The sequence below is a fragment of the Saccopteryx leptura genome, chromosome 1 (genome assembly GCF_036850995.1).
Source record: "Saccopteryx leptura isolate mSacLep1 chromosome 1, mSacLep1_pri_phased_curated, whole genome shotgun sequence".
Lineage (NCBI taxonomy): Eukaryota > Metazoa > Chordata > Mammalia > Chiroptera > Emballonuridae > Saccopteryx > Saccopteryx leptura.
Genome location: NC_089503.1, coordinates 301,375,936 through 301,520,114, shown reverse-complemented (window position 1 = coordinate 301,520,114; position 144,179 = coordinate 301,375,936). Strand labels below are relative to the sequence as shown.

General features: G+C 38.2%; 1 protein-coding gene and 2 pseudogenes across 2 annotated transcripts; all 3 read right to left on the bottom strand.

Moving 5' to 3' along the window:
* Window positions 1-23,745: 23,745 nt before the first annotated feature.
* NTN4 (netrin 4) lies at window positions 23,746-137,588 on the bottom strand. 2 transcript variants are annotated; one of them, XM_066357331.1, is made up of 10 exons: window positions 137,003-137,588; window positions 133,703-134,232; window positions 96,100-96,378; window positions 69,538-69,664; window positions 67,164-67,352; window positions 50,504-50,717; window positions 50,020-50,135; window positions 40,137-40,205; window positions 36,834-37,004; window positions 23,746-26,036 (listed from the first exon to the last, which is right to left on the bottom strand). In XM_066357331.1, the coding sequence occupies exons 1-10, from the start codon at window positions 137,055-137,057 to the stop codon at window positions 25,900-25,902; spliced, it is 1,887 nt and encodes a 628-aa protein (XP_066213428.1). In that variant the 5' UTR covers window positions 137,058-137,588; the 3' UTR covers window positions 23,746-25,899. The 2 variants fall into 2 exon arrangements, with proteins under 2 accessions (XP_066213428.1, XP_066213437.1); XM_066357340.1 differs by having other exon boundaries at window positions 50,020-50,132.
* Window positions 91,668-92,815, bottom strand: LOC136382836 (aspartate aminotransferase, mitochondrial pseudogene; annotated as a pseudogene).
* LOC136382138 (small ribosomal subunit protein RACK1-like) lies at window positions 92,922-93,724 on the bottom strand (annotated as a pseudogene).
* Window positions 137,589-144,179: the final 6,591 nt, after the last annotated feature.

Here is a 144,179-nt window from a genome sequence, read left to right as displayed (position 1 = left end):
ATTTTTGTTGGTTTGTTTGGCCATACCAGGAGAGAAACCAGTGTAGGGGGTTATATAGTGTCAAGGTTATAAACTTCATGGGCTTTCAGGCAAATGAGGAATTTTTATTAATTCTTTAAATGCAAATGTCCAGTAATGTCCTCACTTGTCACACCCCCTGCAGCGCTCCAGGTAGGAAAGAATTGCAGTCTGCTCAGTTGGGGGCCAAGTGGCGGTGGGGGGGGGGGGATTCTGATTATTCAGAGACTCTCTGTTGTCAAATAGTATGGTTGAATATAAAGGCCCCCCCACCCCCGACTCCTTTCCTAAGATAGCATGTATCAAAACAGAGGAATCCCTCTGATTCGTGGTTCCTAGCAGGACATATTTTAGAATGAAATCAGTAAGTATCTTGGCAGGTACCCAACATATCAGGTAAATTGTTAACTATCTGACTATTCTTTTACAACCCCAAAATTGAGTGTGATATTAAAGCAAAAACCTCTTTATTTTAAACCAGTGGTTCATAGTCCTATTTTAGATGCCCCTAAACAATCCTTTCTAAGAACTTTAAAATATGTGTTTTTCTTGTTTTCCTTATTGTACTATAGGAGCAAAAGTTCCAACCTAGAATGGCAAATCAACTTATATTCACTGTCATATTTTGGTCAAGGGCATATTGGGTTACCATGAAAAAGATCTTAAATCTGTCTTCTTGTGACCAAGTTAGCATAGGATGAACTTTTTATACTTTACCATGTTACCTGTAGGCAAGTATTATTTCTAACTCATGTTTTTGTTTATAGTACACACAGTAGAGGTATGATGGTTAAAGAAAGAGGTGCTTGACCTGTGGGCTAAGGACTCCTGAGAAACTGAATAATTAGATGCAGGGTTTCCAACTGGCCTACAAAATAAGATTGTTTGGGCCCTGGCCAGTTGGCTCAGTGGTAGAGCGTTGGCCTGGTGTGCAGGGGTCCCAGGTTTGATTCCTGGCCAGGGCACACAGGAGAAGCACCCATCTGCTTCTCCACCCCTCTCCCTCTCCTTTCTCTCTGACTCTTCCCTTCCCGCAGCCGAGGCTCCATTGGAGCAAAGTTGGCACGGGGGCTGAGGATGGCTCCATGGCCTCTGCCTCAGGCCCTAGGATGGTTCTGGTCACAACAGAGCAATGCCCCAGATGGGCAGAGCATCGCCCCCTGGTGAGCATGCCAGGTGGATTCCAGTAGGGTGCATGTGGGAGTTTGTCTGACTGCCTCCAGGTTTCCAACTTCAGAAAAATACAAACAAAAGCAAACAAACAAAAGAAACCCCCACGTTGTTTGTAGATCAATAAATAACAAGTCTTGCATATATATTTTGTTTTATGAGGTCAGGTGTCATATTGGTGTTTACTCAATTTAGTATCTTCAGAGCTTGCCTCAGTGGTTTGGTCAAATTAGGCATTTTGTAAATACATAAGTAAATGAATAAAGGAAATAATGAATATGATTTTCCTAACATATAAGTACTATTATAATAAGTAAAATTAAAATTTATTTAAAAAGCATTACTTGATATTTGTTATCATGGTTTCTTCTTTTTTTAGTGTGATAAACTATTCAGAAGAAAATTTAATCATTTTAGCTATTTTAAGTGACAGTTCTGTTGCATTATTCACAATGGTTTCTTTTTTTAAAATTATTATTTATTTATTTATTCATTTTAGAGAAGAGAGACAGAGAGAGAGAGAGAGAGAGAGAGAGAGAAGGGGGGAGGAGCAGGAAGCATCAACTCCCATATGTGCCTTGACTAGGCAAGCCCAGGGTTTTGAACTGGCGACCTCAGCATTCCAGGTTGACGCTTGATCTACTGCACCACCAGAGGTCAGGCTCACAATGGTTTCTTAATAGATACTAAGAACACAAACACTAAAATGGGGGGGGGTGCTAACTAAACATAAAGGGGTCCTCTTAACTACAAATTTGGGACCACTTGTATTCCATTTTCCTGACACAAAGTCATCTAAGCTTGACTCTTTCCAGTGTCATACAGCTCACCTCCTCAAGGGGTGATATGTTTCATGATTGGTCCAAAAAAAGGTATTAAAAAGTTCTGCCTTGCCTGACCTGTGGTGGCTCAGTGGATAAAGTGTCAACCTGGAATGCTGAGGTTGCCAGATCAAAACCCTGGTCTTGCCCAGTCAAGGCACATATGGGAGTTGATGATTCCTGCTCCTCCCCCCTTCTCTCTCTCTGTCTCCTCTAAAAATGAATGAATAAATAAATAAAAATATATTTTTTTATATTTTTCTGAAGTTGGAAATGGGGAGGCAGTCAGACAGACTCCCGCATACACCTGACCAGGATCCACCCGGCATGCCCACCAGGGGACGATGTTCTGCCCATCTGGGGTGTTGCTCTGTTGCAACCAGAGCCATTCTAGCACCCAGCGCCCGGGCCAATTTTGCTCCAATGGAGCCTTAGCTGCGGGAGGGAAAGAGAGAGAAAGAGAGGAAGGAGAGGGGGAGGGGTGGCGAAACAGATGGGCACTTCTGTGTGCCCTGGCTGGGAATCGAACCCGCAACTCCTGCATGCCAGGCCGACGCTCTACCACTGAACCAACCGGCCAGGGCTAATAAAAATAATTTTTTAAAAAATGTATATAAAAAAAAGTTATGCCTTTGTATTAAGTTGAAATCTTTCTTTCTATATTTTCTCATTGGTCTCACTGACTCTAGATTGAAGAACCAATCAATACATTATGCCTTCTTCCAAGAAACAGCTCTTATTGCCAGCTCTTTGGAGTTTTGTTTGTTTTTAAAGCAACTTATGCCTGTCCTTTGGTGGCCCAGTGGATAGAGCATTGACCTGCAATGTTGAGGTCACCAGTTCAAACCTGGGGCCTTTTTGGTAAAGGCACATAAGAAAAGCAATTAATCAATGAACAACTAAAGTAAAACAACTATGAGTTGATAATTCTTGCTCCCTGTTCCCCTGTCTTTTCTCTGTAAAATCAATAAAATCTTTAAAAAAATACAGCAAATTATTATAGCATCTTGATCGAACCTAATCAAAATTCCTCCTATTGGAATATAAAATGAATGAATTTTAAATTTTGGGGTTTTTTTATTTTTTTATTTATTTTTTTATCAATTCTGTGCCTTAAAAGACATGGAAAGTAATATAAAAAGCATATATAGGTTGAATGGGCTGGGCATGTCTTCTCCATGCATCAAAGACCAAGCACCAGTGGTACAGCTCCGGCCTCTCCTTGTGCAGAAGAGACCTTACTCAAGATAGGACCTTACCCCTCTTGTTGTTAGTACTGATGAAACACATATTGTGCCACCCTTGACCTCTGCCACTCTTCCTCACAGCCAGGAGACTTAGCGTTTCCCCCCACAACCCTATGTATGCCAACTTCTTAAAAACATCTTTTAACCAAAAACTATCACTATTCAGTATTTCTCCATGTATAAGACGCACATTTTTTCAAAAAATTTGGGGTTTAAAAACTGGGTGCGTCTTATACAGTGGTTGTAGTTTTTTACTTGCATTTCCTGCCTTTTTTTTTTTTTTTATTCATTTTAGAAAGGAGAGAGAGAGAGAGAGAGAGAAGGGGGAGGAGCAGGAAGCATCAACTCCCATATGTGCCTTGACCAGGCAAGCCCAGGGTTTCAAACCGGCAACCTCAGCATTTCTAGGTCAACGCTTTATCCACTGCGCCACCACAGGTCAGGCCAACATTTCCTGCTTTTTTGCATGGATGAGGAGTTGTATGAATTTTATGATGAATAACGTTTGAGTTCAATAACTTTATGTAATACATTTTTTTTTTAAAATTTCAGGTCCCAAAATTAAGGTGCGTCTTATACATGGGGGTGTCTTATAGATATATGGGGAAATACAGTAATTTATTTTTCTTCACCCCTCCCCCACTTCTTCTATTTTCCTTTTCATCAGACATTTAGAAATGTAAAAAAAAAAGTTCTTTCTTTCTCTTGTCTATTTCTCCTCTTATCACATTTTTCTCTCCAACATTTTGCCTTGTGTCCCGCAGACCACTGTTTTCCTTCTGCGATTTGTTTGCCAACAATGTCTTTCTAAATTATCCATCTTAATTAAAAGTGAACGTCAGTGTTAAACCAGACTCCTGGTTTTAATGAAGAATTATTATACTCAGAACACAATGGACCTAGTGCTAGGTTACACTCTAATGAATGCAAAAAGAAGGTTGATTATTGAGTGAAAAACAAAATAACAAACAAGCTAGTTGGAACTGCCAGTCCGTACTTGGCTGTCTCCTGTGTTTCCCTGATTACCAGAGCCAGAATTAGCTATGAGTGGGAGACCAGCTTTCTTTTTCCAACTCCCACCCCATGTTGACTCACATGGACATTTCTTTTTGGATCCCCATCAAAATAATTTGCAATAAATAAAAACACTTAATTTCTAATTTGGGCCTTTTATTAAGGTCTATAAAAGAATTTTGTATTTGATAGTTAAATGAAGTATATGGAAACCAATATCTAAGTTGATAATTTGCTTCCAGAAGTCAATTCTTAAACAAGATCTTGAAAGTTTTGCTCCTCAGTTGTTATTCCCACAAGTGATCCTTTGGCAAAACCTATTCATGAAATATGTGGGATATAAAATCAACAGGGTCTACCTTTACCTGGTTTTCTTTTTTCCTTATCTGAAGAAAACAAAAACTTCTGCTCAATCAGGGTTTATCAGTATCCCATTAATTCTTTTGGGTCTTGGTCTGAAGAATTACCTAAAAGAACTGAAGAAAGCCGATTAGCTGTAGCTTTGACGCCAGAGTTGAATTTAGCTAAACCAACCCAATTTGAGCCATCAGTTCTAAGGACAATCAATATAAGCCTTCCATAGCAATAACTTACTATGTCCCTTTTCACAAGGACAGCAAATACTCTTGTCATTTCTTACCAGCAAGGAAAATTTTCTGACAAGAAATTCTGCTTGTTGTTATCCCATGGTGATCATCTAAATTCATATTTAATGATAAATTCCAGAAAATTCTAGGACTGGAAGGAAGTTTTCAAGCAATATTATCTGTTTCCAAGATAGTACTTTATGTTTATGTTAGAGTCTAAGTTTTCTGTTGGCTATCTCCTCATCATATTGTGGCATTTTCTCTACAAGAGTTGATAGTGTTAATTTCTTTTCTTGAAAGCAGAAAATATACCTGATATTACTCTATGAAAGTACTTGGTGTGTGCCTATAGTATAATATGTAGGTCCTTTGCATATGGAATGAACATTACTAACCTGCCATTAATAGAGCATATTCTTCAAATGACAGCTTCTTCAAAAACAGAAGTCATGAGTGGGGGGCAGTGGAGAAGGAAGAACTGTTACAGATAAAAGCAGCCTTGAGAGCCCTATCAGCCAACTGTAATCCTATGGGTCTGATTTAGAGTTTGATTTAAGCAATACAATTTTTAAAAGATATCTTTGAGAAAACAGGGAAATTTAATCATTAACTGGGCACTAGATGTTATTAAAAAATGTTAGTTTTGTTAGATATGATTATTATATTGGGGTTATGTTAAAAAAAGTTCTGTTAGGAATACAAACTGAATTATTTATAGTTGAAATGATAATATATTTGGGATTTGCTTTAAAAAGTCCAGAAAAAAGATAAAACATGATTGGATAAATACTAATTATTAACATTGTGTACATGGAGATTCATTAGATTACTTGTTTTAATTGTGTATATGTTTTAAGAGAGAGAAAGAGCACATCCTTTATTTTTTGCCACTATTAATTTATTTTTATTATTTGAGTGGCAGAGAAAAAAATATTATTCAAACAAGGTCTTGCCTTTATTATTTATAATAATGATTTAAAAAATAATCAGTAAATTAAATAACTACAATGTCTGGTTATTTTAAATTTTGCGAACTACTATATTTCAGGTGCTTTACAAATATTTAATTAATAACTTAGAAAAATAGGTTATATTATTCCCCTTTTGTAGGTGAGGAAACTGAGATTTAGAAAGCTTAAATAACTAGTGTAAGATTAATAAAGGTAGCAGATGATGGAGCCTGAGGTTTGGACACAGATCTGTCTAATTCCAAAGCCTATGTTCTTTGCATGGCTCCTGCCTCTCAGTCTATTTGTAGTTTGGGGCCTTGCTGACTAGTGGAGCCAAGTCATCTGGCTAATGAAGTGATTCTCTTAAAGCAAACCAAAGAATGTCACTCCTCGATCGAATATCTCCCAGAGACTTCCATCTTACATAAACTGAAATCTAAAATGTTTACAGAATCTACAAGGCCCTCATGATCACCTCCCTCCTTGCCAATATGTTCCCACCTCATCTCTTTCAACTCTTTCCTTTGCTTATTCTGCTGCGGCCACACTGGCATTTTCAGTGCTTTTCCTTAAATGTACAGAGCATCCTGCTTAGGCCCTTTGCTTGGTTTTCCTTCTGCCTGAATGCTTTTCCTCCAGATATCATATGGTTCACTTTCTTTTCCCTCCCCTCATTTCCTTCAGTCTGCTCAAATGTCTTCTTACCAGAGAATATTTCCATGACCATCTAACTAGAATAGTACCCCCAATAAAAGATTCTCTTTTCCTCCTTACCCTTCTTCATTTCTCTTCATAGAGCTTATTACTTAACTGACGTTATAGGGTACATTTTTTTTTTGTCTGCTTCTCCTAGTAGAATGCCTGGCACATTGGAGTTTCTTAATAATATTTGTTGAATCATTGAATGACTCTGGGCCTCATCAGCACAGTGATCTGAGTCACATGGTTACACACATCATGCCCAGACTAGGCAACATATGGGACTGTAATGGAATCAGTGATAAAGACCAGCAGCACCCTCTGATAGTCTGTTTTTTGATATGAACATAGTGCAAAGGTTAGCACAGACCCATCATTTCCTAGCTGCCTGCCTATGAACAAGTTTAACCTTTTTAGTCTTAGTGTCCTCATATGTAAAATGTGATAATTGGGTAAGTATATGATTATTAAATATTTATGTAGAACACTGAGCAAGCTGTCCAGTTCAAGTTTTCTTTTTATGGTAAATCAGAAGTCCTCCTCAGCTCCAAAAACTTTCTTTGCTTTCATAATTCCAGACATCTGATCAGGCAGCCAAGAGCTCTGAAAGGTCTTTGGCTGGAAACTGAGGATTTATTAAAGCCATTGTGCTCTTCCTCTTGTTTGAGCATGTAGATGACATAGAATAACCCTTCTGATTTATTGAGTTAGCTTCTCCGGTGTTGTTAATGCTGCCAGATGATCACTTCCCAATTTGATAAAAATCACTTTATAATGGGGATTAGATGGTATAAAAATGACAGTGGTCTCTGCAGGATCTGTCATGTTCTTTTTTTTTTTTTTTTTAAACCAAAAATCTCTAGCATGCTAAAAGTTTGCAGAAAGACTTATTGTCGTTATAATTTTCTAGGACTTAACAAATTTGCCATTGTTATGAGATAACCTCAAAACATTAAGAGATCCTGGCTAAAAGGTAAAAGAAATCATTTAAAATGGAGCAAAAGTATGGACACATTAGTTAAAAAAAATTTTAATCCCATGTATTATTTTTTTTCAAACTTGAATGGAAAGTGGTAGAACCACAGGAATGTACATTAACAAAAGCAATAAGCTAATTAAATAACATACAAATGTTGTATTGTCTGGGTATTAATGCTTAAAGGTCATGTCTTAGTTTACAATGGTGAAGAGAATTTATTGAAGGAGGATTATTTAACAGGAATGTTTTTGTCCTACAAGTTATATGCAGGTTAAGATAATCAACAATTGTTTTGTTTTTCCTTTGAGTAGAACCATAAAGAAGAGAAATCTCTGAATCATACACTTCTCACATATTATATGGTTGGTGCTTAGCTCACGGGATCTTGGGAAGGGAAGGAAAAAGAAGAGAGGAGGAAAACACACACTGGGCATTACTCCGGGGTTAGTGTTCTAGTCAGTTGGCTATAGTAAGGGAGACAGACTTGCGCAGGTTTCTGGGGTTTAATGTCTAACAGAGCAGGAAGCAAATGAGCAGTGAGCCATGTGGCTCCTTTTTCCTGCCATCTCTAAACAAACATAGCAACAGTCCAAAAGCACAAAGGTGGGTCTGGCACATAGAACTAGGTTTCCTGGTGACTTTATCTCCATCTTGGCATTTGGTTTGTGTTTACAGTCTAAGCAACACATATGAGGTAATGAAGCACAGGAGGGAAGTACAAAATAATGACCATAACATAAAGGTATTGTTTATTCTGAGCTCTTTCGATGATAGAGGAGGGATGAAGGAGTTAGCTGAATTGTGTCTGCCTTTGCTTCATCAGTGGTTCAGGCTTATTCTGCCGTTAGCCAGTATTGCACCATAGCTACTGGAGGGCAGTGAGGGTTCTGAAAAGCATGTGATGCAATCACACTTTCAGAGAAACCTGTTAGGACCAGTGATAATAGATGGCTGCCAAGAACTCTTTGGTTTTGAGCATAAAGTAGGTGTTCAATAAATATATGAAGTGGCTTGACTGACACAGGCTCTAGTAACAGACTCCATTGCTTTATCAATATAACCCTTGGTACTGCAGGTCTATGTTGGGGAACTAAGAAATACTCAGGGCTAGTTTTGCTCATGGGTCCCTGTTGCATCTGGGGTCATAGTAAGGATGGAAGTCATGGAGGAAAGGCCAAGAACATACTCAAAGACACGAAGAGAAAAGAAATTCAGTGGGTTTATGTCCTGCCTCAAAGACCCAAACAACAGTGTCAAATGACAGCTTTGAGTGTGACTGCGATGTGTTCCCTTAGCTAGCTTCCCCACTATAATTTTTTAGGGCCTGACACATGTTTAATTTAGAAAGTGTGTTTAGAAAGAGATATGAGATATGATTTATGCAAGCAATATGGGTAGTCAGTAGAAGAATAGATATGAGCTCCATCTGACAAAGGTTTTGCAGAGTCACTGTGATACGGGCAATTAACTTTGAGGTAACAAGGAACACCACAATGTATGAGAGCTTTGCCATTGTGGGAGCCATGGCTGAAGGAAGTAGCAGGAAGCATCTGACTAAAGAGACTGGTCCCGCCTGACCAGGAGGTGGCACAGTGGATAGAGCGTCGGACTGGGATGCAGAGGATCCAGGTTCAAGACCCCAAGGTCGCTAGCTTGAGCGCGGGTTCACCTGGTTTGAGCAAAAGCTCACCAGCTTGGACCCAAGGTCCCCAAGGTCGAGGTCGCTGGCTCGAGCAAGAGGTTAGTCTGCTGAAGGCCCGTGGTCAAGGCACATATGAGAAAGCAATCAATGAACAACTAAGGTCTTGCAACGAAAAACTGATGATTGATGCTTCTCATCTCTCTCTGTTCCTGTCTGTCTGTCCCTGTCTATCCCTATCTCTGACTCTCTGTCTGTCCCTGTAAAAAAAAAAAAGAGAGAGAGACTGGTCCCTACCAGCCAAGAGTAATTCATTCTGAGTATCACAAAATCTGAAGTAATTCAAATAACAAAATAGTCTGAAGCGGAGATCAGAGTTAAAGCTCTTTCTGAAGATGCCTAATGTAACATGAGAACAAGGCCTCTCTGAGTGGCTCTGTCATCAGGCAGATGGCATAGTTACTGTTTGCCTTATTTGCAAAGCAAATAATGAAAGAAAAGGCAGAGAACACACAAGCTTCTGTAGCAAGGATATACAATTAGAACCCAGGAATGGTGGAATCTGAAAGTTCATTTGTCCCTGGAAATTTCCCAGTGAGAACCACAGCCAAATGGAATACCACTGATTTCAGGGAAACAAATTTTTACTAAGTGGTAATGACCAGGAAGAGTTAGAATTCTCTGACTTTGCTAAATTCAATCTTTTGTTTGCCAGGGTTAAAGCCAAATGTTTATTTTCAACTTGTCTTTTTGTGATGTCATTAATTTCTAATTTCCAGTTTTATGGCTTTTTGTATTCCGCACTAGGATCAGTCAGCTAAAGAATATTTGGCCAGAAGAAAACAGGAAAATACCATGAGTAGCAACTGAAGATATATGTGTTAGGAAAAAACACCATGGCCCCATAAAATCTGAACTCTTATAATAATGATTCTCATTTGTAACTATAGCTCATTTCAAGTAATTCTTGTGGTCTAGAAACAGTACCTTTTCATTTTTCTGTAAATTCGCTGGAAGCCCAGGTATAAAAATGTAAGAAAAATTCTTTAAGACAAACTACTAATAGTAATATTTCACTGGGTGAGACATTTGTTGGTGTATCTATCTTTTAAGCTCTTTGAAAAATGTTGCAGATTAAGCCAAATCGTGGACAGAATGGCTGCTTTTCAGGATCATTGCTCGGTCACATCTTTCCTTCTCAATTCTCTTCTAAGAGTCACTAGAGGGCCAAGTGGGACTTCAAGTAGGAACAGCATTTGCACAAGGTGGAAATCTCTAAGATGACAAACCAGTGTTGATGAGGACTTAACAGAAGGCAAAATGGAGCCTAGGGAAGCAAGCTAGTGCTGTCACCATGTTCTGAACTCCATGAACTGTTGGTGAGCCGTGAGAAGTCTGGGAGAATGAACAGAGAGGGGTTGAGCGGAAAGAGAGCAGAGGAACTGGGGTCAAGCCTGAGTGGCGGCCTGGAAGTATGAACCTGGCCTAACGGGCTCGACTCTGGTTTCCATGCTGCTAGATGTTCAAGCAAAAAAGTTAGGAGTCATTCTTGAGTCTCCTTTCCTTCACCTTCCACATTTACATTTAATTCATTAGCAAGCTCTGTAGGGTTTTCTACAGAGTACTGTACATAAATACAGCCACTGTTTTCTGTCTTCATCCACATACCCTCTCTTGTCTGGAAACCTTTAATAACTTTTAAATTGGTCTCTCTGCTTTCACTTTTGTCCTTTCTTTAGTCCTATCCCCACATATCAGCCAGCAGGATCTTTCAAAGGAGTAAATCAGATCCTGCAATCTTATCATTATCTAGAATAAAATCCAGACTCCTGCAAGGTTCTAATGATCTGGTCATCCTGCTTGTCTCTTCAGACCTTGTTTTTTACTACTCTCTGGCATCAGTGGTCTTCTTGCACTTTGAACACTCCAGCTTGGTTTGAACTGGGGGACACTATACTGGCTGTTTCCTTTAATAAGAAGGCATTCTTCCAACTATTTATATGCCTGCTGCCTCCTCACCATTTAGTTATCAGTTTAAATATTACCTCCTCAGAAAAACCTTCCATGACCACTTTATTTTAGGTAGTGACCCACCCCACCATCATATTGGCTAGGTGGAATGCATACTGTGTTGTGCTGCCCTCTCTGTCTTCAACGGGGGGCCCTGCTGCCCCTGCTGCTATTGGCGGATAGTCTTCAGCTGTCAGCCCCTTTAAGGACTGCTTCAGTGCAGAGAGTAAGGCCATGCCCCTTCCTAGGATGGCCCACATTCAGTGGAATGTATTAAGTTCTGGCCACATCAACCTAGCTCAGGAAAACTCTAAAGGGTCATTCCACTCCTCTTGGGGTGGGCCGAGGCTGGCATTGGGCTGGCTTTGCAGTGTGACTTCTCCTTTTGCCCACTTCCGATTCCTTCTCCTCCCAAGCATAGATGTTGATCCCCAGTACCCTCCTTAGTAAAAAGTTTGCATACTAAATTCCCCCTCATGTTGGTTTCTCTAGACCAGGGAAGCATTATTTCCTTTTATAGCATTTAAAACTATTAAAATTATCTTACTGTTTTGTTTGTAGGTTTATTGTTTCCCTTACTAGAATGTAAGTTACGTACACACCTGTCTGACTTCTTCACTATTATATCCCCAGTGTCCTGAAACCCAGTACACCACCATCATTGTAATAGCAAACACCTAGTATTTATGATATGCCAGGTGCTGTTCTAAACACTTCACCTATGTTAATCTACTTTACCCTCACAACAACTCTGTAAGGGAGGTACTATTGTTTCCCCCATTTCACAGACTGGGAACTAAAATATAGAAAGGGTAGTTGACTAGCACAGGGTCACATAGTTGGTAAGTGACAAGAGCCAGTATTTGAATCCAGATAATTATGGTCTATGTACTAAACCATTTAATTATGCTCAGGGTTTTTTGTTTGTTTGTTATTTAAAATTTATTTATTTATTCTAGAGCAAGGGAAAGGGTGAGAGAGAGAGAGATAAAAATAAATCCAGACTCCTGCAAGGTTCTAATGATCTGGTCATCCTGCTTGTCTCTTCAGACCTTGTTTTTTACCACTCTCTGGCATCAGTGGTCTTCTTGCACTTTGAACACTCCAGCTTGGTTTGAACTGGGGGACACTATACTGGCTGTTTCCTTTAATAAGAAGGCATTCTTCCAACTATTTATATGCCTGCTGCCTCCTCACCATTTAGTTATCAGTTTAAATATTACCTCCTCAGAAAAACCTTCCATGACCGCTTTATTTTAGGTAGTGACCCACCCCACCATCATATTGGCTAGGTGGAATGCATACTGTGTTGTACTGCCCTCTCTGTCTTCAGCAGAGGGCCCTGCTGAAACATCACTCTGTTTGTTTATGTGGTCTGACTAGGGATCGAACCTGTAACCTTTGTGTATCAGGATGATGCTCTAACCCAGTGGTAGTCAACCTGGTCCCTACCACCCACTAGTGGGCATTCCAGCTTTCATGGTGGGTGGTAGTGGAGCAACCAAAGTATAAATAAAAAGATAGATTTAACTATAGTAAGTTGTTTTATAAAGATTTATTCTGCCAAACTTAGCGAAAATTCGACATAAAGTACTTGGTAAGTAATTATTATTATATGCTTTAACTTGCTGTAACTCTGCTTTATAAATTTTGTAAAGTAAAGTTACTTCCCTACTTTATAAATCACCATTACTGTGGAACCAGTGGACAGTTAGAAAATTTTACTACTGACAGAGATACAAAAGTGGGCGGTAGGTATAAAAAGGTTGACTACCCCTGCTCTAACCAATAGAGCTATCCAGACAAGTCTGGTTTGTTTTTGCCAGCAGTTGTTCAATAAATGTTGAATGATTACATAAAGAAAAAAGAGTAGTTAGATATGCTTTTCTAGTTTGAGGATATCACCTATTTAGTCATTTGACAAAATTTTCTGAGAGCTTACTATATGCCAGGCACTCTGGTATGGACAGGGGATGCAATGTGAAACAAACACACACACAAATAAAAAAATCAGATGTGATCCCTGCCCTCAAAAGGCTTGTACAATCTACAAATTTTCACTTTCTTTCCTAAGGTGGTGGTCTAGAAGTAGAACCACTATCATTGCTATCCACAATGTTGGTTTCTTTTTCAGGCAATCAGAGTACCACTCAGATCTGGTCTAAAAGGTATACAATTAGGCAGTGGGGCTTCAATGACAGCATTTCCTACACTAAGTGATTTATTTTTTCAAAGATTATATAGTAGTCATCATCTCTCAACCTTAGCAGGCAGAAGAGAATGGAGATGGTAAACTCCTATTAATGATGGTGCCTAACTCTAGGAAAAATTATCCAGTTCATTGTCTCAAGACTCAATTCCAATTAGAGTCTGTCTCCTTTGCCTAATGGGATACAAGAGCTGAGAAGTTGTAGATAGGCCTAATTCAAATCACCTTCTCTATGTCATTTCATTCAGGGCTTCCTCAGCACTACTAATTTGTAGTTCTTTAGTAACACTTTTCTCAGTGTAACATACTATTGCTTGTTTGTATTATCTTCCCAATCAGAACATTTTTAAAATATAAAAATATAAAAAGAAAGTATTTGCTAGTGTTTGAGTTGTATTAGTTTTCTCCCTTTTCCACCTCTCAGTTGTTAGGAGGAGGACATGTACATCCTATATTGAAGAAAATACCTGCAGAATCTATGGCACAGTGAGAAATGGCTTCTCTTTTCCTGGGTGTACTAATTATCCCAGCTTTGTGTCCAGGTCAGTGTTTTGTTTTTTTTTTACTTCTGGTAAAAGTGGCCAAAATTTTTATTTGTTGAAGCTGCTCCAGGACATTCCTTAATAGTGTGAGACTATTATTATTATTATTTGGCCTCAAGAAAAATTGGAGCAACTTCTTTTGTTTTTCTGTTTATTCTTCTTCCTTCCTTCATGGAGGAAGAACTAGGCAAAAAAAAAAAAAAAAAAAAGAGAGAAGGTAAGCAAGAACTGAGTCTTTGTAATAGAACACAGATGAGAATGAATTTTGCAGGGCAGATTCAAACAAGGGCAATTTGAAGGATGCAGCTGGCCCTAGAAAAGAAAACAGATATTTTGACTTTCTGGACCCTGAAAGGAGTGAAAACTTTCTACAGCCATAAGGAGTCATGGATGTGGATTTCCAAAGCTTAAGAAATAAAATATTCTGCAAAAATCTCCATGTCTCAAATGATTAGCTGAGTGCTCTGGAATAGCAATTCTTTATGTTGACAATCCTCAAATCTTTGAAATCTATCACTGCCCAAGGCCTGAAGATAATTCACCAATTCCCAGGTTGACCTCCCTATGGAATCAGCTTGTGGTTCTTGATTTAAAAAAAAAAAAGGCAGGGAGAAAATTTATAGAGTTAATTACTAAGCCTTGGTCTATTTAATGTACAAAGCACACAAGGATCGAACTGGAGCTTTGACATAAGTAGAGGGACTTGAATTCTTTTGTAACTGGAATGTGCTGGAACTTCCCAACACTCTGAAAGAATGTCTAGAATTTTTTTTTTTCTATTTTGGTCACTGTTATTTCTCACAGAGGCAAGTGAATCTTCCCAAGGTACCATGACTTGAGTAGATGAGCCCTGAGCAGGCTTGTGGGGAACAAAGTTGGCCAGTGCTCCAAGGCTTGGGCATGGGGGAATCCCTGTGTTTCTCACGCATGGGTGTCAGAGCGGTTGTAAATCTTTAAAGCCAACAGGAAAATTAATGAGCACTGCACAGAGCAGGACCTTGTCAGCTCCATAATGGGCAGTGGGAGGAAGAATTCTGCTGTTTCCCTCCAGGCATTTAGTGTAACTCAAAAATGCCTGCTTTGTGGTCACTAGCCAATTATAACAGCTTCCCACTCTGAAGAATTTAGTCATTTATTGCTTTCAGTTCATCTAGATGAAAAACAATGTTCAATACAATCAACATGATGGGGTCCATTACATTGAATTTTTCCTTTAGTGATGGAAGAGGAATATTTCTCTCAAATCCTTTAAGACATTGAGTACTTGATAATGAAGCCCTGCAATCTGGATAAAGGGCAGGATCATTATAGCTATCTTCTGTAGTCCTTCCTCATGAGATTGTGAGCTCTCTGAGGCTTGTGATTTTGTTTTGTTCATTGCTTTATCCCCAGGGCCCAGAACAGTGCCCACTGGATGGGAGAGTCATAAGAAATATCTGTTAAATTCATGAATGAAGATCTACAGTCCAACAAATGATGTTGAGAAAGGAGCTCAGAGCTTTAAAGCAGCACTATGTACTTGACACAGCATAGGATTTGAAATAAGACAGACCCCTATTTTGAATATTTGGATCAGCTAGTTACTAGGTAGCTACTGGCCCGGGGCAAGTTATTTCATTCCTCTTACTCTCATATTCCCATCTATAAAATGAGGTAATAGCCTCTACTTTAAAAGGTTGTTCTGAGGATTAATTGAGACGATGATTGTGATGTTGTTTGGTACTCTAAAAATGCTGGTCCTATCCCCACCCTTCCGTAAATCATGTTGCTTCAGTAAGGAATTCACATAATGGACTCCCTACTCAATAGGAGAGTAAGGGAAAACAATCATCTATTTATTGCCATAAAAATAGATTATAAAGAATTCTTTAAGTTGTAGGGTATGTATTGTTTTGTTTATATACATGTGTTATTTTATTTTCTGCTTAAGAAAGGAAAATACACTTCATAAAGATATGGGAGTCCTGAAAAATCAGCTATTGCCTAATATGCACCACTTCTCAATAGCTTTTACCATCAATAGGATAACATTTGGGAGGCAAGTGAAGCTTGGAGGGGTCTTTCCTAAAGTTACTGTTCTTTTCTGAGACATTTGGTGAAATCTGTAAAATTTTAGAGAATATTAAGTGTCCTTATAAGTACTGCATTAAAAAACGTGGTCACTTTCTGTTTCAAATGGCTCAATATAACATTTATCAAAGGCAGAAAACACATTTATAAAAATATCCAGTTGTGCATTCTCAATTATTATAAAAAGCTCTCTGGGTTGCTGAAGGTCACCGCTGGGCAAGTCTCCATGTGTAAGAGATGGGAGCATGCACTCATATTTCAGGCTGGGACCTACTCCTAATTTAGAGCTCTCTCTCCCCCTTTTGCCAACTTCTATTGTGATTTTACCTTTGCCACCCAGCTTAGTGTATCCCAAGGTTCTCTTTACCAAGCCACAGTCACAGAGCTCCAGGGAAAAGCAACCTGGTCTCATCTCTCCAGGCAGAGGAGAACAGAAGCTCCATCTCCACACATGCTGCAGATGGCTTTTCCAGTCTACCTGAATCATTACCAGCTAGAAGCAGCAGTCATTGGGACTTGGACATGAGTAGAAAGTATAGAATTGTGACAACAACTCCAGTGCCATGCGGACTTTTCCTGGATGTGGACTTTTCCTGGACTCCTGCTCCCTGTGACAGCTCCTAACAGACTGAACTGGGGTTGGGTTGCATTCGCAGGGATTTGGAATGGTGTTGGTGCCAACTTGGACTTGGAGAACATGTTAAGGACACTACTCTTTTATGGATTCTTGTTGTATTGGCCAAGAGTTTGCTTAAAGGCTTTAATCACTGTAAAAAAAATATATAGAAGACTGGATAAAGAAGATGTGGCACATATACACTATTGTATACTACTCAGCCATAAGAAATGATGACATCGGATCATTTACAACTAAATGGTGGGATCTTGATAACATTATACAGAGTGAAATAAGTAAATCAGAACAAACCAAGAACTGCATGATTCCATACGTTGGTGGGACATAAAAACGAGACTAAGAGATATGGACAAGAGTGTGGTGGTTACGGGGGGGGGGGGGGAGGAGGGAAGGAAGGAGAGGGGAAGGGGAGGGGGAGGGGCACAAAGACAACTAGATAGAAGGTGACGGAGGACAATCTGACTTTGGATGATGGGTATGCAACATAATTGAATGACAAGATAACCTGGACATGTTTTCTTTGAATATATGTACCCTGATTTATTGATGTCACCCCATTAAAATTAATAAAAATTTATTTAAAAAAAAGAACTAAAAATACAATTAAAAAAAAAGAGATGGGAGCATGTACGTGTGTGTAACATGAGTGTTTCTGAGGTCAAGGAATTCCATTGGCTGTGAAGCAAGTTGTGTATATCTCCTTGATTTTTCTCCTATACCTATTAAGGAAAATGTATCCTGGATTTTATTTCTCATTTGCAGGAATGGGAAAGAAAAATGTGAGGTCTGTGTGGACTATTATTATATTTGAGGCTTGATTCCTCATTTCTGAGAGTGTATATTAGGGAACTTCAGTGTTACTGTTTTTTCATCTTTCTCTTTATTTCTTAAGCCTCTGAGTGGAGTATAGCTGAGGGTGTGAGCAGGACTGGCACTGCCTAAAGGGAAATTGGGAAGCTGCCTAAGCAGCCTGATTTATGAGGCATTGAAAGGCACAGCTGACCAAAAATATCTCCATCACTGGCCTGCCATCAGTGCCTAAAATTCCCATGATAAAAATCACTCATTAAAAGTTTTCTGCAGACACGCATGGTTTATTTGGGTCAATAAAGCATTGTGTTAGGGAGGAGGGAAGTGGGAAACCAGGAAAGTATCTCATTAGAATGATTTATTTTATCTTATCAATCTATCAGTCTCTTGGTGAAAAGTAGCATCTTGACAAGTACTGAGCTGTTTAAGGTTGGAGGGAAAATTGGGAGTTCAGAGTTTTGTGTAGTGTCTGTCTTTGCTTGACTCAAGGCAGTGTGAAGCCAATGAGCTCCTGGAGAAGATTGCCCAAAGTGGATTGAGGAGATAAGATATCTCACAGTTCTGTTCAAGGCCAGGTTAGGAAGTTATAGGGCATATAAAAGCTGGTGGGATCTCCTTTAAATTCCCCTTTTCCACCATCTTAGTTCTTGGGTAATCATAAAAGAAATAATGATTCTATTATTCATAAATAACATTTGTGATGAAAGCCAAGTAGAATTATGACCAGAGGGAGAGCATCTGCAGCAACAGAAGTGATGAATAATGTTGTGACTTTGTTGAGGCTGTTCTATAGAAGTGGCTAGAGCAGTGTTTCTCAAAGTCTTATCTATAGACTACCTGTATGAGTCACCATGGGTACTGATAAAAATGTCCAGCCGTCGTCCTCACCTAAACCTTCTGAAATAGACATTCTGAAGTGGGACCTGACTCTGCATTTTAACAAACCTATCTGCTGATTTTTATCCACATTATTTGAGAATGATTGGTTTAGAAGTTTCAGTAGATGATAGAGGTTAAAAGTATGAGTTCTAAAGATAGGTAAATCTGGGGTTCAAATACTAGCTTTATTGCTTACTTGCTTTGTGACCTTGGACAAGTCATTTAACCCGTTGGCCCTCAGTTTCCACCTAATAATGGTACTAACTTCACAAGGTTCTTATGTGAGGTCTGAGGAGATAAGTCATGTAAAGTTCAGCACTCAGCACATAATAAGAGCAAAAGTGATACCATTATTATAATGAGTATACATATTTCTGCCTCTTACTCTCTCTTCTTGGTTAACAAAGTGTCTACATTTTCTATTTTTTCCTGTTTTCTGTCTCTGGTGTAATTTCTTCTTATTCATCTTGCAAGAAGAATTGCTCTATATAGCAGAAGTCAGAGCTGAGAGAGTTGATTTAAAACGGGATGCGGTTGAATTTCATTGTAGTTTTATTCAAGGTAATTATTGATAAATGTAAGAGTGGACCTTATGCTTAAATAGAGCTCAGAAAACCAGACCAGGAAGAAAACAGCAAAGGTAAGAAATGGACTCTTATTGCCTGACCAGGCGGTGGCACAGTGGATAGAGCGTCGGACTGGGACGCGGAAAGACCCAGGTTTGAGACCCTGAGGTCGCCAGCTTGAGCGCGAGCTCATCTGGTTTGAGCAAAGCTCACCAGCTTGGACCCAAGGTCGCTGGCTCCAGCAAGGGGTTACTCAGTCTGCTGAAGGCCCACAGTCAAGGCACATATAAGAAAGCAATCAATGAACAACTAAGGTGTCACAACAAAAAACTGATGATTGATGCTTCTCATCTCTCCGTTCCTGTCTGTCCCTATCTATCCCTCTCTCTGACTCTCTCTGTCTCTGTAAAAAAAAAAAAAAGAAAGAAATGGACTCTTATTATTTCATCTTAGTATAAATTATGGTAGGAAGCATTACCCTAGATGCAATGTAACAATGAGAAAGACAGAAATTATGTAATCACAGAAGGGAATATGAGGATACATTATAATATGGAATATGGAGAAGGGAAATGGGAGAAATGCTGACCTTCAGTGCTCTTCCATCAATTATCTGGAAGAAACAGCCAATGAGGAAAAGGTGCCATTGGCATCACCTCACATGGATGGCCTTCTCAACGCCAGAATTCCATTTTAGTGGTTGAAATATGAACCCCGAGAGTTAAAATGCCTACGTTCTAATCCAGTTTCCACAATTAACATTAGCTGAGTGTCCTTGGACTATTTAGTTAGTCTCTCTGTGCCTCAGGTTCCTCATCCAGGACATAGAGAGGATAATAATAGCATGAACTTCAGAGATACTTAGGAGGATCAAATGTGAATAACACATGTAAAGCACTTAGAAAAGTGCATAGTTTGTGGTAGACTCTTAATTATTGATTTATTTTGATGTTATTATCTTATTATTCTTTATTCACCAAGTTTGAAGTCCTTGGTGGTGTCCCGGCTGAGAAGGATACGTTCAGGGAGTTTCTGGGCAGACCATTTTGTTCATATTGAGAAAATTTGCTGACAGTGCTGATTTTTCTTTCAGGAAAGCAAGGTTCCCTGCCTGGCTGCCATTCTCATTTATTCAAATAAATGCACAATGATTTGATCATTCCTAATAAATCTTAGGTATTTTTAGATTTATAAATTAATCCATTACTGGTGATCACACTTTGTAATATGGTCACTCACCTGTGGGTACATATTCAGAAAATAGAGTTGAATTCAGCATTTACTAACATCCTCTTTTTATAGAACATACATCTCACATTTTGAAAATACCTATTTGGTCCCATGCATATCTCTTTCTTTCTCATGACTAAAACTCCGCTTTTTTCATTATTCAGTATATATGAGCTGAATAATAATAAAACTGATAATTTTTCATTTAAAAAGTTGCAGTTCTCAAATACAGTTATTAATGCTCAAAAAGTTGAAGATCCCTTTGATGAAAGTATAGAAAAAAGGGACAAGGGCATCATTTTAAAAAATGTATTCTCAGACAAATCATTCTTTGAGAGATTTAAAAAAAAAACCCTGTCCTGTAAGGCACACCCCTTTGCTTCTATTCCATTTTTATCATACCAATCTTCCTTGCAAAACTGAGGCTGCTCATAAATATTTTCCTTCCAAGCTGTGGGAAATAAGTCTTGAGTAACTTGGGCTCTTTGATAAAATTAGGTTAGGAGACTGCTTATCACTGAAACAATGAACACAAAAGCAGTTCAGTCCTGGGGCCTCTGAAAAACTCCTTAGCAGCCCAGGCGGTGCTCAGGCTCCTTGTTCTCAGGCATTCCAGGGGAGTGGCGAAGGGACAGCCAGCACAAGGAATTTTCAAGGTTCTTTTTCCCACCGTTTAGAGCTGATAAGTCTCTGATCATTCAGAAAAGGATTTATTTTGCAAGAATCCAAAGTATCCGAGAGAACTATGTTTATCCATAACAGGCCTCGCTCTCTGTTTAATTTAGCCAGAGGGACATTGCTTTTTGGACTCCTGGTCACATCCCCACAGATTTGACCTCATTTAGTAGACACTATTAAAAGATTGTCCTGTTATTGAGAATTTCCATTGCATCAAACATTAAATATTAGTAACATTCCTCTATGGGAAAAATGATGTAATAAGAGGGCATAGACTGAGTTGACCTCCGGCAAATTACACAGAGGTATGTGGAGATTATGCACCTCATCTGCTGACTAACAAAGCTCCACAGTCTAGGGAGAACAGCTCTGGGGCAGAGACTTTCCCAGTAGCTCTTGAAGGAAGTGTTCAGGTTCATCTGTAGCCATAGATGGAAATTTTATTTGACTCTGTTGCCTTGGTACCAGGATGGTTATTTTGAAAGATGCCAAGGAGGAGAAAGTGTATATAGAGTGTGGCAGAACGATGGAATGATGGAATAGGAATGAGGTCATGGGCCAGCTAGCCTGCCCTCTGTTTTGTTGTTTACTTTTACAAATAGGAAACATGTTTTTTTTCCCTTTCCTCTTTCTTTCTTTCCTTTCTCTCTCTCTCTCTCTCTATTCTTTCTTTCTCTTTCTCTTTCTTTTCTTTTCTTTTCTTTTTTCTTTTCTTTTCTCCCTTCCTTCCTTCCTTCCTTCCTTCCTTCCTTCCTTCCTTCCTTCCTTCCTTCCTTCCTTCCTTCCTTCCTTCCTTCCTTCCTTCCTTCCTTCCTTCCTTCCTTCCTTCCTTCCTTCCTTCCTTCCTTCCTTCCTTCCTTCCTTCCTTCCTTCCTTCCTTCCTTCCTTCCGAAGCCAAATGATGCTTATAAGAAATAAAAACTGCAGTGGAAGGGCTGCAAGTGATTTGAAAATCATGACCTTAAGAAATTATTATACCAGTGACTTAATTTTTGGAATGTTGCCGGAAAAGGTGCTCAAGAAATTGATTACATTTTAATTGTTAAAAGAAACAAGTTACAAATGTAGCACATGATCAACAAAAGAAAGTAAAACAATACAGATATAAGCAAAATAAAAGGGGAAAATCTCCCTCTTTCCCCTACAAGGGCAAATGCTGCTGTAAACAGTCTATCTTTAAGACACCTTAAAATACTGTATATATTATAAATGTGGTTTTGGAGTGCAGGCTAATACTATACTCAGTATTCTGCAAATTTTTTCACTCAATAATATAGATATCTTTCTACTCTTAAAAAATAGACAATGTGTTCTTTTTCATGGGTAATAGTTATTTTAAATAAAGTAAAATGGAAAAGAAGGCAACTTGGCAATTCTGAAACTTAAGTAGATTTTATATTTGATGTATTTAAAATATTTTTCTTGATATGATTTACTTACCAGCATATTTATAAGTTGCTTATAAATTATACCCTACCAAATAGTGTTCTACCTACTAGGATAAGATAGGCTTAGGAAAGAAGCTGAGAGACATGCTACAGGTGATCAATGCAGATTTCATTAGAAAATGTATACACAATTCTATAAAAGATATGTATATGCAAAGAAAACAATCTAGCAATTTAGACACTAAAATGCTAACAGCTATTTTCACAGGATGGTTGAAATATAGGCTTTTTTTCCCCTCAGTTTTTTGTACTTTCAACAATGAACTTTTCTTATTTTTAAAATTAGTTATAAAGTAAATGTAGTACAAAAGCAATACACCTGATGAGAAAAGTTTATGTCCAAATGCTACCAAAGCTAAACACATCTGAATTAGTGTCCACCCAGTCCCCAAACTCCATAGTAACAGAATAGAAACATTAGGTCCTTGTTTGATCTTAATTTAAGGAATTAGATTTGAATTCCCTCATTAAGAGAAGGTAATCTTTATGATTATTGAAAGAATTGATCAGAAAATGAAACAAAATTATGAGATAATATTTCTTTATTACATATACACTTCTCACAAAAATTAGGGGATATTTCAAAATGAATATGAAGCGATAAAAAAAGAAGCATTTGATTTTTTTTATTAAACAAGAACATCAAAAAGCAAACAATAAGTCAAAGAAAGTTTTTTGATTATGCAAATGAGATGCAAAACCAACTTTTATTTCATTGGTGAAAATGCACTATACACAAGGCTGAAAGTACTGAAGTATCTACATGTTCCCTGATCTTGAAAGTGCACATCCTGCAATTTTCCAGCCTTTGCAATGCCCCTGCAACACGATTTGCCCAAATGTGAAGCCTGGAGAGCCATAGAATGTGTTGCTGTCAGTCAAACACAGACGACAGTGGCAACAGCACTTGGAACATCCCAAAGCATGATTAGCAGACTGCGGAATCACTTTCAAGAGACTGGCACAGTACAAAAAAGATGAGGGCAGGGTCGCCTACCTGCCACAACAGCAAGAGATGACTGCTACTTGACCTTATTGGCTGGAACAGGTGCAGCAATGCAACAGAGCTGCAGGGACAGTTTCTTGCTGCCACTAGACAAGGGATATGCACCCAGACCATACGAAATCAGCTCCATCATGTTGGACTGCATGCCTGGTGACCAATGGTATGCATTCCATTATCTGCTGAATACTGTAGAACCCGTAGAAGGTGGCTGATGAGCATCATCATTGGACTAGTGATGAGTGGTCAACTGTCCTTTTCTCTGATGAGTCATGGTTCAGTCTGCAGCCTGACAATCATCATGTCTTGATCTGATGTGAACAAGGAACATGGGAGAATCCATGTTTCATGTGAGAAAGGGACTCCTTCGGTGGTGGTAGAATCATGGTGTGGGCTGGTATCAGCATTGGTGGTTGTACTGACCTCCATGTCATCAGAAACAGATTGCTGTCTGCTGTCAGATATTGAGATGAGGTCCTGTACTCTAGAGTGGTACCCTATGCTGGAGCAGTTGGAAACAACTTTCTTTTCGTGGACGATAATGCAAGGCCCCACCATGCGCATCTTGTCAGCAGTATGCTTCAGGAGGCAGGAATCGAACACATGGACTGGCCTTCACGTTCTCCAGACCTGAATCCCATTGAGCATGCTTAGGATGCACTGGGAAGATGTCTAGCAAACTGTCCAATGCCTCCAACAACACTTCTTGAGCTGGAAGTTGCCCTGGAGCAAGAGTGGCAGAGGATCCCACAAGAACTGCTGGACAATCTGATCCTGTCCTGCCCCATCGCTGTCAGTGTGGTTTGGCAGTCTTGGGTGACCATACACCCTTCTGAACAGCCAATGTGTGGCACTCTCATCCAGTTTGACATGCTTCTGTTCACCCCCACCAATATGTCACTTGCTACTCAATCATGATAATTGAGTTTGCATCTTATTTACATAATCAAACAACTTTCTTTGACTTATTTGCTTTTCTGATGTTCTTGTTTAATTAAAAAAATCAAATGCTTCTTTTTTTAATCACTTCATTTTCATTTTAAAATACCCCTAATTTTTGTGAGCAGTGTAAAAAATTAACAGCAATATATATATATGTATATATGTATATATATATTTTTTGCAAGCCCACAGGACCTCAGGAAAAAAATATGTTCTGTATGTGAAATTAATCTTATGGCACTGTGCTTCATGTTTTGTATATTCAAGTACAGAAGAAACTCTATGTAAAGTGATTACACATGGGTAGGGAAGGTGAATAATAATGAAATATTATAATTTCAAGAACTATCATGTACATTGTGTCAAAAAAATAAGTAAATACAAACGACCATATACTGTTAAAGAAAAGGAGGAAAGTTTCAATATTCATGTTTAAATACTAAACACAAAAATAAAACAAATTCTGTGTCTATAAGAATTTTTTTTTTTTTTTTTTTGTATTTTTCTGAAGCTAGAAATGGGGAGAGACAGTCAGACAGACTCCTGCATGCGCCCGACCGGGATCCACCCGGCACGCCCACCAGGGGGTGATGCTCTGCCCCTCCGGGGCGTAGCTCTGCTGAGACCAGGGCCATCTTTGCTCCCATGGAGCCTCAGCTGCGGGAGGGGAAGAGAGAGACAGAGAGGAAGGAGAGGGGGAGGGGTGGAGAAGCAGATGGGCGCTTCTCCTGTGTGCCCTGGCCGGGAATTGAACCCGGGACTTCTGCACACCAGGCCGATGCTCTACCACTGAGCCAACCAGCCAGGGCTCTGTGTCTATAAGAATTTTTGAAGTGTATACAGTGCATTGCAAATAACTGAGCATTTTAAAATTTCAAGTCCACCTCCTTTTTTTTCTTACCAAAACCTATTTTAAACTTATGTTTTCTTTCTCTTATTTTAAAGTCTCTTTATGTGTAGTTGTTTTTTTTATTTTTTAAGTTTCATCAAGGCTGCTATCTGTGGAATCTAACCCCTAGCCTGAAGCTGAGACTTCATGCAATCATGTTCTCCTTTAAGGTTGCATCTTCACATAGTTTCTCCAAATATTCAGAGTCAAACAGTACAACTTCTTTCATCTCATCACTTTTGTCCACATGTAGCGGCAGTGCTTCTGTTTCAGTAGGTTTTCCTACATGCCCTTTTCTTTTCTTGCTGTCAACAGCGTCTCCAAGTTTACACAACACACGTGGTAGGTAGTAAAGTGCTTTATACAAAGAAATACTATATACATTTGGAGAGGTTCCTCTTAACATGTCACAGACCCTAGTTTTCACACATCACACAAGACAAGGCTCTTTTTAAGAAAAACCTTTTCTGATAGGAGGGTTGGGGATTCCTTAGAATCTTATTAATTACTTTAAGTAGCACAAATGTAACATATCTGAAGCTGAAAGGAGTCCTTGTTATATGTATTGCCCTTAATGGAATACTGTTTAAATATCATACTGCTATTAAAATATTTTTAATAGGCATTTCAGAATCAGTTCCATAGAAAACAGGTGTTGGCATAGATTTTTCATTTCTTTTTATGAAACAGTGTATTTAAGCATGGACCCAAAAGAGATAGGTTAAACAAGACCCATGCATTGGAACATTTCTATACATTTTGGCACTTTAAAAAATTCCAGTTTCATTATTGAGGTCTCCTTTCCATTAAGTTTGTGTTTTATACATAGAGAAGTGACATTATGTACTATACACCTTTGTGGCTACTTGCACTCTCTTTTTAAAATATCCATGACTTTTCTTCCAAGAGATGGTTTCCAGTGCTGAACAAAACTTTTCATATTCACAATTAGTTTGCCTGTTCTTACATCCTCATGTCCTGCTACAAGGTACTCCAAACCTAAAAGAGAACAAAAGGGACTATATAGTATCATAATTTATTGAAGGGGGAGAATGTGACTTCAGTGGTTTTGTATATGCATAGTTAATGGTTTTATATTATATATTCATGGTTGAATAGGGAGTAGTAGACAACAACAGCTGACATTTAATAAGCATTTCCTAAGTGCTTAACATGTATTATCTCATTAATCTTGAAAATAACCTTATAAGTAGATATTATTTTTCTTCTTGTTTTACAAATGAGGAAACAGGTTTGGCAAGATTAAGAACTTGTTCAGTGTCTCTCAATAGTAGAAACACTTTGATTTAAGCTCAGGTCTGTCTGATTACAAAATTATTACTCTATAACATACCACTCTCTATGTAAAGAAGTAAGGATTCCATAGGAATTTAACATACTGATAATAAATCAGTATTTCTTGGGGACTCACTATATAGGAAAGTGAATATTCAAGAGAATTTCAATAAAGTTTAACAACCATTTGAAAAACATATTAGAAGAGAGCTATGAATTACACAAAAAATAGCATATATTTTCTAGATAATGTGCTTTTGTAATATAAGATGTTTGTTTGTTATACATTTTTAAAAATGGTGAGAACTGACCAGACCTAGAGCTGACTTGGAATAAACACACACACAAAATGAAAAGACAGTCTCACAATCTATATATTACTAAAATGAAATATGACAATCTACTTCAGTAGATGTTTATAGTAATATTAATACTGGTATTTTGAATCATTTTTTCATTAATATTATAGTATAGAGAAAATACGTAATTATGTTTATAAAATAAAAATTTCCAATATAAGATAAAGAGATATATACTTTAAAGCTCATATTAAGAGAAACCACTAGATGTGGGGTTTTATCATTTGTTTTCTATCGTGTGCGCAAGAGAGACAGACAGGGACAGACAGACAAGAAGGAAGAGAGATGAGAATCATCAGCTCAGTTGTGTCACTTTAGTTGTTCATTGATTGCTTTCTCATATATTCTTTGACCAGGGGCTCCAGCTGAGCCAGTGACCCGATGCTCGAGCCAGTGACCCCTCGCTCAAGCCAGCGACCTTGGGCTTAAGTCAGAGACCTTTGGGCTCAAGCCAGCGACCATGGGGTCATGTCTATGATCCCACACTCAAGCCAGTGAACTCACGCTCAAGCCAGATGAGCTCCATCTCAAGCCAGTGATCTTGGAGTTTCAAACCTGAGTCCTCAGCATCCCAGGTTGATGCTCTATCCACTGTGCAACTGCCTGGCCAGGCAGAAAAACACTAGATATTAAAACTCAATTGAAAATATCAATTTAAACTCACGATTTTGATATATATATATTCTTGTTAGTTCATTAAAATTACCTAAAAAAAGTCATTCCATGAAATTATTGGTTCAATAAGGTATTATCAATTGATGATAAAATCATTTAATGAATGGTTAATAGGAAACTTGACATTTGTATAGTGATTATGTAATGCTACACTCATTATTTTCTAATTTTAAAAGAGAAAACAAAATGCCCAATGGAGAAATCAGACTGTTATTACTCTAACCCAAGGGTCAAATTTAGCAACACTGATGGTGGGTCATCCAGGTACTATGTGTCTTCTGATGTGATTTAACACAAAGTTCCCAGCATGAAGTATATAACATGAAGTGTAATGAAGTCTAGCCAAAATGTTTATCTTGACTCTATCAAGCTTTTCTTTATTTTTTATTTTATTTTAAATTTTATGTATTCACTTTTAGAGGGAGAGGAGAGAGAGAGAGAGAGAGAGAGAGAGAGAGAGAGAGAAGGGGGGAGGAACAGGAAGCATCAACTCCCATATGTGCCTTGACCAGGCAAGTGCTGGGTTTTGAACCAGCAACCTCAGCATTCCAGGTCGACACTTTATCCACTGCACCACCACAGGTCAGGCTCAAGTTTTTCTTTAAAGATTACAGAAAATATAGGTGGTAAAGGGACAAGCTAATGACACCACAGACACATGTAGAAGGGTAGGATAGTCTACAGTACAACTGACCTGGTTTCTTCAACAGTAACAATTTCTTCAGCAACAATAAAAAGAAACTGTACTTGAATAAAAGAGACTTGAGGGACTTAAAAACCAGATATAGTGTGTGATCCTGGACTGAATACTGGCAAGGGCAAACCATCTCAAAAGAACATTTTGGGATCAGTTGGGAAACAGAAATATGGTCTTAGTATTAGATTATATTAAAATAAACTAAAATTGAAGATATAGATTATTTTAAAAAATATTTTTAAGACTTTATTCATTTTAGAGGGAGAGAGAGAGAGAGAAGGGGGGAGGAGTAGGAAGCATCAACTCCCATATGTGCCTTGACTAGGCAAGCCCAGGGTTTCGAATTGGCAACCTCAGTGTTCCAAGTCGATGCTTTATCCACTGTGCCACCACAGGTTAGGCTGAAGATATAGATTATTAACTGAATAAAGTAGCTTGCAGAATAGAACATATATATGATTTGATTTTGGTTAAAAAATATGACATGTGCACAAAGAAAGATCTGGAAGGATTTTCACTAAGATGTTAACAGAGATGATCTCTGGGGGGAAGAAATATGAAATTTATAAATTTTCCCTAAATTTCTATAATGTACATATACAGTGTGTCCGTAAAGTCATGGTGCACTTTTGACCGGTCACAGGAAAGCACCAAAAAATTATAGAAATGTGAAATCTGCACCAAATAAAAGAAAAACTTCTCCTAGTTTCATACCTATTCAGTGCAGTTCGATGTGGGCTCCATTTGTTGCCCTACACACATCCAAACGATAGTGAAGTTCTTGCCACACACGGGTAAGGACGTCTGGTGTAACAGAGTGAATAACGTCTGTGATTCTCTGTTTTAAGTGATTAATGTCATTGATACGTTCAATGTATTCATGTTGCTTCACATAACCTCAAAAGTAAAAGTCTAAGGGCGTCAGATCCGGGGATCGTGGTGGCCATGGCTTGACAGAACCCCTGCCTATCCACCACCAGGGGAATGTTCTATCCAGAAACTCACGAACAATGGTGGCATAGTGTGGAGGAGCGTCGTCTTGTTGAAAGATGACACCTTCTGGAAATTGTGGCACTGCGTACAGTTCCAACATGTCAAGATAGGACTTTGCAGTCACAGACTGCTCCATGAAAAAAAATGGGCCTATCACCTTATCATGCATCAGGCCACACCACACGTTCACTTTAGGGGTGTTACGTTCATACTCAATGTAGGCATGAGGATGTTCAGCAGCCCATATTTGGACATTATGGCGATGAACATGTCCACAGATATGGAAGGTCGACTCATCACTAAACACAATCTTCTGCAAAAATCTTGCATCATTGTCGATCTCATGAAGCATATCTGTAGCAAACACTTATCGTGTGGGCCTATCCGCCAGTTTGATAGCATGCAACAGCCGCAATTTGTACCCCGTAAAACAGAGACGTTTCTTTAACACCTTATGAACTGTAGTCTTGCTTAGGTGTAATTGTCAAGCACATGCACGCACAGATTTTTTAGGGCTCCTTAGGTAACTATCCCGTATAGCCTCAACAGACTCATCACTGACTGATGGCCTACCAGAACGGGGTTTCTCCACCAAACTGCTGGTTTCCTTCAACTGCTTATCCCACCAAGCAATGTTATTCCTATGTGGTGGCGCTTTATTATAAATGCGCCGATATTCACGTTGCACTTTGGTCACAGTTTCAAATTTAGTGAGCCACAGAACACACTGAACTTTCCTCTGTACCGTCCACATCTCCACTGGCATGGCCATGGGCTGCTCCGCTGTATACATGGTGTTACGTCATCATCTGTACATGCACACATACTGCTACATCATCCTTCAGAAACTGGGAGGGTTTTCCTTTTATTTGGTACAGATTTCACATTTCTATCGTCTTTTGGTGCTTTCCTGTGACCGGTCAAAAGTGCATCATGACTTTACGGACACACTGTATTGCTTCTATAACAATAAAAGGCTTATTTTGAAAAGTTATTAAAATAAATCAAGGATAAAAGAGAAATGACTTATATAAACAAAATTCAAAATGAAAAAGAAATTACCACAGACATCATAGATATACAAAGTATCATACTAGAATACTGTGAAATATTATATGCCACCAAATGCAACAATCTAGAAGAAAAGGATAAGTTCCTAGAACTATACAATCTTCCTAGACTGAGTCATGAAGAAGTGGAAAACCTGAACAGACCCATAAGCAGGGAGAAAGTAGAAATAACTATCAAAATCTCCCCCAAAATAAAAGTCCAAGACCAGATGGCTACACTAGTGAATTCTATCAAACAAAGAAGAGTTGGTACCTGCCCTTCTCAAAGTCTTCCAAGAAATGGGAGAAGCAGCAATACTCCCTAACACATTTTATGAGGCCAACATAACCCTAATACCAAAACCTGGCAAGGGCAGCACAAAAAAAGAAAACTACAGATCAATAGCTCTAATGAATACAGATGCAAAAATCCTAAAGAAAATACTAGCAAATTGAATACAGCAATACATTTAAAAAATAATATGCCATGTCATGCCTGACCAGGTGGTGGTGCAGTGGATAAAGCGTCGGACTGGGACTCGGAGGACCCAGATTCAAAGCCCTGAGGTCGCTGGATTGAGTGTAGGCTCATCTGGCTTGAGCATGGGCTCACCAGCTTAAGCATAGGGTTGCTGGCTTGAATGTGGGATCATACACATGACCCCATGGTTGCTAGCTTGAGCCCAAGGTCGCTGGCTTGAGCAAGGGGTCACTCGCTCTGCTGTAGCCCCCCCCCCCCCCGTCAAGGCAAATATAAGAAAGCAATCAATGAATAACTAAGGAGCCACAACGAAGAATTGATGCTTCTCATCTCTCTCCCTTCCCATCTGTCTGTCCTTATCTGTCCTCCTCTCCAACTCTCTCTCTGTCTCTGTCAAAAAAAAATTAATAATAATACATCACAATCAAGTGGGATTCATTTCAGGAGCACAAGGATGGTTCAGCATATGTAAATTGCTCAATGTAATATACCACACCAACAAAACAAAGTACAAAAATCATATGATTCTATCAATAGATGCGGAAAAGGCATTCTATAAGATACAATATCCATTTATTTTAAAACACTCAATAAAATGGATATAGAAGGAAAATACTTCAATATAATGAAGGCCACATATGACAAACCATTGGTCAATATCATACTAAATGGTAAAAACCTGAAGGCTTGCCTCTAAAATCAGGAACAAGACAAGGTTGCCCATTCTCTCCACTCTTAATTCAACATAGTACTGGAAGTTTAGCTAGAGCAATCAGGCAAGAGAAAGAAATAAAAAGCATCTATATTGGGAAAGAAGAAGTAAAAGTATCATTTTTTGCAGATGACAGGAAACCCCAAAGACTCTACTGAAAAACTATTGGAAACAATAACCCAATACAGTCAAGTTGCAGGATACAAAATCAATATATAAAAGTTTACTGCTTTCCTAAACGCCAACTATGAAACTTCAGAAAATGAACTGAAAAAAAATTCCTCTTACAATTGCAACAACAACAACAACAAAATATCAAGGAATAAATTTAACAAAGAATGTGAAGGGCCTATATACTGAAAATTACAAGGCACTATTGAAAGAAATTGAAAAAGGCACAGTGAAATGCAAAATATTCTATATTCATGGATTGAAAGAATCAACAGAGTTAAAATGGCCATATTACCCAGAGCAATATACAAATTTAATGCAAACCCCATAAAACCCCAATGTCATTTTTTATTTTTTTTTTATTTTTTATTTTTTCAATGTCATTTTTTAAAGAAATAAAACAAAAAATCACCAGAATTGTATGGAAGTATAAAAAATATGAAACAGCCAAAACAATCCTGAGAAAAAAGAATGAAGCCAGAGGTATCATAGTACATGACTTCAAATTATACTACAGAGCCACGATAATCAAAACAATGTATTGGCAGAAAAACAAACATACAGACCAATGGACAGTACTGAGGACCCAGAAATAAAACCACATATATATGGACAAGTAATCTTAGACAAAGGAGCCAAAGCCATATGCAAAAGAATGAAACTTAACTACACCTTGTCCACATGAACAAAAATTAATTCAAAATGGATCAAGGACCAAATATAGGATCTAAAACAATTTACAGTGAATAATATAGAAGAAAAACATTCTGTATAGTGCTATCCTGTATAGAAAAACTTATGGACCTTGGCCATAGAAAACATTTTATGAATTTGACCCCAAAGGCAAGGGAAGTAAAGGCAAAACTAAATGAATGGGGCTGTATTAAACTAAAAAGATTCAGCAAAGAAAAAGACACCGACAACAAAACAAAAAGGCAGCCAACCAAATGAGAGATATTTATAAACAACAGCTCTGATAAGGGATTGATATAAAAAATATATAAAGAACTTACAAAGCTCAGCAACAAACAAGCAAACAATCCAATTAAAAAATGAAGAGAGGACCTGAACAGACACTTCTCCCATGAAGACATACAAACAACAAATAGGTATATGAAAAGATGGATCATCTTTGCTAGGTATTAGAGAAATGCAAATCAAAACGACAATGAGATACCACTTCACACCATTAGATTAACTGTTATCAACAAGACAGGTAATAACAAATGTTGGAGAGGTTGTAGAGAAAAAGGAACCCTCATTCACTGCTTGAAACTTGAAAACATTGGTACGCAAAAGACACATGCACCCCCATGTTCATCCCAGCATTATTTACAGAGGCCAAGACATGGAAACAGCCAAAGTGTCCTTTGACAGAGGACTAGATAAAGAAGATGTGGTACATATATACAATGGAATACTATTTAACCATAAGAAATGATGACATATTGTCATGTATGACAAGGTGGATGGAACTTGAAACCATTATACTAAGTCAAATAAGTAAATCAGAAAAAGCTAAGAACTATAAGATTTCACATATAGGTGGGATATAAAAATGAGATTAATGGACATAGATAAAAGTGAAATGTTTACTGGTGGGGGAGGGAGTAAAGAGGGACAAATATACAGTGATTGAAAATAATTTGACTGGGTGATGGGCACTTAGGACAATCAACAGTTCAAATGCTATAGAAATGCTTACTTGAAACCTATGTATTCTTTTTTTATGAACCTTTTTTTTTTTTTTTAACTACACAGAGACAGAAAGTCAGAGAGAGGGACAGATAGGGACAGACAGACAGGAAGGGAGAGAGATGAGAAGCATCAATTCTTTGTTGTGGCATCTTAGTTGTTTATTGATTGCGTTCTCATATGTGCCTTGACTGGGAGGCTACAGCAGAGTGAGTGACCCCTTGCTCAAGTCAGCAACCTTGGGCTCAAGCCAGTGACCTTGGGCTTCAAGCCAGTGACATTTGGGCTCAAGCCAGCAACCATTGGGTCATATGTATGATCCCACACTCAAGCCAGTGACCCAGCGTTCAAGCTGGATGAGCTCACACTCAAGTCAGTGACCTTGAGGTTTCGAACCTGGGTCCTCTGCATCCCAGTCTGATGCTTTATCCACTATGCTACCGCCTGGTCAGGCAAAACGTATGTGTTCTTATTGATCAATGTCACCCCATTAAATTTAATTTCTAAATTTAAAAAAATGTAAACAAAATTAATCAATCCTAAATTTAAAGGTAGCTATGATGGTGTTTTAAAAAAAAAAAATGAAGAGAGAAAGAAAGGTAAATAATGACATAGAGAGCTTTGAACACTGGGGAGCACAAATGTAAAATGTATTATAAGGTATTTAAATTCTTTAAAGGGTGCCTGGCCAGTGGTGGTGTAATAGATAGAGTATCAACCTGGGATGCTGAGATCCCAGATTCGAAACCCCAAGGTTGCTAACTTGAGCAAGGTTGCCAGGGTTGCTCCTTAAGCTTGGGATTATTGACATAATACCATGGTCACTAGCTTGAACCCAAATGTCGTTTGCTTGAGCAAGGGGTCACTGGCTTGGCTGGAGCCCCCGGTCAAGGCATGTATGAGACGCAATCAATGGACAACTAATGTGCTGCAACTGTGAGCTGATGCTTCTCATCTCTCTCTCTTTCTCCCTAAATAAATAAATAAATAAATTCTTTAAAGGGTAACATTAGTTTCTAATTGAGAAAGAACCCTAATATTTAATAGACTAGTTAAAATATAATGTTGTTAATATTATTTGTATCATCTCTAAAATAACAAAATCCTTATTAAAAAATACAATAAATAGGCCCTGGCCAGTGACTAGGTGGATAGAGCATCGGCCTGGCATAAGGACATCCTCAGTTTTATTTCTGGTCAGAGCATACAAGAGAAATGACCATCTGTTTCTTTTCCCATTTGCTCCTTCTACCCCTGCCATAGCCAGTGGCTCAATTGTTTTGAGCATAACTCTGGGGCTGAGGATAGCTCAGTTGGTCCTAGCACATCAGCCTCAGGTGCTAAAAGTAGCTCGGTACTGGAGCATTGGCCCCAGATGGGGTTGCCAGATGGCTTCCTGGTTAGGGTGCATGCAGGAGTCTTTTTCACTATCTCCCCTCCTCTTATGTAAAAAAAAAGTACAATAAATAATTTTTAGTAAAGTTTAATATTAAGTCTAGTATATTTAATAAATTTGCTTTGAAATTACAAATGGAACAGATAATATAGGAATTTGGCATTAATTTAAAGTATATATATATCTCTCTATATATATATTTATAAATTAACAAAGATATATATATCTCTTTGATATATATATCAAAGAGATATATATATATTTATAAATTAACAAAAATGATACTGAATAAATCCACAAATTATGGAGCAGCATCAAGCCAAAATTAGCATGGAGAACAGTATTATCTATTGCATCACTTGTTAGCATTTATATTTTGTTTTCCTAGCTCTGTGTTTTCAACATCTACTTTGCTACATGTTTGAGGGCACAACGTTTATTTTGCACCCACATAAAAAGAAAATATAACACTTTGTGTTAGTCTTGACCTTTCTAAATATATGATTAACGAATGGCTAAAAGTATATATGAATGTTGGAATAAACGCATTTACAGGGATAACCAATTAGATTGCTTCTTTTCAAAAACAGCAATGGAAGCAAGTTGGTGTGTAAGGTTTCAGAATTTTCTTATCAGCTTTCTTTGGCCTTAGCTATTGAACTTGTGAAAATGGAAAAACAAAGTGAAATGAAAGAGTGTCTGGTTCTGCTTTGGCAGGTTCCAGTCTTTTCTTCAAAGTGAGTAAACATGTTTTCAAGAATTCTTTGAATAATTGCGCCTATGTTTTCAATTGTGATGAGCTCAGTTGATTCCCTTGACTGTTTGGCAGAAAACCAATTAGGAAGTATAGTTCACTTCCTGGAGAGTGGCTCAGATGGTCCAAGCTTTTGTTTTTAATGTCTGGCTAAAAAACTGTGGATTTTTTTTTCTTTTGCCAAGATAGTAGAAAGTGCTTATAGGAAGAGCCCCTGTGCACACAGAATGCAGATTAATGACTCTCTGTTTCCTGTACTCAAAATCCAAGATTCTGATTACTACTTGATTTGTTCTTTGAAACTATATACATATAAGATATTTTTAATGAAAATTTAAATTAATTTAAATAAAACACTAAAAGGATATAAAAGGGTATGAGAGATTACTTAACAGTAAAAATAAAGTCAAAGGTTGTATATCATTGCTTAGATGGTTTGGGTTAGGGGAGATATTTTATTGACAGTTTTCCTCTCTCTCTTAGTTATCCATTTGTTTCTCTCAAATTTATTTGTAAAGATCACAAATGACTTCTTATTAACATAACTGTGATTTCCTGGACTTATATTTGGAAGGAATTATGTCCAGAAGAGAAACTGTGCTCTTGTTTCAACTGTGCCATTAAGACAGGTGACAACAACTACACAAACAGGAAAATACAGAGGATTTTTTTAAAAATTGTTTTGTTAGAACTTACTAACTGGGAATATGTTACTAGTATTTGGGTACTAATGTTATGTACCTGGGACACTATGATCGAAAATCTAAATCCTGCCCTCTGACCAAGTGAGGAAGACAGAGATATCGGCAATTTATGACAGGGTATGAGGACTACACTTACAGACCCTAAAGGTATGAATCCCTTCTTTACTTGCCTGTCTACTTCTTCCATACCATTTTAAGGTGCAAATTTCACTGCATTCCAAGTTTCTCTGAGATTGTATGAGGTGTTTTCTTGTTTGTTTTTGGGTTTTTTTTTGTTTATTTATTTCTTCTGTTTCAAGTTTGAAACCAGAATGATCATTTGATGAAAAATAAGATGATAACTTGAGAGTTGTTTTCTGTTCAGGAGAAACAGATGCTTCTCATACAATAGTAAAAATGAATTCAATATTATTTGCACAGATGGAATTTTGCGTTTGAACTTCCTTTGGAAGCAAATTCTACCCAGGGCATCGTAATAGGACCTAGTGTTCAGATAAAGTGTTAGTGGCAGATAAATTCATGAAAGTGTTTTCTATGCTACCGACACCTGGAACCAATCTGAGACTTCTCTTTTAGGGCAGAGAATATTATATTGCTGGATTTTAAAGTATTATACTTTAATAGAGCACCTGGAAGAGAAATAGTTTTTTGATGTCAGTTCAAAGAATTCCATTTGGGCTTTCCCCAGAATTCAGATGTGAAAAGGAGAGATGCTCTTGCAAAGTTTATTTAGGTTGTGGTTCAAAGAATGTTAGACAAACAGTAATTCAACAGAGAGAAGGTAGTTATTAAACTAGAAAAATCTAATGCTCACCAGGATTGAGGATTGGACAAGTGCAGCCTCTGTTAGTCCATGATTCTGGATATAATGTTCGCTTTCCTCGTAAAATTTTCAATTTAGTAGATTTTAAGACTTTTTTAATCTTCACATTGACCTCAGCATGAGATCCTTTGTCATGAGCTGATAAAATCTTTATTTTTAGCACTGTAACAACACAATTCCAAAAGTCAAAATGTGTAGAATTTCATATCTTTTGAGGTTTGAACAACAGCTTAAATATAAACTTCAGAGTATAATGGAAAAATGAGTTAATGATGATGAAGATGTAAAAATTTGCTTTAAAAAAATCATTAGGCTCAGCAATTTTGTACTGGTTTCATCCTATTTATTAACTATACTCCTCCTTCTTAGACATTTCAACTGCTACTTATTCCCATATCACTATACTAAAAGAATATCAGCCATTTGCCTACTGCAAGTATAATCTTAAACACATTCAGCTATTAACTAAATAAAAAGAAGATGCATTGAAGTAGATTTATGGTTTTTATTTAGATTTTAACTATATTATACTCTCCTGACAGTGTATAATGTCATGACAGCACAAAGGTTACTACCAGGATATATATTATTCTAAAAAGATTAAATAATATTACTGATTACTTAATCTTCTTCCCCTGGTGTAAAGTTGCAAGCTGAGTGGGGTTAAGGAGGCTGTCTTTCTACATGATGGCAGCGCTCCAGTATTCTATATAACTTATGATTCTATTATTCTCTAATGTCTATGAAATGGATGGGGGACAGATTAAGTAATGGAATTAGTTAGGATGTGGAAGAAAGTAGACTTAAGGAACATTGGATGCCAGTCTATATATTAGAGAGTTTTTACTGGCTCATCTATATCTTGAGGTAAGATTATGTGTAATGAGATCCCTATTCTGGCTGGTCCCATATCCATACGACTGTCAGACAGCTTTCTTTTTAGAATCACCAAAATTTAGACTTCTAAAGGATCTTAGGAGCTCATCCAGTTTTGTTTTATGTATGAGACGGTAAGTTTCAAGAAATTAAGTGAACTGCTTAAGTCTGTATGACTGGTTGGTTAGAGGTAGAGTTTGGACTAGAATCTTGAGATAACTGCATGAAGGGTACTTAGCAAAGAGCCTCCCACATATCCAATATTTAATGGCTATTTTTGGTATTCTGGGGTACTTTATTCACTAGACCGTAAGCTCAGATAGAGCAGGGATCTTGTCTATTCATGACAGCTCAATAATATTTGTTAAAGGAATAATTTAAAAAGTTGAGGGTTTTTTTTCTTTTTCTTTTTTTTTTCCCCCAGTAAGCCAGAGAATGGGAGGGGACCTTTTCCCCCCCAAGTCTGTAGGTGTATTGTACTTAATAAGACCAAGGTATTTCATTACATCATTAAAAGCATTCAAATTCTCTTAAGCAGAAAATAATACAGTTGTATTAAAAGATGGCAATGTCAATGTGGTTGTTTGTAAACTTAGTCATAGGACTACTGAGTTTATGTGATAGTGAAAACCAGTCAATATTTCCACTAAAACTGACCGACTTTGAACTAAATAGGACTACTGAGTTTATGTGATAGTGAAAACCAGTCAATATTTCCACTAAAACTGACCGACTTTGAACTAAATGATTCCCTTCCTTCCTTCCTTCCTTCCTTCCTTCCTTCCTTCCTTCCTTCCTTCCTTCCTCCTTTCTCCCTCCCTCCCTCCCTCCCTCCCTCCCTTCCTTCATTCTCATTTGTTAGTAAAGAGCATTCCCTCTAAGCTGACTTTTCTTTGTTAGGCACTGTGTACTTCAAAGTTTTATTCTATTCATGTTGGCAAGTGAAAGTGGAGAGATATGCATGTAATTTTAGATATGATTTATGAGGTTTTTAACATTTACTTTTTTATCTCTTATGAAATTGAACACAATGTTATCAATAACCTGAATATTTATACTTTTTTAAAAAATATTTATACTTGGTTTCAAAAATCATGACTTCAAATTTTCTCTTTGTAACGCATATTTCAGGCTCTATACATTATTGAACAATAAGAAGCCAAAAGTATGATATGTTGGCAAGATAAGGTATCTTTAATATATTTAATGGTAAACATAAAGTCATTAAAAAAATTTTTTTTTTTTTTTGTATTTTTCCGAAGCTGGAAACGGGGAGAGACAGTCAGACTCCCGCATGCGCCCGACCCGGATCCACCCGGCACGCCCACCAGGGGGCAACGCTCTGCCCACCAGGGGGCGATGCTCTGCCCTTCCGGGGCGTCGCTCTGTTGCGACAAGAGCCACTCCAGTGCCTGGGGCAGAGGCCAAGGAGCCATCCCCAGCGCCCGGGCCATCCTTGCTCCAATGGAGCCTCGCTGCGGGAGGGGAAGAGAGAGACAGAGAGGAACGAGAGGGGGAGGGGTGGAGAAGCAGATGGGCGCCTCTCCTGTGTGCCCTGGCCGGGAATCGAACCCGGGACCCCTTGCACGCCAGGCCGACGCTCTACCACTGAGCCAATCGGCCAGGGCCAAAGTCATTTAAAATTTAAAGGTAGTAACAATCTTTATGTATGGCAATGACATTTCTCTTTATCTATAGCTGCATTTTCCTGGTATTTGAAAGGTAGGGGAACAGAGTATTCAGAGAGAGCAGGGAAAAACTCAGGCAGACAGCTTATGTCAGCAAATATATCCTTTAACTCCCTAGAAATACATATTCTCTTCCTCCTCCCTACTATTTACTGAGCCGTTAGTAAGTGCAAAATAATGTGCTTTTTGAAAATCTTATTTCATGAGGAAGTTGGCATTATCCCTATTCTACAGATGAGGAAGGCTGTTAGGTTCAGTTACCCACCCAATAAACCAGAAATCAAACCCATGTAGATCTGAGCCCAATGCCTGTGCTCTTGAAATATTGCTTTATGAAATACTGCTTGCAATTGATTTCTGCTTATTATTATTTGATAAACTGCCACAAGAATTGTTCAAGTAGCTATAGACTTCCCTTTTAGGTTACTAAGACAAGAAGCATCCATAAGAAAGGATTATGTGTTATGTTTCTTTTCTTTTCTTTTTCTTCTTGTTTCTTCTCCTTATAGTAGGATAACCTTTTCTTTGCTCTACCAGCCTCCTGCCTTCACCAGAACATTCAACACCATCTCTATTAGGAAAATGGGACCACAACTGTTTTAATATTGCCATATAAGACCAATGCTTTAATTTGTTAAGAATGTCATATACAAAGCCTCACATTTCCTAGAAAACTCTTCATACTTAGTTTGAATAGAGTATCAGAAGCATTCAAAGACTTCAAACTCACCATATGAATATTTCATTCCACAGAATGTCTTGGAGTTTTCTAACACTTGTTCCTTACATTCACATTTACCTATGGAAATTAAATGAGAAATGGTGTTATTTAAAAACAAAGTAAAAAAGAGAAATCAGCCTGACCTAACCAGGCAGTGGCGCAGTGGATAGAGCGTTGAACTGGGATGTGGAGGACCCAGGTTTGAAACCCTGAGGTCACCAGCTTGAGTGTGGGCTCATCTGGTTTGAGCAAAGCTCACCAGCTTGAGCCCAAGGTTGCTGGCTCGAGCAAGGAGTCACTTGTTCTGCTGTAGCACCCTGGTCAAGGCACATATGAGGAAGCAATCAATGAACAACAAAGAGCCACAATGAAGAATTGATGCTTCTCATCTCTCTCCCTTCCTGTGTGTCCCTATCTGTCCCTCTCTCTGTCTGTCACAAACAAAGGGGGGGGGAATCAACAAATAAATCCAGGTAACATACTCTTTAAGGCTTGAATGATTCATATAACATAATTCATAAATACTAAGAAACTATGAAAAGCCATTTAAAACAAATAGTCACTTTCTGAATTGAATTAATTATCCAGTGATGTACTGACCTAAGAGAGATACAGAAATGTAAAAATATTGATATATTTTAGTGCTTGTATTGATGTTGTGATAAATACAGGGGGGGAAGTAGGTTTATGTTGTGAGTACATAAAACACAGTTTATTTTTATATAATTATTTATTAATTATTGTATTATTTTCTTTATGAACAATTGGAAACCTAGTTTTGACCTACCCTGTACACTCCATGCTAATAGAAAGGAACAATTAATAGATAACTTATAAAAATTATCTTTTTATAATTAATGTTCACCATAGCAAAAGTCAAGTAAAATAAAATAATTGGACAGTCCTTTGAAGGTAATACCATTTAATTTAGAAGAATTTATTGAGCCCCTACAGTAAGCAGGATATGGTGCTATAAACTTCAGAGTATATAAATATAAGCAAGGCAAAATTCTTGCCTTAAAGTTACAATTCAGTACAGTGGATAGAGAAAGTGGTAAGTGTTCTAAGACAGATACAATAAGCTTGGGTAGGAGGTCACATGTTTGGGAAGATGGAAAAGTCTTTCTGGCTAAAGGACTTAAAATGGACTTTGAAGAATAAGTAGGATGTTTTCTAACAACAGTTAAAATTATGTATTACAATTATGTGTGAGAGATTTGCCAGGCCTTGTGGAAGACTTTCAAAACACCTTTGTGCATTCTCTCTATATAGCCTTCTCCTACTTACTGATGCTCCTGTATCTGTTTCTGCTCTAGATCAGAATCCTCGAGGACAATGGTCATATCTTATTCATCTTTACATTTCTAGAACCCAAGACTAGATGGTATTTTTACTCATACTGATTTAACAAATAGATATAAATTCACCCCTTCCCTCACCTGCCCCTCTTGCCCTCAGGCATTGCAATTTATCGGCACTGAATGGTAATAACAGCAGGTAACTTTTACTGAGGAGAACTTACTATGTATAGGTACCTTTTTGTAAGTGTTTTACATTTATTTACTCATATAGATTCTTATATACAGAAATTTGACAGGTACATGGAGATAAAAGGGTGAGCAGAAAAATGTAAGAGCAGAAGGCAGAGTGTGTTCATGGAAAAATCTGTGATTCTGTTATTCCGGGTACAGATTGAGTAGAGAAGGGAACGAGGTATCACGGAGACCCTTGGCTGATAAACAGTTAAACCCTGAATTTAATTTGTTAGATAAATGGGAATTTTCAAAGTTAATAGTTTAAAGAAGTTACGTGAATTAAAATATATATGTGAAAATTAATCTGGCATCACCATATCAAAAATATTAGAAAGAAGAGTAAATGAAGGCAGGGAACAACTAGAAGCTAGTGAAACACGATAATATTAATAATAACTAATTTGAGTGCCAACTATAAGCCACAAACTGTAGAAGGAATGTTATTCATATGATCTTGTTTAATATTTATAATAACCTTATGAGAGAAGTATTATTAAGAAATGAAAAAATAAAGACTCAGAATAAGTGAACTTATTCAAGGTAGTATTGTTAACAAGTAGAAAAGCCAGATTTTAAGCCTGGGTTAGGGTGAGTCTGAAGCCCCCTGATCTTTCCCTTATGCTGTTTTTCCAAGTCAGATGGATGGGCTGGCTTTATTAGCTCAGCAGTTCCTTCGAGTCAAATTCACTTGCTAAGTCATATAGAATGTGGGTCTAAGAGGTGGCCATGGGTCTAGATAGGAAGAAATATCAAGGGATGCTGCAGAGGTAGGGTCTACACATCTTGTCAATGGTAAGGAAAGAAGAAGCATATAAACAAACTTGAAGTTTTCAGCCAAGGTGACAGAGGGGATTAAAAAATAGGGAAGTGAAGAGAAGAGCATTTTAGGATATATAATTTAAGGGTTTTATTGGTAGAAATCAATTGTCTAAATTACTGAAACCATAGACAGGAGAAAAAGCTGAAGAACTGGAACTTGAAATGGACAAGAATCAGGAATGTGCCAAAGATCTAAGAACTATTGGGAAATCTCTTTCATGGCTTTACCATTAAAATCATAAACTCTAATCACTTTCAGCAAAAGATTTAAATTTCAGGGAGAGAACATCTGATTAGCCCCTCCAACAGTGTATTAAGTGAAGGAAGAGCAGTCCCCCTGAAAAATTGGGTTGAGCTACCACAGAAATACCAGGAAAGAAGGGGAAATTAATCTGGTCAGGTAAAACACAATATAGAGGTCTGTAATGAACTCTACTGTAATGCAATGCAATGAATTACTCTAATGTAATGAATTAGAGATGCTGACAGAATATTCAGGTGGCAATGAGAGTAGGATTCTGGTGAGACACATAGTGATGTGGAGAACAGTGACTTTTTGGCTCTAACTAAAGCTTCTCTAGAAACCAAGGAATGAGATCTGCAAGTGGAAAATTACAATGGAATTAAATAATGAGAAAGAAATCAAAGGTACTTAAAACAAGCTGGTGTGATTTGTTGAGTAATATTGCTTCTAATCTAAGCATAGCATAGAGGATTATTCATTCAGAAATTGTAGTAACTTAAGTGAACAGCCACAGCCTTTGATAATTCCACCAAAGCAGGACAGTATGGTAATTATCATGCTATAAAACCTAATGGAATTCCAAATGACATATATATTAGTCCTCAATATAATGTTCTCTTTGGTCCTTCAGCATATAAGAACACATATAAGTCTGTTATTTAAAGATCTTTCTTTGGCTGCTTTTAGTACTCCCTTTTCATATGTTAAGACATCAGACATTAAAATGTGTTTTTGAATGAATCTTTGTTGATCAGATTCAGCCTAGATGTATTTTCTTTTTTCTTTTTTTTTTCCTTTTACAGAGACAGAGAGAGAGAGAGAGTCAGAGAGAGGGATAGACAGAAACAGACAGACAGGAATGGAGAGATGAGAAGCATCAATCATTAGTGTTTTTTTTTGTTGTGCATTGCAACACCTTAGTTGTTCATTGATTGCTTTCTCATACGTGCTTTGACCGCGGGCCTTCAGCAGACTGAGTAACCCCTTGCTCGAGCCAGCGACCTTGGATCCAAGCTGGCGAGCTTTTGCTCAAACCAGATGAGCCTGTGCTCAAGCTGGTGACCTCGGGGTCTCGAACCTGGGTCTTCCGCATCCCAGTCCGACGCTCTATCCACTGCGCCACTGCCTGGTCAGGCCTAGATGTATTTTCTTAAAAGAAATCTGGAAGAAGGGGAAAACCTGTTTAGATATACTAGGTATTAAAATGCTAAAGAGAAAGAGAGAGAGAGAGCATTGTTTACCATTCTTTGGTACTAACTCCAGTTTTGTACAGGAAGTGAAAGTTTGTTTACATCTGATATTCTTTACCTCACAAGAAGTGATAGAAATTAAGAGTATCCAGTTGGTATAGAATACTGCATTCCTAGTTATGGGAACTTATGGTAGGTAAATAGGTAGGTAGGCACATATAATTGAGAATAAATCACAGTGCTTAGGAAACATCACATTTTATTTAAAAAAGGTGCCCAGGAGTAATATTCTATACCCAGTTGGAACGTTGCTGTTTAGCAGGAAACTGAACAATGTCTTCCACAATCTGGAGCGCATCCAGCTGAATTTCAGAGGCTCTCTGGGGACATGATAGACCTAACAGCTGTTGTGAATGTAAGAGTGTGGAGTCGTTCTGATGCCAGTATGCTGTGCCCTCAAATGGTGTGCTGCCAGCTCCCTAGTAACATGATGACTGGTTTAATGAATGTCCTAAAAACTTTGATTGGTTTCTATAGATTGGTTTAGTAGACAAACCTGGAGAATTTGGAAATCATTGCCTTAGAAAAACAGAAGGAAATTTTCAAAAATGATTATTAAAATAAAAATTCAGGCTATGTAGCATTAAGGCAAAAAAAATTATTGGTAGAGACATTTTTTTTTTCAAATGTGAAAAGATAAATACAACTTCATCTTGCCTTATCCATTCTACCTTTCTCCCTGTTGTGAATTAAAGTGAAACCACCAGGAAAATGACCATAAACTTATGTTAAGTGAATAAACCATGATATGGAATTACAAATACCAGTATAATTTAAATTCTTGATTTTTTTTTGCGGTAGAGTGTCGGCCTAGCGTGCGGAGGACCCGGGTTCGATTCCTGGCCGGGGCACACAGGAGAAGCGCCCATTTGCTTCTCCACCCCTCCGCCACGCTTTCCTCTCTGTCTCTCTCTTCCCCTCCCGCAGCCAGGGCTCCATTGGAGCAAAGATGGCCCGGGCGCTGGGGATGGCTCTGTGGCCTCTGCCTCAGGCACTAGAGTGGCTCTGGTCGCAACATGGCGACGCCCAGGATGGGCAGAGCATCGCCCCTTGGTGGGCAGAGTGTCGCCCCTGGTGGGCGTGCCGGGTGGATCCCCGTCGGGCGCATGCGGGAGTCTGTCTGTCTCTCCCTGTTTCTAGCTTCAGAAAAATGGGGGGGAAAAATAAATAAATAAATAAATTCTTGATTTCTTTTTTTACAAGGGAGATAGAGGGACAGATAGGGACAGACAGACAAGAAGGGAGAGAGATGAGAAGCATCAATTCTTTGTTGCGGCACTTTAGTTGTTTATTGATTGCTTTCTCATATGTACCTTGACTGCGGGGGCTGCGCCAAGCCAGTGACCCCTTGCTCAAACTAGCAACCTTGGGTTCAAGCGCCGGTGACCTTGAGCTCAAACCAGCGACCATGGGCTAATGGCTATGATTTCACACTCAAGCCAGCAACCCTGCGCTCAAGCCAGATGAGCCCGCTCTCAAGGCGGTGACCTTGGGGTTTCAAATCTGGGTCCTCTGTGTCCCAGGCTAATGCTCTATCCACTATGCCACCACCTGGTCAGGCATATTCTTGAAAACTGCAGTCTCTAACTCTGCTTCAGCCATACTGGCCTCCTTCCTGTTTTTGGAGTAAGCTAGGCCTAGTCTCATCTTGTGACTTTTTTGCACTTGTGACTTCCTTAATTATTTATTTATTTATTTATTTTTTGTGACAGAGACAGAGAGAGGGACAAATAAGGACAGACAGACAGGAAGGGAGAGAGATGAGAAGCATCAATTCTTCATTACTGCACTTTAGTTGTTCATTGATTGCTTTCTCATATGTGCCTTGACTGTGGGCCTTCAGCAGACTGAGTGACCCCTTGCTCAAGCCAGCGACCTTGGGCTCAAGCTGGTGAGCCTTGCTCAAACCAGATGAGCACAACTCAAGCTGGCGACCTTGGGTTTTGAACCTGGGTCCTCTACCTCCCAGTCTGACACCCTATCCACTGCGCCTCCGCCTGGTCAGGCATACTTATTGTGTCTTCTTCATAAACTCTTTCTCTGCATCCCCTTACCTCCTTCATGTTTTATTTTTTCAGATGGATGTCACCTTTCCCAAGATTTTCCTTGATTACCCTATTTAAAAGTATGACCTTCCTGCCTGACTGGGGGTGGCACAGGAAATAGAGCATTGACCTGAGATGCTGAGATCTCAGGTTTGAAACCCTAAGGTCATTGGCTTGAGTACAGGCTCGCCATCTTGAGCACAGGGTTGCTGGCTTGAATGTGGGACCATCAACATTATCCCAAAGCTGCTGACTTAAATCCAAAGGTCACTAGCTTGAGCAAGAAGTCACTGGCTTGGCTTGAGCCACCCTGGCCCCCATCAAAGCACATATAAGAAGCAATCAATGAACAACTAAAAGTGACACAACTATGAGTTGAAGCTTCTTATTTCTCTCCCTTCCTCTCTCTCTCTCAAAAAAATAAAAGAAAGTATGCTCCTCAGAAGCACTTCTTATCCCCCACCCCTGTTTTATTTCTCTATTACACTAAACATCATCATATTAAATATTTTACTTACTTGTTAGCTACATTTCTGTGCAAAAATATAGGTTCCTTAGATGCTGGGATTTTTGTCTGTTTTGTCGATTACTATATTTGCAACACTGGCATATAGCATGGGTACTCAATAAATATTTGTTGGCTGAAGTAATGAATTTACAAATAACTTCTAAAAATTGGAAGAAAGCCTGACCAAGCAGTGGCACAGTGGATAGAGCGTAGGACTGGGAGGTGGAGGACCCAGGTTTGAGACCCTGAGGTCGCCAGCTTGAGCGCGGGCTCATCTGGCTTGAGCAAAAAGCTCACCAGCTTGGACCCAAGGTCACTGGCTCGAGCAAGGGGTTACTCGGTCTGCTAAAGGCCCGCGGTCAAGGCACATATGAGAAAGCAATCAATGAATAACTAAGGTGTCGCAACGAAAAACTGATAATTGATGCTTCTCATCTCTCTCTGTTCCTGTCTGCCCCTATCTATCCCTCTCTCTGACTCTCTCTCTGTCCCTGTAAAAAAAAAAAAAAAAAAAATTGGAAGAAAATAGAAAATTCATAGAAAAACATACCTGAGTGACCAAGAAACCATTGGAAGTTACCAAACCCGTTAGTAATCAGGAAAATGCAATTTAAAATGGTAATATTTCATTTTATATCCATCATATTGGCAAAACTTGAGAAGTTCGATAATATTAACTTTAGAAGTCCAGTAACTGTTGAGTTAAACTATGCCTGAATTAATGAGTCAGATTAGTGCTTGGCCCTTGTATGTGTCGTATAAATATTTATTAAATAAATACAAAGTATTAATGAGGATGTAGAGAAACAGGATGTCATACTTTGCTGGTGGAATGCAAATTTATACAACCACTTCAGAGAACTATTTGGCAATATTTGGTAAATTTGACAATAAGCACACTCATGACCCAACAGTATCTAGGTTTTACCCTAGAACCCTGGTCGGCAAACTGTGGCTCATGAGCCATATGTGGCTCTTTGGCCCCTTGAGTGTGGCTCTTCTTCAAAATACCATTTGCGGGCGCTACCTTGATAAGGAATGTTCCTACCTATGTAGTTTAAGTTTAAAAAAATTTGGCTCTCAAAAGAAACTTCAATCGTTATACTGTTGATATTTGGCTCTGTTGATTAATGAGTTTGCCAACCACTGCCCTAGAACAACAGTCGGCACACGATGATAAATATTTTAGGCTTTGTGGGCCAGGAGGTAGAATGAAAGATATTATATAGGTATTTATATAGCCATTTAAAGTGTAACCATTTAAACCTTAGAGCAGGTAGAGCTTGTAGGTTATAGAAAGATAGATGGCAGGCCATATTTGGCCTGAGGACCATAGTTTGCCAGCCCCTGATCTAATGAAACTCTTTCTCAAGTACAAAGTCACAGATAAGAGAACATCCATGGTAGCATTATATATAACAGTGAAACACTGGAAATTGGAAATACGCAAAATGCTAGATAGTAGGATAATAAAAATGGTACATTCATACAGTAGAATAGATAAACTAAGAAATGTGCATACTTAGGTCAAAAAAAGTTGAAATGGTAGGTAAGTTATGTCCATACTTATATAAATATATTCAAAAAACATGAAAGTGAATAATTAACATCAAAATTCAGGCTAGTGGTTAATATGTGGAGTAACAGAGGCTAGTGAGCTTGTAGATTGGTACACCAGGGGCTTAAATTTTAAATATACTTTAAAATTTAAGTAAAAACATGAAACCATCATGGCAAAGTGTAAGATTTGGTAACACTAGCAGGTGTGTATATGGGTTTTTATCTAACATTTTTGGCATTTGTAATGTTTAATAATAATATTTTTAATTTTAGGTTTAGTTGGATTATTTGGTTAGCACTTTGCAATCAAATGCCGACACAGATGTCATGCTTTTATGTTTGTGTTAAGGAGCAAGCTGGTGCTAAATAAAACCACTAGATTTCTATGAGAAAAGAATAGAAGCAGAATGAACACAGAGATAATATATTCCCACCAACATCACAGCATACTCTTCAAATGAAGAACTAGATAAACATCATAGGAAAAGTGAGTCAGAGGAAATAGTATCCACTTGGTAAATTCAAAGGACCACATTTATGTGTTTTGGATCCAATAGAAACAATTTTTTATAATCAATTAATGTTAATTTGAATTTTATTAGTTTTATTATTTGGCTTAAATTTAGTTTTGTTTTTTTGTTTGTTTGTTTGTTTTGTATTTTTCTGAAGCTGGAAACGGGGAGAGACAGTCAGACAGACTTCCGCATGCGCCCAACTGGGATCCACCCAGCATGCCCACCAGGGGCGACGCTCTGCCCACCAGGGGACGATGCTCTGCCCCTCCGGGGCGTCGCTCTGCAGCGACCAGAGCCACTCTAGCGCCTGGGGCAGAGGCCAAGGAGCCATCCCCAGCGCCCGGGCCATCTTTGCTCCAATGGAGCCTTGGCTGCGGGAGGGGAAGAGAGAGACAGAGAGGAAGGAGGGGGGGTGGAGAAGCAAATGGGCGCTTCTCCTATGTGCCCTGGCCAGGAATCGAACCCGGGTCCCCCGCACGCCAGGCCGACGCTCTACCGCTGAGCCAGGGCCTTAAATTTAGTTTTTAAAAATTGTTTTTGTTTTCTAATTGTAAAAAAAAGCTATAAAAAGTTCAGCTAGTCTTTACTTTGTACGTATTAAGTTATACTAGATAAGACTATTTTTCTTTTAAACAGATCTATATATTTCCCAACCTGATATATTCAGTTAGCTCTCAACTGTGTAAAGCAGTGTGTTTCAGAGAGAAGGAAAGATACAAAAGTATCAACAGTGGGGTAATGAGATTTGTGTGACAAATTTTATTATGATGTTTTGCATTTTCTAAATTTTCTATACTAATTACTTATGTTACTCTAATAATAATGCAAAAAAGAAGGTTGTTAAAATACCCCTTAGTTATATTTAATAGTTTTATGCTTATGGGGGGGAGGCACTACTTTATTAAGTGTCAGAGCTAAAGAGTTCTTCTATAGGATTCAAAAGCTGTTCTCTGGTTTGTTACAAATCACTGTTAGTCTAAGACCGGATCTGCAAATATATATATATATTTTTTGTATATATATATATTTTCTGAAGCTGGAAACGGGAGGCAGTCAGACAGACTCCCGCATGCGCCCGACCAGGATCCAACCGGCACACCCACCAGGGGGCGATGCTCTGCCCATCTGGGGCGTCACTCTGCTCTGTCGTGACCAGAGCCACTCTAGCACCTGGGGCAGAGGCCAAGGAGCCATCCCCAGCGCCTGGGCCATTTCTTGCTCCAATGGAGCCTTGGCTGCGGGAGGGGAAGAGAGAGACAGAGAGGAAGGAGAGGGGGAGGGGTGGAGAAGCAGATGGGCGCCTCTCCTGTGTGCCCTGGCCGGAAATCGAACCCCGGACTTCCGCACACCAGGCCGACGCTCTACCACTGAGCCAACCGGCCAGGGCCTGCAAATATTTTATATCTATTGTCTCACCTGAATGTCGAAGTGCAGAAAATCCTTGCTCATCCTCCCACTCCCAGGTTGGCTCACTCTGATTGCGTGTGGAATGGAAGTCAGGAATTTCATGATACCAGTCCAAGTCTATGCTGCTAATAAACAGAAAATGATAAAGACATTATTAAAAAAATTTTAAGAACTTGAATGAAATGAGTAAATTTATAGAGATTGAAACCTTTTCAGCTACCTTTCCATCCTTTCACTTTTCAGAAATAAACAGTTTTAAGGGGCTATTGCTAAGAATAATACTTTTTCCCTTTTTTTCGCAAAATGAACTAGACCATCTCTAGTATCTTGTAAGAACAAATTACTTGACTCTCAATTTGACAAAAACTCTTTAAAGAGATGTGCAAAGACATCTTTGCCCCACTGGTGGCATGCAAGGTTTTCGATCCCACGAGCAGATCTTGAACAGAATAGGAAAGACACACAGAGGAGAACGAGAGCCAAGGGCACTCACCTGCTGGTGCAGTCTCCTGTGAGAGGGTCGCAGCTCCCTGCACAGTCGCAGGGCCTGCAGCCGTAGTGTCCGAAGCCCCAGTATCCCACCATACACCTGTCACAGTGTGGCCCTGCCACCCCAGGCTTGCAAGGGCAGTCACCATTGCTGGGGTCACAGAAGGTCACTGAGCTGAAAGGAAGGACAGCTGATCCAACTGGATGGCAGGAACACACTACAACAGAGAGGATACACAAGGGCAGGTGAGTGACCAGATTGCGGAGACTGGGCCTAGCACGACCAAAATGGCCTCCTCTCACCACACAGTATATCTCTCAGGCTCTTCCTCTAGCCAGTTGGTGTATGCTCAGAGAATAAAAGCCAATTAAATTACTGATAAGAAGATACTATCAGAAAAGCTTGTCTGCTGCTGCTGCAGCAAAAATAATTTATTATAAAATTAAAGGCATTAAATATGAATGGATTTTGTTAGGGGTGATGGGAATGAAGATAAAGGAGGAGTAATTCATGATAAAGGGGAAAAAAATCATGAGTATGGTATTCTGGAAACCAAAGAAAGTTTCAAAGAGGTAGGCAACATCAACTGTGACAAATGCTGACAGGTCCAAGAAGATGAGGAATGGAAATGGATTATTACATTTGACAATGGTGTTCTTGATAAGAACAGTTTCAGTGAAATAGTGAGTGGAAAACCCAACTGAAGAGTACTCAGGAGAGAATGACAGTAGAGGAAGTTGAGCCTGAGAGTAGACACCCCTTTTGAGAAGCTTTTCTATAAAGGCACAGAAATGTGGTGGCAGCTAAAACTGAATGGGGGATATAAACAAAAGTGAAGGTATAGGTTTTGTTTGTTTTGTTTTAAGATAGAAGAAATTATAGCATGTTTGATGTTGATGGAAATGATCCTGTTAAAAAAAGGAAAAATTTGTGACTAAAAGAGAGATGGGAGAATTGTTAGAGGTATGCTTGCTTATACTTGAGAAAGGGAGAAGGGCTGGGGTCTGGTGTAGAAAACAAGGTATTGGCATTGATTAGGAGCAGGATCAGCTCATAGAAACAAGATGGAAAGCACAGCATATAAACAGGGATGCAGGCGAGCAGATATATGCAGTGGTGGGATTTTTCCTTCTGATTGTATTTTCTGGATGAAGCAAGGTCATCAGATGAAAGATAATGAAGCGTGGGAGTAGAAGAGTGCATGAGGAACTTAGGAGGTGAAATATAATTGCCAGGCAACATAAAGGCTGCATTTGAGGTTAAAGTCATGAACTTACAGTGACTTTGGTTGGTTGTTTCTCCAGTTCTGTACAACTGAGAGGGTCTAGGTTTGATATAGGGAGAAAGATGGATTTAATTTGCCTGTGCTATGGCCTGAATGTTTGTGTCACCGTCTCCCCCTCCTCCCATTCATTTGTTGAAGCCTTCTTCACAGTATGATGGTATTTGGAGGTGAGGCCTTTGGGAAATTTGAATATGGTCTTGGAGGTGATGAAACTGATGCCCTTATGAGGGGAATGAAGAGCAAAGAGCTCTCTGTGAAAGATGTGATGCTAAACCTGCAACCTGGGAGACACCTCTCACCAGAATCCACCCATGCTGGCACCATGAGCTCAGACTTCCAGCCTCCAGAACTATGAGAAATGATTATTGTTTAAGTCACCCAGTCTGTGGTATTTTGTTATAGCAGCCTGTATGGACTAAGACACATGTTAAATCCAGTTCCTCAGACAAAAATCTATGAGCAGCCATTTCTGCAAGTCCTTGCTATTAATCAAGAGTACTCCCCCTCAGCTCTCTCCCAAATCCCACAGTTGCTCACTGCCCACAGTTTGACAATCCCTTAATATTTTATTTGTTCCTGGGATAGCAAAAATAGTTGAACAAAGTTTTTAAAATGTGTTTATTGGTTTCATCACAAATCTGTGTACCCTAACCTCAGTTGGGTGCCCTAACTGATGCTCATTAACCCTATTTATTCAATTCTATCTGTTTGTGTGTTGTTGTTTTTTAATGAAAAAATTTCCTCACAGTGGCTATCCCAAAATATTCCAAACTTTTTAACTCACTGTAACCACTTGGTCTGAAAATTCTAATTAGTTAATAAGGTACACTGGATAATCTTTTCTCCACTTCAAAATCTCTTTATCTTTCCAGTTTTCTCTAAGAATCATATGAAAAATGCTGGGAGAGATCTTGGTTTATGGCCTTGCCATTCACTAGCTCTGTGATCTTGGGAAAGAAATTTAACTCTCCTAAACCTCTGTTTCGTCAATGAAGTATCCATAATACATGGAGATTTCATGAAGATGAAATTATTTTAAATGCACAGCACAGAGCCTGACACCTACTAGGCCAAATCTTCCTGCTAAAGTTTTCTCAACTAATATTCTAGATCCCACTCTCTCCTTTATCCCCTTGGAAACTTCATTTATTGAATATTTTCTTTGTCATTAAAATCTCAGTTTAGCTTCAATCTGGCTTCAAAGCTTAACTAGTAACTCTGACTATGGCAAGATACCTCGCCTTTCATTTTCTCAGTTTTCTTGTCTGTAAACTGGAGCTTAGAATAATATTTACCCTCATTACATTGTTGTAAGGATGCAAAGAGATTATATGCATGTAAAACAGTGTAGTATCTGGCACATGGTTAATTAATAGTGAATTAACTAATTGAATAAATAATTCATGAAAGTTGTAGGATCTGTGCTTGCATAAATAACAGAGCCAACCCTCAAGAAACTCATAGTCTTGTTGCGGAAAACAAAAATTTCCATCCTCTGATAAGTACTCCAATAGAGGTCTGTATAAAGTGTTATGGAAGCCAAGAGAACTGGAACACGAGCTGAGAAAATCAAATAGGGTCCAAAAGGGAGGGGTCATTTAGACATTTGAGTTGATCCTAAAAGATGAGTGGGACTTTGCAAGTTCAAAAGAAGGGGAAGAAGTTGCTTATTTCCAGCCTGGTCTTTAGATAGTCTCCCTGTTATATTTCTTTTAAATAATTTTTTAAAAATTTAATTGTAAAAAAAACCCGGATACCAGAAAATGTACCATCTTAACCATTTTTAGGTGTACAGTCCATCGCCATTGTAGTCTAAGTCTCTGCATCATATGTGGAAGCACTTGCTGCTTTGTGGCAGTGTGAAGCTCTTTCATGCCTCGGTGTCCCAGACGGGCCTGCTTTGCCTGTCGCCACCTTGTCCATCTGGCCCATGACATGCTTTCTTGTCCCATTCCCTCTGGACAGTTAGCTACTCTCTCCTCTATGCTGCCTCTGTTCTTTGTATATATTTCTATTTTGTGTATATCACAGCACATCATTCTTATTTCTTTACATGCTCGTCTCCCTTACTACTAGACTCTGAACTCATTGACAGAAGGATCTTTATCTTTTTACTTTTGTTTTCTAGGTCCCAGAACAACATCTGGTAGATGCCCAAATAAGCATTTATGGGATTGACCTGAAGGACATTCAGACAGTAGGAATCATATGTAAAAAGACATGGCCTGTTGGGAAATGTGAAGTTTAGTGGGTCTGTAGTGTGAATTGAGTGGAAAGCAGTTAAAGTTTGAAGTCTATCATCCATTTGGAGAGAATGGATACTATACGACATGAGTGTATCAAAGTGCTATGTGAAGCCTTTAAAGGAAATCACATAATCCAGTATAAACATTTCATCATTTTGAGGTGAGTAAACCAATAGTTACTTTATCACTCAGTTAAGGCAATTTGGTTCTTACCAGCAGACAGAGGAACCAGAAGAAAGACTATAAGGACTCACATTTCATGTAATATATATTCCAGGATACCATTATCTTTTCCTTTTATCAAGCCTTTCTAAGATTTAACCTGTCTGTACTACTATATATTTTTAAACCTACACACATTTCAGGAATGACCAGAGAAGAATGTGATTCTATCACATGTACTGGTGGATTTCTGTCAATGTGACTTTTCACATAATTACAAGATAAAAATACCACTTGGAAACTATGCAGAACTCGCTCCAGGCAGAAGGCCCTGACATCTTTCACAGAATACTTTTTCAGACTGCACTCCGAGGCTTGCCTTGCATACCTATCTCCTGAAGCCTGTAAAGCAGGCAATGTCTGACGCACCTAAGCTACATTTCTTACTTTCTTTCAAAATACAAATGTATTTCCTTCTTGCTTGGGGAAAAATAAGAGGTTTGTATTAGATTCTGGTTAAGGATCTGATTCTCCAACATATAGTTCTTATTGATTGTTCATTCTAAAATGCAACCCAAGCACTTAATTTTTACCTAGTCATTATGATGAATGTCAAAGTTACAACCCAGTTGGAGTGACATAAATTCTCCCTGCAGCTTTGTCTTCTTCTTGTTAGACATAAAATCCCACAGTAAACATTTGTCTCAAACTGCTCTCAGAACCAAATTAACAAAGCAAAATTACTTAAAATGTCATTTTAATTCCTAAATATTGTCACAAGATTTCTTTTAAAATGCGAATGACTACGATATTTCCCCATGTATAAGACACACCTTAATTTTGGGGCCTGAAATTTGAAAAAATAAATGTATTACATGAAGTTATTGAACTCAGTTTTATTCATCATAAAATTCATACAACTCCTCATCACTGTCAAAACTCCCATCCATTAGCTTGTCCTCATCTGTGTCTGATGACAAATCACTGTCTTCATATATTGCCTTGTCCTCAGTTCCATCTATGGTATTTGAAATGTCACACTTCTTAAATGACTTGACAACAATCTCAATCTACAAACACTGTATAAGACGCACCCAGTTTTTAGACCCCAATTTTTTTGGAAAATGGTGCATCTTATACATGGGGAAATACGGTAATTTAAAACAATATATTCTGTACTGATACATCCTATTATAAGAAAACCTGAAATAATAAAACATTGAAACAAATAGGCTAGAGGTAATGGGTACTTTTATAAACAATTTCATAATAGGTTCCCTTTAAATAATGACTTCAGATACTTGCTAAATGTTATACAAATTATATTTACAGATGTACAGTTGCAGCAATACACCTATAATATTATATGAAGCACTATCCTTCTATAGAGCATTTTCAAGAAAGGGTTAAGACATTAGGCTGCTTTGGAGTATATATACAAGGAAACCTAACTGTTAATAAAACAATGGGTGAGCACATATTTAAGTAACCTTGTGCATCTCTGTAAGGCTCTGAAACTAATATTTTGTATCAACTACAAATGCTGACAATAAATAAAGCTGTTTGGAAATTGCCTGAAATATCGCTTAGAAAGACAGAAAATAAAACAAAGGCAGTATAACAGAGTTGGTAAGGGCACAAATTTACGAGTCAGACTAGATGAGTTCAAATCTGGTTATGAGGCTTATCCTTTGTAAAATTAACTTCCTCAACTCACAATATTCTCATTGATAAAGTAAGAAATAATACCTTGGCCGTAGGTTTGTGTAAGGGTTAAATGAGACAGTGTTTGTATGTAGTAATGTATCAGGCATTTAGTGGCACCAGATGCTTAAAGAATAAACAATATTATTATCTAGAAGAAACATTGATTTTAAAATGTGCACCATTCATTCATTCATTCATTCACACCTTTGTCAAAGAGTTCTTAAACTTTAGAATTAACAAGAACTATGCAAGGGGCTGAAGATACAACAACAAATCCAGAGTCACCAAGTCTTCAGTAAGGAAAGAGATATGCAAATAAATAATTACAAGGCAGTAAAGCGTGTAACAATGCAGTCAAGGGTGCATGGGAACACAAAGCACAATAACTGCCTCACTGTATACAGATCAGGGTTATTTTTAAAGGAAATTAATGATGTAACTAGCTTCCAAAATAAGCTGAAATTCCTTATTTTGTACCTGGAAGAAATTTGGTGACAAATAACTTTGTTGATTATGCTAAATCCTATAGAATTAGATAATTCCACTGTTACATGTTCCTTTCTTTGGATAAAAAAAAAAGGTGCTATTACTGTCCTTCTGTGAATCAGGTCCTGCTGCTTATGGGAGGGTACCCTACAATACAATGTAGGACAAGAGTTGCAACTGTCAACTGATGTGAACATAATAAGTATATACAAAATGGCCAGGAACGTAATGAAAAAGTTTTGGCTAAAACATTAGCCACATTCTGATGGGGTTGCTAAAGCATTTATTGGTGGAGACACAGGAGACGCCATTGCTGCGTTTTCATCTTCATTCCCACCTTCACCAGAACTTAGGAGTCTGTCTGCATGTCTTTCACTTAGAGTGACCCGTGATGCCAAGCTTGCTGTAGAAATAAACAGTTGTGTCCAGCATCTTACCCTTTTATTAATCACCAGGACTCCTTAGCATTACTTTATGGCTCTAGTTTTTGTTATTCTGTTAGTAAAAGCTACACTGGGAGCAAAATACCCTACAAGTATTTGCTTCTGATTTAGCTTTTCTAAAAACAGAACTCAAAGTTCAAGGTCCTCAGCTGGGAAAGAAGCTACTGGTCAGACCCTTTCATCACTGCCCATGGCCACTCCTTCAGGGTGCTGCCCGGGCTCCCAACATTGTTTTCTCCTGAAAAGGCCAAGGCCCTACAGAATTTCTGATGGGGAATTTTTAATGTTAAAGCTATTTTGAAAGCTGTCCAGCTGCCTGCCAAGGTTCTGGTAGTTAAAGGAGATTACTTTGAATGCGGCTCTAAACAGAAAGGAGACAATATGAACTGTTATTACTATATTAAGTGTGAAGTTAAATATTAGATAAAATGAAAATCTTTTAGCTTTTTTGATACTGTTTTCTCTTTTGTACTATCAACTATTTTTGCTAGTGGATGAATCGCTACAAAAAATAAAGAAAAAATTTGTAAATGAAGTTTACTCTGTCAAAGGCAATATGGTTTACCCCTTTATTAAACTAGGAAACCGTTTTCTACTCATCCTTTAAATGTTATATGCATTATGTTCCAAGATATCTAGTTCCATATTCAAAGTGTATGTTCATTTCAAATAAAATTAAATATATTCTGACATTAAAAAACATATTTGTTACATTTTTTGAGTTATGCTTTCTAGAATTTGTAAAAAAGAAGGGTTAAAAAATAAAAAAATGACAAAAAAGTTATCTTTTTATATATATAGATACATTCTTAGTAAGATTTAGTAAATTCAGCAGGTCCTGGCACAAATGTGTTAAGTTTTTTCATTCTTGTGTTTATGAGAAACATGAGCCTGATGTGTCCTAGCGATTTCTTCAATGTTTGGGCATATATTTGAAAGGCAAACTCTCATTTCCTCGTCAATACATTGAAGAATTCCTCTCTTTTTACTCTTAATTGTGTTGAGTGCAGAAAACCCTCACCATATATATCATCTTAACTTTATACCAAACAAAGGGTAGAAGAAACTTGCCTCCAGTCTTTCTGGGGAACATGGGGGGTAGTGTAAACAATCCAGCACCACAGCTTAACAGCCTTTTGCAACCTGATCAGGCAAGTGAGGTGGGGGGTTGGGCAGACTGTCAGTTTACAGTCAATTCCTCATACTTCTGTCCCCCCAAAATCTAAACTCCAAAAACTCTGTTGGGTTTTTGGTTCCCAACAGGCACATATTTCTCTGGAATACCATAGGATGCACCTGGAAATCTTCTAGGGCACACACTTTGAGAACCACTGGGTTAGGGACTGTATTATTGTGTTTTTAGTGACTATGATAAGCCTGCCAGATGGTCAACACTGATTAAATCTTTTTTGAGTTTTTAAAAATGAATGAAGTATAGTCACTTAATAACTATTTCTTAGTAAGTGATAGTCTTCTGTCCTTCAGTGTAATCTCTTTATGATTTTTTGCCTGACTGCTGTTTCTATAGTACACTGTGAAGGCCTAGAAAGTAGGAACCACATCTTTTCCTCTCTATATCCTCCAAACCTAGGGCCATAACTGACCCACTTTAGGAACTCACTCAATCTTTGTTGAATAAATGAGTGAATGAACCTCTCAATAACCAACAACCATGAAATGATTTTGTTCAATGAAATTACAAAAAAAGCTCATACTATTTATTTTACAGGTTTTTAGTATCAGCACCACAGCATTTGCAATACTAAGATACTAAAACAGAAAAAACAAAGTAAAACAACGAATCCATACCATTTTAGAAAACTAAATTGACCATTTTAGTTTTCTAAAATGGTTAAGTAATACAGATTATTCTTTATCTTGCCAGTGTAAGATTGTTCCCTACATGCGTGTGAGATTACTCCCTACATATAATGCTTTACTCAGTCTGGTTTTATTATTTATTGTTTATAATGAAAGTTCTCTATTCTAACTCCACAGGAGACATTCCTCACCTATAAATGCTTCTCACTGGCAGCAAAATTTTTTGTCACATTAATCAGTCTGAAATTCCTTTCCTTACTTTCATCCAATTATATCTAATTATGACTCTGTTCTAAGGAAGTAAATATTTTTTTCTACTTCCTATATCCCCTTACACCTTTTGAGTATGTATAGAAAGTTATTTCTCTTTGAGAAGTCTTCTAGTTAATCTGAGAATATTTATCTTTTTTTATATATATTCATTAGTATCTCTCTTTCCTTGATTGTTGTGTTGGTCTGGCTGGAACACTCTCCGGTTACCCCCAAATTTCTTGTACTAAGAATCCTTAAGTAAATGCAGTTCTTTATATTCAAACTTTACATGGCTCTTTATCTGTTTTATTCAAAACCCAAAACCATATATGTATATATACATATATATTTAAATTTTAAGTTCTTTAAAAATTATTTTTGGCTCTACTATATATGTCTGATTATTTCCACCTTTGTTAATTCATGCATTTTATTTTTATCAACTAGGTCACAGTGTTGAAACATGTTCTTTAGGTCTATGTAGGTCATTGGCTCAAAGTCCTGAGGTCAAACAAAGCTGGATTCAAATGCCAGCCCTGCCTCTGACCAGCTGCATGAACTTGGACAAACTATATAATCAACTTAAGACTCAGCTTTCTTATTTATAAAGTACAAAAAACACCACTTAACTCATAAAAATTGCTAAATGATATAACTTATGTAAATTGCCCAGCTAGTGTCTGGCCCATAGTAGCCATTCAACAAATGCTAGTTCTTTTCTTTATACCCCATCTAATTTTGTCCAGATTTTCTGAGGGTTTTGATGTTTTAAAACTAATTGCTTGATTAGTTAATTCTTGTCCTTATCAAATGCAGAATGCCATATTATTTATTTCATGATTTATACTTTCTGTTTTGGATACATTTTAGAGAATTTCAGGATCTCTCCTATGTCTCTTCCCCAGTCTGACTGACTTTTTTTACTCATCAATTCATAAAATTTCTTCTTCTTGGGTGAATTTTAATACATGTCATTTAATCTTTTAAAAGGATAGTCCTGATTACATTATATATATTTTCTGATTATTACATTATATGTATTTTCTCTATCTCTTTCACTTCTTAACCCTCTTGTTTTATATGCTGGATATTTTAAAAAGCTGAGATTAAAGTTCCCCAACTATTATTGTTGAGTTTTTGATCTATTTAAAGTTTGCTTTTCAAAAACAGTTTACATCGTATTGATTCTATGCTGGAATCATTCACACTTTCAATATAAAACAAAGATATTTAGGTTGAATGACATAAAAAGAACTCATGTGGCTTTCTAAAACTACAATTTGAAAGACAAGTCTACTAAGCTACTATTGAAAGAAATGTCAGTGACCTTTGAGAAAAATCTTTTTCTGAGACAGGGCCGAACATAGGCACAAGAATGAAAAATGGAAGGTGCTTCTGGGTTCCTAAATATGTCATTGTGGTAAGGTATTCTGGATTTTATTAATTTAAAATTTTTACTTCTAAGATAATTTGAAGGGAAAAAAGAACCATCCTAGACACAGAATGAAATAATTGTTAAATAGAGGTACAAACAAATAAGCAAATACAAAGATTCTTCTTGGGAGCATCATGAGAAGGTCATATGTCAGTAGACCATGAAGGATGGAAAGGTCATCTGTGGCAAGACAGTTACCCACTGAAAGCACTTTTATTTCCATCAGCTGGCCAGTTCTCACCTATGCCAGAAAGAAGAAAAGAAAGGGGGAAAATAAAACAAGAAAAAGAAAAAGATTTGGATGGATGATAGAACTCTTTCTTTACAAAGAGAGCTAGCTAGTTAGGGTAACAGTAACCAAGTAACCAGACATTATCTTGGTAAACACTTGCTTTGGGTTTCAGGACAGAGAGACCAAGTTTATTTTTATTTGCTCTCTACTGAAAGGCAATTGACTACATTTATTTTGGCCTCTAGGGAGGAAGGAAGGGCATGTCAGTTTTTCAAGAGGCTGTTTAATTTGACAGAGAATGAATTTTGCTTTCTTTTCCATTTGCTGATTTTTCTTTAAATATGGAGAAAGACTATGCAATAGTTAAAAATATGTCTTGACACAAAGGTCAATAAACTTATTGTATAGTTACCAACTGGCTGTTTCTTGAAAAGGGAGCTAATTCTGTTCTATAAAGTATTTTCTTCAAGCAGCCATGGAAAATTTCATTTCATGAAATAGCTGTTAATACCCCATATCCAATCAATTTCTCATCTGTTTAACATTTAACATATCTTTTGTGTTAAAAGGAAGGGAAAAGGGCCTTTACAAAGAACTGGATTCAGTGATTATTTAAATCCAACACAATAACATACTTACAATAGTTTAAGCTGTGCTTTGAATATGTAAATATGGAAGTAAAAGTAAATTGTCAATGTAGTGGTATACTAATTTTATTATAAATTCTAATTGCATTATAATAATTCACTTCAAAGTATAAGATATTTACAGTAAATTAATTTGTATACTATGAATAAGAGGGCTTCCTCTGAATAGAATGGCTAGGTATTTATTTTGAAACTGTTACATGAAAAATAGACATCTTAGAATTCTGCCAGAAATTTCTAGGAGAAAAGCAGAAGTTCTAAGTTAGACATTCTTATGTGGGAAAAAGTAATTGATAGGAATTGCTACCAGCATTCGTATCTTTCATTGTGTCAGGGGGAAAAAACATGTCTAGCCAGAGTTTTAGTAATCCTTTAGGATTTTCTGTCAGATTTATGGCTAATTCAGCAAATAGATTAAATTGTAGATGATTATTAACTCAAAATCTTTCATTAAAGATGAAAGTAAATAGAGTCCACACTAGAAACAGCAATGATAAATGTAGTGGTTCTCACATGCTGATCAGAAGACCAAAAGGCTAAATTAGAATCACCAATGATGCTTTTAAAAATACAGATTTCTACTCCTATCCCTGTTGGATATTCTGATTCAGATCAGGGTAATTTCATATTTTCAGTAAGTGCTCCCAAGTGATTATAATCCACATACAGGTTTGACTAGAGAGACATGCTTGATTCAGAGAAGGGGCTATGAAGGTGGAGGCAAGTCTTCATTCAAAGGAGAGAAACCACTCCACGTTTGGTTTAGAGTCTATCTGAGTCACTGAGTTCCTGATAAAAAAAACAACAACAAAAAACAATGATCTGATGGCTTGGACCTGGCATGGTGAAAATATTTAAACCACAAAAACTGGCTACTGCTGCAAATCAGAGGGTTTTTTTCTCCCTAGAAAGTCAGCATGCCACTTCCTATTAGGGTTATCCTCACATTTATAATGTGCCTGCCATAGGAAAATCTGTTTAAGTTATAGGATACCAAAGGCACATAAGTGACTAAGATTTCAAATAAGTTACTCTAAAAGAGACTTCTCTTTTAGAACAGAGAGACAGTATTCCTCACAGTACCTCAGTATACAGTGATAATTATATTTTCCATTTGACTTCTGTAACTTAGTGACCAGCGGTTTCAGCCTTGATTTCTTCCCTTATCCCTAGATTCAGCTTGAGAGGTTTCACATTGTCCCTGGTGTTCACAGACCTTAAATGCACTGTACTTTTAAAATTCTTTTTCTAAGTTGTAGAAATAAATTCAGTTTCAATGATCTTCAGTAGTCTTAAAAAAACAAACAACATCTTTGGAATCCTCAGAAGCGAGTTCTTGGCAATGACAATGTGTAGTTGTTTGGGTCCACAGTTGACTCTGATTACAGTTGAAATAAAGAGGAAGTGAGAACAGATTATTTAATTGCACAGAGGAATAAATCTATTGGCTAGTAGATTTGATTCATGGCCCCTTTTCTTTAGGTTTGATGAATTTATGACCATCAATTAATTGTAAATATAAGGACCATAGCATTTAGCATAGTGCCTATCAGGATAATGTGAGGAAAAATATGGCTGGAACTTGAATGGGGTCAATAAATCCTTGGCTTATTTGGCAGGGAGCTAGCTACTTGTCACTAATATTTGTTGAATGAATGAATGTGCCTCGGTAAATATTCTATTAAACATGTAGTAGATTGAATAACATTCATTCCACTTTTTAGATCAACTCATTAAAGCCAATGAAGGCAATCATTGATTAGAAAACAGGACAAACTTGGTGTTTCAGCAGTTACAGAGGAAAAAAATAAAACAGCCACCAAAAAAGTGTTGGAGGCATTTCATCAAGAAAATCTTCCCTAACTGTCTTCATTCCACCTACACACTCTTCCTCAGATTTTATGAAAATTAAATGAATTAATGTGTGTATAGCCCTTCTAACAGTGAATGGAAAATAGGAGGCACTCAAAAAAAAAAAAAAAAAAAAAAAAAAAAGAAAGAAAATAGGAGAAAATAGCTCAATAAATGTCAGCTATTACTATTATATCATCACCATTGCCACAGTGAATTGAAATGGCCTGTTATTGTATATTTCTCCTCATCTAGAGTGTAAGATCTTTTAGGGAAAGCCTTTTATCTTTACAGACCTAGTACTTACCACAGTGCCTAGAACAGAAAAGGCACTCAGTAAATGTCTTCTGAGCTAAACTGAGTATATAATTTATATACTTATAATTTTGTCTGGCTGGCTACTTCAAGTTTTCAATGGTTCCAGCTCCTGAGAAGACATAAACTAGGAAGTAAGGAAGAGAAGTGTTTTCATATATCATCAATGATATATGATTGTAGCTTGCCCAGACTTAGTTAATATTATTTCTGTAATTATTTTACAGATAGAAATATAAGGTTTATTATTTCCTTGATATACAGTTATGGTATCTAGCCCTTGGAAATAAGTAACAAATAAATAGAAGGAATCTTCAAGGACATGACTTCCAAAGTGAAGTCTTTCTATAGAGATGGGCACATACAGTAGCAACATTTTCCAGTGTGTTCTGTAGAACACTGATCCCAGAAAGTGTCCTGTAAGAAAAGCATTCCTGGTTAAATTTGAAAGACACACCTCAGACTTTGTAGGAGGTTTGTAATAAACATCAGTATATGAAAGACTCCGAGAAATCCTGAAGTAGCCTGAGTGGTGGTGGCCATGTGGGTAGACAGGGGGATTGAGCTGGGACACTGAGTACCCTGGGTTGAAACCCCAGGTCACCAGCTTAAGCACAGGTTTGCCAGCTTGAGCACAGGATCATCAACATGATCCCATGGTCTCTGGCTTGAAGCCTAAGGTCGCTGGCTTGAGCAAGGGGTCACTGGCTTGGCTTGAGTGTACCCCCTCCCTGCTCCCATCCTATGAGAAGCAATCAATGAACAAGTAAAGTGATGGAAGTATAAGTTGATGCTTCTCATCTCTCTCCCCCCTCAAAGGAAGGAAGGAAAGAAGGAAGGAAGGAAGGAAGGAAGGAAGGAAGGAAGGAAGGAAGGAAGGAAGAAAAGAAGGAAGGACAAGGGAAGGAAAGGAAAGGAGAGGGAAGGAGGGAGGGAGGTGGGGAGGGAGGGAGGTAAAAAGGAAGGAAGGAAGGAAGGATGAAGGAAGGAAGGAAGGGAAGGAGGGGGGAGGGATGGAGGGAGGGAGGGAGGGACGGAGGGAGGGAAGAAGAAGGAAAGCAAGCAGGCATCCTAAAGTAAAGAAACCTTTGATTAATCCACCATTTCCTAAAATTTCAGGCCATAGAAAAATGTCTCCTTATCCTAATTCCTATTAACATCTCATGGAATTAGTGTTCCATAGATCATACATTGGAAAGTACTATATTGTAGAAACATATTTTTTCACATTTCCATTTTTTTCCCTCAGTAAATATTTACATAATTCATTTTTTAAAAATTAATAATCTATATGCACAGGTAGAGGTGCAAATGTTGGTTAATTTGATGCTCAGGAATTAAAGGATATTCTGTCATTTAAAAAAACTAACCTTTAGAGTAAGTGCTATAATGCATTTAACCCTTATTGAAAAGCATTCTTCAGTATTCTCAAACTTTAATATGATACATTCACATGGAAATTTTGTTAACGTGCAAATTTATTTCAGTAGCTCTGGATGGGATCAGGAGTTCTGCATTTTCTAATCAGATGATGCCAGTGGGATTGATCTATGGACCACACACTGAGTTGTAGGTTACTTTTCTGCCTTGGTGAGCACAGTAGAATAAATATAATAAAACTGTTATTTTGAATAACATTGTACATGTTGTTGATGGAACCACACACTGAGATAGTTCAAATTTTTTAAAATATCAACTGGTTTTCTTGATATTATCTTCCTCATAAAAGTTAAGTGGAAACAAATGGAGAGAAAAGTTGTGGCTATATCAATATTTATATCAGCACCTAGCATGAAATTTGATACATTATAGGTGCTTAATAAATGCTAAGTCCATTAATTTATTTGTGATAAATTTTATTATCAGAATTAATAACTCTAAAGGTGACACAGGGACAAGGAAATGGTTTCTGCCAAGGAAATGGTTAATGATATGAAAATATAACTAAATAATAGTGAAAATATTACCAAACATGTTGCCAATTAAACAATATATTACAGTGAGTATGTAGGTAGAGAGAAGAATTGGATGTGCTAGTTCTTGGAACTGGACGTGCTAAGTGTTGGAATCTAGCCCTGGCTCAGAAAAGGGAAGAGAAGAACCAGAAGGCACCAGGGCAGTGAGTGGGCACAGGCGTCGCTGCCCCAAACACAGGCTGGTACAGTCATAAAGGGAATGGAGACAGGCCTTCCTCAGGCAGTGTACCAGTCAAGCAGGGGGCTGTCTGGAGAAGGAAAAGAGATACAGATCTTCCCTACTAGTCCATCTACCTCCTACAAATTAGGCAAAAAGGACTAAATTGGAATTAGTTATTTTTACAGTTCCTTATTGGGTGCATCTGAGTATTTTTTAACTAGGAGAGATTAGCAATATGAATTATTATTATTAGTTTCTAGCTTCAGGTCTGAGCACACACAAGAGCAGAAGTAAAATAGTACTCTGAGAAATATGACATCCAAATCTTGGGCTCAGTGTTGAAAGTGAGCTGTGCCACAGTCTGTCTTCCACAGTTTAAGAGAGGAAGCTTATAACAAATAAACCCACTCAAATTTGTGTGTAGATATCTCCTGCCTGATGTTCAAAATATGTGTTTTTCAAGAGCAATAGAATTTTTCCTTTAAATTAAAAAAAAAGCAAACCTCAAGATTTTAAATGATTGTTTCCTATTGTATTGCTCCTTTCCTGTCCCTGTTTTGAGCTGGAACACAGAGTCCTCAGTGGGGAAAGGAAAAGCATGAACATCAATCTCTATTAACAGTCTTGAATGGTTTAGTCCTCTAGTAATTTCTGAGTTATTAGACATGTAAATTCTCATGTAGTTAGATAAGCTATTCATCCACATTGGATACTGACTTAAGTTCTATATACACCATTTACAGTTACATTTCAGGTAATTGGAATGATATTTTTAAATTCTACTATTTTTTTCAAATCAACTTCTTGGAGTTATGCCAATAAAAAAATCAGGATCCATTCTATATGAATTTAGAATTTAGGGGAAGAATAGGGATTAAATTGTTATGTTTTAAAATTGTTTATGGTACAGGGGAACATTAGAACAGTGTCAATTGAAGTACATTCATACTGAAACCAAAACAAGTGTTCAGGTTCACTCTAGAAATGAAAGCTGGAATGACCCAAGTGCAGGTAACCACTCTTTATTTCATTCATTTCAGTTCATTCATTGTCTATGTTCTCACATATTTTGTCTTAAGATAATTTTAAATATATCTCCCTCTTCATCATTCTTTTTTTATCTATTATACTAGTCATCCTGTTTTCCAAAATGTGATGCTACAGGAAATAATTTTACTTCGTGGAGAATGAGAAAGGAGAATTACTTTTATGAATATTGTATTGTTTTCATCTAATAATTTGAGAATTCTTGCCCCTCATCAATGAAGAAATTAACTGATGTGTATGAATGTATTGTCTGGAATTACACGACCTCTCTCCCTACGGCCAGCAAATGAAGGATGGAAAGATTTAGCTCTTTTGTACGTTGTCTTTTTTTTCCAGTAACCGCAAGTTACTATGCACATTTTCACAGTACACAAGAATCAAGGCGGGATCGCTTCTTGGCGGGTTTAACCGTGAGAAGCGGGGAAGGTCTACGTGCATGCACACGTGGCACTTTCTGCCAGAGGTCCGGGGACTTTCCCCTAGGCGTAAATGAGGAACAAGTCCTTCGTCTGTAGCCTAGGAAACAGGCCTTCAGCACGGACTTAGAATCAAAACAATATAAAAAGGTGTCCACGGAAAACGCTAGTCTTGCACTTACATTTACAAGCATCTGGAGCAGAGAAGGGCCTCCGGAGGTCCCGGTAGTAGCCTGGCTTACATCGCTGGCAATGCTGACCTTCCGTGTTGTGCTGACAGTCATTGCAGACACCACCACTGCGATTCCCTGATGCCTCCCATATGTTCATGTCAAAGTGGCAGGCATCAGCATGCCCATTGCATTTGCAGGCTGGAAAAAAGAAGCGTGAAAGGAAAACACATAATAAAAAAAAAAATTGGTAGGGTTTCTAATGTTTAGTTAAAATTTATTACTCTTATTTTTTTAGATATAATTAACATATTAGATTTTTTTTACATTTTATTTATTCATTTTTTTAGAGAGAGGAGACACAGAGAGAGAAAAGAGATAGAAAGAACAGTGGGAGGAGCAGGAAGCATCAATTCCCATATGTGCCTTGACCAGGAAAGCCTGGGGTTTTGAACCCGTGACCTCAGCGTTCCAGGTCGATGCTTTTACCCACTGTGCAACCACAGGTCAAGCCAACATATTAGATTTTTAATTTAAAAAATAAGTTTGAAGATATGCCTGATAGTCAACTGAATGTAGATTTTTAAAATTAGGCAGAGATATTGTTACCTTAGCAACTGGAGTTGACATTTATTTTGGAAGGACTATTTGAGTGGTCACCACTTTTTTTCTCTTTTTAATGGTAATACATCACCATTTCCATTCCTGCTACTTCCCAAGGACCACTGTTAGCACAGTGGGTCCCATGGCCTTCCTTAGAAAACCCTAGATTTTCAGGCGTTATTTGAAAATGCTAATTCATATTGCAGGTATAGGCCTGAATTCAGGCTCCCTAATGAGCCTGGAAGGAAACTACTGGTTGACAGGGTTTAGTAGCTTGGCAAGTGGATTGATTTCTCTTTCTCTTTATCAGCTAATTGTTGTACCGGTGAGTATGAAACAGTCTCTTATAGAAGACTCAATTTTCTTATAGAAGAGGTAAGCAGTGTTTCTTACATAATAAATTTCTCAAAGGTATTTCTAAGATTATCAGTCAATAGCACCAAATGACAAGTTTCTGTGTTCTATATGTATTTAGATATGCAGTTGGTTTCTCCTGAAAAGGCTGGAATGGCATTCTAGGAATTTAGGAGAAATTCTTTAGATTCTTTTGATGAGTGATTTAGAATAAGATTCCAGTCTTTATTTTTTGTGTGTGGAAGTCAGATGTTTGTACCATTGTTTTTCATTGTTTCCTTGATGTGTTATGATATTTTGACCAGATTCATAATCTTTAAAAAGCATATTACAAGATAACTTAAGATTTATACTTATAGGAAATCCATTACATTTCCTAGAAACTAAATCAGTTATGATTCCTAATTATGCATAAGAAGAGAATTCTTACAATTTTACCCACAGTATTTGCCTGTAAAAAAAAAAAAACCTAGTAAAACTGAAGCTTGTAAATATAAACATTGTTATGGACATGTGAATTTCTCTAAACATTTTGAATTTTAAAAAATGGTACATATTTCCATATTTTTTTACCCTCCTATCTAATTTTAAACCTTAAACTCAAAGTTAACTCTGGTAGTGAAGTCATCTTCTTGACTAACTGGCATAATTTCAAATCTGATTTGTCATTTCAAGTAGTATTATGGTATTATGGGGGGAAAGAAATTTGGAGTCTGAAGACTTAGAACCAATCCTGACTCTATCAGTGACTAATTTTGGCAATTTACTTAATCTTACTAAACCTCAGTTTCCTGATCTCTAAAATAGGATTAACATTACCTGCTTTGCCTGACCTCTGGTGGCGCAGTGGATAAAGCATTGACCTGAAACACTGAGGTTGCCGCTTCAAAACCCTGCACTTGTCTGGTCAAGGCATATATGGGAGTTGATGCTTCCTGCTCCTCCCCCCTTTCTTTCTTTCTTTCTCTCTCTCTCTCTCTCCCTCCCTCCCTCCCTCCCTCCTCTCTAAAATGAATTAAAAAAAAAATTACCTGCTTTATAGGGTTGTTTTGAGAAATGAGTTTGAGTTAGCTATTTTCATGATTATAATTCATTAACTCAGCTACAAGGGTAACTGTACACCATAATCCTAGTTGCTCTTGTATCTAGCCAGGTTTTTATGATGTCAAATTATCAAGAAGGGTGTTTAGGTCCCACAATAAGTGGCCAAGCAAATGGGCAGCTCATTCTTGGCAAAAGTCTTACTGGCAACTGGCAAGGAGTAGTTGTTTCCAGTGGTTGAGGTCATAGTGGGCAATGATACCAGCTATGTTTGTGTAGGTTACAGAGTCTGTCACCCACCACTTGTATGTTTCCAGAGAAAACAAGGAGTCCACAGATAAGTTTACTTTATAAAGAAGGCTTTGAGTCTTGTGGGCTTAGTACTTACTTCTGCACTCTTTAGGAGATCCTGTTTTGCCATCAGCTGCCTCCCAGGGACGGTCATTGTATAATGGTGCACAACGTTGGCAGTGGGTGCCTGCTGTGTTGTGTTTACACATACACTTCCCATGGACCTACAAACAAAACTAAGTATGAGCTATGAGCACAAACAATGCCAATAAATAACAATTTTCCTACAATGTTATTCCATTAGTTGGCTTTAGCCATATGACATTCATTCACCTATTTTGGGGAATTTTTACATATTATATTTTAATGCTACAATAAATATCTTTGTAGCTAACTATTTGAATACATCTTTATTTGTTTGAAATGTGTTTTCTAGAAGTAAAATGAAATGGCAAAAAAATATTTTTAAGACTTTGAATACATTTTGTCATAATGACTGGGTATTTTCTTTTAATCCCACAGTTCAAAGTATTTGAGGTTTTTTTTTGTTTTGTTTTCTTTTTTGTTTTTGTGACACAGAGAGAAACAGAGAGAGGGACAGATAGGGACAAACAGATAGGAAGGAAGAAAGATAAGAAGCATCAATTCTTCAATGCGGCACCTCAGTTTTTCAAGCCAGCAATCTCAGGTTTTCAAACCAGGGTCCTCTCCATCCCAATCCAATGCTCTATCCACTGCGCCACCACCTGGTCAAGCAAAATATTTGAGGGTTTTTAAAAATAGTATTTCTCTCAGGGAGGAATACTTGAGTAGAATTCTCTGGGCTCTGAGAGTTTTATGAGAATTTTAATATTTTTGTGTTATCTCACTAAATTTCTTCTAAAAAGTAATATTTTGAATCATCTTGAATACTTACTAATGACTAAGTATTGCCATGAATTCCAGTACTAAGATGCATTAATTGATGTGTGATATCCTGACTATACAAATGAAAGTTTTGTAAAGTAGCTCAGAAAGGGATCCCCAAATTTGGATCTATAAATATAAGGTGTTCTTTTCTTTCTTGAGAAATAGTATAAAAGGTAACAGCATGAAGGTAGTAAGTTATAGCAGCCAGTAAAAAATTATTTAATAAATATATACAAAGGAAAGTCATTATGTTACACAATGTTTGATATAGAATGCATTATAAAATATAATTTCTGTCTTTAAGAAAAGTATAATGTAGCCTGACCAGGTGGTGGCGCAGTGGATAAAGCATCGGACTGGGACACAGAGGACCCAGGTTCGAAACCCTGAGGTCACCAGCTTGAGCACAGGCTTATCCAGCTTGAGCATGGGCTCATCAGCTTGAGCATGGGGTCACTGGCTTGAGCATGGGATCACAGACATGACCCCATGGTTGCTGGCTTGAGCCCAAATGTTGCTGCTGGCTTGAAGCCCAAGGTTGCTGGCTTGAGCAAGGGGTCATTCGCTCTGCTGTAGCCCCCCAATCAAGGAACATATGAGAAGCAATCAATGAACAACTAAGAAGCTGCAGTGAAGAATTGATGCTTCTCATCTCTCTCCCTTCCTGTCTGTCAGTCCCTATCTGTCCCTCTCTCTGTCTTTGTAAAAAAAAAAAAAAAAAAAGTATAATGTAGAAGAAGAAAAATGACTTACATTAAAACATTTATAAACTGGACAATAAATAAATATCTAAGAAACAAAATTATGTTGGAATTCAAAAGTTGCAGAAATCATTATAGGTTGGCAGTTCTGGAGGGCTTTATGAGAGGGTTGGTTTTGAGTTGGTCCTTGATGATACAGTATTTCTGACAGAAGGGAAGCAAGTTACCAGGAAGAGGAAACAAAATGAACCAAGGTGTGGTGCTAGGAGGCTAGGGAAAATCTAAAATATTTTGATTGCAATGGTAAAGGAACTAAAAATGACATGTACTTAGAGTGGCTAGAATCAAAATGAATTCTTAGAGTTCAACAAATCTGGAAATAGTTACACCAATATATTGATGTACTATTGCTTGACCTAATTTAACACTCCAGTAAGTTGTGTTATCCAAGAGCCTCTTTCTCTTTTAATTCTCCTAGTATACATATGTCTTTGTGGAGGCACTCTGGAAATAGCATATGTACTATACAAGTATGATACATAACTACCATAGACCTTATATTCACAAGTGCAAGAATTATATAGTGCTTGGAGGACTGCAGGCTAGTTGCGAGTAAACCACATGAGAGCTAAGAGTTACAATCTGGATAACTTCATAAATGATTTTGGTGGCCATCTTGCTAAATTTTATTTCTATATATTGTAATGTAAGGTTTTTGTGCTTAATGAAAATTAAATATTGTTGTCTTTTTAGCTTTTAGGGATTAATAAAAACAGTTTTGTTTTGTTTTTAAGCAAATGGCATTGGTTCTTCAGAGAACCATGATGTTGCAAAAATTTTTGTTGATTCTCTTTGTAGAAACTCAACTAATATTATAGATTTAATTTATTGGTTTTAGCCTTGGAATGCCCAAGTGTGAGTTGAATTATAGTTACCAACTATATTTTCTTGGGCTTCTCTTTATGTCTCTTTTTACTATGAGCTGTTGATATATAAAGTCTCATGGAGTTAACAGTTTACTATACATCTTCATTCACACATTCAGGCACACTCTAAAGACAAATTTGTACTTTAATTTGGAGGTCTGCAGGAATTAAATTTTTTACTGGTCTATAAGAGTGAGGTCTTTTCATCCTAGTTCCTGGATAGCTTTTCATATATTCAGCTGATGGAAGTTGGTAGCATATTGACAATTAGTGGGAAAAACAGTTTTGTAATTGTCTAAATTTTATAACCTGTACAATAACAGAACAAAACAAAAACCATATACATACACCCAGGATAAAAATGTTTGATAAAATTAGAGTCAGAATACCTAGTCCATCCCTGCTGTTAAGGGGATTGAGTATATGGAGTATAAACTGAGGAGGGCATTTGAGAAAATGTTAAGAAGTAGAAAGTAACTATGGTAGAGACCCATTGAAGATTTTTGAGTAAGGAAATGATTGAAAGGTATATTAAATACCCTTTCTTCTCTTTTAAAAACTTTCTAAGAAAAATAAATAAATTTTAAAGAATTTAAAAATAAACAATGTCTATTTTATTGCTATCTTGTCTATAATTTTTCTCCCTTTTCCTTCTTTATTATTTCTTTTATAATATATATATATATATATATATATATATATATTATATTTCCCATGTATAAAGATGCTCCCATGTATAAGACACACCTTAATTTTGGGGCCCAAAGTTTGAAAAAAAATGTATTACATAAAGTTATTGAACTCAAGTTTTATTCATCATAAAATTCATACAACTCCTCATCACTGTCAAAACTCCCATCCATTAGCTTGTCCTCATCTGTGTCTGATGACGAACCACTGTCTTCATATATTGCCTCGTCCTCAGTTCCATCTATGGCAGTGGTCCCCAACCTTTTTTGGACCAAAGACTGGTTTAATGTCAGAAAATATTTTCACGGATCGGCCTTTAGGGTGGGATAGATAAATGTATCACGTGACCGAGACAAGCGTCAAGAGTGAGTCTTAGATGGATGTAACAGAGGGAATCTGGTCATTTGTTAAAAATAAAACATCGTTCAAACTTAAATATAAATAAAATGACAATAATGTAAGTTATTTATTCTTTCTCTGTGGACCAGTACCAAATGGCCCACGGACCAGTACCGGCCCGCGGCCCGAGGGTTGGAAACCACTGATCTATGGCATTTGTAATGTCACACTTCTTAAATGACTTGACAACGATCTCAATCTTGATATTATCCCAGGATCTTTTCACCCAGGTACAATGAGTGCAAAGACAACAAACGCGAAAAAGCGGGAAATGTAAGTAAAAAATCGACAATCATTGTATAAGACGCACCCAGTTTTTAGCCTCCAAATTTTTCGAAAAAGGGTGCATCTTATACACGGGGAAATATGGTATTTACCTCTGCTTATACTTTCAAACAGCCAGTGGTACCCATGTTTATTTTCTGATAATGTTCAGAATTTTAAAAGGTTGTTAATTCTTATTTACTGCTTTTTTGCATCCTTTATAGTTTTAAACAACCATATGGTTGTTTTAACAACATATGGTATAGAGTACCATATGAAGAAAGATGCTGCAAAGTACTGTTGTTTTTTGTTTTGTTCTGTTTTAAAGGAACTAAACTAGCATTATAGTTCAATTTTTTTAGGTTTGGTTTTGGAATACCCACAACCTGTAACTAATTTCATCCAACTCATAGGTTCACCCTGGCCCATAAATTCCAGGCCTCAGGAGGCCACAGACATTTAGGGAAATGTCATCAAACATTCACATGTATCACAAGATAATGTGGACAGGTCAGTTCCCTCTGGAGTAAGGATTTCAGAGCATTCCCTTGTTTCCCACATGCTGAGAATTGGGATGAACCTCCCAGGGTCTAAAAGATGCCAGCCCAACAAATTTTTCTGTGCCAAAAAAATTCAAGGAGCTGTCATTTTGAGTATTACCCAAAATAGTTGTAAATCATTACCTACATCACTTGAAACAAGAAATCCTTCCTCAGCAATACAACTGTTACTGTTCAAGCTTGAAAGATCACCCACTATTTGATGCTCGTGAAAAATGTGCAAGTAAAACTAGGTCTTCATTGAAAAAATAAATAAATAAAAGAAAGAAACTTTAGTCAAACATAGTTCTTGTTTGGTAGACAAACACAAACTAGATAAAGAGCAGAAAAATAGGATTATTACTAAGGCTTATTTGAAGTGGTGTCTGGCTACCTAATTAGAAAATATAAAATCTACTTTAACAGCAAGTCTATAACTCCTAATTATCAAGGTACAACTTGGCATTTTGGGTATTCTGTGAGTTTTATAGCCCCTCTATTATACTAAAAGTACTTTATTCTGTTTATGCTAACAATTTTCCTATTTACATTTAATATTATTTATTGTTACTAATATTAACCTATTTGTAAATCATTTTTAGTATATATTTATCTTATAGGGGCAGACTCAAACAGTAATTTAAGGAATTATTGCAACAGCATGCTCATTAATAGCTGTGCACTTTGGTGACAAATATATATTGTATTTATTTGGTGACAAATAAATACAGAAGAGAAAATATCATTTCTTTATATTTGAGGCAACAGACTTAGGAATCTGAGCGGGGTGCAAAATGAGGAAATTATTATCTTTGAAATACATCATTGGAAGAAACACAAGTCTTGCCTAGAAAAGCTGCTTTTTATTGTTTCTTTTGAAACAGAGGCCTTCTAGTAGTCAGCAATCGTGTAGCTGAGGAAATTGGCATGGCAAGAGGCTACGAGAATCTAGTCATTGACAGTGTCAGGCATATGGGTTGAACAATCACTTATCAATATATTGTAAAATATTTAAGCATTAGATGGAAGATTGGTTTAGACTACTTTTAGAGTCCTTCTACTCTTAAGATTTTATGATTTTAAGGTTTCCTTCTCTGTGTTGTGAATACTGGTTAGTTGTAGGCAACTACTCATAATCCTTTCTGAGGTCCCAGAAAAGACTTAAACTCTCTTATGGCTGGGTCGTGTTGCCATCTCATCAATGCAGAACATTTCCAGATCATCCAAAAACCAGACAAGAGCCTGACCAGGCGGTGCACAGTGGATAGGGTGTCAGACTGGGATGCGGAGGACCCAGGTTTGAGACCCTGAGGTCACCAGCTTGAGCGCAAGCTCATCTGGTTTGAGCAAGGCTCACCAGCTTAAGCCCAAGGTCGCTGGCTCGAGTAAGGGGTCACTCGAAGGCCCACGGTCAAGGCACGTATGAGAAAGCAATCAATGAACAACTAAGGTGTTGCAACGAAAAACTGATGATTGATGCTTCTCATCTCTCTCCGTTCCTGTCTGTCCCTATCTATCCCTCTCTCTGACTTTGTCTCTGTAAAAAAAAAAAAAAAAAAAAAAAAAAAAAATCAGACAAGAGAGAGCTAGGAGAATATCTCTTCTTTCTTGCAGGCACTACTTGTGACACAAATGAAAAAGTAAATAAGTGTAAAGACTTTCATTTGTCAATATTGACTATACCTAAACTAATTTCTACTCTTTTCTGATTTTTTCTGTTTTCCTCCTTCTAGACTGTATTTTTCCATTGCTTGTGACTAAAGAAATAACAGACTAAATATTCCAGTTCCTGCCTTCCAAATAAAGATATATTTCATCATCTAGTAGTGCTCACTACAGACATTCACCATAATGGAATTACCAAACCAAAAAACCAATCTGGTTAATGCTTTGGAGGAGGCACATTAGCTGAATTCTTTTAGGAATGTGTGATAAAACTTGCTTCCCAATTACATTCCAATAAAGAAAAGAAAACAACTGTTATTTATGTCCAACTAAAAGTTCTACTGAATGTCAGTAGGGGAAAGAAAGATTTTACAGCTAAGTATTTAGGAAGTCTTGAATTTCATAAATGGAGTAATTTCCATTTTTTTACACACATGATTTTTTTACACACATATGATCTTATTTTCTTTACTATTCAACTGGGTTGTATACCTGAAACTAATATAGTATTGTATGTCAACTATAATTGAAAAAGAAAAAAATTATTTAAAGTAAAAAAAAAAAAATTAACCTTCTTTCATAGCATCATTGGAACTTTAAAAACTGTTTCTGGGCCCTGGCCGGTTGGCTCAGTGGTAGAGCGTCGGCCTGGCATTCGGAAGTCCCGGGTTTGATTCCCAGCCAGGGCACACAGGAGAGGCGCCCATCTGCTTCTCCACTCCTCCCCCTCTCCTTCCTCTCTGTCTCTCTCTTCCCCTCCTGCAGCCGAGGCTCCATTGGAGCAAAGATGGCCCAGGCGCTGGGGATGGCTCCTTGGCCTCTGGCCCGGGCGCTAGAATGGCACTGGTAGGGACAGAGAAACGCCCCAGAGGGGCAGAGCATCGCCCCCTGGTGGGCAGAGCGTCGCCCCTGGTGGGCATGCCGGGTGGATCCCGGTCGGGCGCATGCATGCGGGAGTCTGTCTGACTGCCTCCCCATTTCCAGCTTCAGAAAAATACAAAACAAAACAAAACAACAACAACAAAAAACCTGTTTCTGAAAAGAGGATGCAAACAGTCCTACGAACCAAAGGAAAATGCTCACTTAAAGGCAGTTTCATCAATTCACAGCCCTCCATTTAGCTATAACAAATGATTTAGAAGTGGAACAATGCTTTGCAGCAATTTAAGACAAAATGTGAAGGCAAAAACTGATTAATTTCTAAAGAGATAGCATGTCCTTTTTAGAGAAAAGGATTAACTTTAAAAAGAATGAACTTCCTATGCATGAAAAGAGATAAATTCTAATAACAGGCTGGCCTGTTAGAACTTGCTCCCCTTATGCAGAACAAAAAACATGCACAACAATGCTACAGTACAGACATTTGAATAGAAAGCCTTGTAAGAAAAACATGTCTTTTCTTTAACGAATTAAATATTCATTTTCCCCACTAAGGTTTTGCAGGTTTCAGTGTAACAGAAGAGGGAGTTCCATGGTGAATACAAAGCATAATAATTGAGTTTGGTGGAAAAGGGAACTTGAAGCACACTGTCAAAAACGAGGCGAAACAGGTTGAAGGCTGGGTATTCCAAAGCTTTGTCAAATAATATATACAGCAAGAATGCAAGCAATTGAAAAGTTCTGCAATCTATTCATTGGTCTGTATTTGACCACTAGAGAAAACAGCTCTTGTCAGAAAGCATGGGCAATAAAATAAAAATAGATATAGAGCAGAAGCAATTATGATTCAAGGATAAAATTGGCCAGTACTTTGGGATGTCTCTCTTCCCAGCTAGCCAGGTCCCCGAAATTCTTCCTGTAGATTCATCTCTTTAGCTCCTCAGTGGTGATTGAGGTCCAGGAGGTTCCTACCAGAATGCACTTACACTCAGAAGGGGAAAGAACCTTACATTATTAGCAACAAATATATCAGCAAGGATTATTGCTATCTGGTCTTAATCCTAGAAATGAACTCAGGGTTACCTAGACGAGGAAATGACTTCTTGATGAAAGGATGAAAGGAAAGGGAATGTCTTAGGAGAGGGAAGGGGCCAAAGGCAAACTACCTACTTCGATATTTTGCCAAGAATCTTGCTCTGGCTGACAGAGCTAAAAATAAATAAATAAATAAATAAATAAATAAATAAATAAATAAATAAAAGAATAGAGCCAATGCAGATTTCATAAGAAAACTGAATTTAGTACACTATATGGTAATCATGGGTTTATCTGCCTTTCTCTACTAGATTGTAAACTCTTGAAGGGAAGAAGAAATAAGTGTCTTAAATTTCATTGAACTTTAACTGGCATATAATAGGTTTTCAACAAATACGTGTTTTTTTTTTTTTTATTCAGCCAATATATATTTAATGGAGCATCCAAAACCTTAGGTATGAAGTTTAGTCCCATTTTTAAAACTTGCCAAGAAGGCAGGATGCTAATTATGCATTTCACGTGTAAAGGAGATACTTTCAATTGTCACAAAGGAAGATTTGGGAAAGGGTAGGATTTAAAGATAGTTTTGTCTACAGTGCTTCCTATAAGGGGTATACTAGCTCACATCTGAGCAAGGCTTGTAGGTGAAAATTTGTGTTCTTCTGTGTAGCAGTTATCTATAGTTGCTCTGGGAGATCTACTGTAAGCCCAAGGAGCAGGGTCAGTTATGGAGGGAAATGGGAGAAATAATAATGATAATAATGATGATGATATATATATCATCAAAGGCTGGTTTGGACACAAAGTGAGATATATATATATATATATATATATATATATATATATATATATATATTAGCAGTAATAGTAGAAATAGCTAATTGGGTAGCACTATGTGTCAGGCACTGTTCTAGGCATTGTATAAATATCAACTCATTGGATTGACACAAGATAAGTAAGGTACAATTATCATTGCCATTTTACAAAGGGTAACTGATGTTCAAAGAGTTTAAGTAATTTGCCTACCAAGCCAGTAAGTGGTAGAGCTACTTGAATTGTAGCAGTCTGACTCAAGTCACCATCTTAACCCCTAAACTGTGCTCTCCTAAGACTCCAAGGAGTAGGATTTTTGAGGGATCCACTTTGGCCACAGCTCTTCAGGGTCTCACCTGAAAAAAATTGGTGTGTTTCAAACCAATTGTCCCTGAAGAGCTCTTTAGGACAAAGGCTGGTTTGGACACAAAGTGAGACATTTCATTTCAAGGGTATTCTTTTCCTGAGTAGATGATAAATCCTGTTCCTCTGGGAGAAGTCTAGTAGCTTTGGGGACAGGAAAGATCGGCCCCATTTCAGGGCACACAGGAATGGAGAATCCTTTTAGATTCTCTTTCATTCAGTGTAAAACTTATCTGTGCTCTGAACATTCTGATACCTCCTGGGGCATTTCTGGGCCATCGCAAGTGTTAACAAGCCCTACTTGCCCTACTTATCAGAAATTTTCAGGGAAGAAATTTACAAAAGGAAATGATAGCAGGAATGTAAATGAACTCTAATTGGAGATTTGTTCTTTGTGGATAGCACCTCCTTTATGTTATTTACTTTCCCCATTAGATCCAATCCCGTAGGGACAGTAACTGAGAGTTTTCATTTAGGTTATGGAGAATGGTGGGAACGTTGAGCATAACCTAATGATTGAGGCAGTTTTTAGATCTGGGTTGCTGGCTTATCTCCATTTTTTCATGCACAAAATTTTGTATGCACCAAACCTTTGATTCACATATCTAAAATGCTAGTCTATCTACGCCATTGTGCATGCTATTTACTGTAAGAAATCAGAAGTTGAAGGAAGTAGTCAGAAGTTGCATATGCACACACAAAGTTTCCAAATGCTACCAAATCTGCCTACACCAAATTATGGGTCTTAATTCTAAAATTGCTTAAAGACCTTTGTTTGTAGTATTTCAACTAGAACTAAGAATTCAAATCAAGTTTTGTGGTTTATCTTTCAACATTCATCATGGCCCTTTTTATGAAAATTAGATAATTAGTCAAGATCAAAACAAAGCAAAAAACAACACCCTCCCCACCCCCAAGCCCACCCATTAGCAGAAAGGAAGTCAGAACTTGCTCCAGGGCAGAGAAAAGCATAACTTGGCCCTTTCAAATAAACTGCACAAACATTTTTGAGTTTAAAAATATTGTTAATAAAATTACATCACTTTTTAAAGCTAAGTAAAATGCTTTAAAATATTCCTATTGTTTTAAAATCTACTATTAACCCAACAGTATGTTTTTGTTAGTGCGCACTTTAGTTTACATTTTAGGTTCTTGAGTAACTTTAGGTGGGATTCTGTTATCCTTCAGAGTAATGATTTCCTAGAACAAAGCAAGTTTTTCTTTCTTTTTGAGAGTTCAGGCATAGAAACTATGATATTTTTATTTATAACCATGGGTGTAAGAGGTTCACACGTAACACATTATCAGAATATTCTTCTTTGCATGTTTTCCTAATTAACAAATATATCCTTTCTGTTAGGAAAAGTTGTGAAAGACTTTGAAATACCCCCACCCCCTAAAAAGATGACAGTATTCTGTCTAGGACACCCTTCTGGGTTATCTCTACCTTTTATTACCATTTAACTATTTCGCAGCTCTCTAAGTTGTCAAAAATTAATAATAATGCAAATAATTTTTGTCCATAGAAATGCAAATCAGTTGTGTCTGGTAAGAATGCAGTTGATCATTGCCTTTCACATTGACCTGTTCTGCATCTATCTGTGAAATATATTATATATTTCAGGATTCTTTATTTGCCTATGTACTTGTGGGTTCTTTGAATTTTCCTTTGAATCCTTTATAATGTCTTACTGGTCTGTCATTAATAGTGAGTTAAATACAATTGTTGACACATGTTTATTTTGTATCTCTGTAAGAGTAATGACTTCACTCTCTAAAAATATATCCTTTAACACTGCCATTTCTTATCTTCCCCTAAAGTTCTTCTATCAAGACTACTTGAGGATATAAACCTAAAAGTGGAATTTCAACATGCTTTATAAAGCTAAATGGGTTTTGAATGTCTTAAATTTTCCCAAGACTAATTCTATTAGTTTCTTCTTTTCAGTATCATCTGGGCACTTTGTTGACTGTAATAAATATTTCTGCTATAAAAATGCAAACATCATTGAACTGAAAATTGGAATGCCCAGGAGGCTTATGAAGATTACATTTAGAAACGATCATCCTATTTTCAAGTTACGAGATTTTTTTTTTTTTCTACTTTACTTCATTGTAAGGAACTGTTTGTTATTTGTTCTCTGTTTCCAGTGTGTATTAAGAATTATTTCTGGCTACTGTGCTTCCCTCCCCCAATACATACAATTATTTGGCTAAATCCTTTGAGTTATTATAGGTTATGTGCATAATTTGGTTTCAGATTTGCTTGTATACAATGGCAATAAAGTAAGGCACTCTGATTTAAGATGTTTGTTTCAGTATATCTAAGACTTACTTGCCTTAAGACATTAAATTAGCTTCTTTTCTCCTCTATAAAAGCCACAATTTCTTCAGCTGCAAGATATAGAGGAAGAGACAATTGACAAATATCATTATAGTTTTGCTGCAGTTCTTGTCGATAGACAGACCTTGAGTTTCCTATAATATTGTTTAAGAAACTATCTTGATATACAGCTAACTAATTTGAAATTTCTTTCAAACAAAATTGTTACCTGGTCACTGTGCTGAGTGACTAGGACAGTTACTAATAGTCATTCAACCCACTCTATCTCAGCTCATTTGATCTCAGTTAAGTCTTTTCACAATTTCACTTTGCACTTGTCTTTTTATACTTAAACTTCTCTAAGGTCACAATGCAAATCAGTGGCAGAATCGGGAGTTGAACTTCCAAGAGAGTCCTAAAATATTAAAGGCTCCATCTTAGAACAGTGATGTCATCAAGAGGACTTTTTCCTTCCCACAAACACCTAAAATAACATAATAAACCCTCACTGAAGGAAAGAGGGATCGTGCCAATGTCAATTTCTTAGTACCTATTTAATTTAAAAAATTTTAGGAAGAAATAGCAAAAGTGGAATTAACAATATAGAACGTCTGATATGCTGTTAAAACTATTAACACAACCACGGGGCAAGAACCTGGGAAATGGAGTGAAGACAAAAACTAGCAGAACTCATTTTGTAAGTTATCTGTCAAGCAGCGTTTGATTCGAGATTGAAGGAACTTTTGTGGGGTTTTGTTCAACGTCTTTTAGGATTTAGATGGGTTTTTATAATTAGTTGGGGCCAGGTAAATTCTATTAGAAATGCTGGGGGGGATTATTAAGTACTTTTCACCCCACTGACATTCAGTTGCTCAATGGGCTCACATAGCTTCTGATTATTTTCAAGGAAAATTCTTTGTCACAGGCTATTTTGCATTCTCTTACAAAGTTTTTTTTTTTTTATTCATTCTAGTTCACATTTCCCACTTTTTTCTTTTTTCTTGACAGCTCTGTTTGACTGTCACTCAGTATTCTATACAGTGCAAAGGGTGTTACAAAAGTTGACTTGTTTAAGATAAATGAGCCCTGATTGTAGTACAAGAAGCCAGTTGCTAGGGCATGTTTTCTTCCATAGTCTTTTGTTGAATTCATTCATTCACATGCTTCTTTTTATATTGGAAAATTGCTTGTTTCTAGGTGAACCTTTTAAAACATAGTATTCATTCTTGAGTATCCTCATATGAAAGATCAATAATGATTTATGAAAAACTTACACTTGTTTGGTAACTCTATCAGAATGCAGTCATTAACAAATCCGTGATCATCTATTTGAAGATGAAACAGCCATAGCCAGTTATTGAAAGAACGGGTTCTTCAGTAGTCATCCATCGAAAGCTGTTGCTCTTTAAAACAGTAAGCTTAATGACTGGGACTTGAAATATATTCATACTGTAAAATTCCTATATAATCAGCCATGGGTTTTTTTTGTTTGTTTTTTAGTTACGGATTTTTTTCTTATTGAGATGATGTTTGCATAATAGAAAATTAATCATTTTAACAATTTAAAAGCATCCAATTCAGTGATTTTTAGTACATTCAAAAAATTGTGCAATCTTTACCTCCATTTAATTCTAGAGCATTTTCATTGCCCCCAAAAGAAACCTCATGTCCATTAAACAATCACTCATCATTCCTTCCTGAGTTCCATCTCCTAGAAACCATAACTTACTTTGTCTTTATGAATTTCCCTATTTTTGATATATCATATAAAAGGGATTTTAAAAAGGAATAACACAATATGTGGCCTTCTGTGTTTGGCTTCTTTCACTGAGCACAGTGGTTCAAGGTTCATTCACATTGTAGCATGTATCAGTGCTCCATTCCTTTCTATGGTTGGACAGTATCTCACTGTATGGATGTATGTATCACTTTATATTCATTCACTCATCAGTTGGTGGACCCTGGGTTGCTTCTACTTTGGGGCTACTATGAATATGCTGTTATGAACATTCACATATAAGATTTTGTGTAGTGGTGAACAATTCACTTGGATATATACTAAGGAGTAGAATTGCTGGCTCATATGGTAACTATATTAAACTTTTTTAGAGACTGCTTGCCACAGCAGCACCATTTTACATTCTCATCAGCAGTGTATGAAGGTTCTGATTTCTCCACATGCTCTTCAACACTTGTTATTATGTCTTATTTATTATAACCATCCTAGTGGATGTGAAGTGGTATCTCATTGTGGTTTTGATTTGCATTTCCCTAGTGACTAAGGATGTCAAGCACCTTTTCATGTGCTTATTGGTCATTTGCATATCTTCTTTGGAGAAATGTCCATTCAAACCTCTGCCCATTTTTAAATTGGGTTCTTTTCTTAGCATTATGTGGGTAAATGTGACATAAAGAGAATAAATTTTGGAGTTAGATATATGAGGTTTCTAATCCTTGGTCTCAATAATCTTGGATAAGTCCCATAGTAACAAAATATATTTTTCTACCTTTAAAATAAAGATAATGATACTGACCCCATGTGTTTGACGATGTATGTAGATGTGTGACAATCAAGAGCAATCATTATTAATGTTATTCACAATATTATCAAGTGAATAACACTATCTCTTACTTTTTAAATGCCATTGATTAATTCATTTATATATTGACCCAGGATTGTTTAAACCTATTTTATATTAGACATTGTGAATGGCCTAGTATTTGCCATTAAAGAATCAGACAGCTTAGCATATAGGGAAGTTAGATATGTAAGCAAATAATTAAAATACAGGTAAGTAAATGTTTTAATTGCCTTATAGGGGGTTCTGGAAAGGAAGAGAAATGATTGGGGTTTTGTGTCAAGGCCACTAATAATTTAAATGTTTAACATTTAAGTATTTCCTTACTTTGCAAAATGTTAATGAAGTTAGGTGGCAAAGTGTAATCTAACAGGGCTAAATTCCCTTTTTATTATATTTATGAATTGAACTAAATTACAAATAAGAATTAGAAGGTTAATGGGCTATAACTACCATTTTTAGCCTCTATTCAGCATATGGAAATACTAGTATCACAGTTCTCTTTAATTGTAAAGCCCATTAGGGCCTTATCTTGGAAACAATGGAACCACTGCCTTCATTAATTGTGAGAGCTGACTTAGCTAAGATACATGCCATTAGAGATGCAAAAATAAAAAGCAAAGGAAAGGACACTTGATTACTATTTACTCTAACAAATTTTGTAACTGTCTGTATTATACATAAAATATTTAATAGTGGAACACATCTCTTTTTTTCTATTTCTAATATATGAGTTCTCTTAAAGCTAAATTATACTTTTTGAAACCATCATTTTTTATTTTTTATTTCTATCTAAAGAGAGAAAAATGAAAAAGATATCAGCCTGCCCAGGCAGTGGTGCAGTGGATAGAGTGTCGGATTGGGACATGGAGGACCCAGGTTCGAAATCCCGAGGTCGCCAGCTTGAGCATGATCTCATCTGGTTTGAGCAAGGCTTATCAGCTTGAGCCCAAAGTCACTGGCTTGAGCAAGGGGTCACTCACTCTGCTGTAGCCCCCCCCCCCATCAAGGCACATATGAGAAAGCAATCAATGAACAACTAAGGTGCCGCAACAAAGAACTGATGCTTCTCATCTCTCTTCCTTCCTGTCTGTCTGTCCCTATCTGTCCCTCCCTCTGTCTCTCTTGTCTCTGTCTCAAAAAAAAAAAAAAATCAGATTCCATGACTTAAAAAATCTTATAATGAGTGTAAAGCCAGTGGCCAGGGCCAGGGCCACCATCAGCGCAGCCCGGCCCATGCAGGTTCGCATTGGATTCAGACAGTCGGTAAAGAAACAACGGAGCCACAAACTGGTGGGCCATAGTCTTTAATCCTAGCTTGCACCCGGCAGGCAAGTAAAAACACACACTGGGCTCCAAAACCCAATCACATTCAGTGCTCACTAAGCCACTGACTTATCCGAGTTTCCTAGAATCAAAGGTTTCTAGCTCACCAGCCTTATTCTCCTCAGTTCCCCATCTCCTTCCTTATCCCAGATACAAACTCTGTACAAACTGGCATCTCACTCAGCACTCCGCCATCTTGGCTGCTTTTCCTGGCCTACTCCATGTGGCCTCCTTCCGCCACTGGCTCTACTCTCTCTGCTCTCTCATGCTAATCTCAGGAACCAAGAGCCCAAACTCTCGTTCCGCCCCCATTTTATATTGTAGCTTCACAACCTCCAATCCAATATACAAAATAGGGAAGTCTCTAATACAAAGTCACTTCTCTGAGGCATGATTGGATTGTACCACCCCACATCAAAAAGGGTGGGAAAGGCTTAATCCCAAAACCAAGCCCCAGGCTACAAGGATTCTCAACACACATTAATATCACCTGGGCGACGGCCTCACGTGGGCAGCGCCGTCTTTAACAAAGTGAGCATAATATATTTTATCTGCCCAACAATGAGTTAACAAATAATATAGTCCTTCTATATTCCCAGAGGTGTACTATTTTTTTTCCATTAAAATATTTATATTGCTGCCTGACCTGTGGTGGCGCAGTGGATAAAGCCTCAACCTGAAAATGCTGAGGTTGCTGGTTCAAAACCCTGGGCTTGCCTGGTCAAGGCACATATGGGAGTTGATATGTGTTCCTCCCCTCTTCTCTCTCTCTCTCTCTCTCTCTCTCCCCCCTCTCTATAATAAATAAATTTTAAAAAATCTTTTAAAAAATATTTATATTGCTAAGATCCAATACAACTATAGTTCCAATTAAAGTATTAAGGTTTTGAATGCCAAGATTAACAGACTTTGTTTTTCTCACTGTTTGAAGTAGCCGTGAATTTTCTGTCTAGTGGAATAATTATGATGTATATGTACACGTGTGTGTGTGTGTGTGTGTGTGTGTGTGTGTGTGTGTATTTTAACCTTATATATCTGGTCACTAAAAATTCTTTTAAGAGGAACTAAGGATTTAAATTACAGTTAATCTTCTACTGAATGTAATTGTTTTAGGAAAAATTGAAGTACATTTCCAGCTCTTACAAAATTGGCAAGACACAAATGAAATACCTTAGAGATGTGAGAGCTGGGGCTGTGAACCAGAAGTGAGATGCCTATCTGTAACCCCAGCTTTTCTCTTTCTATGAAGCTTCCCCCTCACCCCATTATATTAGCAGTTAAATAGGGAGACTAGGCTTCCTGACCCAGAGCTCAGACTCCAGGCTCCCAACTATCTGTAGGATGTACGCAAAACTGCTACACTGAAAAGGAAATATTCACTTAAAAATTGCAAAGTGAAATAGCTAAGGAGCACTTCATGGTGAGAATAATGTCAAATTTAACTTATATTTTCTCAAATCTATAAAACAAGCAGTTTGAACCTGTTGAAGAAATTGATTTTTGTACTTTGATGATGCCCCAATTTTGACCTTAAACATACATGTGTTTCACATTCTGCAAAGCATGTTCATGAAAAGTTGAATGTACAAATATCACATTTGGAGAATCAGCCTTACTTTCCTGTTGGTTTATATAAATATTTTCTTTTCAGAGATGTCAGCTCTAACACCAACATTTTAGCTTTCAGGTATTTTTATCTTTTAACCTCTCTGTGAAATAGTCAAAGGCCTATAAATAAATATTTAAAGGTTCTGGGGGAGCCCTTAAAAAGAACCTCAGTGAGATTTCTTTCATAAGTGCAAAATTATTTTGTAATGCCTCCGTTTCTGAAGTCTTATGGTTTCCCGATCATCCAATCAAAAGAGCAATCTCGAGAAGCCTTCGTCATTAAAGGAGAACATGTCTTACTGTCTAGAGAGAAAATAAGGCTAAATTAGTTGGAAATTTTACAGTCAAAACACTAATAATTTCCATCCATGAACATATTTTACTGGCTTGCCCTTCTACTGGGAAACATGAGGTAGTAAATGAGATATAAAACATTCTATTCACCTTCTGTGGTATCTGTCGTTACTCATTGCCAAAGGACTGCTCGCAAAACTATACCATACTTACACAGGAGCATTGGTTAAGAGCTTGGAATGGATTGAGAACAGTCTCATACTAAAAGTATCAAGTTGTCAGGTTCTATTTTTTGTTAATACTAAGAAAACCACGTTGTGCCCTCTTTCATGTATCCATCCCGCCAGATCTGAAGTGACAAAATGAAATAACTAGGATTGCTGCTGTCTTTCTTTCACAGTGAAAATTATTTAGGGCAAGAGATGAAAGTAGGATTACAGATCCAGAAATCCCTTTCCCTAATCCAAAAATATCCATCAAAGATGATATATAGCCCCCCAAAGGAGAGCCACTTCTAAATTATTTACTTTGTACATTATCCAGAATTATCTCTTGACTCTTCTTTCTTCCCTCTGAGTCATTTCACTAGTTACTGAATAGAAGGGAAGAGAGAGAATCAATCATAATTTCTGGTTTCATAATAAAATGTAGATGATGTGGATAGATTACCTATCCCTTTAAAAAAGAGTCTTTTTAATAAGAGTTTTTTCTTGGTAGCCTGTTGGGGGTGGAGGTGGGGGTACAGTAATGATTGTGAATTATTGTCCTATTACTGTGACTTCAAGCGAGTAAATTAATCTCTCTGTATCTGAGTTTCCCTTATCTGAATAATTGAAATAAAAATACTTATTTCCAGTGTTGTAGTAAGGATCTAGCGAAACAATACATGAGAAAAGGCTTTATAAAATCTAAGACAGCTGACCTTTGGTGGTGGGAATTGTCTCTGCTCTCTTGTGTCCTCACTCTCCTCCGTGCTCAGCTTAGATTCTACAGTCCATCATGATAATCAGGCCCTTGAGACCATCCCTATCTCCCTGGTCCCTCCTGTTCTTTATCCCTTCTTTTTCCTCTGCTCTTGGCATAATATCAACCCTGGTTAGATCCAAATCTTTAACAACACAACAATAGCAAAGACAGAATGGGCTTCAGTGTCTGACAGGTGAATTTAAACTGTGGCTGTACCCTTTCTTAACTTTTGAGAAGTCAGATAACATTTCCAAGACTCACTTCCTCATCTATTAAAGAAAATGATGATAACATATCATCCAGTTGTTGTGTATTTGTGACCTATGATAATTTTTTTCTCTGCTGAGAAGACATGGAACTAATTTACAGGTGCTCATTTTCAAACATGAGTGTATGTTTTACTATATAAAAATATTTTTAAATGCTTATGTAATAACTATTATTTTTAAACCCTCTGTTCTTTCCCCTAATACCTGGAAGAGACAAGAGCTTTCTAATTATTACTTTTTGCATATTCACAGTAAAGAATTCTTTTTAACAGTAAGAATGATGGTCTTAAACCTGTCATGAAACTGTATAAAATGATTCTAAATCCTGTCTGACACAGCTAGACAGCTAAGTAACATTTTCCTCAAACCCCACTACATGGTTCCATAGGTCTCAATGTTCCTCTTAGATTTGAACACATCAGTAAAAATATTGAACCTCTTTTTACACTGAGTTTCTGATTACAAAAGAAAAAAAAACCTCCACAAGTGTAACTCAAGATATTTAAACACTTCTTTGTGTTATTCTAAGGCTTCTGTGTTATCCAGTGGATAATACTTTTGGTAAAACAATAAAGCTTTCCATGTTCCTTCTTATCATCCATCATTCAACAGCTGTAAAATCACCAGCTGCTAGGGAAAAAAGAACTAAATAAGTCTTGTGCAGCTGCAAAGATAAGAAGCTTGAGATCTTCTCTTCACATAATTTCTGGGATCCCAGCAGGCTGGAGTCAAAGTTCCATTTTCCTTGCTCTAGCCCTGTACACATGTCAAGCAGCACATAAGCTGTAATTTATTTTTGTCATTATTGGGGTAGAAGAATATGTGGAAGAAGACGAGGAAGTGGCTGAGATAATATTATACACTATAATAACAGCAGTCACCGTAAGCAGTGTCTACCATGCCCTAGCCATTGGTTATCACATTTTCAATCCTCACAATAACTATATGAGATAGATATGACCATCTTTTTTTTTTTTCTTTTTAGGAAACAGAGGTTCAGTGAGACTTATCTTAATAAATGGGGTGGTAAGTCAAAGCCAGGTCTATTTGATTCCAATGTTAGTGTTCTACCCTCCAGTGAAAAACAAAAACAAATGATTGTTCTGCCTTTTAGTAAAAGGGACAAAAAGTTGAACTGACAAAAGATAAGTGGAACGGATCTAATAAGGACAAACATGGAAAAGGGGACACTTCTTTAAAAGACACAGGAGTGTTTTAAGGTAAATGAAGATGTCGACTTCTTTCCCACTTTGTCTCTTTTCCTACTTCCTTCTCCCAAAAAAGGAAAATGACCCTAAAATCTTGTATAGCTTAGGAAACAAAGTATCATTTCCATTAACTACTTAATTCTCTATCCTCAGCTATCAAAAATTATAGCACATGAAAACAAAATTAGTTGCAGCTGTTTATAAAGCAGCAGCTTTCAAGCTTTAACAAGCACGGTAGTCACACAGAGGGTTAAACACAGATTCCCGGGCCCCATCACTACAGTGTCTGATTCAGCAGGTCTGGGGTGGGGCCTAGCAAGTCCCCGGGCAACGCTGATGCTGCTGGTTGAGGGACCAACTCTTTGAGAATGATTTCTATAATGAAAAACTGTGCTAACAAAAGTCAGGTTTCTACACCCATGCCTAGGGCAAGCTGACTAGTAAAACAGTAGCATGTCTTGAGAATCTGCCTTCCATTCTACAGGCACAATTTACAAACCCAGTTATTTATTTCTACATACCTATAGTGGATGATGTTCACAGATACACAGATATGGGAGGACAACTGACCTTATTACCATGTTCTTCATGAGGCAAAAGACTATGCTTTTAATGTAAAATTTGCCCAACTAAGCAATCATCATAATAATAAACCTCTGCTGGTCCAGTTGCTTGCAGGTTCCTTTCTCCTCTCCTCTCTTCTCCTTCTCCTTCTCCTTCTCCTCCTCCTCCTCCTCCTCCTCCTCCTCCTCCTCCTCCTCCTCCTCCTCCTCCTCCTCCTCCTCCTCCTTCTCCTTCTCTTCTCCTTCTTTCCTTTCTTACAATAGAAACAGCAAGGATCTCATGGAACTGGATCCCTGGATGCCAACATAGCCTTGACCACAGTCTGTTTCTTGCCTATGTGACTTCTTGCCTGGTTTCAGCACATGCTATAGTTACGGCAGTAGGGTTACCACCATTGCTGCAGAAGTTGAAATTAATATGAAAGCTGGGGAGCAGGAAGTCACAAAACTAGTATTATTTTAAAAGGAAATTGCTTCCAATTTCAAAGTAGCTTGAGATTAGTAAAGGAAATGAGGGTTCTTTATTCATCCCATAGGGTCTCTAGAATAGAAACTTCTCATTCTGACATCCTTATGAAATGAAAAAACACTATATAATCTCCTTTACTTGGTTATTCAGATCTTCTTTATAGATTGACAGTTTTCTCTTTTTAATTTAAAAAATATTAATGTATTGATTTTAGAGAGAGAGAGGAAGGGGGGGAGAGAGAGAGAGAGAGAGAAAGAGAGAGACATCAATTTATTCCACTTACTCATGCATTCATTGGTTGATTCTTGTGTGTGCCCTGATGAAGGATAATTCCACAAGCTTGGTGTATGGGGACAATGCCAACTGAGTAACCTTGCCAGGGCACACCCTCTCTCTCTCTCTCATTTGTTTTTCCAAGGGAGAAGGTTCCTACAGTAAATTTATTGTAACTGAGAAACCAGGCTGTAATAAGTTTACATGATTAGAGCAGATGATGGTCATCTTTCCAAAGGGTGAAGCCTGAGCCCAGCTGGCAGCATACACTGGGTAAAACCAGAGCCCAGAATAACCTCTCTCCTGACCCTCCCCTGCACTGCCCGACTCATGATGTGAGATGAGTGACCGAACACCATGCTGAATGAAAGTGTGAGGTCCACCTGGGCAGAGGCAAAAATCCAACAGGAAGCAACCACTCACTGGAGAGGATGCTAAAATAAAAGGCAGTTGCCTACTCTCTGCTATTCTTTGCAGAGAAAACTGAGGGTATCGGATGAATAGTAGGTTATGTTTTTCAGTCTTCAAATAAGTAAATCCTAAGAGGATGGGGTTGATGGTCAGTCAAGTAGTAGAACAGTATGAAAATCTAGACTAGTTATAAACCTTTGTGCCTAAGGAGGAGAACAGAAGTGCTAAGAGAGGAGAGAGAAACATTAAAACATCTGGTTTTCCAAAACACAACTTCTATAATACTCTCTGTTGGTAAGATTGTTCAGTCACGAGAGGACAGAACAGGTGAACTGTTAGTTAGAAGTAGGTCTTTTCCACAAAGCCTCTAATATAGGCTATTTCCTACGCTGGGTCTATAGAGGAAATCCCCAACACCATAATGTGTCTCAGTTAAAGCTTCTGCAATATTGCAATGGTGATTGACAGGTTTGTAGAGGCTGCGATTTTCTTGCACGTGTAAACTCTTTTGGAAAAGCTGGAGTTAAAAGAATGCGGGAGAGTTCAGTTTAGAGCCAGACATCAGCCATGGATGCCTCTGCCCCATTTCACGTTCTTTTCTTAGAAACACATTCAACCACTGAGTGTTAAGCACTGTGGTGAAAAGAAATGGTCCGCTCACTACCATCCACCCTCCCTCATCCTCCATGTGAATCTCACAACAGCAGAGGAGGCTGAAGACAGGAGGTTGTCTTTGTTCCCTCTCACCAGGGAAATCACATGGTGTTCTGGTAAATGAGCAAGGTCGCCCAGTTGTCTGAGGGCACCCCTGCTACAGAGTTGTGGCTGACCTTGTCATGCAGATGGAGAATTCCCTGTTCAGCTGCTCCATCTGTTCAGGCTTTAGCCCTGTGCAACAAAACATGCCAGTCTGGTCAGGAATGTGCTGCCAATTGTGGAAGGAGGCCTCCTTCTTGAGGTTGGAGACCAGCTGAGTCCAGATGCTAATGATGACGTTGGCCCTGACTTTAACTTCCTGCAACCACTATCTTCAAAATCCGGGCTAGTCAGAATGGTTGAGGCAGTCTGGGTCCCACTGAGAGGAGGGCTGGAACACATTGGATAGATCAAGATCTTCAACTCTAATTTCACTCTTTTGGCTTCATCAGCATCTCTGCAGACTGCAGTGAGGGCTGCCACATGCTCACCACATAAGCCTGGGCATCCGTGTTACCATCACAACTGGCAAAGCCTTGGTAGGTCATGTCAAAAAACACAAAGAGGTTCTTTTTCCTCACTACTGTTGCTATTTCCTCTCACTGCTCAAGATGGTGTTCATTCTCTTGAGACTGTGGGCACAGCTGTGCAGGAGAACACTTTGCTCTGGCATTTCTGAAACACCCTTCTTAGTGCCTATGAAGTCAAAGCCACAAGCCTTGAGTCATAATATAGATAACCATGTAGCTGCATGCCAGCATCCCTGAGGACGGGTGAGCAATTTCCTTGGGATGGTTTAGGCAGAGAGTCATCTTAGCTGAACTTAAAAACTCTTTGCAGATATTTGGCTCCAATCCTTACAGCCCCAGTTCCAGAAATGATCAGCATAGTGACATATTGGCCACTTTTCAACACTTTGCTATTTTCATCCAGAGCTAGTTCTGCAGATGTCTTGTAAAATTCAGCCATTTCAGCAATGGGCAGGTATTCTTTGTCCAGGGTGCATGTAAATCTTTCTGTTATCATCCTGGCAGGCACCACCTTCCAGACTCATCTTCTTGATGTTGCTCTCTCTCCTACAGGCTGCTGTGACTCCTAGGCTGGGATCTGGGGCCACCATCTCCACACGAGCCCACCAGAAGCTGGCTGAGGCAGAGGCCAAGGCAGCAAGGCCTGGGAGGAGGGTGGCAGTGACCCCAGACAGCATATAGCTGAGTGTATCAGAGCGATGGGGGGCACCAGGGGGGAGTGACAGGATGGAGCAGAAGGCCAGCAGGCAGAGACACAGGGGTGTGGGCTCATCGTTGACAGTTTTAGTGCTGGCAGAAGATTGTACAAAATAGTTATATTTTAAGACTTTTGCAAAAGTCTCTGTTAACTCTGTGTTATTATCCCTTGTTGAATTTAATAGAATTAACAAAATTTGTTTTCTTTTTATGTCAGAAAGCCAGTTTATTAATTTTTTATTTTTAAAGCTCTGGAATATATACTGCTCACAAAAATTGGGGGATATTTTATCGCTTCATATTCATTTTGAAATATCCCCTCATTTTTGTGAGCAGTATATTTATAATGGGTGCTGATGGTCACCTACCATCCCTGTATGAGGTTGTTGATATGGCTGGCAGGTTCTGGCCATCAGCAGACCAGGCCAGAGAGGTGCACTGGTGTGGCTCTGCCTTGCTGCTGGGACTGATGACTTCTCGCTTCATTTCATGTACAATGATCATGTCCTTTAAGCCCAGATCTTAAGGCTAGGCCCATGGTGGCCAGAGCCAGAGCTGAAGAACAGGTGATGATGATGTCCCCACTGTCTAGGATGTCCTCACTGTCTGTTGAGGTCCCACAGCAGGCCTAGCCACGCTTGCCTCCAGAAGCATAGAGGGAACCATCTGGAGAGACACCCACAGTGTTCAGGTAGCCTCGGTGGCTACTGTGCTTTGTCCTCAGCTTGCAGCTGAGACAGGATCCACACCTTGCCCAGCTTGTCCCAGCCACAGGAGACAATAATGGGACTGCTGCTGCTGGGTGAGAAGCAGAAGCAATATACCCCCGGCGAGTGGTTCTCGTTCTGGGCAGTGTATTTGCATACACACAGAGAATGTAATAGAACCATCTAGAATTTTCTCTCTAGCCTTAGAAAGGGTTGCTATCTCTTTGAAAATGAACGTTCAGAGGCCTTACTTTAAAAAAAAAAGAGACTATTGCTTTGCTTTTAAAGGCACACATGAACGTTTTGTAAGGCTCTTGAGAACTCTGGTAATTTAGTTTGGTTGATCGGAGCCATTCAGGTTGTTTTTTTGTTTTTGTTTTAAACATTTCTTTATTTTTTACAGGGACAGAGAGAGAGAGCCAGAGAGAGGGATATAGGGACAGACAGACAGGAACGGAAAGAAATGAGAAGCATCAATCATCAGTTTTTCATTGTGACACCTTAGCTGTTCATTGATTGCCTTCCCACATGTGCCCTGACCGCGGGCCTTCAGCAGACCGAGTGACCCCCCCTGCTCAAGCCAGCAACCTTGGGTCCAAGCTGGTGAGCTTTTTGCACAAGCCAGATGAGCCTGCACTCAAGCTGGCAACCTCGGGGTCTCGAACCTGGTTCCTTCGCATCCCAGTCCGACGCTCTATCCACTGCGCCACTGCCCGGTCAGGCACAGGTTGTTTCTTAAGTTAATTGCTTACAGGTATGGCCTACTCTGACCATGTAATAGTGGCCTTCTTGTGTCTGTCCTTTTGCCCAAAGATACCCTGAGGTATCTTATACAGCTCGGACTATAGCAGACAGTTGAGGAAACAAAGGCCAGCATCTCCGTCAGCTCAATCAGTTCAGACTGCTATACCATAGACTGGGTGATTTATCAACAACAGAAATTAATTCCTCACATCTCTGAAGGCTGAAAGCCGAAGCGCAGTGTGCCAACCTGGTCAAGTTGTGGTTAGGATCTCTTCCAGGGAGCAGGCTGCCAACTTTTCCCTGTGTCCTCACATGGCATAGAGAGAGCCAGCTAACTGCCTGGCTTCCTCCGTTATGGACACTGGCCCTCCCAAAGGCCTCACCTCCACTTACCATCACACTGGGATTAGGGTTTTAACATATGAATTGGGGGGGGGGGATACAAACATTCAGTCCACTGTAGCCTGTAGGCTCTACTGTCACTAATTCACTTAAAATGGCAGAAATTTCTAGCATTCTACCTCACACAAACTATAGTCCAGTAGGTTGACATGTCTCTGGAATATCTGGGTTATTTTCTATTTGAATCATACACAAACTCAATTAACTTAGGTATAACAAATCATCTCATCCTTTATTTGAAGCAATATTACTTCAAAGATCCATTAGTGTCTAGAAGCTAGTAGGTTAAAAGAAGGTGAGGTGAGAACAAACAATGACAGTAATTTTTCATCATATCTCTATTCCTATGCTGCTACCATTCAATCCAACACCTAACAATGGCCTACTTCTGGCTCAGCTAGCACACTGGGTTTCTGGGATACAAAGATCACAGTCTCTGTCTTCAGGGAGTCCATGATCTCCTAGGGCCTAGGCAATGCAGAGAGGTAAAGTTCAGAAGAAAGCACAAGAGCAGGGGTCCCCAAACTTTTTACACAGGGGGCTAGTTCACTGTCCTTCAGACCGTTGGAGGGCCGGACTATTAAAAAACTATGAACAAATCCCTATGCACTGCACCTATCTTATTTTAAAGTAAAAAAACAAAATGGGAACAAATACAATATTTAAAATAAAGAACAAGTAAATTTAAATCAACAAACTGACCAGTATTTCAATGGGAACTATGGGCCTGCTTTTGGCTAATGAGATGATCAATGTGCTCCTCTCACTGACCACCAATGAAAGAGGTGCCCCTTCCGGAAGTGCGGCAGGGGCCAGATAAATGGCCTCAGGGGGCCGCATCTGGCCCGCGGGCCGTAGTTTGGGGACCTCTGCACAAGAGGATGTGTGAGCCTAGAGGAATGAGAGCTTACTCTGTCTTGAGGAGAGAGAGGGTCAGGCCACTCTGTATAGAGAATTATTATTCATTCGATTGGCTGAACAGCAAAAGATACCAGGCATTAGACAAGTTCTTATTTTTTCCACTATAAAAATCTACTCGACAATGGTCCCCATTTATTGTCAAAGCTGGCTTCTGTGTGATAATGCCACTAAAATGATTATGCCAACCTCTCCTACTGCTCACCTTACACTTTCTATCTGAAGGTCATGGTACTAAAAACTGGCATTGATGCTGTCCAAGGAATCTTGTTATCATGCTTGACTATTTATAATTCTAAAATTAAAGACTAAAAAACAAGTTAATAGGCACTTCATAGGACAGGTATGAAGTTGGAGAAGTGAAGCAGCAGAGAAGAAAACAAGAAACACTATGCAAACACAGATCAGCTCTCAGGGAACTTCAGACTACGAGTGCCCAAAGCTGAGGGTAACTTGGGATTTGTCTGGCATCGGTGAGAACTTGTTTTACATACCACCTGGAATGTTCCTGGGACCTTGACAGGTCTGAAACCATCAACAGGTACACACTGATCAGCATGGCCATTACAGAAGCAGCTTCCCTTGACGATGAAATCATAGACTGCATAGTGAGTAAAATATTGAGGCTTTGTGTTCAGGTCATTTCTCTGACAGGGACAAGACTGTTGTTTTAGCAGCTGCACACGAAGATTAGTGATCTTCAGCTGCTCCTGTTTTTTGGCACTGTAAGGGTTCTCCATGTCATATGGTGGTGACAACGCTCGGAAAATAACCTGTAAAGAAGAAGAAAATACCATGAATGTAGAGGACTGTGTGCAAACCCTGGGTTGTTTGCTCCATATCATTGTGGTGTGATTTATACTTTCTGTTATCTGTACATGATATGCTTAAAGAGGTTTTTAGCCCTTGATCACACCTGGGGAAGAGCTGCCCCATCACTCTAAGGATCATAAATTGAGTAACCCGCCGAGAATGAACTCTTGCAGTGAAGGCAGCCACTCAACGATCTTGGAGGAAGAGTATTCTAGGCAGAAGGAAGAGCATGTTTAAAGCCCTTGAAGTGAATAAATCAAACTTGGTTTATTCAAGGAAGAACAGCAAGGCCAATGTGACTAGAGTCCAGGGAACAAAGGGACAATGTTTGGAGAGGAGGACAGAGACGGTGCATGACAGATCCTGAGCGTAACCCTTTGCAGGCCAAGGCAGAGTTATTGTAATGGAAGCCACTACAAGCCTGTAGGCAGACCAGTGATATGATTTGATTTATAGTCTTACAAAAGATAACTCTGGCTTCTATGAGGAGAATGGATTATAAAGGGTGAAGAATAGATACAGGAAAACCAGTTAAAAAGTGATTACAAAATCAAGATCCAAATACTTCTATTTCTAAATGAGGCAGGACCCTTTCAAAGACTAGTCAGTTATTAATTAGGGTCCCTGTTACCACTAATATTCTTGGTTCTTCTTTTCTGTATCGCCTTCCAAGCTTGTGGCACTCTTTTGGCATATCCTTGCTGGTAGTAAACATACAATTGTTTGAGGGTAGATTTGATTTCTGAAATTAATCAAAAGTCACATAAACCCAGACATGGTCAGTAAGGTGACTGATCAAATCAGTTAACAGTACTTTTGATTAGATGCAAAGTAGAATTAAGTTGCAAGACTGTTTTTATTGTATAGGTTCACTGTATAGATGGACATAAAGGCCGTTTAAAACTTAAGTCCAGAGGAGAAAACCAGAGGGAAGAAGGCTTAGAGGGGCAGACTTTGGGCATGTGTGTAAGGTACATTATAGGGTGGAAATAAAAGGGGCCCAGGGTGGGGTGGTGCCAAATTCCCGAGTGTGCCCGTGACTTTGGGGAAGTGGAAGTTGGTGGGGGAGGAAATCACTGCCAGTAAAAACCAAGGAATATAAGAAAAGAATCCCAAAGCATATTACAACATGAAACAGTATGATAAGGAGGCCAACATTAAGTTATACCTTATTATGCAAATAAAAAAGAACAGAACAAAAACCTCAAGCAATATCGTTAGTTTATGTAATAAGAGTCACAAATCTCCCCTAAAGAATTCTTCAGTACCTCTTGGCTTTTTAAAAATATTTTAGAAGCCTGACCTGTGGTGGCACAGTGGATAAAGCGTCAACCTGGAAATGCTGAGGTCGCTGGTTCGAAACCCTGGGCTTGCCTGGTCAAGGCACATATGGGAGTTGATGCTTCTAGCTCCTCCCCCCTTCTCTCTCTCTCTGTCTCTTCTCTCTCTGTCTCTCTCTCTCTCTGTGTCTCCCTCTCCTCTCTAAAATAAATAAATAATAAAAAATTTTAAAATATTTTAGAATTCCATTCACACACAAAAAACCAAAAAATACAGAAATATGTTTTTTTTAATTGAATTATAGTTGACATACACAGAAATATTTTGAAAACCAAGTACAGTTGATTCTTGAACAAGGTGAGGTTTAGGGGTGCCTAACTCCCACACAGTCAGTAATCTGTATATAACTTTTTACTCCCCCAAATCTCAACTACTAATAGCCTACAGTTCATCTGAAGCCTTACCAATAATTTAAGCAGTCAATTAACACATATTTTGTATGTGATATGTATGATGTACTATATTCTTACTATAAAGTAAGCTAGAGAATAAAATGTTTAGAATTCTTACTATAAAGTAAGCTAGAGAAAATCATAAGGAAGAGAAACTACATTTATAGTATTTATGGAAAACTCACATATAAGTGGACCCAATCAGTTCAAACCCATGTTGTTCATCAACTGTAGTATGAAAGTAAAGTTATTATTAAAAAGTAGGCTTTAGATAAACTCTTATTTAGAGAGAATGTAGCTAGAAAAGTAACTTTCCAGAAAAAAATTCTTTAAGTAATATTTTGGACATAATTCATGTTAGAGACCAGCTTTACACCAAGAGAATGAAAAGGTAAGAATCAGCTGTGTAGGATCACATCTCCAGCCTGCTGGTCCAGAAGCATCCTCAAGGAAATATAACTTTGGAGGAGATGGGTAGTAATTCAATGGCTACTTGGCTCCATCCAGCAGCCAGAGTGATTCTCTATAAACAGAAGTTGAATCATGTCATTCCCTTGTTTAAATCCATACCCACCCAAAGACTTCCCATTTTTCTCAATAAAATACAAAATCCTGTCCTGGCCGATGGCTTGGTTGGTTGGAGCATCGTCCTGAAGCACAGAGGTTGCCGGTTTGGTCCCCAGTCAGGGCACCAAAGTAAATAAAAAAATTAAAAAAAAAATCCTTACAATGGCCCTGCTTTATTTTTGTCCTTAGTGCTTATTTCTGCCTGACACATTAGATTTGTAGTTGTTTATTGATTTACTGTCTTCTCAGTCTTGTATATAAACTTCTAGAGAGGAGTCACTGTTATCTCCCAGAACAGTATCTAGCACAGAGTAGGTATCCGATGCATTTTTGGTAAATTTATTGATCAGTTATAACATTGTTTTTGACATTCAGGTAATAGGTAAGAATTTCAAATAACAACTTCCTCCCATAGGGTCCTAAACAGATTCTTATAATGAATTCATGTTATAGCACCAGAGGTGAGAGGTAAGAAGTTGTATTACAGTTATAAATAACTACATAATTAACCAATATCTAGCTATTTTTGAACTTGCAAAACTTAGTGATTGTATTTTAAACTCAACCAATATTCTGCCCCCTTTATTCACATGTAAAGAGGTGGAAAGCAACATACTGTGGAATAAAATTTTTCAACAAATAGTATGTCACTTATTTGAAAGTCAATATAGAAGTAATATCTCTTTCTTTTAACAATAGCCTAAATTGGAACATGATTTTATATTTTGAACCATTAAAAAAATAGAAAACATGAAATTCATTTTGAGTTTTATATGGGATTTGTTTTCACTATGATATCCCAAATACTGGCACTCTGTTAGACAGTCACAAAGAGTACGTGCTCTAAATAAAATAACTGGTGTGACTACTTCCTAGTTTATCCACCACAGTAATGCAAGGACAGGGAGAAGGGTGACCAGTGCCAACCAAAGAAGTATTCCATTGAAAAGTCTATGGGGTACTTCTCGATGTTGTCGCCCACCCTTCCTTTTTCTAAACATTGGTGACAACTGTTACTCTCTCTGTTCCAGTCACATATTCACCCTTGACATTTACTCTGTTCCCTCTAGCTCCTTTCCCCTCCCCCGCCGCTCCCTGGAAGCTGTTCACATACAAGGCTAGAGGAAGATCTGTCAAGGTTTGTAGGAACTTAGAAGCTCTTTTACTTCCTGAACCCAGACTGGAAACTGAATGGCAGCTCTGTGCTTGGTGTGCATGACACCACAGTTGGCACGCTGATATCAGCAGGGAAGGGACATCATGACCCCTGAGGCTGCACGCTGGAAAGGAGACAGCAGAATGCCACAGACACAAAAGTGAACGGGAATTTAAACCATGAAATCTTTTTTCCAGAAAGGAGACGCCTTAATCTGATACCCTGGGAAATGGATCTACCCTGCAACAGGAAACAAAGAGTGTGCCAATCCAGATGCTTCAAACTTCTGGCAGGTCGCCTTTTGGGTCCCACCCAGTTTTTCTTCAAACATCCTCAGAAGAAGCCTGTATGGCACTACTAAAATGAAATTTTAAATGGAGAGGCCCTCCATAATGTCAGCCTCCTCTATTTTTGTTCCCATCAGGAACAGGCTGTATCGATGGACGCATCACCGCTCCTCTGTCTGTGATTGCTTCTGAAAATACACTCCTAACAGGACAAAGTTAAAAAGAGGGGACTAGGATCTAGCCTACTTTGCTGTTTCCAGTTTGTTAGTGCTACTGGCCAGGACTTTATGATTTTATTATTGAAGAAACTTGATTATGGTTTAGTGATTAATACTATGCTTGTTACAGAAAAATCTGTCACTGAAAAATGTAGACGACAATAAGAATCTACAATGCAATTCACCCCAAAGACAACCAGGGATGCCACTTGGATTATATTTTTTCCATCTAAACTTTTACATATTTACACAAAGAATATAATGCAAACAGCTTTGTTTCAACTTGACAATACCTTGTGAATATTTTTTCTGTCAATATAAATAACTCTACATCAGTGGTTCTCAAATGTGCCCCACACCCCAGACCAACAGCATCAGTATCAACCCGAGAACTTGTTAGAAATGCAAATTCTGGCCTGACCTCTGGTGGCGCAGTGGATAAAGCGTCGACCTGGAAATGCTGAGGTCGCCGGTTCGAAACCCTGGGCCTGCCTGGTCAAGGCACATATGGGAGTTGATGCTTCCAGCTCCTCCCCCCTTCTCTCTCTCTGTCTCTCTCTCCTCTGTCTCTCTCCTCTCTAAAAATAAAATAAAATTAAATTTAAAAAAAAAAGTTATTAAAAAAAAGAAAAAAAAAAGAAAAAAAAGAAATGCAAATTCTTAGGCCTTATACCAAGTTGACAGAATCAGAAACTCTGGAGGTGAGGCCTAGCAATCTGTGTTTTCAACAAGCCTTCCAAGTGGTTCTGATGCCTAATAAAGTCTGAGAAACATTGCTACATTATTCTAAAACCTGGTTAGAATTCTATTGTGTAGCTATGACATAATTTATTTAGCCTGGCTACTATTGTTAGGGATCTAGGTTGTTTCCAACTTTTCAGTATAATCAATGACAACGTTGTAGCTAAAATGAGGAAATTTATAATATCCTGAAAATACATTTCCAAATGCAAAATCAATGAATTAAAGGAAATGCATCATTTTAAAACCTATCTGAGCTTCTGAATGAGTCAAGAACCCTTTCCTACCTAATCTTTGGAATCTTCACATTTTTCTGGTCTTGCCTCACTTCTCTAAACCTGGAATTCCCTCACACTTTGCCTAAAGATTTAGATTCTTGGCTTAGGTTCTGCCATTTCTTATGCCCCAATATAATAAAGAGATCCTTAAAAAGTTTTTAACAGGTTAGAATCACCCATATATTCTGTCTTTTCTGGAATACTTAAAAAAAAACTCTCAATAATACTGAAAATTAGTAAAAAAACAGCATTCTATATGTCTTATTTATACTCTGGGATGAAAACTTCAACAGAGTATTAACAGTGTGAACAGATTTAAGTAGAGTAAATATTAGCTACCTAATAGTCAAGGAATTCTTTCAGTATCAAACTCATACTTTCCATATTATTCCACACCTAAAATTATATTGCCTATGTTGAATCATAATAATTCAAGAAACTTAGTTATCACATTTTAAAAAATTCTCTTTACATGCGAGCTTGAGGAATACTTCAGGTCCAAGTCGATTATCCATCCTGTGGACCCTGTTGGCACTCGTTCGTCCCATGCTAACGCTGTTACAAGAGTACGTTGTTACTGCCTGTTTACTTGTCTGTAGCTCCCATTATTAGGCTCTGCTCAGCGGGCAAGGCTAACAGCTGTGTCCCTCAGCATGTCCCACAATCTCTGGCATATTGTAGTGTTTCATAATTATGCTGAATGGCTAAATGAACTATCTCTCCAAATAGCATTTTTTTTTTAGAAAAGGGGAAGCCAAATATGGAATAAGGTTTAGAAAAATAAAGAAAGCAAGATGTTCTTACTACACTCTTGATGAGAAGTATGTGAACACACACATACATATGTATAAATATCTGTGTAAAAATATGTGATTTCAAATGGCTTTATGAATTTTTTCCTCAGTAGCACACAAGATCTTTCAGTCTTAAGAAAACAGGTCGGGCAGGCAAGAGCAAGCACCTAAATTGTACAAATATTACATCTTTTCTATGGTTACTGGTCTAGCTTTCTTATCTACCAAAAACGGAAACTTGGGGATCATAACTGCAGTTGTTCTTTAATGGTTTTTGGAATCATAGACATCTTCATGTTCTCAAAAACAGGCTTTTTATTTCAATGGTTTTCTCTATTGTTTTTCTATTTTGTTTTTGCTTTTATCTTTATTTACTTTTTTTTCCTGCTTACTTTGAGTTTAATTTCCTCCTCTTTTACTAGTTTCTTAAAATAAAACCATAAATGATTGATTTGAGATGTTTTTTCCCCTAACTACTTGTTTGGTTGTTTCCCATAAATATTGATGTTTTTGTTTTCATTTTTAACTCAGTTCAAAATGATTTCTAATTTCCCTTTTGATTTCTTCTTTGACGCATGAGTTATTCAAAAGTGTATTATTTAATTTCAAAATACTTGAGGATTTCACAGATACCTTCCTGTTATTGTTTTCTAATTTAATTCCTTTGTGGTCAGATGACATATTTTATCATTTAAATTTTTCACATTTATTGGTACTAGTTTTATGACCCAGTATATGAACTATCTTGATAAATGCTCTTTGTACCTTGAAAAGATTGTGCATTCTACTGTTGCAGTGGAACATTATTATATAAATGTTAATTAAGCCAAGTTGGCTGACAATGTTATTCAAATCTTCTGTATCCTTACTGATTCTCTGTACTTATTCTATCAATTATAGAAAGGTGTTGAAATCTCCAACTATAATTATCAATTTACCTATCTCTTCTTGCAGTTTTGTTTCATGTATTTGGAAACCTTGTTGTTAAGTACATAAACACTTAGGATTGTTATATCCTATTGATGAATTGGCTCTTTTATCAATATATAAATAAAATGTCCCTCTTTATCCCTGGTGATATTCTTTGATCTGAAATCTACTTTTTCTGATAATAATATAGCCACTACCAAAAACTTGCTTTTGATTAATGTTAGCATGGTTTATCTTTTCCTATTCTTTTACTTTTAACTTAGTTATGTCTTTGTATTTAAAGAGGGTTTCTTATAGGCAGCATAATTACTGTATTTCCCCATGTATAAGACATAACTTTTTCCAAAAAATTTGAGGTCTAAAACTGGGTGTGTCTTATACAGTGGTTGTGGCATTTCAAATGCCACAGATGGAACTGAGGACAAGGCAATATATGAAGACAGTGATTCGTCATCAGACACAGATGAGGACAAGCTAATGGATGGGAATTTTGACAGTGATGAGGAGTTGTATAAATTTTATGATGAATAAAACTTGAGTTCAATAACTTTATGTAATAAATGTTTTTTCAAATTTCGGGCCCCAGTATAAAGGTTTATCTTATACATGGGAGTGTCTTATACATGGGGAAATACGGTACATCTTTTAAAAGATTTTATCCTATCTGATTATTTATGCCTTAAATTGGAGTGGTTAGACCTTTTACCATTAATGTGATTGTTGATATGATTGTGTTTAAATTTACCATTTGGTTTTTGTTTTATATTGTTTGTATATATTTTTGTCTTCTGTTGGGTTGAATATTTTAGAATCCTTTTTATTTTATTTTTTGTTTACTAGTTTAACTCTTTTTAAAAAATGGCGGTTGCTTTAGGGTTTATAGTATACATCTTTAACAGTCTATCTTTAAGTAATATTTACCACTTTACATAGTATAGTTTAAGAAACTTACAACAGTATTCGCCCATTTTTGAAAAATATTTTTGCTGGATACAGAATTCAGGTTGACATTGTTTTTTCTGTCAGGACTTTCAGCATTCTGCCTCACTGACTAAGTTAAGCAATTGCTCGCATTGTTTCCTTTGTTCTTCTGTACATAATGTGTTATGTCTTTCCCCTTGGGTTGCTTTGAATATTTTCTTTTTATTATTGGTTGTTAAACAATCTGATTATAATTTGCGTTAGGGTAGTTTTCTTGTTGTTTATTATGTTTAAGATTAGTTGGGTTCTTGGATCTATAGATTTATAGTTATAGTCAAATTTAGAACTTTTTTCAGCTATTATTTCTTAACTGTTTTCTGTTCTACTTTTCCTACTTCTCTCCTCTGCAGACTGCAACTACACATATATTATATTGCTTGAAGCTGTGCCACAGCTCACTGATTTATTTATTATCTTTCTCTTTTATCTCATTTCATATTGGATCATTTTTATTACTATGTATTAAACTTCACAAATCTTTCTTCTGTAGTAGCTAGTCTATAATATTAATAGCATTCAATGTATTTTTCATCTTAGACATTATAATCTCCAACAGAAGTTCAATTTGGATTTTTGCCCTATTTTCCATGCTCTGCTTAACTTAGTCAATCTTTCTTCTACATTGTCAACATAGAAACAGTTATAAATACTATTTTAATGTCCTTGACTGCTAATTCTATCATTTGTGTCATTTCTGGATCTATTACTATTGACTTATTTTTTTACTCATTATGGATTGTATTTTTCTGCTTTTTTGCATAGCTTAATTGACTGCAAGACGTTGCAAATTTTTACCTTGTTAAGTGCTTGATATTTTTGTATTCTTGAGCTTTTATTTCTGAGATGCAGTTAAGTTACTTGGAAATAGCTGATCCTTTTGAGGCTTTAAGTTTTGCTAGGTAGGACCAATGCATCCTTCAGTATGGGGCTAATTCTGCCCTTCTGCTGAGGCAACACCCTTCTAATTACTTTATTGATGCCTTACAAAGTTAAATGATAAGGCTTTCTACTCTGGCTTGCTATAGTGCTGGCCTTAAGTGAGTTCTGAAAGTTTTCTCCCTTTGTTCTTTCTCTGGCCTCAGGTAGTTTTCTTACATGTACATATTGATCAGTACTCAGCTGAAGACTTGAGGGGAACCATCTATAGGTCTCTGGAAGTCTCTTCCAGTGCAATTCTCTTCTCTCTGGTACTCTGCCCTGCAAACTCTAGCCACCTTAACCCTCCCAGACTATCAGCTCCTTAATTCAGGAAATCTATTAGGCTTCTCCTCAGTTCGTACTTCACGCATGCAAGACTAGAAATTGGAAGGGGGTTAAGGGCTCATTTCATTTACTTTTTCTCTCTTAGGGATCACTATCCTCCACTGCCTAATATCCAATACCTGAAAATAGTTGTTTCATATATTTTGTCCAATATTTTAGTTTCAGACAGCAGGGCTAATCTGATTCTTGTTACTGCATCTTGGCTGAGAGCTGAAATCTAAAATCCAAGTCAGCTTAACTTTTATGAAATACAGTTTATAAAATTACAACTGAACTAAGTCCTTATTTTTTTTATAAAAATATCATAGGAATGACATATTAGAAGTTTTATAATAAATTTAGATGTATGGTTACAGTTAGTAGATAAAAAGGCTTTAAAATAAATGGGAAATTATTGGGCATATCAAATTAAGAAATATGAAAAATAATTTTAAAAGCATTTAAACTTTATAAATTTATTGAATAATTTTTTCAGTAATTTGTCTTTTTTAATAGCTAGGTAAGGCCTCACTATAACTTTCAACTTATGATACTTACTATAATTTTATTTACCTTATGCTTCAATGCATATTTGTATTCCTATCTAGCACCTTATCTTACAGATTCTTAATGATAGATATTGAAGAAGTAAATCAATATAGAATCATGGTAAGATAAATTTATTTTAATTTTATGATATAAGAATAATAATATAAATATAATACATTTTATATTATTATTATTATTATTATTATTATTATTTTCTGAAGTGAGAAACAGAGAGGCAGAGAGACAGACTCCCTCATGCACTGGACCGGGATCCACCCTGCAAGCCCACCAGGGAGTGATGCTCTGCCCATCTGGGGTGTTGCTCTGTTGCAGCCAGAGCCATTCTAGCGCCTGAGGCAGAGGCCATGGAACCATTTTCAGTTCTGGGCCAACTTTGCTCCAATGGAGCCTTGGCTGCAGGAGGGAAAGAGAGAGAGAGAGAGAGAAAGGAAAAGGAAAGGGTGGAGAAGCAGATGGGTGCTTCTCCTGTGTGCCCTGGCCGGGAATCAAACCCGGGACTTCTACACACCAGGCCAACTCTCTACCACCTAGCCAGCCGGCCAAGACAACAATTTTATTTATATAACATGCACTTTTTTCTTAATAGAATATACTAGGTACATAGTATTTTACAATAAACTTTATCATTTTACAAAATATCTTAATTGTCTGTTAAACTTATATTGTAATCAACATGTCTAATAAAACTTTATTTTTTAGAAAAGATGGGTTTAATATTAATTAATATTACAATATTCTTTGAGTACCAAACTTGAATGGTTTTATAATACATTTACAAATAAATTTACACCAACTGTAAGAATAACAACACATTTAGAGAGGAATTCCTGGAACTTTGGCCTAACATAATCAAATAAAAAGAAAAATCATCCTGACCAGTAATGGAGCAGTAGACAGAGCACTGACCTGGTGTGCTGAGGCCCCCAGTTCGAAACCCTGAGGTCACTGGTTTGAGTGCAGGCTTGCCAGCTTGAGTGCAGGGTCATCAACATATTCCCAAGTTCACTGGCTTGAGCCCAAGGTTGCTGGTTTAAGCAAAGACTGTTTGGCTTAGCTAGAGCCCTTCAGTCAAGGCACATATGAGAAGCAATCAATAAACAACCAAAGTGACACAACCACTAGTTGATGCTTCTCATTCCTTTCCTCCTTCTCTCTCTTCCTTCTGTCTCTCTCTGTCTCTCTCTCCCTCAAATCAATAATAATAATAATAATAATAATAATGACAAATTACTTCACTTACTTCTACATAAAAAAATAATTAAGCCCTAGCTAGGTAGCTCAGTTGGTTAAGTTGGTTAGAGCCTTGTCCCAATATGCCAAGGTTGCAAGTTCAATCCCTGATCAAGGCATATACAAGAATCAACCAATAGACGAAGACTTGACTTGGAGCGGGGTGAACATATAATATGGTATAGAGAGATGTGTTGTAGAATTGGGCTCCTAAAACCAGTATATCTATGTTAACTTTTGTCACTCCAATAAATTCAATTTAAAAATTAAATGAATTAGTTTTACTTGAAAAAAAAAATGAATCAATCAATGAATGCATAAATAAACAGAACAAATTGATGTTTTTCTCTCTCTCTCTCTCTAAATTCAATAAATAAAAAAAGAATTACATTTCTTCTCCATTCTATTTAAGCCTGGTTAGAATAACATCTATATCAAGAAACATTTCCAATTGTATTATAGAGCCATCTTTGTTTTATGTGGTTATTTACTAGTTGTTTGCAAATAGCATCTTATTAATTCAGTCAAAGCTTGTCACTACACATTGACAACTGCTCTGTTTATTGTTAGGGTAATGATACACACCTAAGACCTAAACACAGAAACTGATATATTTTTCTCCATTTCTACTGTTTTTCAAGATACCATACTGAAAACTCTTATATTTTTAAGTTCCTAAAATTTACTTGGATTCACACTCTAGTTTTGTATTGTCACCCCCCTAACAAGGAAGGTTATATGTCAGTTGACTTCTGAAGCCAGTTAGTGGCACCATTTAAGTTAAAGTTTTAGGTATTTGAGATGAAAAAGCTCAAAGAGTATATATTAGTTAAGTGAGTATAGGTACCCTAATATTAATATATACATTCCTGAAACAGGCATTCTGCTTTCCTGGATAGACCTTTTGAAATGCATGTGAAGTTTCAGACTTTTAAAGGGTTTCAGTGAGTGGGAGTTCTGGCTTCACAAAGAGAGAAGGCTGGACGAGGAGAAGATAGCATAAGTGACAGGTGGGCATCTGCGTGAAAGCAGCTGGTTGGTTTAATTTTAGAACATTTGTCCTTGACTGTGTCACTTTAAGTGGAACACCTACTTGTCTTAGAGAAGTGGGTCTGTCTTTTGGACAGCACCAAAATCCTTTTGCTTACACTCTGGAGCATTAGGCACCCTGTTTCATCAGATAGTCCACCTTTTAAAGTGGGAGAGTCTTATCTACTTGACTAGTCCTTCTAAGATAGGACAATATAACCTAATAAAGCTCTCTATGGAACAAGCTGAGGAATGCAGTGCACTCAAGTGACTTACTTGTACGATAATAACCTCGATTTGTAAGTACACAAAAGCCTCTTTGCATGTTTCAAGGACATATTTACAGTTTTAAAGTGATGAAAAGGCAGCTTCTTAAGTATCTTCAGTGGGGAGGGAAATGACAGAACTGCAAAGAGGAACAAGAAACACAGAAGGCCAAAGAAAAAATTAAGATTGAGGTTAAAAATACATTTTAAAAGTCCTCCAATACCTTTGGGCCCTAGCTTTCCTTTGCCTCAGTACTTGCAGTCATAGGATTTGAGTGTCTGAAGAGTCCTTAGCAATCGAGGATCTGGTCTGGCTAGAGGAAAAAGAGGCACAGAGTGCTTAAAGTGACTTGCCAAAGGTGAACTGGTAGGTTTGTGACAGAACTAAGACTGGAATCAAGTTTCCTGGTCTCCAATCTAATGATTTTTCCGCTATATCCCATTTTATACTTGTTTCACAGCTAGCCATTCCTGGATTAAAGTTAAATTTAAAATGAGAAATTCAAGAAAACACTATATATAATTTATTCCACCTCCACTTGTCATCCTAATAATAGATAGGACTAACTGTTCCACCTTTACTCTGTTAAGGGATGTGACTAATTGTAATTGTATAAAATTACAATTGATAAAGGTAATAATACCTGCTTGGCTCACAAAGATGCAATGGAGATTTTAAAAAGGTATCAGATGTAGAAATGTCTTGAAAATCAATGTTCTTTATAAATAAATTGGTTTGTGAAAAGTGTATAGTGGGAACCTGCCTTGTTTTTGCCAATCTCCCATCTTTGGGACTGAGCCCTATCAGTAAATGTAGCCCAGTGGCTAGGAGCCAGATGTTGACTGTCTATGTGGGCAACTTCCCAATATTGATCACCTCTGTTTCTATCACCATGCTTGGTGCACAGTTTGGATCATTGACACCTCCTGTTTGCTTGACCTATATACTAGAAATGGCATGCATTATCTCTCTGCTATCACTGCCCATCCCTTCCAATTCTTACTCCCTCTCTTTGTACTAAACTTTACACTCCAGCCATACCAAACTCCTTCCTGTTCCTAGAAAGCTCATGGTCTCTCTCCCTTTTCAGCCATGGCCCATGCTATTCTCACTGTCTAGAATACTTTTGACACCTTTTTGCTGTTGCTGCTCACTGCCCCACCCCTTTATTTGGCCAACTCAACCTATCTTTTAGGTGTCATCTTAAATGTTACTTTATTCAGAGAGCTTTCTTCGCCATTCCTCTCCACTGTTAGTTTAGACCTATGTGCTACTTCAGGCACCTGTTCTGTCCTCCAGACTTAGAACTTATAATGTCTGTTTTAATTGCTTATATCCCTCTCTTGACTGTGAACTTCAGGAGAGCACAGGGCTGGTCTGCTTGTCCATTAGCATATAGCCAATGCTTGGCACATATAAGAATAAACACACATTTCTTAAAAGATCACACTCATGCTTAATGATTTACATCTACAAATTGCTTTTATTTTTATTAGATTTCATTCTTACAGTGAATCTATGATATGGTATTATTCATTCCCATTTTCCAGATACAGACACTCTAAAAAGATGTTAATTTACTTGTCTAAGGTCACCTAGTTAGTAAATGGCAGAGCTATATTTGAACCCAGGTTATTGGAGTCAAAGTTCAGTGTTATTGCCATTATATCACAACTAACTCTGTTTGGTTATAGACTAATTGAAGGTCTTAAGCAGGTCTTCAGGGGAGTTAAAAGATCAGAACTTCATTTCAGAAGACTAAATCTGGCAGAGAAGAGCCTAAACTATGGTGCAGGAAATGGAGGCAGGGTTGGCAGAACAGCCATTTGTAAGAGGCAAAAAAAAAAAAAAAAAAAAAAAAAGAATATAAGAACAAAAACTAAGAACAAGGGGATAAGTTTTAGGGGCCACTCATAGTTAGAGGTCAGAAGGAAGGAGATGAGCCAAAAATATACAAAAAATAAATAAAAAGGATCAGTGAGCAATGTTATAAAAAATGTCATCATCATAGAAGCCAAAGGAAATAAGAATGCAAAGAAAAAGAAATTAATAATGGCAAATGCAATTCAGGAGACAAGAAAGAAAAGAAAAAGTTCAGGAGGGTGGCTGGCTCACAGAAGACTTGAGAGGCTAAGTAAAATAAGAGACAATTTATAAAGGTTTCAAGAAGGAATAGAGAACAAGTAAATAAAAGCAAGAAGTAAGTTATTAAAGAATTTTGGCCATTTGTTTATTCATTCACCAGTTGATAGACATTTGAACTGTTTACAAATTTTGGCTATCATAAATAAAAGTGCTGTGAATATTCATATAGAAGTCATTGTGAGAACATGAGTTATTTTCCATGAGTACTTAGGAGAGGAATTACTAGGTGGCATGGTAAAAGCATATTTAACTTTATAAATACCTGCATGCAAGCCTGACTGGTGGAGGCACAATGGATTGACATTGGCACAAGATGCTGTGGGCCCTAATTCAAAACCCCAAAGTTGTTGGCTACAGCGCAGGCTCATCAACTTGAGCGTGAACTTGCTAGGTTGAGTGTGGGGTCCCTGGCATGAGCTCAGGATTATCAAAATATTCCCAAGGTCACTGGCTTGAGCCCAAAAATCACTCTCTGGCTCAAAGCCCAAGGCCACTGGCTTGCACTGAAGATTGCTGGTTTGAGCAAGGGGTCACTGGTTTGGCTTAAGCCCCTGGTCAAGGCACTTATCAGAAGCAATCAATAAACAACTAAAGTGAAGCAACTACGGGTGCATGCTCCTCACTCACATCTCTCCTACCCCTCTCTCTTCCTTCCTTTCTCTCCTCTTAAAAAAAAAAAATAATAACTGCATGCAAGACTGTTTTCTAAGTTGATTGTACTATATTGCATTTCTATTAGCACTATATATGAAAGGTTTAGTTATTACACATCCTCATCCACACTTGGTATCGTCAGTCTTCTTCATTTTAGCCTTGATAGTAGAATGTGAGCAGTATCTCACTGTGGTTTTAATGAGCATTTTCCCGTTGACTAACATTGTTTTGCACCTTTTCTTGTGTTTATTTGACATACATCTTCATTGGGAAAGTATTTGTTCATCTAACTTAAAGAATTTTTGCACAGTGAAGGAAACAATCAACAAAATGAAAAGATAATCTACTGAATGGGAGAAAATATTCACCAATAATATGTCCAATAAGGGGTTAATATCCAAATATATATACTGCTCACAAAAATTAGGGGTATTTCAAAATGAATATAAAATGATTTAAAAAAAGCATTTGATTTTTTTATTAAACAAGAACATTAGAAAAGCAAACCACAAATCAAAGAAAGTTGTTCGATTATGCAAATGAGATGCAAAACCAACATTTATTTTATTGGTGAAAATTCACTATGCAAAAGGCTGAAAGTACTGGAATATCTGCACATTCCCTGATCCCCTAATTTTTGTGAGCAGTACAACTTAACACGGAAAGAAAACTCCACAATCAGATTAAAAAATGAGCAGAGGACCTAAAGAGATAATTCTCTAAAGAGGACATAGAGCTGGCCAATAGACATATAAACATATGTTCAATGTCACTAAATAAAACCACAATGAGATATCACCTCACACCTGTCAGAATGGCTATTATCAATAAATCAACAAACAACAAGTGTTGGTGAGGATGTGGAGAAAAGGAACCATTGTGCACCATGGGTGGGACTGTACATTGGTGCAGTCAATCTGGAAAATAGTATGGAGGTTCCTTAAAAAATTAAAAATAGAACTACCATATGATTCAGCAATTCCACTTCTGGATATTTATCTGAAGAAATCCAAAACACTAATTTAAAAAGACAGGTGCACCCCTAAGGTCACTGCATCATTATTTACAATAGCCAAGATACGAAAGCAACCTAAGTATCCACTGATAGACAAATAGATAAAGAAGATGTGGTACATATATAAAGGAATATTACTTAGTCATAAAAAGAATGGAATCTTGCCATTTGTGACAACATGGATGGAGCTAGAGGATATTATGCAAAGTGAAATAAGTTAGACAGAGAAAGAGAAATATCATATGATTTCACTTATATGTGAAATCTAAAAACCAAATAAATAAAACAAAGTCATAGATACAGAGAACAAATTGATGGTTGCCAGGTGGGAGAAGTTTAAGGGTTGGATAAAAAAGGGGAAGGGATTATGATATACAGATTACCAGATATAAAAACAGTCACAGGGATGTAAAGTACAGCATAAGGAATATGGTCAATAATATTGTGATAACTATGTATAGTGTCGAATGGGTACTCGACTTACCAGGGTGATCACTTCGTAAGTTATATAAATGTCTAATCACTATGTTGTAAATCTAAAACTAATGTAATATTGTATATCAACTCTATTTGAAAATTAAAATTTTTTTTATCTCTCATAATGTTAAAAAAAAATCCTGGGTCAATACATGAGTGCTTTAATCAACAGCATTTTAAAAATAAGAGATTCATTTCAGATAATGTTAATATTAATAATGATTGTTCTTGATTGACTGTGTCACACATCTACATACATCTTCTGTTTTAATCCTCAAACACATGAGGCTACTATCATTATCTTTATTTTAAAGGTTGAAAAATATGTTATTAAGGAACTTATCCAAGATTACTCAGACCGGGAATTAGAAACCCCATGTATCTAATTCCAAATTTTATTCTCTTTTTGTCAAATCTACCCACATAATGCTAAGAAAAGCACTCGATTTAAAAATGGGCAAAAGTTTGAATGGACATTTCTCCAAAGAAGATATGCAAATGATCAATAAGCACATGAAAAGGTGCTTGACATCCTTAGTCACTAGGGAAATGCAAATCAAAACCACAATGAGATACCACTTCACATCCACTAGGATGGTTATAATAAATAAGACATAATAACAAGTGTTGAAGAGCATGTGGAGAAATCAGAACCTTCATACACTGCTGATGGGAATGTAAAATGGTGCTGCTGCTGTGGCAAGCAGTCTGGCAGTTTCTAAAAAAGTTTAATATAGTTACCATATGAGCCAGCAATTCTATTCCTCAGTGAATTGAAAAACCTATGTCTACACAAAATCTTGCACATGTATGTTCATAGTGGCCCCCAAGTGGAAGCAACCCGATGTCCACCAACTGTTGAATGAATGAACAGAAAGTGATACATCCATATAATGAGATATTGTCCAAAAAGGAATGAAGTACTGATACATGCTACAATGTGAATGAACCTTGAAACATTACGCTAAGTGAAAGAAGCCAAACACAAAAGGCCACATACTGTTCCTTGGAGTCAGGGAGATCACTGGCTCCAGGTTTCCCTTCCTATGCTAAGGTGTAGAAACGCCGGTCAGTAAGCAGGGCAGTCATAGGGCTCACTCTGTTTCCCCTCTCTCACAAATCGGCTTTGTTCTGCCTGTTGTCCAATGTCTGAAACAATTGTATAACATATTTTTTCCAGTTTTCTAGTTTTTTATTGTGGGAAGGCAATTACTATAGTGGTTAATCCTTCACTAGTAAAAACAGAAATCTCATTTCAAATTGATAACTTAACATGTTGCAACTTATGGAGTGTCAGAAATGAGACAAAAGGAAAAAGCTATCTGATTTTAAGATCAGTCTGAATATGAAGTGCAATTATTCCTTCTCTCTTGTTCCTTCCCTACTCATCTCCCCTTCCTTTTTAAAGGGTAGAGGATTCTACTTGAGATTTTTCCCTTGAGCAAATAAAACTTGAAAATAAAATTGCTTTCTATGTAATTTGTTGTATTTGGAGGCATATTCAATATTTAAGTAGCAGAAACTATATTATAGCAGATACCCCCCCCCCTCAAAGTAGATAAAATGACAGCTCTGGGTAATTATTTCACTTACTGAATTAAATTTCCTAGAATTTCACTTTGGCCCTGCTATCATTTAACATGATCAGAACAAAGCTATTTACAGTTTTCTCTGCCTCACTTAACTGTAATACCAAGGTACTTTAATGAAGAATGTAAAGTTATGTATATAGTAAAAGTGAATTTTCCTGCCACAGTAAGTACAGATACTGCTTTAAATAAAGTGCACTAAAAGAGTCATCCCCTTACCCTCTATTGACCAACAAAACCTAATCACATTGGAAAAAAGATAAACCACGAATACTCAGTTGTTAACATCCAGAAAAATTTTCTCTCATATATCTACATTTCTATAAACATATAGGTGTTTTTTAATTCCCTGATTTAAGAGTAAGACAACTCTTAAAAACTAACGAGACCAAATGCCAGTAAAATTATCCACAGTGGCCTCAGCCATTTCTTCACAGTAAAGTCTCTAAAGTGGTTTTATTCACCTCTATTTATCCCCTCAGTCTTACTTATGAAAATGTATACATACATAGAGCACTTTCCCTGACTGGGTGTCATAGAAAACTATTTTTGGCAATTTCAACAGTCCCCCCTTATCTATGCTTTCTTTCTTTTCTTTTCTTTTCTTTCTTTCTTTCTTTCTTTCTTTCTTTCTTTCTTTCTTTCTTTCTTTCTTTCTTTCTTTCTTTCTTTCTCTCTCTCTCTCTCTTTCTCTCTCTCTCTCTTTCTTTTTTGACAGAAACAGCAAGAGAGTCAGAGTGAGGGACAGATAGGGACAGACAGGAAAGGAGAGAGATGAGAAACATCAGTTCTTCATTGCAACACCTCAGTTGTTCATTGATTGCTTTCTCATATGTGCCTTGACCAGGGGGCTACAGCAGAGCAAGTGACCCCTTGCTCAAGCCAGCAGCCTTGGGCTTCAAGCCAGCGACCTTTGGGCTCAAGCCAGAGACCATGGGGTCATGTCTATGATCCCACGCTCAAGCCAGTGACCCCATGCTCAAGCCGGTGACCTCAAGGTTTCGAACCTGGGTCCTCCGCGTCCCAGTCCAATGCTCTATCCACTGCACCACTGCCTGGTCAGGCTCCATGCTTTCTTTTTCCTTGGTTTATGTATCCATGGTCAACCGTAGTCTGGAAATGGAACATTTCAAAAATAAACAATTCATAAGTTTCAAATTGTATGCCGTTCTGAGTAGTGTCATGGAATCTTGCTCCATCCTTCTCAGTCCCTCCCGGGGGTGCAGCATATCTATACTGTAGATGTTCCCCGCCCATTAGTCACTTAGTAGCCATCTAGGTTATCTGCTCAACAGTCTTGATATTGCAGTACTTATGTTCAAGTAACCCTTATTTTACTTAATAATGGCCCCAAAGTGCAAGAGTAGTATAAACTTCATCAGAGGTAGGTATATATAGGAAAAATCATGGTATGTATAAGGTTTGGTACCATCTGCAGTTTCAGGCATCCACTGTGGGTCTCAGAACAACGTTATCCCTGGGGATAAGCAGGCTTTCTTCTTGAACACATGTGTGCCTATTGAGAGATTTCCATAATGCAAACCTAGACTAGAATGTGCTTCCATCTTTTCACTCAGGAGGCTTAATCAGGAGCAACCAAAATGTCCTGATTAAAGTTTTTTTCAAAATATCAAACTTTAAACACTGTTACCCTGGTGAGGACATCCTGACTACCAAACAAATAGACTTCAAAGGGACTTCCCAACTTTCCCTAAACCACAGACTAATATTTGCTATTACTGTTGTACTCGGTAGCATCGGGCCACTTTGTCCTTCATTTGTAGAAGACCTTGAAGATAAGTATTAATCACCATCACGAAAAGTTTTCCCAGTAGAGATGAAACTCATTTACCTTTTCCTATTAAATTCCAGGCTGAGATATAAGGATTAGTTGCAAGAAATAAATAAAGGAAGAGAAGCAAAAGCTGAATTAGAATGAAAGACTTGTAGAAATAAAAGTCAGTAACTGGCTTAATAAGTAAGAAGTATATACTATTCTCTCTACTTTGATCTACATTTAGTGAATTACAATCAGCTCAGCTGAAACACTGGTAGCCTAATTAATAGGAATCATAAAGACAGACAGCAGTAAGCACTCTAAAATTTATATTTCCTTCTGTTCCAGAGTAAAAGTTAATAGAGAAGAGCTGAAAGTACAGAAAATTTTAAGGATGTTTAAGCCATTGGGCTTACAGAGCAAGAAAGCCCACAACAGAAATTCTGACCTCCAAAGAGAAAAAAATTAAATCTCACTTCAGTTTCTAAAAGTCTTTGTTTCTTATATTTTATATGAGAACAAGACATTCCCAACCGGGATAGATTGAAAACTTGGCTAATATAAATGCTAATTGTATCTCTTATCATCAGTGTCATTTTTGTTTCTAAATAATAACAAAACTGTGATTAAATAAAGGAATTATTATCATTTATTTACTGTATCATTTTATTAATTTAATCATTACTTTTTGAGGAAATATTTCATATCAGGTACTGTGGTATGTACTCTGGATACAAAACTGAATAAGAAAAAAAATCAGCCTGACTAGGCGGTGGTGCAGTGAATAGAGCGTTGGACTAGGATGCAGAGGACCCAGGTTCGAGACTCCAAGGTCGCCAGCTTGAGCGCGGGCTCATCTGGTTTGAGCAAAGCTCACCAGCTTGGACTCTAGGTCGCTGGCTTGAGCAAGGGGTTACTCGGTCTGCTGAAGGCCCGCGGTCAAGGCACATATGAAAAAGCAATCGATGAACAACTAAGGTGTCGCAACGAAAAACTAATGATTGATGCTTCTCATCTCTCTCCCTTCCTGTCTGTTCCTATCTATCTCTCTCTCTGTCTCTGTAAAAAAAAGAAAAAAGAAAAAAAAAATCAATAATATGCAAAGATTTTAGTTGTCTCCTAATTCTTGAAAATTAAGTTCTGTCGAAGTGGTATTAAAAAATAGCTCAAAATAGTCTTAAAAACTAGAAAAAAACATAAGGCTACTTAACCCAAATTTCTCAATGCAGGAAGTTCCACTGGAACAGCTGATAACCATTCATTCTCTATTAGATTCCACACTCTCACCAGGCAGCATGTTTCATTTTGTGATGGTTCTTATTATCAAAAAATTCCTCTGTGTGAAGCTAGCATCTGTCCTCTGCAACTTCTAATACTGGTCTTGGAGCTATACAAAATGAGTTTATTTTATCTTAAATAAGGAAGTTCTTTAAATATTTAAGGGCAGCCATGAACTTAACTTTCATTCTCCAGGTAAAATATCTACTGTATTTCACTTCACATAATTTTTAGACCATCTACCACTCTGGCTTAGTAGCAAATGACCTCGGTGCAGAAGTTACTGATGACAATATTTTCCAGACATTTTCCTCTCTAAGATGTCAAACAAATTCTAAACTCTAGTTTTGAACATACCTTTTCCTGATTTTATTATTATTTTTAATCCAAATGTATTTCAAGTGTTTTTCTGTAATGTAAAGAATATTCAGATTTTAAAAGACCTATAGTATTTTCAATGTAGTAGTCTGGGAAGAAATGAAGTTCATGAGAGGAGATAGGGAACTAATAGGAAAAAATATATTCTCTATAAGAATATCATTTATGTAGCCTCTTGAGCACTCATCGCCAATCACAGGGAGGCATGATTGCAATTTTAATGTCCTTATTTTGGGAAGTAGAGAAGGTAATGAAAGAGTTACTTCTACATCTGAATAGAATGTTGTGATACTATCTGCCTATTTCCATAACATCTGTCATTGTATTATTTATTTCATGAGAAAATAATATTTCTGGTTACATGCCAACTAAACTGACAGGCAGACTGACAGGAAAGGCTGAGGTAACAAAGGGGTGGGGGTATGGAGAGGTGGCAGCAGTCTAAATATTCAGTAGCTACCAGTGAAACAAATCAGTTTCCCCTGTCTTCCTATCCATGAAGGTAACTGGCTAGAAATTGACCAGGAGATCTAAAATCGCCTTTGAGGACAACATTAACAGCGGACAGCTCCATAGGTAACATACCTTCCTGGTCACACTTACATCACCGGCTAGACCATCCAGAAGCAGTTAAATGCTTTATCAAGTGGGCTTTTAAAGAAGGAAAGCTAAAAAGGGAGCAGAAATAACACATCACTGAACTCCCAGCCATGAGTTTCCATATGTGCCTGGTGCAAGTTCTTGATAAACAGGCGCCTGTGAATTATGGTTACAGTATTTCAAATTAATAATCTTATATTTCAAGGACATTGTTTTAAAAGATCATTAATCTTAACAATAAACCTGCCATACAAAATCATGAAGAGTATCTATTCGTAACAAAAGAATAGGGGATCCAGATGAAGGCCAGGACCCAAACTCTGCTTGCTCATGGTAAGTTCACTACAGAACACCCTCTTGCTAGAATCACTTGGAAATTCCTTCTTGAGTCTGAAATACCAACAAAGTGTAGGTGGCTACATTTTTTTCAGTTTTGATAAGAAATTTTACTTTAAGCTCATACTTGTATCTTATCATAACATTGCCATCTAAAAATATCTTTAAAAACTTAGTTCCTTATCAGTACTTGACATTCATAGTATAATTTAAAAAGAATTTGTAGCGTCACAGTAGATATAGAGGACTAAATAAGGAGTGGAGAGACATGAATCGTCCTTTATACATCTAATTTATTCATTTTTTCAATCTAACTTCTTCCAGTGTATTTTTGCCTGTCTATGAAGATGACTGGGCTACTGCTTTAATAAAAAGTATATAATTCCTTATATTAACTTTATCAATTATATTTTTATTAACTTTATCAACTATTAAATGACTAAGATTGATGTTCTTTAACTAAACATCCAAAAGCACTAAGTAAAAATGTGGACCCTTGATGCTCTTGGAAACGTGTGCTACGTGTTGTCAATTCTGACTCCCTGAGACCTAGGATTTCCACAATGCCCTGTCCTCAACAGCCATGCTTAGCTTCTGTAGACTCATGCATGTGGCTTCTTTCAGGGAGTCAATACATCTCATATTTAGTCTCCTCTTTTACTTCTGCTTTCTATTTTTCTCAGCATTACTGTCTTTTCCAAAGAACCCTGCCTTCTCAGGATGTGCCTGAAGTAGGACAACTTCAGTTTTGTCATTTTTGCCTCCAGCAGTATTTGAGGCTTAATTTGCTCTAGGTCACATCTGTTCATCTTTCTGGCAGTCCAGAGTATCCATACATGTCTCCTCCAGCACTATATCTCAACTGAATAATTTTTCCCTATCAGCCTTCCACACTGTCCCACTTTCATGTCCCTAAATAGTAATGCCTAGCATTATATAGTAGTGCATAGTGATGTGAACATTGACAATTAACCAATGTTAGTATGAGAAGCCACTAACTTACAAATGACTTGTGTTCTTAAAATTTATTTGCAAGTCAGTTGGCTGGGCTTGCGAGTGCTTTATATGTCTGTTTCTGTTTACTACTATATGCCCAGAGCCTGGGATAGTGCTAGACTCATAGTACGCACCCAAATATTTGCTGAGTGACTGAATGAACTAGCCCAAAAGTTGACTTCACTAATAATATAATTGAATTATATTATTAATAATAATTAGCATTTATATAGTGATTAGATATTTATAAAAAACATGTATGCCTTATCTTATTCTTTCTGACATTGATTCAATTTACAAATGAAGAATCTAAGTAAGACCCGTAAATTAAAAAGAGAGTCATTTAGGCTCCTTGAGAACCACTAGGACCAGGTGATAGGGTAGGTGGGGGACTCCAACTCCTACTTTATGCTACCACATTGCATTTAGTAATACTATAAACTATAGATAAGGTATCATCTATTAAAACAAGATAGAGACTAAGAGAATAAGGACTCACTTCTTTTTTCCCCTGCCTCCCCTTTCTTAAAGCAAGTTAAGTGACTTCCTTATGCCCAGTGGTTATAAAGAAGGACCACTCACCTTGCAAGAAATGACATCTTTTAAAAAAGATAACACCAAAATTGAGGGTGTGGTCTACCTAGCAGGAAGGCCATCATGACTAGCTAAGCATTGCCCAACTCATGACCTCTGCTATTGGAGTAGTTTAAATGTAAAGGATTTGCATCAGTCACTTAAGCTATTTATTTATTCAGAGATGGATGAGACATTAGAGAGTCCTGACACAAACCTGTAAATTTATACATGAGTGCTCTCTGTAACATCTCTCACTGGGATCACTCAGCCTTTGCTGAAACATTTCATGAATGAAAAACTCAGGGGAGCTCACTTTGTCTTTTGGGTACATCCAGTTTTTAAGAAAGTGTTTCTTTGGTTATACTCTTGCCTTCTGAAAACACTGGAGTCCATTTAATCTCTCTCGAAACATCTGAAGAATATTAGCAGTGCCTGAACACCCGTAAATTCTCTCTCACAGGCAAAATAGTCCGAGTTAATTATGCGATGAGGTTTCTAATTGATCTCACCAGTTCTGCTCAGCTCTCTCTAAACAGGAATACCTGGCCTGAACATAACAGTCTAGCTATGCTTCAACTAGAGAACACAACAGAAGGACTATTCTCCCCTTTGTTTGGAACCTTATTCTTCTATCAATGCAGCCTAGGATTGCATTAGCTTTTTTGGTAGTCATGATATGTTATTGTTGACTCGCAATGAGATTACAAGCAGCTGAAACTCTCAGCTCTTTTTCATGTGAATGGCTGATAATTCACAGCTCTCTAATGACAGTAGAGCTGATTTTTTACATGAACTTATATTTCACACTATTAAATTTGATCTCATAAATTTTGCTCAAGAATCTTTTACACTGCTCCCCAAGTTGTTTTCCCAAAACAGCTCATTACATTATCCCTACCCAGAGAACTGTTGATTGATCTCCACCACCTACAGCATCAAGTCCGAAACACTTGGCTCACTAAACCTTGCATAATCTTGAACCTCCAGGGCTGGCCTCGTTTCCCCCGTCCTTCTCTGCTCCCTGCTGTCCCCCTTACTGTACTCTACAACCATTCTAAGGATTGATTTTCTTTATACGTGCACACTTTTCCATGGAATTCCTTCTCTATCTTTTGCTTATTATTCATCCTTTAAGAGACAACAATTTAGAAGTCTCAGCCATACTGTGAACCCCTTGAAGGCGGGATTACACTACAGTGAAGTTCAGGTAACAGGAAAGGGACAGAGCTTGCAAGTCCTTTTTGGGGGTGGGGTTCTAAGTTCTTGTTCTGTGTTTTCTTTTTGTTTGTTTGCTTTGTCAAAAAAAAAACAAACACATTGAAACCTTTCTTTTCAAAGCTAGTTTCTCATCTCAACTCTAGAAATGCAAGTAATTTGGATTTGGCTTACTGTACTTGAAATAGCAGTTCTTAGTTAGGGAGAGGGAGTAACAAGCTTGGTGGTTTATCCAAGTGAACCAAGTAGTGGCACAAGTGTGTCCAGAGATGGTATCACAGGCAGCTGTTCTCCAGAATCACAGAGCAGCCACCCTGGCACCCAGTGCAGCATTGCGAAAAGAAGTCCAGCTAGAAGGAGGAGCATGAGGACATCTATCCAATCATTTCTAATAATATGGAAAAACACATTAAAATCCCCAATTTAACCTTTACATGCACTTTCCTCTGTTGTCCAATAGGCAGTGGAAGATTTGTACCTTTCCACGTGAACTGGGACCCTTTGTGCCAGGCCTTCGCAGGTTAGGAATAGAGCCTGTGGTTTGCGTTTGTGAAGGGATAGAATCTGTGACCTTGTGCTTGTTGAGAAATTACAATGATCAACTGTCAGCCTTAGCATCTGTCATCCTAACTGCTTAACCGTGAGACACTTAGCAAGTCGTCTATCAGACTGTTTGGTGTATCTGTGTACCAGATACTGTGTCAAAAAACACATTAAACTACAAAAAGCAATAGTTATTATCAGTAGTATTAACAAATAATGCCTTAGAGTTCATTTATTTCATAAATATCTATTTACTATGTGAGGCAGCATGTTGAACGTCGAGACAGTGTTTCTCGAGGTGCAGCGTGGACTACCTTAAAGAGTGCGCAAAGCAACGTGGGACATGCCGTGAGAGGGGAACGTGTGCGGGAGTGCACACGAGTGATGCGCAGCTATGTGGACCGAAGCCAGAGTTCTGGGAAGAGGAGAAGTTAAGCAAACTCCTTAAGAATAAGTAGGAATGATCTATTTACCCATCAATCCATCCATCCAAAAAATATTTGAGGGACAACCTAGCTAAGTGAATGAGAGGCAGGACTGAGGGAGTGGAGCATAAAAGAAAAGCATCAGGAAAAGGAATCATGTGTGCAGGGGTCAGGGTACAGGAAAAAGCATAGCACCATGGAGATGGATACAGTGGAGGTGAGAGGCAGTGATGAGAGATACGGCCAAAGGGCGTTCCGAAAGGACCCAGCATTCCACGTTAAAGAATAAGGACAATGTTAGGAGTAAACCAGAGAGTCCCTGAACAGTTTTAAGCGGGCAAGTGATAGTTTGGATTTTAAAAAGATCCTTCAGAGTGGATATAGAAAATAGATTGGGAAGCAAGCAAAACAGACCAGAGAGAATATTCAGGTGAATAGTGCAATGATATATATAGATGAAAAATAATGGTGGTTTGCACCAGAATAGTAGCTGTAGAGATGGAGAGAAGCATACCTACTGAAGGGAGACTCCAGTCACAGAATAGTATAGGACTTGGTGAGTGACTGAAGTTGGCTGAGGAGAGAAAGGAACTGAGAATAGATCTCTGCTTTTCGCCTTGATGGGCCTTTCTGGGTTAGACAGAGATGCCATTCATATAGGTTTTTATTTCTCAATGGATTAAGAGGCAAGCACTTTACCAGAGAGCAAACAATGGGTGTGAAGAGAAGTCTTAGGAAGAAGAGAGACACTTCGAAAGACTCACTGAAGGAATGAAAGAGAGCCAAAGAGAAAAGGATTTCCAGGGAAGTTTGAGGGCCAAACTGAGATGAAAAACATAAATCTGAAAAGTATTTCTCAGTACAAGTGTGTTATTATTTTTCCCATTAGAGTTCAGCTGTCTAGCTGAAGGAGCAAGAAGGTGAACAGTGGGATTGATGGAAAATTGGGATGTGATGGGAAGAGAAGGGGCAACGGAGTTAAGAGGACTGATAGAAGATTCCAGAAAGAAAATCACGGGGACAGGCTAGGTATCATCTTCATTTTTGGAGACAAATAAGTATTTTGGGGCCACTCTGGCCCCAAAGAAGAGATCAAAGAAGTGATCTGATGTGATATAAGTAGATGCTTGGAGGAAATAAACAAAAATTAGAAAAAAAATGGCTAGAAGAAACAAATGAAACCTGAGAGAGCACTTGGGAAGGAAGGCGGTTGAGAGGTAGGGAGCAGGAGTCAACAATCATCTTGTTTTTGTTTTTGCAAACTACCCCTCACTGAACTCCTCCCACAGAAAGAACCCCCCAGTGGATTTACATTCTTCTGAACTTTGACAATTATCAGAGAGGGAGCTGTTGTTAAAAAAGGATGAGTGTTGCAACCCTCTGGGTGTACTGAGATTGGAAACAGCAAGGATGAGGGTTCCTGAAGAGTGAGATGTCTGGTTCTGCTAATAGATCATTGGTTTGACGTGTTGTCTATTGACCTTTACTTTTTATTTGGAAGTGGGGAAGGGGTCTGGGGTTATATATTGAGACACAGAATACAAGAGAAATGTAGGCATCGAGTTCAGAAGGAATTGATAGAAAACCTCAAAGATCTCAGAAGGATTAGATTGGCTGAAATAAAAAGAAACAATAATTCTCAGTGGAGATTAAACAGTACAAGAAAGAGATTATGTTTTCTCTCTTCAATTTACAATGAATCCCTTTCTAGTAACAGCTGAAAGATACAGTGTTAGCTCAAATAAACATGATGCCATGCAGAAAACATTTGAATATTTTTTATATATTTTTGTTTGTTTCAGGACTGTAATTATTAAGGGTCAAGTAACATCAGCAAACAGAGCCAACAGCTGGAAAGACTTCTGCACCTCTATCAGCTGCAGGAAGATTAAGAAGAGAAATACAAATACAACATAGAGAGAGGGTTGTGTCTTGTTTTGTTTTTTGTTCATTAACAAGACAAGCTATCCAGGAAAAGCATGTGTTTTGTAGAGATAAAGTGAAGTGTGTGCACAGTGCCCAGCGCAGTACCTGCACGTTCTACTGTGATCTCTAAATGTTGGTTTTCTCTTCTCCTTCTCAACAGAACCATTAAATATTAATAAAATAAACATAATTAAAACTTTAATAAGAAATTTCTTAAACTAGTAAAAATATAAACACTTCAATGGGATTATTATATCGCTCTTATGCCTTATGTACATGCTCTCCATCACGTTCTGCAAATCAAATTTTACAACATACTAGGCAGAAAAAATGTGTACCATGCTATATTTTAATTTCATTCTCAATACTGTGATGACCCAGGGTCATTCCAAAAACAAGTTGCTCCTATAACTGTAATTCTGGGTTTAAAAGATTGAAAAGTTAGATGAGTCATGTTAAAATGACTATGAGGCCCTTAAAACCCATAAACTCAACATTTGTCTTTCAGTACGGTATTTTCAAAGATATCTTTCTCCCTCTGTCCTGTTTCCTCTCTCTTTCGCATCATTATTTCTTATCCAATCAGTGCTTTCCCTTCCCCTATTTGTTTTGGTTCATCTTTTGCAAACCTCAAGTTGCAGCTCTTATGCTTTCTCTCTCACTTGTCATCTTAGAATTCATACCCATTGTTCTGACTCTGGTAAGTCAATGTTATTAGATTTTTGTTGTTGCTTAATTAAACAACTGTTGGACCTATAGTTGGTGAGACTGGATTGTGTATAAGATTTGGCAATTTTGTCCCTGGCCTGGTTGGCTCAGCAGTAGTGCGTTGGCCTGGCGTGTGGAAGTCCCAGGTTCGACTCCTGGCCAGGGCACACAGGAGAGGTGCAAATGTGCTTCTTCGCCCTTCCCTTCTCCTTTCTCTCTATCTCTTCCCTTCCTACAGCCAAGGCTCCACTGGAGCAAAGTTGGCCTGGGCGCTGAGGACAGCTCCATGGCCTCCATCTCAGGTGCTAGAATGGCTCCTTTTGCAATGGAGCAACGGCCCAGATGGGCAGAACATTGCCCCCTAATGGTCATGCTGGGCGGATCCCAGTTGGGCGCATGTGGGAGTCTGTCTTTCTGTCTCCCCACTTCTCACTTCAGAAAAATAAAAGAAAATAAAAAAATAAAAGATTTGGCAATTTCAAAAGTATGTGATCCTGCCCTGAGCTCAGTGCTGGACCTTCCTCTTTTGTGTCCACACCCACTCCCTTGATTACTTCATCCAGTTTCACAGCTTTAAATATCATCTCCAAACTGATGACTCCCTAATTTATATATTTAGTCCAGACCTCTTTCTGAACTCTAAACTCACAGATCCAACTACCTACTGAGTGTTTCCACTTGGATATCTCATAGGCAATTCATACTTAATGCGTCCAAAAATGAGCTTTTGGCATCCCTCTCTGAATCCAATCCCCCTATAGTCTTTCCATCTCAGAAAATGGCTATTCTATTCTTCCAGGTGTTCAGCCTAAAAACATCCTTACTACTCTCTTTTTTTCACCCTCTATATCCAACCTTTCAGCAAATGCTATTGGCTCTCTCCATAAAACAGGTCTAGAACTCAACCACTTTCCCCATTTCCACTGCTACCCTCGTCCATTCACCATTAAATCTAGCCTCAAGTATGTCAATAGCATTCTAGCTAGTCTCCCTCCTTCCCACTTTCATCTTTTCTTTTTTTTTTTTTTGTATTTTTCTGAAGCTGGAAACGGGGAGAGACAGTCAGACAGACTCCCGCATGCGCCCGACCGGGATCCACCTGGCACACCCACCAGGGGCGACGCTCTGCCCCTCCGGGCGTCGCTCTGCCTCGACCAGAGCCACTCTAGCGCCTGGGGCAGAGGCCAAGGAGCCATCCCCAGCGCCCGGGCCATCTTTGCTCCAATGGAGCCTTGGCTGCGGGAGGGGAAGAGAGAGACAGAGAGGAAGGAGGGGGTGGGGGGGTGGAGAAGCAAATGGGCACTTCTCCTATGTGCCCTGGCCGGGAATCGAACCCGGGTCCCCCGCACGCCAGGCTGACGCTCTGCCGCTGAGCCAACCGGCCAGGGCTCATCTTTTCTTAATGCACAAGCCAGAGTGATCTTATTCAAAATAAATTGATCATATCACCTTTCTGCTTAAAACCTCAAATGGCTTCTAGAATCATTTAGAGTAAAAGCAATAACCTTATAATAATAACTAGTAGTAACTTATGGTCCAAACTGGGACCTATTTAAAAATGAAAGGTGATGCTAAAAATAATTAATAGGCTTTAACTGACAGTAGGTGTAAATGTGGGCCATCCTGGGCACTTGCTTACAAGGCCCCATCTTTCTCCCACACTTCCTCATTACCTCTGACCCCTGACCACAGCTGCTAAGCTGTAGTCAACCATTCTGCCTTTGCACCAGCCTTCTCACTGTCCTGAGGGCACCAGGCACACTTTCATCGGCCTTTGCTCTTCCCCTGCATCTGCTCACTGTCCACTTCTCTCTCCTTCTGGTCCTTATTCGAAAGTCTCAGTGAGGCTTTCCCTGAGAGCTCTGTCTAAACATTAATAAAAAAATGAATAATAACAATAAAAAAACAAATAAACCAACAAACAAAAAACTCTCCACTTTCTAGCCCCCTTCCCTGCTTCTTTTTTTTTTATTAATTATTCATACTTATCACTAGCTACCATTCTATATTTTACCTTGTTTAGCACCTTACATTTAGAAAGTAAGCGCTAGGGCAGAAATATTTGATTTTTGCTCTGTATCCCCAACCCCTAAAATAGTGGTTGGTACACGGGAACACTTTATAAATATCTGTAGAAAGAATGAATAAATCATGACTCCTGTGAAAGGACCAATACTTAGTAGATGTGTAACATCCAATACAATTAATTATTTCATAGTTATTTTCACATAATTCAACAAATTTATCTTGGACATTTATGCCTTTTAGGGATGTGTGCTGGGTGCTGAGATTGTGTAGGTGCACAAAGCACATACAACGATGGAAGGGACCGAGTTCCTCAAGAAGAAAATACGACAGGAGTGGAAGGGACAGGTGACATGACATTATATAGTAGTCACGTGTGAGCAACACAATATGCATGGCAGTGCAGGGGAGGGAGAGTCTATTCATCAACTTTCCAGAAATTTCTGATTACTGACAGAAGCAGTAACCTCCACATTCCCTGGCATGATTTATTTTCCTCATCTTCCAGAGTGCCCGACTTCTTTTATTTATTTTATTTTATTTTGGGGGTGAGAAAGAAGAAGGAGAGGAAAGAGATGAGAAGCATCAACTTGTAGTTGCTTTACTTTAGTTGTTTTTATTGATTGCTTCTCATCAGTGCCTTGACTGGGGGGCGCAAGCCAAGCCAGTGACCCCTTGCTCAAGCAAGCGACCTTAGGCTCAGGCCAGTGACCTTTGGATCATGTCAATGATTCCACACTCAAGCTAGTAAGGCTGCGTTCAAGCTGACTAGCCAGCACTCGAGCCAGCAACCCTGGGTTTTGAACCGGGATTCTCAACATCCTGAGTCAATGCTCTATCCACTGTGCCACCACTGGTCAGCTGGATTCTCTAACTTCTAATACCCCATCTGACTTGTAAGGTTCTCCTTTATTTGGTAGAAAGCTGCCTTGCATGACCAGATATGCCTGACCTCCAGGTGCCTGCTCCTCATCTGTTCTTCGTTGTCCAGCCTTAAGTTTTCACTGTAAACCATTCATTACTAACTCAACATTTACAATCTGATGTCTCAGTTTTCAGAATATTTTAACCAAATATTGAAATTAAATCATCAATTCAAACAAATCACAAAGCAAACAGAAGCTAAGCAAATTTTTAAAAATAGCTATAAGGAAGGTATTATTTTGGAGGAAAAATTCTCCTTTGAAACCAATAAATCAAAGTTTATTGATTTTTTTTTCCCCAGAGACAGAGAGAGTCAGAGAGAGGGATAGACAGGGACAGACAGACAGGAACGGAGAGATGAGAAGCATCAATCATTAGTTTTTTGTTGCGCATTGCAACACCTTAGTTGTTCATTGATTGCTTTCTCATATGTGCCTGGACTGCGGGCCTTCAGCAGACCGAGTAACCCCTTGCTCGAGCCAGCAACCTTGGGTCCAAGCTGGTGAGCTTTTGCTCAAACCAGATGAGCCTGTGCTCAAGCTGGCGACCTCGGGGTTTCGAACCTGGGTCTTCCGCATCCCAGTCTGACGCTCTATCCACTGCGCCACCACCTGGTCAAAGTTTATTGATTTTATCTCTGGGTTTAAAATAATTTTTATGTCACTTCTTTAAATAATTTAAATTGATAACCACCTTGTGGGTTTTCTTTAAACTAAAGGCACTTTTTTTCTTTTTTGAAACTTTCTATTATAAATCTCTAGCTCCCAGGGTTTGGATAATTGAAGCACTCTAAACAAATGTATACAATATCTTATTTTCAAGGAAATTCAACAAAATTGTAGCAGAGGATATGCTTCAAAGCAAAATGCTAATACATTGGGTGACTAAGTTAGAAAAGTTGCTTAAAGCAGTTATTAGCTAGGTAAAAAACACTCCCCTCCTCCTTAAAACAAACCATTCAAATAAAATATGCTAAGTGATTTTAAAGAACTATGATACTCATTCATATTTAGCTCATTTTAAATGATCTTGGGTAACATTAAGTGCAAACAATCTTTACTTGTTATAATTTCCCTATCAATGTAAAAAAAACCCTATTTTTTTTAAAGTTCACGCAACCATTTACAAATTATCAGTTAAACAGTAAGTTGTAGATAATACCTAATAATTACTAAAGCAATTTAGTTTTAGTTTAGGGTTTGGCTTTTTTATGACATTTTAGAGTTATAATAAACTTTAATCATATAAACAATTTCCAGGCAAGCTAATAATCCAAGCTCTGGTACAAGTTAGCTATGATTTACAGTATTCGATTCTGACCAAGTTACTTAAACACATTAAGTCTCAGTATCATCATCTGTAAAATGGGTCTAATACTGGTACCCAATTAGCAGGGTTCTTGTGAGAATAGGGATGCAACTTTACGGGGTGCCTGGCATATGGGAAGGCTTCAGTAGCTATTTGGTGCCACCAGGACTCACAACCAGTGCTGCTGCAGGAGAGATTTCAATGACTGAAGAAATGGGTAGCTAACCAAAGAATAGTACTTAGAAAATAGTCCTACTCATATATAGCTCTGCTTTATCTTTTAAGTTTAAAAATCCTAAATATCGCTTAGCACATTATAAATACCTGTAAAAACCTCATTAAGTAATTTATCACTTACTGCATACTTGTGCCATACTGACTTTATAACAGATATCGAACATAATCCTTCCAATAGCCTAAGCCCTGGTCGGCAAACTGCGCCTCGCGAGCCACATGCGGCTCTTTCACAAAATACCACGTGCGGGCGCTACCTCGATAAGGAATGTACCTACCTATATAGTTTAAGTTTAAAAAATTTGGCTTTCAAAAGAAATTTCAATCGTTGTACTGTTGATATTTGGCTCTGTTGACTAATGAGTTTGCCGACCACTGGAAAAGGACAAATAAATACTTGAATCTTGAAAGGCATATTATCTGCACAATATATTGGTAAAATTAAACATGTATTGTCTCGTATTATTTGATAAATCAGTCCATAAATTAACACATTTAATCTCTTACCCCGTAGATTGTAAGGAGTTGAAAGAAAAGGTGTGTATATAGGTTTTGTATCTTTCACACTATCTGGCATGGCACAAAGGAAGTTTAACCCAGTGCAAATAGTACTGAGCTTGACGTCAGGAAATACAGATTTCAGCTGAGTAATTGCAGACAAGTCACTTAACTTTCTTTAGGCTTCAGATTACTCATCGGTCATGTGCTCTTCCAGCGATGACATTTACATTCCTTTTCAAAAGCTCTCATTCTAAGAAACACTAGCCAGAGGGATTTTTACCAATGTTTGTCATTTTAACACACAACTTCATTTTCCCATATCTACAGATGGAAAAAAAAAAAGTGGAACCCTTAATTACAGATTTTGTTCACTCCTGAAAACTTGCCAGGAACTCAGAGATCTTGTCATGGTCTATTCCATCAAGTGCAAATCTTTCAATCTGTTTTAAAGACAGCAAGCCCTTCCCTGCCAGCATTTCCCATCCCCTACTGCATTTTATTCACTTCTTAGTTCTTATTTTCTATCACACTCTGACATACCGTATATTTTACTTAATTATTTGTTAATTTTTATCTTTTTGGTTTCACTGTTATCTCCCCAGCATCTGGAATGGGATCAGATACATAGTAACTCAAAAATTATTTGATGAATAAATGGATGAATAAAACATTAAGATCTTTCATTAATTTTCTTCCTCCAGTCACAACTTGTTCCTTATTATTACCAACTCAGCTTCTCCACGTAAACCAGGGTTTCTGAATCTTACCCCCTCACCCAAGCACTTCACTCCTCCATCTCTGTCATTTAAGAATATTCTCCTCCCCTGTCTCTGCTTGTCATATCACTCCTTCATTCCTTCCTTCATTCATTCATTCATTCAGTCAGTCAGTTACAGATTTATTAATTGCTTACTGTGATCCAAGCAATGTGCTAAATGCTGGGAATATAAACTAGTAGGATAATCCCTCGAGAAGTCCAAGAAGTCTTTTATAGTAGGGAGGAAGATATAGGTAAATGATATTATTTGTAAATGATATTACAAATAAGCAATAAATGAAATCTGAGACTACTTATTTGGCACTAGATTAATTGGCTTATTTTTCGGATCCCTCAATTTCCAAAGATAGATATTGATGAAACAGAAGCGTATTGAGACATTAGTTCATAACTCAGAATTAATTGACATTCCAGAGCAACATAAGAGAGGTAGCTAATAATCTTTCTGGGAAGGTTTGCTCTGGTCCTTATCTTTGAAGAAGACTTTCTTCTACTCTAACTCAGGAGGGAAAGATTCATCTCAAAATCTGCTCTCTAAAGGGAAGCAATTCCATGACAGTTTAATGTACACCTGAAAATACTGCTCTGTAGGGAACGAGGTGGCACTTGATGTTTTTCTTGCCATTGAACTACGTCTGTTGAAATAACAACTACAATGAAAAAAAAATTTAACTGGATAGAAAAGATGACTGTACATTGAAATAACTGACAAATTTTAGTCTCTATCTGCTTGAAATTTGATAGGCATTGATGGCAGTAAGTAGTTTGGCTTTTAAAAAAAGTCAAGATTTTTGCCTCCACTATAGGTTAACTAAAAATTACTCTAGTCATCCCTAAGTGAGTGCTGGGCCATTGTAATACATTTCATGTTTGCTAAGCAAGCATGCCTGCCATCTGGTTACTGAAACTGTATTTTTGCTTCTTCATAGATACACATGACCCCGTAGCACTGAGATGTAGGGAGCTGATATCAGCCTGTGGATCAATTCTAAAGCAATTTGAGAGTTCAAACCATTGATTTGTTTGCAACACAAAGTGTCCTCCACATAAGAAAACAATGACTCTAACTTATCCCGGTATCTTTAAAAATACCCATCATGACAGGGTGCACACAGATGTCCAATATTAAGCCAACTTTAAAGACCATGAAGAAAAATGGAAAACAGCCTGTGCTGTTTGTGCCACATCTTTTGGTTGCCACTGGCATTCTTTCTGGTCTGTAAAATACACACAGAAGAAATAGCTGGATCACACAGCAAAGTCCATATGTATCTATGGTAGTGGGGGAAAGAGGTTCCCAACCTTTTCATCAGGCTCTTGACAAACACCCCCCACCCCGACAACCAAAGGCAGAATTAGTAGCACTGAGCACAGTGCCTGACACATAGTAGGGGCTCAATAAATGTTTATTAAATACTATCGTCTGTGAATAGTAATATAAAAGACTTCTAAAAGAGTGACTATCTTAGTCTCTGTAGCCATTGTACTATATGCATTAGATGCATGCCTAACAATTTGTCTAAGCTTTCTTAACCTTGGCATTATTGACATTTGGGGCTAATACTTTTTTGTTGGGAATGGGAGGGGTGCTGTCTTGTGCACTGTAGCAGGTTTAGCAGAATCCCTGACTTCCACCCACTCGATCCCAGTCGTGTTCCTCCTCCTAGCGAAATATCTCCAGACATTGCCAAATGTCCCCTGGGAAGAGGGATGGTGGCAAAATCACCCCTAGTTGAGAAACAGTTATTTTTTCTGTGTGTTCATGACATGAACCAGAGTTAGAAAGAATACTCTCTCTTCTCTGATTGTTTTTAATTGATATTTCTTGATCTACACGATGAAGGTATTGTATTTCTTAATCTGTTTTCACTCAATTTTTTTCTGAATGTTTTTATATATCTGGAGATACATTAGGTACATCCATATAAGTTTAAAAGACCTGCTTTCCCCTTAGGAAAAATAAAATATGAAATAAAGAGAAATCATTCTATATAGAAATTGGACTAGTAGCTAAGGAAGCTGTTTTTGAAGAATGAAATTAAGATGGTCTTGGGGCCTGACCTGTGGTGGCACAGTGGATAAAGAGTTGACCTGGAAACACTGAGGTCACCAGTTAGAAACCCTGGGCTTGCCTGGTCAAGGCTCATATGGGAGTTGATGCTTCCAGCTCCTCTCTCTCTCTCTCTCTCTCTCTCTTACTTTCTTTCTCTCCTTAAAATTAATAAAGTCTTTAAAAAAAGAAAGATGGTCTTGGGCCCAAGATAGACCCAAGACCCTTAAAGCTGGTTGATGTGTCTCTAAGTACAAAAATAACTTTTGTATCTTAACAAAACTACCTTCATTTGTTTGCTATGAACTTTCATAGTCTTAACAATAAAACTCCACTGTTATACAACGGATCCTTCTGACAGACAGATTTTTTTCTCCCTTGGCTTTATTTTTATTTACTTCCTATTTATGTTAACAGTTTCAGGAAGATACCAACACAGGCTGCAGGAACAGGCTGTCTCAGTAATTCTTGCCCCATCAGAAGCACAGTAAGTAGTTCCACTAACTGATGAAATCATTAGCCTTTCAAATCTGTTAGGTAGAGAGATGATATTGAAAAAATAAAATAAAAAATTAAAGTCTTAGAATTCTGACTTAAACTCAGCCAGTGGGCAACCTGCTTGAAAATGACTACACATCCATGTCTAAGGATGAGAAATAATTTATGACAAATAAAGCTCATGAAAAATTCTAATTTCATTCATTCATGTTGCTACAGGTATACTTTCATGCTTTTAAAAAAAATGTGGGCTGGTAACATTTTTCTACCTTCCTTACAGTGTGGAGTTCAACGTGTGCCCTTACCTCTCCTCCAGTGCATGGAAAAGGGCTGGAGTATCTAGAAGTGCAAATAGCTCCCTTCTTGACAACATCATCTTCCAGGGCAAAAGTAGCCGAGCAGTTAGTTGCAAAGTACTTGTAAGGCTTCCATGTCTTCCCAAAGTCCTGGGACCGTTCCAGCACCATAGCTGCCGGCCTGGGGGACCTGAACACCATAATTAGGTGAGTGAAGTAGAATTCAGCTTCCAGGTCTAACTGGATCTTCTCTCTGTGCACATCCTGAGCGGACTGCCACCACGTGCGAGGAAACCTGAAGGACGAGTCTGCCATGGCAGCTGGCAGGTGAGCCAGGTGAGGCTGAGCAGCATTGCATTTGTCACATTTGGGCTGCCGACAAGTCAGATCAGTGTTTTCACTATAGAAGCAGTACAGTTCGGTGGTGTTCTGACCGCAGGTGGTGTCTGCCCAGAGCTTTCTCCCTAAAGCCAAATTTCCCATCTGAGGGTTGCAGGCTTTATCACAGCGGGAACCCGTTCCAGCTACTCCACTCAGTCCTAGGGAAGGGAAAGCATATGTTATTCAAGACAAACCCATCTGGAGAGCGCTTCTGCCCACCTAATCCATCTTCAACAGTCAAGTTCTCCCTAAAGAGCTTGAGACTTTTAGTGAAGAGGAAATTCTACCAAATTTGAGTATTGACACTGCATTTGCATATGCAAGTGTGTATGTGATGTGTGTGTGTGTGTGCATTTCAAGCTCAGAAGTCAGATTCACACAAAAGAAAAGAAAATCACTTTAGGTAAAGAGGAAGGAAAATGGAAACACTAGGGTCAACATAACGGGCCTAACCCTTTTTAAGTCCCTTGCTTTCTAAGTGTTTCCTGTATTTGAAATATACTGATTTGTTTTTGATGTCATGACTTAAATAATACCCAAAATAATAATGTGTTTAAAATCATCCAACTCAGTCTTTTAAATATCATTTGAGTCCTCAGCATTATCTAATGACAATGCATTAAGGAGGAAATGTAGAATTTATTACATTTTAAGCCAAAAATATGAAGGGACAAATCCCCTAGGAAAAGCAGTATGAGATAATCAATTGATGATGGGATCTCATTTGGGAGGCAAAACGGACTGCTGATACTCACATGTACAATATCTATTTTTTAAATTAAGTAAATACAACTAAGAAAAAAACCCTCTATACTGCCATATAGTAGAAAAGCTTTTTTGACATGCTTTTTGCCTCTTGAGTGTTTCTACCTGTGACAGGTTATATAGTAGTTACCTATTTGCTTAACAGAATATGTTTGTAGACTGGCTGCCATCAACAGCACCTTTAAACAGTATCTGTGAACTAGCATGCCTTCTTAAAGAAACACGCACTTCCAGCCAAACAAAGGTCCAACAGACTTTAATGTTTCAAAATTACTTGAAATGAAAAACATTATCCACTTATTAACATTCTGACTACATATTATAATCATTTAACTTGAGTTTCTTGTTTAATTATGAGTACCGTAAGCAAAATCATCTATTTTAAACGTTAAAACAGTAAAGAAAGAAAAGGAAGTCAGACCCCAAATTTGGGCTAATTGAACATTTGTGCTTCTTAAGAAAGAGCACCTCTGAACTGTTATCACAGTACTGTTGGAAAAGCCAAATGACAGCTTAGATTAAAACAGAGACCTTTCACACACTAAGATCACCAGCCCCACATGGCCTTTGCAGTCAAAAGAAAGCCATTCCTTAGGCATATTATTTAAATGTCACATTCAAGTGCATTATGCGTGGACTCTATTTGCTGCTGTTCTGGTTAGCTGGGGCAACAGTTGCCTGTGGCCAGGATCACCCAAACACACAATGTGCTATGACTCACCTGTAAAACATTTCAGGGAAAATCATATACTGCCCGTACAAGTACTTTTGACTTGAAACACTTGGCTTGGGATATTTATTTACAACCTCTTGATTGCTTGCATGTTTTTGCCATAACACGGTTTGGAAAGGGAAAGGTTTATTAAAGTTCACTTTGTGGTTAGGGGAGCATATGTAAGTCCACGCAGTGGGGTGTAAGTAGGAAGAAAAAAAGTAAAATTTTAGACCTTTAAGGCTCCTTGGGGAAAGTATGGGAAATTTTTCAATGCCCCTGAACTAATAAGAAGTTCAGAAAAGACTAGAGCCAGAATAAGAATGGGTGAACAAAATACTTAAAGATCCCTAAATAAGTGGTCAGCCAAGTACAGCAAGGATGCTCCACGAGTCTGGCTCGGTCGGGATGCACATTCTAGAGCCTGGCTTTTACTGCGTGCCAGCCTCTCTGGGACAGAATGGAAGAAGCAGAAGGGAAGGGGAAAGTGATGCTGTCTACCCACCAGTCAGTCCCTGCAGCCCACACCCCCTTTCTGAAGCAAGATAGATATGTTTGAGAGAAGGATGGCCGAAGAGTCCCTCACTTTCTTCCCCCCTACACGCTGCGCTGCACTGATGCCTCACTGGAAACCAGGTGACCCTCCAGAGGGAGGGAGAGAGGCAAAAGGAGCTTCCCGAGTTTAGAAAGGGCGAGCTAGGAGCGGGTGGCCAAGGGCAGCCCAAGCCAGCCGGGATGCGAGTGGGAGGGAGAGCGCATCTGACGACGCCTCTGCTGGTCTTCCAGTTACCGAGGCAGGGAGCAGACCCGCCTCCGACCTCCCGCGGAGCCTCGGCCAGGGTACCAGCTCCCCAGGGGCGGCCAGCTAGCTCCTTGCAACCCAGGGTGATCACCACCTACAGTCCCAGCCCCCAGTTTCACTCTGTTACAGCCACTGCCCCGGTAAGAGGGCACTCACCCCGCCCCAGGTGTCCCTACCTGGCTCCCTAATTACCCAGCATGAGGTCGGGAACGACGGCCATCGCTCGCCACCGAAGAGCGGCCCCGGCCCACGCGCGCCCCGGGTCGCTGGGCCACCCCTCCCCATCATTCCTCAGGCCATGAAGTGCCGGGGGATGGCGAGCTTGGTCCTTTGTTCCCTTACAAAGTGGAAAGGCAGTTTTTTACTAAACCAAACCGAGAAAGAAACCAAGGTCACGGTATCTCCGGTGGGGCGCACCCAGGATATCGGGTGATCCAAGGGCATGTGTATCGCAGTTGCAAAAAAAAAAATCAATAGTATTTTAAACTGCGGAGACCGGGCAAAGGAGGCGGAACATGGCCACTCATTTCATCCTCGGGAGCTGAGCTCTGCGTTCCTAAACCACGCTCCCCTGCACCCCCGAGTCCTAAGGTGGGGAACCAAAGGCACGAGGGAGGAAGGGTGGGGGTCCGGCAGCGTCGCCACCCACCTGCGGCCACCGCGGAGCAGCCCCAGAGCAGCAGCAGCCGCGCGCAGCTCCCCATGTCCGAGAGGAGCCGGGACGACCGGGCACGGGCGGGTGCGGGAGGGAGCCGAGCCCTCCTGGCTGTGGGATGAAGCGCCAACCGTCCTCGGGAGGAACCGGGACTCTATTTCTTCCTCCTCCTGGGGCACCAGGCTTAGTCAGTGGTCGCCGGCGGCCGGGAGCCGCGGGCCGGGGTCGCGCGGGGCTGTGCGGTGACCCTTGCGCACCGGCCTGGAGGGACCCGCGCACTTCGGGGGCGGCGGGAGCCCCGGGACCATAGCCGGCCGGGCCGCGCTGTCCGGCTGAGCGGTCCTGCGCACTCCTCCGCGGCTCGCCCGCGGCTCGGCGCTCGCAGCAGCTGCCGCTGAACTTTGCGAGACCTTTCACTTCCCGGCCGCCGCCGCCGCCACCGCCGCCTCCTCCGGGGCGTCCTCCTCCGCTTCTACCACCGCCTCCGGCTGCCGCGTCTCGGTCCCGTCCTTCTCCATGGGCAGTTCCATGGGATGCATTTTTATTGCACCGACACCGCGGCGCTCCGGTGCCAGCCCTCCTCCCCTCGCACCTCCACCCCTTCCTCCCGCCCGCCCCCCGCGCTCTCTTGACAGCCGGGGCGGTGCAGCCCGCGCGGCCGGGTCGCCGCCGCTGCCGGGGGGGAATCTCTGCGCCCGACCCGCCGTCCTCGCCGCCTCGCTGCCAGCGAGTCCCTCCGGCCTCAGCCCCCCACACGCGCCCGTCACCCCCGCGCCCAGCTCCGCTCGTGTCCCTCCCGCCGCTCGGCCCGCATCTCCCTGCGCTGCCCCTGCACCCCGACGGTGCCCGCCAGCACCCACAGGCCTCCGCTGGGAAACAATCTCCCACCTTCTCCCAGAACATTCCAGAGAGCAGTTGACTCTCCCGATCAGGTCAGGGCATGCCAAGGGGCTTAAAAAACCGCGAAACAGGCTAGCGCCTACTTCCCACATCTCCGGGCAAAACAAGCCCTCCTTCTTTCCCCGCACCCGCCGCCCTTTCTCTGGGAATCTCACGACCCGGGGAAGCAACACCCCCAGCCCAGCCCGGGGTCACAGCGTCCGAAAGCGCACGAGCAGCTAAGGGGCGTTCTCGGCTTCTCTGGCGCCTTTGTTGGGGGGAGGAGGGAAGCGTAGGGAACCTCACGTCGAAACAATCAATACTTGACGCGAGGTGTATCCATTTTGACGTAAAAGGTACTCCTTCATTCAAACTCTAGGTGCTTATTAAAGAAAAGGGTCACAGGGCTAGCTAGTGGGCAGTTTAAGAACATCGTTGTCTAGAGACAGAGGCATGACAAAGAGCACGTCCTGGGTCCTTCCAAGCACTTTGACTCTCTGGAGTGTGTTGTGCTGTGAAACAATGTTGTGGAAGATTATGGGAACAATTTAGTAGGAATCACAAGTAACTGATTGTGGACAAAATGGCTCATGGTTGCTGTCTATGTAAGGAGACAGACTTGAGTCTAGGACGATTGCAAGTTCTATGAAGACATTGTTCTGTTTACACTTCTAGCGAAATTGACAGTTAAGCGGAAAGCAATTTTATTACAGTGTCCGTTTTGTGCCTTGGAATATTTTCCATAAAATTCAACTACTTTACAGATACCATTCAGTTCTGTGTGTTACTGATGAAGACAATTCAGAGCTTTGGGGAATGTGTCGATATTATTTATAATGACTCAACTTGGGGATATATAAGAAGTTTATATCTCCCAAGAGGAGCTGGGGTGAGATCAGCATCATCCATTTTAGACATTAAAGTTATTCTCCTGGTCAGCACTGGAAAGTGGCAAACATTATGGAACAGCAATTTGTATAACAATTTGTATAAAACCTTTGAATTTTCAAATATTGGTAATGTTGGAGCTTTCTTCATATTTTATAGATATACTCCCAGTGCAGTCAATGAAACACCGCTCAAAATTATTATTTTTTTTACCAAATAAATGTGAGGAAATTACAACAGCCAAAAGTTCTTAGCACCAATATTAACTGAATGGCCAAAACCAATTTTTAGAAAAGAGAGAAAATATACATTTATTATTAACTTTCAAGTTAACAATATATAACAGTATATTGGGGCACAACTAATCCATCTCTCATTGCAAGTTTCAAAAGCATTTACTATCTGCAACAATACTACCTTGATAATACAGGGGTGGGCAAAAGTAGGTTTACAGTTGTTCATGTGGGAAAAGACATGCAGGTTATGATTAAGAATATGAAATAACAGTTACACAAATAATACAATAATTAATAAGTAATGTAAGAATAAACTTTCATGTACTCACAACTATAAATCTACTTTTGCCTACCCTTTCATATGTCCTTGATCACTCTGTAACTGGTTCTGGTTTCCTTTAACAAGACAGTAAGTTCCTTAATGGTTAACTGGTCTTTTATACTAGTCAATACAAAACATTATTATGTTTTTCTTATATTCTTCTTAGTTCTTAACTGAGAACACCAGCTAAGTATATTAGTAAATTTTTATTAAACATTTTTGACTGAATAATGTTAAAAATTATTGCTGTATACCAAGAACAAGGATTAAGGGGAAAAAAGTGAAATAGAATGATTGTCCATATTCTAAACTAATAATCTTTACAATAAAACTAAAAGTCTACGCAGCAGCTCAATAGAGAAAAGTAATCAGCATTCTAATCTCTTTCTGACCAATTTTATTTGGTTAGGTAGTCTAATTTAGTTCTAAATTTGTATTTAATTAATTCTAATTTAGATATAAATTCTTTTTCCATTTTAAAGAAGCTATGCAGGAAAATTTTACCTACATAAGGAAAACCTTACTCAGTCATAAGTATATCATTGCCTTAGTGATTAAGTGTTTTTGAAAATTTCAGTAATGATTTATAATTTTTAAATTCTCTGAATGAGTAGGAAGCTTAGCAAACCCAGGGAAGTTCAATAACAGGTTTCCAGAAACCCCATAATTGATAAATTAAATCTAGAATGCTCCTGAGAACTTGGAAGAAAGCTGAAAGGACCTTTAAGAACTAAAAATGTTGAGACCAAAAATCTTATCCATAAGAGAGTTCTTTTTTTTTTTTTTTCCTTTTCTGAAGCTGGAAACTGGGAGAGACAGTCAGACAGACTCCCGCATGCGCCGGACCGGGATCCACCCGGCAGGCCCACCAGGGGCAACGCTCTGCCCACCAGGGGGCGATGCTCTGCCCCAACGCTCTGCCCACCAGGGGGCGATGCTCTGCCCCTCCAGGGCGTCGCTCTGCTGCGACCAGAGCCACTCTAGCGCCGGGGGCAGAGGCCAAGGAGCCATCCCCAGCGCCCGGGCCATCTTTGCTCCAATGGAGCCTTGGCTGCGGAAGGGCCCGGGCCATCTTTGCTCCAATGGAGCCTTGGCTGCGGGAGGGGAAGAGAGAGACAGTTGGCTGCGGGAGGGGAAGAGAGAGACAGAGAGGAAGGAGGGGGTGGGGGTGGAGAAGCAAATGGGCGCTTCTCCTATGTGCCCTGGCCGGGAATCGAACCCGGGTCCCCTGCACGCCAGGCAGGGCCCATGGCTCAGGGCCCATGGGAGAGTGAGAGTTCTTTAGGTCTTCACTTAAATTATTCTTGCAATGTTAATAGTTTTGGTTATACTGTTTTCCTAGGTCACAACATATTAGAAGTAACAAATTAGGATGGAGCAGGATGTCATTAAAACAAGGAATGAGTTGAGACAACCTGATAATAAGGAGGATGAGAGAACTATAAAAAGTAACAATACGAAACAAAAAACTCACAGCAGTCTGAGGTGTTTTAGCTCAGAGGCAAAGCACGAAGGACAGTAACTCTATTATAACTAAGTACAATGTTTGAAGTTCCTGATGAATCATAGGATGTCCAGTGTCAGAAGGGACCTTAGGGATCCTTGAACCCACCTTCTCACTCTATCAGGAACCCTCTCCACAAAATCTCTATCTAATGGTTCCCTGTTTCTGTTCCAGAAATTTCAGTAAATGAAAGCCTCAAGAGCAGCCCTTTCCTTATTTATTTATTTATTTATTTACTTACTTACTTTCTTAATTTATTCATTTTAGAGAGGAGAGTAGAGAGGATGGGAGGAGCAGGAAGCATCAACTCCCATATGTGCCTTGACCAGGCAAGCCCGGGGTTCCAAACCAGTGACCTCAGCATTCCAGGTTGACACTTTATCCACTGCGCCACCAGAGGTCAGGCTATTTATTATTTCACTTAGAAATTAAATTTAATGGAAATGCACTTTAAATTTTTAGTACTGTTTTATTTAATTGTGACATCTTTCTTAAAATTCTACTTATGTTTTTCAGTTTGGTTGTTTACAACTATACAGAATAAGTCCAATTTCTTTCCTGATAGGTATTTGAAGATTATATTAAAATAAATTTATTGGGGTGGTATTGGTTAATAGCATTATATAAGTTTAAGTGTGCAAGTCTATTATACATCATCTGTATATTGCATTGTGTGTTTACCATCCAAAGTCTAGTCTGCTTCTGTCACCAATATATTTGACCCCTTTTACCCTCTTCATCCTCCCTCAACCCCCTGCCCCTCTGGTCACCACCCATCTGTTGTCTGTGTCTTTGGGTTTGTTTTGTTTGTTCATTTGTTGCTTTCTGTTTTATATTTCACATACAGGAAAAATCATATGTCTTGTCCTTTTTCACCTGACATATTTCGATTAGTTTGATATTCTCAAAATCATCCATCGGCAGCTTTTCGCCTTTTTAATGGCTGAGTAGTATTCCATTGTGTGTGTGCACATGTGCACTGTGTCTTCTGAGTCCAATTATCCATTAAAGGACACTGAGGTTGTTTCTATGTCTTGGTTTCTGTGTATAATGCTGCATGTATTTGAAGATTTGAAGTCAAGTTTTATTGCTCCTTTTAACTAGTCTTTTCTCCAAGTGTTCGTTTAATCACCCATATGGTGGAATTGCCAAACCTTTCAGCATCTTCATCATCCATTTTCAGATATACTACAGTTTGTCAATGTGCTTTTATATTGTGTATCTAGAAACTCAACTTCAGGTTTGTCCGGATCGGTGCAGAATAAAACAGGAGCAGCGGTTTCCTTAACTTAGGCCTAGGACTTACACTGCCGTAGCCTAAAAGTGCATTAGCTGCTTTGTGATGTTGGCTGATATCATGCATGAAGCCAACAAAAATTCCCCTTTCATCTACTAATGTCTTAAAGATCACTAATACAAGGTAAAATATATTTTGTTTTACCAGAAGGAAAGAGTCCCATTAAAATACATTTCAACTACTAAATACTCAATAAATATGAATTTTAAGAACAAAATTAACAAAGTTAAATTGTAAAATTTGAAAAAGAAATTGTTAGTCCCAAATGGGATAAATATGTTTTATTTTTTATTAATTTTTTAATCTTGAAATTAAATTTAATGGGATGACATTGATTAACAATAGTATCTATTTTCTGAAAGAAAAAAACCACTTTTATGGAAAATTTGACTCTTCAACAACACTGTATACACATGGTATGACTGCACATTTCCAAGGAAAGGAAGGACTTTGAAGTAGTGAGTTTTAATGTACCTGGTATCTTTCCTCCATGGAACTATAAACATAAACATTATCTCGTTTATCCTTGCAGCATCCACGTGTGGGAAGGAACAGGAATAGTGGTGTTCATTGAAAGAGAAAGAAAGTGATATGAAAGATATAAGCAGCAAACTTAGATTATTCAATAAATATACACTGGAGATAGGACATAGGTTTTCAGGGTTTTGTTTTGTTTTGTTTTGTTTTTGTTTGTTTTTTTGAGAGAGAGATAGGCAGGAATTGAGAGACAGGAACATTGAGCTGCTCGTGTATGTGTCCTGACTAGGGAATCGAACCAACAACCTCTGTGCTCCTGGATGATGCACCAACTAAGCTATTGAGGCAGGGACAGATTTTTTTTTTATCATTGCTTATTCATCAGTTTTCCATGAATATGATCTTATCTCTCTTTGAACTAGAAGACTATTAGGAAAAAATGAAATGTTTATATTGAAATAATCTTATGTTTTGTTTTCTACCTGGTTTATGTCCTTCAAATGCCCTTTACAAATATCATCTTGAGAATTTCCTTAAGCTTTACTCTAAACCTTCTGTCACTGGCACTGTTTCTTATTTCATGTGCTTCCTGGCTACAGCTGCTCATTCCAAGGAAGGGAGTGAGAGCTTCTGAAAATTCATGTGCTCTTCCAAGAAGGTAGGCAGTACTTTTCTTAAAAAAAAAAAAAAATCTGCACGCATGCTCTTTCATGTTTAGATTAATTATACAGAGCCTAAAAAAGTTCAAACAAACAAGAACACTACTGTTGGTTATACAAAAATAGCTACTCTGGACAGTACTATATTGGCACAAATTTTAAACACTTTCTCCTCTAAATAGCTCTTAGCTAAAACTTTCTATACATATTACTATTTCTGACATTGATGAAAAGATGCTTGGAGTCAAATTACCACGTCTTTAAAATGTAGAGCAATAGATAAGAAACAATTACCAGAGGCCTCATGAGGATGAAAGAACAGTAAGCAATATGGGTGATTCCTTTTGTTTATTTATATCTTTTATATAGTAGTGTAGTGGGTAAGAGCATGGACTCTGAGCTCTGAGTCTCCAGGTTTGAACTTGGCTCTGCCACCTACTAGCTATGTGCCTGTGGGCTAGTGGTTTAACCTCTGGCTGCAACCATTTTCTCAACTGCCATATACAAATAATCATAGTACCTAATTAATAATATTACTATGAATACCAAATGAGTTAATTTTATGAAGTAGTAAAAAGAGCAAGACATACAGGAAGCACTTTAAGTTTTGTTAAATACATAAAATAGTCAAGTACAAATCCATCATGTACATACAATCTCTTTCTACCTGTCCTGAGATTTTTTTATTTTTTGGTGATGTTTTCTAATTTTTTAAAATTTTATTTATTTATTTTTTTGAATTATAGTTGACATACAATATTATGTTAGTTTCAGGTATACAACTTAGTGATTCAACATTTATATACCTACCTTATGAAATCTAGTATATATATACTACGATAAGTCTAGTAACCATTTGCAACTGTGAAAAGTTATTATGATACTATTGACTATATTCTCTTGTCTGTA

Bases quoted from the DNA above. Each gene is read 5' to 3' on its own strand.
- NTN4 (XM_066357331.1), bottom strand. From the start codon at position 137,057: ATGGGGAGCTGCGCGCGGCTGCTGCTGCTCTGGGGCTGCTCCGCGGTG. The intron at 50,136-50,503 runs GTGAGTGCCCTT...TCTGTTTATTAG, and splicing joins ACAGGAGACTGCACCAGCAG to CAGCATAGACTTGGACTGGT. The intron at 40,206-50,019 runs GTGAGACAATAG...TAATTTCCATAG, and splicing joins TTCTGCACTTCGACATTCAG to GTAAATGTGAATGTAAGGAA.